At 38.2% G+C, this 122,600-nt stretch overlaps 1 protein-coding gene, 1 long non-coding RNA gene and 1 pseudogene across 5 annotated transcripts; 2 read left to right on the plus strand and 1 right to left on the minus strand.

Annotated features, from left to right (window-relative positions):
- Positions 1 to 4,124: 4,124 nt before the first annotated feature.
- On the minus strand, positions 4,125 to 105,849 carry FRS2 (fibroblast growth factor receptor substrate 2). 4 transcript variants are annotated; one of them, XM_070454616.1, is made up of 10 exons: positions 105,693 to 105,849; positions 51,588 to 51,683; positions 50,604 to 50,646; positions 20,848 to 20,941; positions 13,948 to 14,039; positions 12,174 to 12,360; positions 11,013 to 11,171; positions 10,505 to 10,668; positions 8,309 to 9,255; positions 4,125 to 7,179 (listed from the first exon to the last, which is right to left on the minus strand). In XM_070454616.1, the coding sequence occupies exons 5-10, from the start codon at positions 14,011 to 14,013 to the stop codon at positions 7,176 to 7,178; spliced, it is 1,527 nt and encodes a 508-aa protein (XP_070310717.1). In that variant the 5' UTR covers positions 14,014 to 14,039; positions 20,848 to 20,941; positions 50,604 to 50,646; positions 51,588 to 51,683; positions 105,693 to 105,849; the 3' UTR covers positions 4,125 to 7,175. The 4 variants fall into 4 exon arrangements, with proteins under 4 accessions (XP_070310717.1, XP_070310715.1, XP_020758237.1 ...); XM_070454614.1 differs by having other exon boundaries at positions 4,125 to 9,255; XM_020902578.2 differs by lacking the exon at positions 105,693 to 105,849 and adding an exon at positions 105,004 to 105,435 and having other exon boundaries at positions 4,125 to 9,255.
- Positions 69,021 to 71,224, plus strand: LOC110143051 (E3 ubiquitin-protein ligase MARCHF6 pseudogene; annotated as a pseudogene).
- Positions 105,850 to 105,934: 85 nt separating the features above from the next.
- On the plus strand, positions 105,935 to 113,510 carry LOC110143050 (uncharacterized). The gene is made up of 3 exons (XR_002315478.2): positions 105,935 to 106,279; positions 107,682 to 107,870; positions 113,140 to 113,510. It is a non-coding gene; the product is annotated as an uncharacterized lncRNA (long non-coding RNA).
- Positions 113,511 to 122,600: the final 9,090 nt, after the last annotated feature.

Here is a 122,600-nt window from a genome sequence, read left to right on the forward strand (position 1 = left end):
CCTTTGCTAAAATGTCAAGAGACCAACTTGGGATGAAGCCTTGCCAGTTGCCCTTATATGGATCAGAACAGCCCCCAGAAGCAGGCTTAAATTAAGCCCCTTTGAAATATTGTATAGTAGGCCATTTCAGGTGTATTTAGAAAGCCTGAATTTGGACTCAGGGAAGATGGTTTTTTGAGACACTCGTTTGTCTTCTTCTTGGTCTGCTAGCTTTCCAAGTAAGGTCATTATTCCTTTCCTCAACAGCCTCATTACCAGATTAACTGGCCTGCAAGCAGAGCAAGCTTAGGCTCTGTAACTAATAATGGAAAACATAATTCACCATCAGCATTGATTCCTCTGCCCAGAAGCAACGACTTTCAACTTTTTGAGCTTTTTAAAAAATTTACCATCATCTTTCTAAATAATATTTTATTGCTATTTTAAACAAGATGAAGACCTACATTTCTTTTATTAAATTATAAAATGCTGGTTTGTTTTAGTTAGTTAGTTTTGGTCACGCTGGGTCTTCATTACTGTGTGCAAGGACTACTCCCTAGTTGCAGTGTGCAGGCTTCTCATTGCCATGGCTCCTTTTGTTGCAGAGCATGGGCTACAGAACTCACTGGCTCAGTAGTAGTTGCTCCCCGGCATGTGAAATGTTCCTGGACCAGGAATCGAACTCATGTCCCCAGCATTGGCAGGCAGATTAACCACTGGATCACCATGGAAGTCCAAATGTTGTTTTTAATTAGACGGCCCTGGACAAGGTCTTGTGAGCTCTGATGGAGACATTTATTTTTGTCCTGCTTGCTCACTTTCAAGAGGTTTTGCCTTTCACTCATTCCCCCCTCCGCACAACACACAGCTGTAGAGATGACTAATATCCTCTTACATAATGGCTTGGTAGAGAGCAAAATCAATCCCAAATATCCTCATTTATTAAGAATAATTTTATACTTTCTCTAAGTTGATCCCCTAGGACATTTAAACCAAAATTTTTGTGCTTAAAAATAATGTTTAGCTTTGCATCTGATACCTTTTTCTCCCTTTGGCTGATCTCTTATCAAGTTCTTGTATTTTGGTAATAGTTAACATTGATAGCTGCTTTCAATTTTTAATCTTTTCTACCTTTGAGATGCATGCTGAGAGGGTCAGTTTACCCCACGGATTGAGAAACCACTGGGAGCCAGATCTAACCTGCCACCTGATTTTGTATGACCAGAGAGTTAAGAATGGTTTTTACATTTTTAAATGATTGGAAACATAAAAACTGTTGTGATGCATTAAAATTATAAGAAATTTATATTTTGATGCCCATAAAGCTTGGTTGAAACACAAGCAAATTCATTTTTATACTGACCACCACAATTATACAATGGCAGTAGTTGTGACAAACTGTAGCCCATAAATCCTGAAACACTTACTATCTCATGTTTTACAGGAAAAGGCTGCTGACCCCAGTTTACACTCTTTCCAAGGTCCATCATGAAAAGGGATGTTCAGATTGGACAAATTATTTTAAATAGACCATGAGTTTTGTGTTCTTTGTGGGAAAGTTTGCTCTTCTTTCAGGAAATGCACCTCAACCAGAAGATTTCAAATCACACACTGGAATGAGAAGAGTTACAATACAAGAAGGTAAGATACCTGCACAATATTGAAAACAGCTGTTTTTATTATGGGCAAAATCACCTATGTGGAAATACAGATTATGATGTCCTCTGGCAGGCAAGCCTGAAACTATGAGTGATGGAGAACCCAGGGCTCCTTCCCTGCTGGTCCCTGGAGGCGACGCTGGGGAGGAGCAACTTAGGGGCTTTTGGATGGGAACTAGGAGGCAGGCTTTGCCACCTGTGGAGTGGAGGCCAGAGACAGCCAGCAGCAGCCCCCTACCCGGGGACTCCCAGCAATTTGTCTTTTCTCCAGTGCACGTGTTTTTTACTTTTCTTCCTTTACTGTGTTATTTGGCATCACCCTTGTGCCTCCAGGGGCTGAACACTCAAATTTCAGGAACCAGGCTGCATATGTTTGGGTTTCAACCCTTCCAATATATTAGTTTCGTAATTTGGGGTGGGTTCCATAAACCTGCCTACTCTGATCTATAGCAATGTGAGAATAACATGATTTGTTGCTTTAAGCCAAATGGCGTGTTGCAGAGCAGCACGTAACCTCAAAACTCCTTTAAAAATACCTTTGAAGAAGCATTTATCCAGCTTTGCCTCCATCTTAGTCTCCTTCCATTATTAAAATGTCATGTCCTACTGTGTCCTCCATGTTGATGTCAGAGTCATTTTTATAAAATGCTGTTTCTCCAGTGTTTAAAATCCTTCAAATTCTCTCACCTGACTTAGAGTAAGACAAAAACTCTTGGATTCTAAATCTATGGGATGTCTCTAATTTCTCCCTTCTCTATGCCCACAAACCTGCCTTTGCACTCTATGCTCCAAGCAAATAGAATCTTTGCCATCACTGAACACTGTGATCTTTCTACACCTCTGTGCTTTGCACTGGGTATTTCTTCTCCCTAAGATATCCTCAGAGAAGGAAATGGCAACCCACTTCAGTATCCATGCCTGGAGAATCCCACGGACAGAAGAGCCTGGTGGGCTGTGCTGTCTATGGGGTCGCAAAGAGTCGACACGACTGAGCAACTCACACACACACAAGATATCCTCTCCACCCTGCCCTAATCTGTAAAAACTCTCATCAAACACCTCAGGGATTACCTTCTTCAAAATTTTCTTAAAAACCTTCATTCTCAGGCTGAGTTAGATGCCTTTCCTTTTTATGTGCCTTTATCACATATTAAGAATTGGAGTAATTTTTTTTTCAATTCTCCTAAGGTATATAGCTAGTATTATTCTAGAGGTATCAGAGAGATTGTAATCTTTTATATATAATTAATATCTTAGGGTTTATTTCTCTGGGGAAAGGAAGGGCACTGCCCCCAGTTAGAAGGGCTGTTCTAAACTATAGATTCTTTTGAGAACAAGAATTACTTCATTACTAACATAGGGCCTAGTTTGTGCTTATTCATTAAACAAGAACATGTGAATAGTTATTATCTTCAAAGGAACTCAAATGAAAAATTCAGATATAATCCAAAAAAGTTTTTAATTTCTGAGAATACCCAAGATACCTAAGATGTGGTCTCTGACACATCTTAAACCGACCTATGTGTTCCACAGTGTCTGTACATAGTAGGCACCTGATCATCTGTGGACTTGTCTGTCTGTTCCCTTTACTATTTAAATGATCTGCATCTTGAGTTGTACCCAGATAGGCTTTGCAGTGCCACTAGGTGACCACAGGTTTGGAATCCCAGCCTAAGAACTACTAGTTTGAATGACCAAGATTATAAAAGTTCTTGAGAGTCTGGCAAATACTTAAAATTTCATTTCACTTTGAAACATAATCCTTGACCCATTATATGTTCACTTTGAAAATGGAGGTGGTGATATGAGACTAAGAAATAAAAAACCTCTTATCATAAAGTCTCAAGAAACGTGTGAAGTATAAATACAGTGAAACTTTAAACAGGTATCCAACCAAACTTTTATTGGGGTTTTATTGCAATCTACTTTCGGCAATAAGGGGAAAGTAACCATAAGAACTCTGATCAGATTTTATTAAACAAAGCACTTTTGCATGAATGCTTAATGTTAGTTGTATAGTCAAGCTCAGCTTCCAGTATCATCTTGAGTACCTCGTCATGGGAATTTATGCCAGAATGACAACAGTAAGGCATTGCAAGATCCTAAATCACCTAAGATGAAACCATATTTTACATATAATTTTTAGGACAGTATACTAATACTCTACAATAAATAAGGATTTTAAAAATGTGTTGCTTAGCCCTTGTTGAAATAAATTCAGTTATTAGCTCATTCTTTAAGTACTCCAGTTAATAAAGGTTTGATTGTAATTCCAGAACTCTGACTTTTCCAAAGATAAAAAATTAGTTAAGGACAAAAATTAAGCTTAAAAGCAACATTCACACTTGCCTTTAACAGCATGTTCACATCATATACGAGAGAATTTCCTCATGCCTGGAAACATGGTTTACGTGGCAGAAAGTCATATGCAAAGCACAACTAAGGGCAGTCCTCCCACCTCCATATCCTCAAAAAGCCACACTTGGCCTCAGTGTGAAAGTCATATTTTATTGCCATGCTACAAAATGTATGAAGTTGGCACTGACAGGGAGAAATAGAGAACAAGGGTGGGGAGGGCAAAAGGGCAAAAGATGTTGTTACATATACAACAAGGTTTAATCAACAGTGGATTTTGCCAATATTAAAAATGCAAACCAAAATTTAAAATGCTGATATGAAACAGCATTAAAATACCATTTATGCATAGTACAGTATCACTTATGTCTTATTAGAGAAATATGGAATGTTTATAAATGAAATTAACCATAAGGGGTAAAATTCATATTTCATGTACAATTTGGCAATGGTAGTCCCACTGTTAGACAATTTTTTTATAAAATACAAAATCAAAAATCTAATAAGCTACCTTTATACAAAGTTGCTATATTTATGCCTTTACGTAGGAAAAAAACATTTATAATGCAAATTAGGACATACAATAATCTTACAATATTATACAATGTAATGAAAATAAAAACATAACACAAAATTTGTCCTTTATAAAATGTGTATTTTGCATTTACTAATGCAAATGCGGCACACTGGTGACTACTGTACTATTAATACCAGTCTGTTTCCGTGCTTGTATTATCCAATCGTCATAGAACTGCAATTGCAATGATGCTACAAGAGAATTTTTATACCAGAAAAATGAGGAAGTAGGGATGGGGAAGAGGGATGTAAAGAAGAGCAAAGACAGGGTGCTGGTTTGGGCAGAGTATATTATGGTATGTCATAAAATATTTGTTAGTTTTTCAAGCCAAAAACATTTTCTATACATTCTATGATTTCGTACCAATGCCTTTATTCAAATTTGGCAAACATCAGGGAAAAGGTAATTTAGTACCATATACCTCACATATCAGAGAGAAGAAAAAGATGCCAATACATTAGTTACTTTCGAACGTTGTCTCTGATGGTATGTCTGTTTCAAGGAGATATACATATATATATGTATATGTGAATATACATATATATTTATACACACACACACTACACATTGCACAAACACTTGGACATTATGGGTTAGGAACAGCACAAGGGGAAATGGGATGTATTTTTTAGCCTGCTAAAACCTTTACCTTGAGGCAAAAATATGGTGGCACATTATTGGGAAATTATGAAAACATAAGGCCCCTGTCCCATTTTTAATAGAACATTATTGAGGTACATTTTTTTATGTTGTGCCACAGATTTTTGGGGAGGGGGGTGTGATAAACACTAGCTTAACTTATTGAACTGTGGGGTCAACATTAATATCTATAAAAACAAAGATTGCTTGGCAAATTTTCTTAAGTCCCAAATGTGATCTATTCTGGATATACTGAGAAGTGAAAAGCTTTTTGCTGAGTCTTCAAAAGTAAAGTGCATGTCTCATCACTCCACAGCAGCAGTAAATAAAAGGAACTATTTGCCAATCTTCCTGGAGGAGGGAAGGCACCATATTTTCATTTTTAAAGGAAGATGAACCTGGGAAATAAAATACACTGAGAAAAAAACACATGTTATACCCATATCAGTTTCCAACCGTGGTCTGGGATAAAAGCTACTATGATCCATACAGATAAAAGAGGATTCATTAGGGAGAAAACACATGACCAATGATTATATTTCCAAAGCCGGAAAGTAGGATCACATGATCTATCAACAGAACAGAGTATCTAAAACTAGGTCTGTCTCAGAAAATCTGAAACATATGGCCACAATTATATCCCAATAAAATATCTCATTCTAAAATGTACCAAGTAATTGGTACATTCTTCCAGGACAGAGCTTAATGCCCATTACTAGACTACAGCAAAGGACAAGTAGTGTTCTACATTACTTTTTATTAAATAGGGACACGGGATTTCCAGAGATATCTAGAAATTAATACCAGTTGTATACATCTTCCCTAATACTCGCAGTACCTAAAAATGAAATTCTTAACAGACAAATTGGTCCCGTTTTCAATTTTAAAGCACACAGTATTTAAAGCATAAACTGCAATGGTTATATTATAGTTGCTTAAAAAATATAAAAATTAATCAGCATCTGGAAGGAAAAATGAAAAGGCTGAGAGAAAGAAAGAAAAAAAAAGTACCCAACCTCCAAAATAAGTAAAGAGGTCAGCCCTTTCGTTTGGAGGTTAACGTTCTGTCTTGACTGCTCGTTTCCGAGAAAACCACATGCACTGGTTCCGTCGTAGCTCTTCTTCCGCGTTACAAAGATCATCACGTAAATTTGGCACAATTAGCAGTCTACTCAGAGGAAAGCGTAAGTGGACCGGTACAGAAATGGAAGCTGCACACCTAGTACACCACTGCACTCTCTTCAGAGAACAGTGACCACTTTAGTGAGCACCAAACTCACAGAAAAAAAATTCTGCTATGCATATAAACCAATGGCACTGAAAGTGATAAAGACACCTTTAATCATTTATTTTCTTTATAATGGTCCCACCCTATTATTTTGCTAATCCACTCACTGTCCTATAATTAGGGCATTTATGGGACAGGTTGGCTGCTATATGACTGAAACTTTTTCATGCTAAATTAACCTTAGTTACATCTGATAAATCCAGATCATAATCTCAGAAACTTCCTCATATTTAGAGGAAATGGTAACATATTTTGCAAGGTTATCCAACCTTCTTTCCACTCTACCTTCTCTTGTTTCTCTAGGATTTGGGAAACTGGAAAATTCTTGACTTTCCAAGAGCTAGACAGATGAACTCTATAATCAGTTTATATAAACTTCATTTTCAATCCTAAATTATGACACAATCTCATTGCTGTAAGACTTCCACTGTACCTGCTATGCTGACAATAATTTTAACACTCTATTAAAATCAAGGGATGATCAAAATCAGCTGAGTGAGAGGACAGCAGAGCTGAGGAGCAGCACAGTGGGCAAAGTGTGACCGCAGCCACGTGACCGAGGGGACCACTGCTAAAGTGCTGGGAGAGTGCCCACAGAGAAAACACAGTACCTTTATGGAACTTTGCATGTTAAAAGTACTTCCTTTTTTTTTCTCTCTCTTCTCAGCTGCTTAAGAGATCACCTATGGACACAAGTGAAATTTAAAATTGAGAGAATGCTTTTATCAACATGAAAAGTAAACAGCATATAAATAAATACTGGACAAGGGCAACCCTGTTATAGAATAACAGTTAAGTTCCAAATGAACCTTCAAAACCACAACTGGACAAAAATGCAAACTAAACAACAAATGAACACATACCAATTTCAAAACTATATACAAACTCAAACATTTTAAATTGAAAAAGACATGAAGCAACAAAGTTAGACATCCCAAACACCAAAGGAAAAACTGAAGGTAAATGGTAATCTAATGGCACAAATGCCTCCAGAGAACAATGTTACTGTAAATAATCTGTAGGAGAGAAACTTTCAAGAGATCATGGTTCAGATTTTTCAAATGTTTTTGGATAAAGTGACCTGAGACTGATTCTTGAGCCTATTTATAATTCTGATTAAGATACTTGGGCAGGCCCTTCAAATGACATCACGAGATGATGAAACAGAAAATCTCATCTCTTTCCTGCCTTTCAACACACCAATGGGACACCACGTTCACAAACGTAGAACTTTCTAGAAATGCTGAAGGCAAAGGAACTGACTGGTACATAGGAGGTGTGGTACTTCTATTTCCATTACATATGTTTTGGCTCAAGTCAAAAAGCCTACAATTAATGAAATAAAGGATTCCTCACGTTACATGCTGGAGGCCACATACCATGAATAGTGAATCTACAAATAGTACTTTCAAAGCTACAGGTTATCTGTTAGCAATGCACGTTATCAAGAGGCTCTGTTTTAAATGCCAACCATGACTTACACATGAATGATATACATGAATTCAGAATCTTGATAAAAATCGACCAGCCTGTCACTCACTTCAACTCTCATTTTAAATAGGCACTGTGAAAATGGGAATGCTGCTGGACAGTAATGAGTAGTATATAATGAAATTAGTGTTCTTTTATGAGTACCTGCTCTACATTAATTCCCTTTAAAGAAGCACATGAAATATTCAGAAAAAAATTTTTCTATCAGTCTATAAAAGGAGTTAGTGTTTAGAAATAAAAATGAAGCACTTGCATCTTCATTTTTTTTTTTAAAAAAACTTCACAAAGGTGCAAATAATGTAAATGCTTTCCAGGGCTCACATGGGCAGATCAGTACTATTGTGTCTGGTTTTCCTAGCTGTGCCATCATCTCGTGGCAGTGCTTTCTGCAGACTGGACATAGCAGCAGTCCTCTCGATGTCTATCACAGCGTACAGCTCTGCGCGCCTGGTGGGGGTCTGTGGAAGGGGAGTGGTCGGCGTTTTTGGAGTCTGAGGGTTGTCAGAGTCACTGCCACCTTCCAAGTCAACCTGTATGTAATTGAGCTGCCTGTGTTCTAAACTTGGGCGTCTGATGTCAAAGTTAAAGACTGTTGGCGTACAGTCCCGACGCCTTGAGTACTCTATTTTGTGAGCACTTGCCGGCACTGTTACATTCTCTGTATTTACATAGTTATGCATTGGATCTAGATTATTATGGTAGCCATTCAGAGATGGGGTCTTTGGTCCTAAGTTGTCATCTTCATCCCTACTTAGCTTGCGGGCTTCCCAAACAGGAGGCAAAGATGGTAGATTTTCGTAGTTTAACAATGCAGTTCTTCTCTGAGCTGAGTTGTTGATATTCTGGGTATCTGAGGTACTGGTGGACGGCAGACGACCTCTCCTGAACCCAGAGGCGCTGGGGAGAGAGAGGCCATTTAGGTTCTCATACACCAGTTTGTTAGCAGAGGGCACATCTCTCCGCTCATCGCTGTCATACCCAGTGTCCCATTCTGTGTTATTTGCACCACTTCCACTGATCTGGTCTCTTCCAAGTTGTTCCAGTTTCTCTTTTTCCATTAATTGCTTTTGAACTGGTGTTGGTCCTAAGACAAATTTAACTCCTTCAGGTTCAAGAAGTATCTGAGGGTCCCTGTCCTCAATATTACTTGACTCTTCTTTTGGTGTGTTGCTTTCAGCATTAGAAACTCTCGCCTCCAATGGGACATGCACACTTGTGCGGTTTTTCCGTTCTTCTTGCACACCTGTAGTGTTGACATAGGTATGTACCTAAAATAAAACAGGAAAGTGAGTAGCTTTTTTAAAAGAAAAGAAAAAAAGAACAAAAAATCTGCCTGACTCTATCAATTAATTTTTATTAACTTTCTAAGTATATTTTTCAGGGCTTTTGTACCTGTTTTTTACTAATAAAAAGGTTGGGAGGAGGTGGGAGAAATGTAGAAATGTCTTCCTAGCTTGATAAAAGAATAACTACTTCAAAATAGATGTGATGGTGAAACATGATAAGCATTCTATAAAAAGTCAGGAACAAACAAGGATTATTCCTTTGGTGTTCTAGAAATTCTCATCAGTGCATTAAAACCTGATTTAGAAGTAGGAAATAACAAGTATTAAAAAGGAAGAGAGAAATGTATCATTATTTATAGATCATCTGACTATATAAAGAGATAAACCTTATTAGATTTAATAAGAGTTCTGTAAGATATATAGATATAAAATAGGTTCCACCTAGTAGGAAATTATCACTACTTAGAAAAGCTCATGGTATTTGGGGGAGACAATATAAAAATGTTTAGAAGTCTTTACATAAAATCTGAAAAACTCAAAAAATAAAACTCAAAAAGAGGGATACTTAATTATAGTAAAAACTCATTTAACAAGTAAAAAATACAAAGAAATGGATTTTAAAAGTGAAAATTCCAATCCATGGCTAATTCATTTCAATGTATGACAAAAACTACTGTAATGATGTAAAGTAATTAGCCTCCAACTAATAAAAATAAATGGAAAAAGAAAAAAAAAAAAAAGTGAAAATTCCTTAATGATAAACAGTCATACTGTTGACAAAAGATAAGTACAACTAATTAATACAATGTTCAACCAGATACATCATTCCTAAAATGAAAATAGACTAGTTGGGAATATTAAATTGCTCTGTTAAAAACACTGACAACAAAATCTTTCTTACTGCTAGTAGTCCACTATTTACAAAAACTGTAATATAAAAAGCTTTCCTTTGAGGTTATTGTAAGAGAACTGACCATTAGTTTTGCCCGTCTTCATCTATAGATGCACCTCTCCTGTGGACCCACAAATTTAACTGGAATGATAAGTTTCCCTCAATACCTATACATATTTGGGTATATGTCATCAAATATATGCTCTATCCTCTGAAATTTCACTACAAAGGTCACGTACAAAAGTGACAACTAAAATTCAAATTGACTAAAACATTTAAGTGTTGGCACGGTAATACTCTAACCCCATACAATACCGTGAGACAGCAGCACATGCTTACTTGTTCCTCAGCCACCAGCAAAGGATGTGTAGATTCTTCACCTACTGAGGGCAGGCGGGCACTTCCCACAGAAGGATGTCTGCTGGAAGGGTGGGATGAAGCATCTCCAAACGATGGATATCGGGGATATCCATTGGGTAAGTTCTGAGCAGCAAACCCTGGAGCTGAGTTTGCGTTTATTGGTTTAAGAAAGAATATAGGGGTAGGGCACAGAGAAAAAGATGAATGAGGATACAATCAGCACTGAGAGGTTTAAGGAGGTGTTTCTGGTAAGACACACAAGAAACGAGAGCACAACAGCAGCTCCCTCCACTTTTAACTTTCCACTAACATTTAAAATAATATCAAACACTGTGTTTTCATATTTAAAACGTTTATAATTATAGCTAACAGTTTTTCAAAACGCATAACTACTACATTTATGTTAGCCAATGGTAATTTCTAACATGGTATAGATTAAAATCCATAGTCTATAGTTTATAATAGAAGAGGGGAAACAGACACTCACTTGTAGGTGTTCGAGGTGTCCTAGGGACGTCCAATTCTGTCTGATGGTTATTCCTTTCAACCACGGGTTCCTCCACTACGTTTATACTATTATTCTGCATAATCTCTTGTAACATATTAAATAATTCTTCTGCACGAGCACACTTAAAGGCAAAGATTCCTACAAATATAAACCAGAAGAAAAAAACATGGTCACAACATCTAAGAAAGACAAAGGAGCACTTGTCAAAGAACAAAATTATAAAGGAAGCATTCTGTGCACCAATAGCAAGAAAGGCCTTTCAAATAAGTGTCTGATAAATTAATTATATTTCCTGTTTCAAAACACAAACCCAAAAGAAAGTTCACAGAATAATTTTCATTTGTCCATGGGTGATGGCTCAAAATAAGGAAGGCAAAAACAAGGTTTGCACACTTTCTCTAGTCTGCTTTCTAACAGCAGGGGGAGTCTAACCTATCATTACCACAGGAATCTACTATTTGATAGGTGCTTGCTCTGTGGTTTACAGTCATTACCTTGTTTAATTATTGGATTACCATTCCACTCTGATACAGAAGGAATTTGATGCAAGAGGTTCCCCAACTTGTCCAAGGACTTTCAAGAAGTAGATGGCAAAAAAATAAAACTATGTTCTGCTTAACTCCAAAGTTTAAGTTCTTTCTCCCAAGTTGTAACAGTAAAGTGAAAGTCACTCTTTTGCAACCCCATGGACTGTAGCCTGTCAAGCTCCTCCGTCCATGTAATTTTCCAGGCAAGAATACGGGAGTGGGCTGCCATGCCCTCCTCCAGGGGATCTTCCCAACCCAGGGATCGAACTCAGGTCTCCCGCATTGCAGGCAGATTCTTTTACTGTCTGAGCCCCCAGGGAAGCCCTATAACAGTAAAGACAGAGGCAATTTCCTGGGACTAAATCATTTACTTACTTCAAATCTTAAAGTTAATATGAGCCAAAATTCTAGACATAGAAAACCTGCTTAATAAATGTAGATAAGTGAATACATAGTGTACTATATCTCCTTTTTAAATAATCCGCTTATTTGAGGATTTTTTTCATTCAGGATAAAAGTAAAACAGTAATTTAAACATATATAAAATAATTGAATTACAGAATGATATTCAAATATGATGATGTTTGGAGAAAAAAACAAAGGCTCTACCTACCTTGTCCAGTTTGACACCTTCGACCACTTTCAAAAGAAAAGAGATTTGAATCATAACCATAGCGTCGGAGGCAGAGGTAGTGCCATTTTACCGAGTCACGTTTGCGAGTGTATAAAATCAGTTCTGTGTCTGTAAGTTCCATTATGCCAGAACCTAACTCATTTCCATCATCATCCACATTAATGACCTAAAAAAAAGTTTAATTAGTGCTAACTTAATGCTCCCTCTTGGCAGTCGTGAACATATTTCACTAATTTCAGGAAAATGTACTATTGCTGATTGGTTCAGTTATTGTTATTCCATTCAACAACCAATGTTTTTGTATGGCATGGATTACGTAGCAGGGCAATACCTGGTTCATATCCCCAGAGAACTCACATTCCCACTGAGGAGGCAGGATACACAAAGACAAAGTCAACATCACAGAACTGTAAATGCTTAACTAACCTAACCTGAGTACAACAGCCGCTGCAAAATGCAGGAACTGTAGCCAAGGGCTGTTGGAGACGCCTTCACACATGAAGAGAAGGGACTTTAGCGGGGTTTTGGGTATAAATAAGTACATGCTCAGTCACTAAGTTGTGTCTTACTCTTTGCAGCCCCATGGACAGGATTAATAGCCCACTAGGCTCCTCTGTCCATGGAATTTCCCAGGCAAGAAGGAAATAAAGAGGGTGAGTTGGTGAGTTGGTGGGTCAGGACTTGGGGGGCACACCCTGAAGATACAGTGCCACAGCAGAGACAAAGAGGGTACATTTCAGAGAGCCCAAGACAGGACTGGCACCGAGTCCTTGTCAGGGAAGGCCTTGCACTGCTGAGTTTCAGAAAATGGCCAGAGACCTTAAAAACAGGTAACACTCGGGGGGAATGTACTATACGCCCAGGTTGGGCAAAGTGCTTTACTTGTATTTGTCATTTACTACCAATCCTAAACTGCAGGTAATACTACTGTCTCCATCGCATACAAATGAACAAAGACTTGGTGACAATCTAACTTGTCAAAGGTCACAAAGCTATGAAGCAAGAGGGCTTGATTTACACCAAGGTTTGTGTGATCCAGAGGCTGACTTACAGCAGACTGCGGTCAGAATATGAGAGGCGTTAATGGCTGTGGGTGAGTAGGGAATGGAGCACTTCGTGTCTAAGTAACAGGACACCACTGAAGTTTTAGAATAATGGAAGAGGAAGATAAATCTGATGTCAACTGCAGGATGGATCACAGAGGTGACTGGAGGTAGAGTTCAGTTACAGAATTATCCAGGCATTAAACAATTACTGGGAACTAGTGACGGGACTGAAGAGGCACCTATAAGATGGCGATTTAAAGACAATATTATCAGGTCATTTCAAAGAAGGCTGATGGGACCAAATCCAGGGTCTCTCATCACTGTGACCAAAGACTGAGTTCTCCGGAGGGTGTAACAGTCAGTAGTGCTGTGTTTTCCTGACGGAGATATAATATTTAGCTACTCATATCTATGACTGAGATATAGGAAGGTAATAAATGTAAAAGTCCTTCAAGTTGGGGGGAAAAAATATTATCAGAACTGTGTGGTTCTAATTGGATATGGAAGACCAAAGGAAAAAAGGATTTCACACTGTCAGTAAAAAATGTTGTCCTTGTTGGTTTAAACAAGAAAAGGCAGAATGAACAAAAAGGAAAATAAAAAGAGTCTGAAGATACCAGTGAGGAAATAAGAAATGTGTTAAGTGAAGTAAAAGAAAAGCATCCAGGTAGGCAGTAAGAGCTACAACTCATCCAGTTTTTACTGACCTTAAACTTGTTCCGATGGTTATCTGGGACAGTGTCTTTATCTGGACAGCTACAACAGCTACCCATGGCTTCTTCAGAAGACCATGTGAGCACTACATGAAAGATAATTTGCAAAAAATTATTAGATATACAAATCACAAAACAGAAAAAGACTCTAGAAATCACCTAACATTAGCCCTGTATTATTTTAATGAGGAAAACTAAGCCCAGGAAGGTAAATGGCTAGAGCTAGACTTCATACAACTAGCTGGAGAATTTTACTCAGCATCAACAAGAATAATTTTGTGAGGCAGACTTCACAGAAGCCTCAAATTTAGTTTGCAAAAGTCTGCCTATTTTAAAACAGAAACCGATTTAAGGTTTCATACATAACACTATTATACTTAAGTCATTCATGGAATTAACCCTTTATGGCTTACTAGGATTGAATGTCTATCTTCATTAATAAATTTCCAAAAGGATGATAGACTTCTGGCTTGGCAAGTATTTTGATTCATACTATGCACTGTTATGGATCCCTCCAGACAAAACTGGTTAGTAAGACACAAAAACAAATCTGGAATAGTTCATTAAGAGAGAAAAACAACTCAAAATTCAAACAGTAACACAGAGAATATTGGCAAAACTCTGTGTGTCTATCTAATCCTTTCTGACAGAGGGTAAGAGATAAGTGGTTATAGTAACATTAAGTGTTCAAGAACACTCCAAGTGAACAAGGGAAACTTCACTTACAAACAAGGGAAAGAATCAGAATGGATGTGAAAGTATTTGAAAAAAGAGGAAGGGAAAGAAGCATAAGAAGTTACTAAACATTAAAAATACAAATCTGATTAAAGCTTGTCTAGAATTCTTCAGCAGATCTTTACTACCTTCAGGAAAAATAAATGCAAAAGCTCAAAAAGTCCTTTACATTCTGGTCCTTGTCTACAAGTCCAGTCTAACCTCTCACTCCTCTCTGCTTCAAGCCCCCCCAGTCCCACCAAACAGTTTCCCGAGAGCCTCTTGTGTCCTCACACTTCCACGCTGCTCCTTCCTCAAGATTCAACTCAGAAGACTGCCTTTCCTGACTCCAATCAGCTGGGCAAGTTCTATGCCTTGTGTATCCCCAAAGCACCCGGAGCTTCCCAGTATCACAGCCTCTTCCACACTGTTTACTTAGCAGAAATTGTGATCGACTGTTTACTTATCTATTTTCTTCCCTCCACTTTGAACTCCTTTCCAGGAAGGATGGAATTTATTCATTCCTACTTTCCATGTGCCTTACATAGTAACTAGCACACAGTAGACACTCTAAGTCTCTTGTAAGCTAAATGAACTGCACTAAAGTAAGATAAAGAATGTTGGCAGGTATAAGGATTAAACATTTAAAAAAAGTATACTAGTGTATAAACCAAAAGAAGTGATAAATAAAATAGTAAAGTTAAGATTTGTATTTCGTGGTGTCCTCACACTGGTCAGAATGGCCATCATTATAAAGTCTAAAAAAATAAAGAAGGTGTAGAGAAAAGGGAATCCTACTACACTGTTGGTGGGAATGTAAGCTAGGGCAGCCACTATGAAAAACAGTATGGAAGTTCTTTAAAAAAAAAAAAATGAAAAATAGAATTGCCATATGATCCAGCAATCCTACTCCTGGGCAAAAATATCTACAGAAAACTCCAAGTTGAAAAGATACATGCACCCCAATAATGTAACAGCACTATTTACAATAGCCAAGACATGGAAGCATGCTTAACGTCCATTTAATGATGAATGGATCAAGATGTTGTACATACACCTTAAAGTGAAAGTCCCTCTTTGCGACCCCAAGGACTACACAGTCCATGGAATTCTCCAGGCCAGAATACTTGAGTGGGTAGCTGTTCCCTTCTCCAGGGAATGTTCCCAGCCCAGGGATCAAACCCAGGTCTCCCGCACTGTACAATGGAATACTACTTAGCCATAAAAAGAATGAAATCTGGCCATCCGCAGCAACATAGATGGACCCAAAAATTACTCACTCACTAAGTGAAGTCAGACAGAGAAAGACAAGTAACACGTGACAGAGCACTTACATGTGGAAACTAAAACGTGACACAAATGAACTGACTCACAAAACAGAAACAGGCTCACGTGCATAGAAAAGACACTTATGGTGACCAAAGGGCAAAGGGGGTGGAGGGAGGGAGAAATTAGAGGTCTGGAATTAGCAGATACAAATTACTATATATAAAATAGGTAAATCAACAACAAGGTCCTACTATATAGAACAGAACTATATTCATTATCTTGTAATAACCTATAATAAGGAAGAGAACCTGAAAAAGAATACACATATAAATAAATAATACATATATATTTACATATATATAAACTGAGTCACTTTGCTGTACACCACAAACTAACACAACACTGTAAATCAACTATACTTCAATTAAAAGTGTAAATTTATATAGAGAAAATGTGTGATGACATAATAAATAAAAAATCTTGTTACATACAGGAAAAAAAAAAGACTCATATTTGGTATCTTGTAACTAACATGCCAGCTAAGTATAACGGTGTAAACATAACAGTCAATCGTGTACCGCTCAAGAGTCATGAGTCTAAAGGGACAGACAGAGCTGTCAACAGATAATGCATTATGATAAACCTTGTCTTAGATCATAAGAAGAGTTCCATGGACACAGAAAGAAGCAACTAACTTTCTGCATTAGGAAGGGAAGCAGCAGCATTTGAGCTGGTACTTTAAAAGGTGAGCAGAAACAGTGTGCTAGGCAAAACACAGAAATAGGCACTAGATAAAAAAGTAGATGCAAAGATAAAGGTCATGAAAGCTGGTGCTATCCTCAGGAGAACGTGAGGGATCCAGAACAACGAGAGTGCGGGGTAGGCTGAAATACAAGCAGGAGCCAAACTATACATCCTGAACAACCACCGAGGGGTCTGGGATGCCAACTAACTAACTTGAAGCTCACCTGCCTCCAATGCCCCCACAGTCAGATGGACATGACTCCCATCATGGCACTTATCATATTCTACTGTCATGTTCAGCTGTCTCACCGGCCACTGCACTGTGGTCTCCATGAGGGCAGGAACCTTGTCTTCTGAATTTTCTAGGGCACTAAGCATACTGTCTGACACAGCAGACAGTTATTTCATAAAAGTTTAATTTTTAAAAACCAAATCATTAAGTGTTCGGGACTTCCTGGCAGTCATACTTTCACTGCAGGGGCACGGGTTCGATCCTTAGTTAGAGAACAAAGATCCCGCGTGCCAGACAGCACAGCAAAAAAAAAAAAAAAAAAAATTTAGTAAGTGTTTAATAAATTATGAGGAGGCCAAAAGAATATTTTTCAAAAAATTTTAAAGCAGAGAGATGACAGAAACAAAAAAACAAAAGTCTTCTTGAAATTGCTTATCCATACTCGCCACTAACTCCTCAAGAATACAAAGAGCTAAATGATTACTACAGTGTGGCTTTTACTTGAATACAAAAGTCTCAAATGAATAGTTTTCAACTATTTCTCAAAAGGAGTAGAAAAACCATTCTTCTACTTGACATCTTCATAGGCTACCTGTTCGGGCAGCACCTCTGATTCTGTCAGGGATGTATGAATGGTGGTACAATCTACCTGGGGACTCTATCCATATTGAGTGTTTCAGTTCAGTGCAAAAATAATGAAAAGCCTAACATGTGACACGAAATCCTTGTATTCCATTGCAAACAGAACAAATTTCATCCTACACAAGATGGAAAGCCACTGAAGTATTTTAAGCAGAAAGTGAGGTGGTCATGACTTCATTTTAGATACCTCCGTCTGCAAGGTAAAATTTTAAGTGGGAATTTAGCTCAGAGGAAGGGAAAGCCAGTTAGAAACTATTGAAAACTGAAATATGCCAAAGACTTAAAACTGGAGCAGCAACAGTAGGAAAGATGAAAATTATGAATTTTAAAAATATTTAGGAAATTAAGTCAGCAGTATTGAGTGTCTAGCTAGGACCAGAGGAAGGGAAAGCCAGTTAGAAACTATTGAAAACTGAAATATGCCAAAGACTTAAAACTGCAGCAGCAACAGTAGGAAAGATGAAAATTATGAATTTTTAAAATATTGAGGAAATCAAGTCAGCAGCATTGAGTGTCTAGCTAGGTAAACAGGAAGTAAGAGGCAATTTTCAGTGCAGATGAAGGGTGCTGGTTCCATTACTTGAAATAGGAAAAATCTTTTCAGGTCTTCAAGAGGAAGTGATGGTGGTTAGTTCAGTTTTAGACATGTTAAACTTCGATTCCCAGAGAACAACCGAATGGAGACATGTAATAGAGTTAAGTACATCAGAATGGGCTTGAGGGAAGAAGTAAAATATTGGGACACATGGTATTTGAAACTATAAAACAGAAGATCCTGCTCAAGAACAGGATAAAGAGCAGTCTGCTGAAGCTGAAATTCTGGGGAACACAAATGTGTAAACACTAGAGAAAAACAAGTGAAGGAGAAGAAAAACAATCAGAATGGTACAAACTAAGAAAAGAAAGTGTCAAGAAGGCGGGTCCTCTCCATGATGGAGTATTAGGTAAAGGTAGAAACCATTATGCAGTGAGCAAATGGAAGATGAGGAGTAGTCCTCCAGAGAATAGAAAAGGCTCTTTTAAGAACACAGTGAGAAAGGAAAGCCTCAAGTGACAGGGTATGCTTGGACATGGTTTCAAACGAAAATACATTTCTTGAGTTATTTATTGTTTTAAGATGACAGGTTTATGCAGATTTGTAATCAGTATGTCAGTTCAGTTCAGTTCAGTTGCTCAGTCATGTCCGACTCCTTGCGACCCCATGAACTGCAGCATGCCAGGCCTCCCTGTCCATCACCATCTCCCAGAGTCCACCCAAACCCATGTCCATCAAATCGGTGACGCCATCCAACCATCTCATCCTCTGTCATCCCCTTCTCCCCCTGCCCTCAATCTTTCCCAGCATCAGGGTCTTTTCAAATGAGTCAGCTCTTCGCATCAGGTGGCCAAAGTATTGGAGTTTCAGCTTCAACATCAGTCCTTCCAGTGAACACCCAGGACTGATCTCCTTTAGGATGGACTGGTTGGATCTCCTTGCAGTCCAAGGGACTCTCAAGAGTCTTCTCCAACCCCACAGTTCAAAAGCATCAATTCTTCGGTGCTCAGCTTTCTTTATAGACCAACTCTCACATCCATACATGACCACTGGAAAAACCATAGCCTTGAGTAGACGGACGTTTGTTGGCAAAGTAATGTCTCTGCTTTTTAATATGCTGTCTAGGTTGGTCATAACTTTCCTTGCAAGGAGCAAGCATCCTTTAATTTCATGGCTGCAGTCACCATCTGCAGTGTCAGTAAAGTTTAAAGAATATAGGAAAAACCAAAGGAAAGAGACAGTCAGAGGACGGATCAAGACAAGCAGGGAGACGAGACTAGAGCTGAGTTCTGGGACCCAGGCTCAAAAGCGTGCCCAGAGGAGAAGGAATGCCTTGTGCTCCAAGTAGATGTGAAAGTCACTCAGTCAAGTCCAACTCTTAGTGACCCCATAGACTGTGCAGTCCATGGAATTCTCCAAGCCAGAATACTGGAGTGGGTAGCAGTTCCCTCCTCCAGGGAATCTTCCCAACTCAGGGAGTGAACCCAGGTCTCCCACATTGCAGGCGGACTCTTTACCAACTAAATCATCAAGGAAGCCCTCTGAGGAGAGAGAGCAGAAAAGAAAGATGAGTGGAACATATCAGAGAAGCTGAAACAGATAACATCCATCATCTTTCATTTCTTCTGTAAAACAGAAGGCAAGTTTGCAGAATGAGGGACTTGAGGAGAATGGTAGGATTTTTCCCTGAGGAGCCACACAAGAAAAGCAGCAGGATTATTAAGCAGGCTATGCTGAGACTGAGCAGAAGCCGGAGAGTAAGATTATATTATTTTTCTAGCTGTGCTCAGCAGTCCAGAGGGTAGACAGTTCAACTGACCCGGGTCAGAGTGCAAGAGGACAAAGAAATGAAAGGATATTGGCAATACAGGGATTTGAAGTGATGGGCCAACAGGTCTGCTCAGGAAAGCAGCACAGAAAGAAGAGGGCTGATAAACAGGAGAAAACAGAGGGAGGCAAAAGGGAACAGGAGGCCTTAGCATGGTTAAAAATCGGCTTAGTATGAGTGAGAGTGGCAAACAGCTGGACAGGCCGTCCTGCTCAATCTTCCAACACAGAAGGAGACTTTTAAATGCAGTTTTCACCCACGTCTCTGACTCCTCCTCCTGAAGCACAAACTCCCAGGCAGGGGTAAAAACAAGACACTAGATATTCTACATCTATGACAATCAGATTAATACTTGGAGACAATCTGAGTTCCTAGACCTACTAATATGCATGAATACTGTAAACACTTGATGAGAAACCACATGATCTCATAAACTCATTCAAGTTTATAACTCCGCAGAAATACAAAGAGATGTACTATACTCCCTCTAAAGGTAGCCTCTGCTTGGGAAGACCAACATTGCAACAACTGTGCCAGACATTTAAATCAGTAAACACTGTCTTCTTAAAGTCAGTTGTCCTTATTTTGAGGTCTGGGAGGTAACAAGGTAGTTTTTTAATCACTCAGTTGTGTCTGACTCTTTGCGAGCCCATGGACTGTAGCCCACCAGGCTCCTCTGCCCATAGGATTCTCCAGGGAAGAACTGGAGTGAATTGCCTTCCTTTTCTCCTGAGGATCTAATTGACCCAGGGACTGAACCCAGGTCTCCGGCACTGCAGGCTGGTTCTTTACCGTCTGAGCTACCTGAGAAGCCCGAAGTAGTATCAGGAGGCAAAATAACTGCATTCAAAATGTCGTTATTAAAATCTCCAGTTTAAAGAAATACAGCTTGTGGACTTGATGATTTTTAAACAGTGAACCTCCACTCACCTAGATCTGGCCATCAATATCCTCAGCCTCTGCTGCAGCATCAGGACGTTAATCATCCTTCAAAACCCATGTTTTCTTTGTTTGCTGACTTAACCTAGAATTAACAAGAAAAGGTCAAGAATTTGTTATTTCTTTAAAGACAGTTTTTCTTATGAGACTTCTGGCAGCACTGTTAGTTCAGTTAATCTATTTAAACAAACTAAAAAGTCTAAATTTTTTATTAAAATGTAGTATTTTAAAAATTAATATAAAATGTCTGCTGCTGCCAAGTCACTTCAGTCACGTCCGACTCTGTGTGACCCCATGGATGGCAGCCCACCAGGCTCCCCCATCCCTAAATGTCTACATGGTACCAATTAACACAGCCTTTTCGAACGAAAAGTAAAAATGCAGGAGCTCTAAAAGCCCATTTTAGCCAATGGCAGGCTAACTCTCCATCTCCAGTCACTTCTCCAAAATCTCACTGTCACTCCTCCTCCCAGAGCTGACTCTAGAATCCACGCTCTGTATCTTCCTAATCCACAAGGGCCCCCAGAATAAAATGAGAAGAGTCAGTCATCAGAAAACAGTATCAACAAGCATGCCATAGAGCCTCAGGATAATGACATAAATTATAGCAATAAATTACAATCTAGAGTTTCAAGAGATTACAATATACTTTTGAAAATTTTCTGGTTAATTTATTCACTTTTTACAACACATGAAAAAAAATCAAATTCAAACATGAGCACGAGCATTTACTGAATAGCTGTACTATATCAGGCATTATGTTAGGGGTTTTACAAAGCGTCATTTTAATCTATACATTAACAAATATGACTGATACCCAAAACGAATATTTTCAAAACCATGAACCCACACACAAACAAAATTTTTCATGCTGGACTTCTAACCTATACATAAAATGAGTGGTTCAGCTACGAGTGTGCTCACCACTTGTGAGCTGCTGCTACACCCTACATTAGGGTGGGCAGCAACCAACTGCCTTTTCCTTGGCAGTTTTCTCCCCCTCCAGAAGCTTAACATACATCATGCTTTACCTCTAGCTTATAAAACTGTGCAGCTAATTCTACCATAAATCGTTCCTCTTATGTGATGTTTGTCCAGCTCTCTCTTTTAAGAGATTTTAGCCAATTAACTAAGAAAAAGAAAAATCTCTCTTCTTTTTACTCGATCCACTCATAAGCATCCCACAACCCCTATCCTGAAAAGAGTTTATTCATAGTAAACATGATTAAAAGATGTATCCCAATATCAAGGAAAAGTCCTAAGTTCTAAAATGAAGTTAAACATACAAAAGAACCAGTGTGCAAATCTATAAAGCTCTTGATAATATTAAAAATCCTCTGTGAGAAACTCTGGGAAATTTATATTCTCACCTTTAGATCTTTTTTCTTTTACTTCTAATTTTTAAAATTGTGGGAAAATACACATAACAAAATAGTAGTGAGAAATATATTCAATACTGTACAACCAATCTCAAGAACTCTGAAACTCTACACTATTAAAAAACAACTCATTTCGCCTCCACCCAAACACTAGCAACCACCATTCTACCTTCTGTTTTTATGAGTTTGACTAAACACCTCATATAAGTAAGACTGTACGGTTCAGTTCAGTCGCTCAGTCATGTCCGACTCTTTGTGAGCCCATGGAGTGCAGCGTGCCGGGCTTTATCTGTCCTTCACTATCTCCAGAGTTTGCTCAAACTCTGCATTGACATGACATGAGATTGTACAGTATTATCTTTTTGTGCCTGCCTCATCTCATTTAGCATACTGTCTTCATGGTTCATCCATGCTGTAATATGTGTCAGAGTTCCTTTCCTTTTTTTTAAAAAAAAAAAAAACTTATTTTGCATTGAGGTATAGCCGATTAACAATGGTGTAATAGTTTCTGGTAAACTGAAAAAGGACTCAGCTATACATATACAAGCATTCTTGCTCCCCCAAACTCCCCTCCCATCCAGGCTGCCACATACCACTGAGCAGAGTACTTTGTGCTAGACAGTATGTCCTTATTGCTTACCCATTTTAAATACAGCAGGGTGTGCAAGTCCATCCCAAACTCCTTAGCTATCCCTTCCTCCCAGCAACCATAAGTTCATTCTCTAAGTCTGTGAGTCTGTTTCTCTTTTGTAACTAAATTCATTTATATCATTTCTTTTTGGATCACACACATCAGGGATGTCATACAGTATTTCGCTTTCTCTGTCTTACTTCACCCAGGACAACAATCTCGAGGTCCACCCATGTTGCTGCCAGTGGCATCATTTCATTCTTTTTAATGGCTGAGTAATACTCCATTCAGAAAACTAAGATCATGGCATCCGGTCCCATCACTTCATGGCAAATAGATGGGGAAAGAGTGGAAACAGTGGCTGACTTTATTTTTCTGGGCTCCAAAATCACTGCGGATGGTGACTGCAGCCATAAAATTAAAAGATGCTTACTCCTTGGAAGGAAAGTTATGACCAACCTAGACAGCATATTAAAAAGCAGAGACACTACTTTGCCAACAAACGTCCGTCTACTCAAGGCTATGGTTTTTCCAGTGGTCATGTATGGATGTGAGAGTTGGTCTATAAAGAAAGCTGAGCACCGAAGAATTGATGCTTTTGAACTGTGGGGTTGGAGAAGACTCTTGAGAGTCCCTTGGACTGCAAGGAGATCCAACCAGTCCATCCTAAAGGAGATCAGTCCTGGGTGTTCACTGGAAGGACTGATGTTGAAGCTGAAACTCCAATACTTTGGCCACCTGATGCGAAGAGCTGACTCATTTGAAAAGACCCTGATGCTGGGAAAGATTGAGGGCAGGGGGAGAAGGGGATGACAGAGGATGAGATGGTTGGATGGCATCACCGATTTGATGGACATGGGTTTGGGTGGACTCTGGGAGATGGTGATGGACAGGGAGGCCTGGTGTGCTGCGGTTCACGGGGTCGCAAAGAGTCGGACAGGACTGAGACTGAACTGAACTGAATGCTCCATTGTGTATATATACCACATCTTCATCCATTGCTGTGTCAATGGACATTTGGGTTGCTTCTATGTCCTGGCTATTGTTAATAGTGCTGCTATGAACATTGGGATGCATGTGTCTTTTTAAATTATTTTCTCATGGTATGTGTCTAGTAGTGGGACTGCTAGGTCACATGGTAGTTCTATTTTTAGTTTTTTAAGGAACATCCATACTGTTCTCCATAGTAGCTGCACCAATTTACATTCCTACCAACACTGTAGGAGGGTTCCCTTCTCTCCACAACCTCTAGCATTCATTGTTTGTGGATTTTCTGATGACAGCCATTCTGGCTTGTGTGAAGTGATATCTCACTGTAGTTCTGATTTGCATTTCTTTAATAATGAGCAATACTGAATATCTTTTCACATGCCTCTTGGTCAGCTGTATGTCTTCTTTGGGAAAATGTCTGTTTAGATCTTCTGCCCAGAATTTCTTTCCAAGACTGAGTAATATTCCACTGAATAAAAACTTGCTAATCCATCCATTGATGGACATTTATCTACCATCTGGCTATTGTGAATAATGGTGCTATGAACATGGATGCACAAATCTCTCTTCAAGACCCTGCTTTCAATTATTTTGGATACAAACCCAGAAGTGGTACTGCTGGATCATACAGCAGTTCTATTTTTAATTTTCTGAGAAACTTCCATACTGTTCTCCACAGTGTATCTTCTTTAGAGAAATGTCTACTCAAGTCCTTTGAATACTTTTTAATAAGGCTGTCTTTTTGTTGACTTTTAGTATAAGTTCTCTATATATTCAGGATATTAATCCCGTATCAAATATATGATTTGCAACTATTTTCTCACAAGTTCATTCTTTTGCATGTGGATATTCTGTTGTCTCAGGAGCATTTGTTGAAGACTCGTTTTCCCCACTGAATGCTTTTCAAAACTTATTTGACCAGACATGTGAGGGTTTATTTCTGGGTTCTCTGTTCTATTCCACTGGTCTACGTCTGTATTTATGCCAGTACCACACTCTTTTTACTATGTGGCTTTGTAGTAAGTTTAGAAATCAAAACGTGTAAGTCATTCAATTTTGAGATTGTTTTGGCTATCCAGGGTTCCAAGATTCCATATGAATTTCAGGATAGGATTACTTTCCTATTGGGGGGGGGGGGAAATCACTGGAATTGTGACAGGGATTGCACTGAATCTGTGAATCTCTTTGGATAGGACTGGTGTTTTAACAATACTGTGTCTTCTAATCCATGAGTATGTGATGTGTTTTTATGTCCTCTGTAAGCAGTATTCTGAAGTTTTGTGTGTTTTACCTCCTTGGTTAATTCCTGAGTATCCTATTTCTTTTGATGCCACTGTAAAAAGAACTGTTTTTGTAATTTCTTTTTCAGATTATTCACTGGAAATGTACAGAAATGCAACTAATGTTTACATGTTGACTTTGTACCCTGGATTCGTTTATCAGTTCTGAAAGTACTTTTTGTGTGGAATCTTTAGGGTTTTCCACATATAAGATCACCTCACCTGCAAAAAGAGATTGGTTTACTTCTTTTCTCTGAACTTGGATGACTTTGCTCTGGCTAGAACTTCCAATACTATGTTAAATAAAAGTCATGAGCGTGGGCATCATTGCCTAGTTCCTGGTCTTGAGGGAAGAGCTCTCGGTCGTTCATTATTGAGAATGACGTACGCTGTGGGTTTTTCATACATAGCTTTCATTGTGTTGAGGTGGTTTCCTCCTATTCCTAGTTTTTTTTAATGCTTTTATATGAAAAAGTGCTGAATTTTGTCAAGTGCTTTCTTTGCATTAATTGAGATGATTTTTTTTCCTTCATTCCGTTACTGTGGTGCATTATATTGTACCATCCTTGCATTCCAACAATAAATCCCACTGTGACATGGTATATAATCCTTTTATTATGTGACTGAATTTAGTTTCCTAGCATCTTGTTGGAGATTTCTCAATGTTTACGAGAGATATTAGCCTGTAGTTTTCTTGTAATATCTTCGTCTGGAATTGTTATCAGGGTAATACTGGCCTCACAGAATGAATTGCAAAGTGTTCTCTCCTCTTCAATATTTTGAAAAAGTTTGGACAGACAGTAGTTCTTTAACTGGTAGACTTCACTGGTGAAGCCAGGGCTTTTCTACACGAGAGATTTTTTTATTATTGATTCAATCTCCTTACCTTATAGGTCTATTCAGATTTTCTAGTTCTTTGAGATTTAGCCTTGGTAGGTTTTGTATTTTTAGGAATTTGTCCTGTTCATTTAGTTTCTTCAATTTGTTGGCATACAACTGTTCATATTACTCTCTTATAATCCTTTTTATTTCAGTAGACTTGATAGTGATGTCACCAGTTTCACTTCTGGTTTTAGTAATCTGAGTCTTTCCTCCTTTTTTCTTAGCCCATCCAGTCAAAAACTTTTCTATTTTGTTGATGTTTTCAAAAATCAAACTTTTGGTTCACAGACTTCGTTTTTCTGCTCTCTATCTCATCTCTCTCTCCTTTAATCTTTATTATTTCCTTCCTTCTGCTAGTTTCGGTTTAGGTTTACTCTTTTTCTCTTTCCTTAAGCTATAAAGCTATAGATCTTTTTATATTTTAACATAAGCATTTATAACTACCCAAATCCCCCTTAGCACTGCTTCCATTGTGTCCTGTCAGTGTTGGCGTGTTGTGTTTTCATCTTTTGCCTCTAAGTATTTTCTAATTCCCTTTGTGATTTCTTCTTTGTTGTTTAAAAGTATGTTGTTTAATTCCCACAATTTTGTGAATTTTCCAGCTTTCTTCCTGTCATTGATTTCTAATTTCATCCTCTTCTAATTGAAGATGATACTCTGTATGATATTTATCTTTGAAAATCTTTTGAGACTTAATTTGTGGCCTAACATTATCACAGTCTACCCTGGAAAATGTTCCATGTATTCTCGCCCTATTGAACATTTTATCACTATGTAATATATACATCTCTTGTAACCTTTTAAATTTTAAAGTCTAGTTTGTTTCATATTAGTACAGCCACACCTGCCCTTCTTTTGATTACTAATTGCATGTATATCTTTTCCATTTTTGTAATTTTTTTTGCTCATTGAATCGCATGTGAATCTCTTATAGGCAGTGTATAGTTGGATCATGTTTTTATCCATTCTGCCAATCTGTCTTGGAGAGCTTTGTTATTGTTGCTGTTTAGTCACTACATTGTATCCGCGACTCTTTCACAATCCGGTGGATTGTAGCCTGCCTCGCTCCTCTGTCCATGGGATTTCCCAGGCAAGAATACTAGAGTGGGTTACCATCTTCTTTTCCAGGGGGTCTACCCGACCCAGGGTTCAAACTAGTGGCTTCTGGACTAGCAGCTGGATTCTTTACTGCTGAGCCACCAGGTATTACTGCTATCATATTACTGTTTGCTTTCTATATGCTTTAAGCTTCTTTGTGTTAAGTTGTAGTAAAATGTTTAAATTCCTTTCTCAGTTCCTTTTGTGTATATTCTATGGCTATTTTCTTTGTGGTGACCATGGGGACTACATTTAACATACTAAAGGTATAACAGTTCTACTTGAATTTACACCAGCTTAACTTCAGTAACATACAAAAACTCTACTCCACTACAACTCGATTCCCACTCCTTTCAGTACTGATGTTACAAAATTGCATCTTTATACACCATGTGTCCCAAAATGTAAACTAATAAGTAAATGCATTAATCTCTTAAATGACATAGAAAATAATTACAAACCAAAGATAAAACAATATGAGCTTTTAGGCTAATAATTTTTTCCTTTAAATGTATTAACCTTTGAATCATGTAGAAAATAAAAAGTATAATTATAAATCTTTGTTACAATAGAAGTAGCCTTTATAATTCCCTCTGTATTTACCTTCATTGAGATTTCTAACTTTCCTTACAACTTCAAGTTGCTGTCCAGAGTCATTTTGTTTCACCTTTCAGAACTTTCTTGTGTATTTCTTGCAAGGCAGGTCTACAGGTAATGAACTCCCTCAGCTTTTGTTTACTTGGGAAAATCCTAATTTCTCACTCACTTTTGGACAGTTTTGCTAGATAACAGGATTTTTGATGGGTAGACTTTTTTTTCTTTTGGCACTCTGAATATATCAGCCCACTCCCGTCTGCCCTCCATAGTTTCTGATGAGCTGCTACTAATCTTACTGAGAATCCCTTGTAGTATGTGACAATTAAGGCTTCTTCCTGCTGTTTTCAAGATTTCTGGCCTTTGTCTTTTGGAAGGTTGATTAAAATGTGTCTTGTTCTATGTCTCTTTGACTTAATCCTTCTTGGAGTGCAATGAGCTCCTTGGATATTTAGGTTCATGTCTTTTAGCAACTTTGGGAAGTTTTCAACCATTATTTCTTCAAATGTTCTCTCTGCTCCTTTCTTTTTGGGACTTCCACAGAATGTACACTGGTCTGTCTGACAGTGTCCCACAGGTGCCTCAGGCTGTTTGTTTTTTTCCAATGTTTTCCTTGGGAATCTTAAATCTTTGCTGATTCTTTGTTCTGCCTGCTCACGTCTGCCTTTGAATTTTTGTACTAAATTTTTCATTTTAGTTACTGTGCTTTTCAGCTCCAGAATTTCATGATGCTGCAAATGGCATTATTTCATTCTTTTTATGGCTGAACAGTATTCCACTGTATATACACATATGACATCTTTATCCATTCGTCTGTCAATGGATATTTAGGCTGCTTCCACATCTTGGTTATAGTAAACACTGCTGCTATGAACATTGGGGTGCATGTATCTTTTTGAAGTAGTTTTCTCTGGATATATGCCAAGGAATGGGATTGCTGAATCTTTTAAGGGTGCCAGTCCTTTAAATTTTCTGGATATCACTTTAGTAGGTGGGGGAGGGGCTTGCAACAACAATAGAAGCTTACCTTTGTCTACACCTCTGTGACTAGAAGCAGCAGTCTCTGACCCAACTACAGACTGCTGATATTTGGAGAAGGTACTGTTTGCCTATTCTGTCTCCTCAAGCTGTATGGAAGCTGCACAAAGGTGGCAAAAGAGGACGGCTGCAATTTTACATCTGAGCCTTTTCCTGGCAGCACAAGCCTTCAATAGTTCCATAATTCCAAAACAGTTACATCAGACTCTGCTCTCTAGGTGGGGAGATAGACTCCTGATGCTTCCTCCTCCAGCTTCCCAGAATCCTCTCTAGGGTTCTTCTTGGGGATCAATATTATTTAGCTTCAGTGTTTTAAATTACTTCATTAGCAGTGCCAAATATTATGACTTTTTTGCTTGCTTTTTTACTGATTTTCAGTGCAAATATACAGCATATCAATTGTATCAGGAATTAAATGACTTTATGTGCCTCATTTAAAAGGATCTGCTGTGCTGTGTGCTGTGCTAAGTTGCTTCAGTTGTGTCCAACCCTTCCCAACCCTATGGACTACTATAGTCTGCCAGGCTCCTCTGTCCATTGAATTCTCCAGGCAAGAATACTGGAGTGGTTGCCATGCCCTCCTCCAGGGGATCTTCCTGACTCAGGGATTGAACCCACGACTCTTACGTCTCCTGCATTGGCAGGCGGGTTCTTTACCACAAGCGCCACCGGGGAAGCCCATTTACAAGGATACTTCCTGTAAAAACAACACATTCTGAGTTCTAAACAAGTGACATAACACAGCACTCCTGGAATGAACACACCAGGTGGACAGAGGGTATCTTGCCTCTGACTTTGGAATGTGAATGCCGCAGGTATCTTCTCTGGTTCCTTCTGACCAGCAGAAGGCTCAGAACTGAAAGGTGACCGGGAGGTGTTGAGAGGGAAAAAGCAGTTCAGCTACTATCCAGAGCTACAATCTTGTAACACGGACGTTTCTCTATGGAACAGTCATATGTGTGTTATACACGCGCACACACACACACACTGAACTGTGAGTTATACTCAAGGGGAACACAACGATTCTACCAGAAAAATCATCAAAGAGCAAAAAGTTACACTAAATACAGTCAACTAACATGCTTTTTAAATAATCTGGTTTTAAAGCCCCTACTTTATACCAGACATTGATTCACTTGAATTATGTCAATCCATAGGACCACTCTGTGAGGTAGGCACTGCCATCATTTCTATGAAGCAAATAAGGAAACCAAGGCTTGAAGAGACTAGGTAGCTTGCCAAGGTTAACAACTGATAAGAGGAAAGGCCAGAATTGAATCCAGATCTGACTACAAAGTCCAGGTTCTAATTAATATATGCAAATAGCTTAAAATAGAGCTTAGCATATAGTAAGCATGTAGTAATGATAGCTTCTGAAATAATGACAATAATTTATTGTAAGACAATATTGTATGCCTTTGGCACTCAGTCAAAATTTCTATGCCTAAAATTTCTTCTTCATAAAATTAGGACACCTATTTCACAAAGTTATTATGAAAACCAAATAAATTCTGGCTATAACGACATTTAGAAAAATGTACAGTGCTTAAAAAGACAGTCATTATTATATCACCACTACATGTAAAATCCTGTCTCATATCACAAAGGAGCCTTTTGCACTGTAGACGCAAAAGCCCAGAATTTAAGCACCATCCTTGTAACAGAAGTTACAGTAATAACCTCAGTAAAGCTGTCTTAAATGATTTCAATACAAATTCTTGCAGAATGACAGGCAAAGAGAACACTGAACTCTATTCATTAGCATGATGTATATACATTTGCTGCTCAGCAAGATATATTTGCTCTTTAGGATCACTAGCATGGAGGGTGAACTTAGCTTTTACTACAGTAGTTATGTTCAAATATAGCCATGAAAGAATATCTATAGTTAAAAGCATAATATAACTATATTTTGGACATAGCCAACTGACATATTTATTGATAATTATATTAAGACAATCAAGAGAACAGCATTCAAAAACCGTATTCTTTGTATCGGTGGTCTGGTTGATTGTTTTTAAATCATTTGGGTAGGTCTTTCTTGTTATTTTTTTTTTCATTTTTATTTTTTTTAATATTTATTTACTTATTTGGCTGTGCTGGGTCTTAGTTGCAGCATGCGGGATCTTTTACTTGTCACATGTGGGTTCTAGTTGAATCTGGGCCCCCTCCATTTGGGAGCACGAAGACTTTGCCACTGGACCACCAGGGAAGTCCCTCTTTTTTTCTGTACTGATATACCTTAGTTTTCTGTTTATTCTTAACATTGCTAAGGATTTTTTAAAACTTTATGTTACTCTAATGAAGAGAAATTTTTTAAAAAAGTTAAGGAAGGAGATTCTCAGTACATTCTGCTAGTCACTAAACCAGAGCCATTCTGTAAAAAGTAAGGATACATGCCACACAGTTTCCTTGGTTAGCTGAAATTTTAAAATACACATGTATACAGTGAAACAAAAAAGTACCCAAGTATTTTTAAGCATCTATCCATGAATATGGTTGTATCTGCATAACTCTAAATTTTCTTCAGGTTTTTTATTCTACTAAGGGAAATGTTGGTGAACCATTCCCTTTTTTAACTCTCAAAAAAGTCAATTACATTACTTAAAAATCACTTCAATATCTAGTACTTTATTTTCTGGAAACTCCTTATGTTTAATCTAAATTCCTTGTATTGCAACTTAAACCAGATTCCTCTCATTTCAGTCTTCTCTGTATGAGACAAGTAAAACCAGGATTGTCAAAAAAGATGAAGTACATGCCTATACATATTTGAACAGCCAGAGACTGATTTTCCTAAGGATAAATCTAAAATATTAATAAAAATTTATTTCTTACTTAAGACATAGTTTTTTAATTAAGCTAACAAAAAGTTACTTAGTAGATAAAAATGATTGTAAACAGCTATCAATAAAAATGAGTTCATTTTTCCATCTAGGCAATAAAGCATCAAACAAGTATTTTCTGAGCACCAATTCTCTTTGCCAGGCACTGAGTTAAATGTTAAAGAAATAAAGATGATGTACACATTCCCTGATTATAAGAAATTTACTATTTAGTGAGGGAGGCAGACAAGAAAAGGAATACAGGGCAGAGTTACATATCCATGCAACAGTGCCGTATGAACATTTAACTCAGAGCAGAAGGAAAGGCAGAAGTGATCATGGAGCCATTAAGTCAAGTCCCAAGAGATGGAAGTTTGCTAGGGCAAGGACAATCCAAATTAAGAAGAGTGCATACTATTAGGTTAGGGAAAAGTAACTGCAGTTTTGCACTGCTGAGATTTGCCAGTTGCTATTAGAATACATTCTTAAATAAATGTGGTTATGGTACACATCATTCTAATGTGCATTTCTCACATTATGTTTTGTTAGTGACTTATCACATGCAATTTATTTTATATTTATTTTAGACTATGGAAAAGCAAATTCGAGAGATTTTGTTACTCGAATTCAAAATGGGTTGTAAAGCACTGCGGACAACTCGCAACATCAACAATGCATTTGGCTCACGAACTGCTAACAAACAATACAGCGCAGTGGTGGTTCAAGAAGTTTTGCAAAGGAGACAAGCGTAGTGGCCAGCCACTGGAAGTTGCCAACGACCAACTGAGAGTCGTCATCCAAGCTGACCCTCTTACAACTGCACGAGAAGTTGCTGAAGAACTCAGTGTTGGCCATGCTGTGGTCATTTGGCATTCGAAGCAAATTGGAAAGGTGAAAAAGCTCAGGAGTGAGTGCCTCGTGAGCTGATCAGAAATCAAAAAATAATAATAATAATCGTCATTTTAAAGTAAAAACTGCAATGCCTGCAGTTGGCATTGGTCAAACTGAAAGGGCCCAATTCTTCACAACACCACCCAATCGCACATCACACAACCAGCACTTCAAAAGTTGAACGAATTGCGCTTCCAAGTTTTGCCTCATCTACCATATTCACCTGACCTTTCCTGCCAATGGACAACCATTTCTTTAAGCATCTCAACAACTTTTGCAGGGAAAATGCTTCCACAATAAGCAGAATGCAGAAAATGTTTTCCAAGAGTTTGCCGAATCCCGAAACACGGATTTTTACACTACAGGAATAAATAAACTTATTTCTCATTGACAAAAACGTGTTGACTGTAGTGGTTCCTACTTTGATTAATAAAGATGTGTTTGAGCCTAGTTATAATGATTTAAAATTCATGGTCTGAAACTGCAATTATGTTTGCACCAACCTAATAAAGCACAGAAACCTAAAAGAACATGACAGCCTCCAAAAGCAAATAGCTCCTTTTAGTTGGAATGTAGGGTATGCATGGGAAAATAATAGGAGACAGTCAGGAAGGTGGGCTCATGCCATTTCATGAAGTGCCAGTTTGTACTGCTGAGGACAGTTCACATTTTCCCTTACAATCTTAAAGACGCCACTGATGTTCTACCAAAATACTTTACTATAGAAGAAGAAAGTCTAGAATAAATACAATGAGAATATCCAATTCCAAAGAATAAAATTACTGGTGTTCTACTATAATGCCTGAGGTCTAACCAGTAAGTTACAGCATCTATCTTTAAACATAAATATACTTCCAACAGCATCCAGACCTGCAGTGGGTGTCACTGTAAGATCATGACCTAAACATCAGATTCTCCCCATTTCATTTCTGGAAAATGTCACCCACTTTAACACACTGAATTTGACAAAATCACTTTCAATCATGCATTTGGATTTAGGATAGAAATCCAAGAATCTGTATGTATATCTTGATCTACCATCTATATTACTACCAGTCAAGAATTGTATGTATGTGTGTTTAGCAAATACTGAGAAAAAAGTACTAAAATGGCTTAAGATACAAAACATAACCTCTACCTTTAATAACCCCAGTCATAATTCAATCCTGGAATCATCTATAATCTTGGAACATACTTAAACTCAAAAACACTGGTGATGAAATTTACACAATTAAATCTAGGTGCCCATAATCTCTGCCCTAAGATATAGAAACACACCTACAGATTTGCAAACCCAGTACATGATGAGTCACACTCTGCCTCAGCTAATGCAATACTGTAATCAGTTGCAATGGCAACAGTCCCAGCACCTGCAATCACAGGAAAATTGCTATCAGCCTCAGGAACTCCAAAGAAAGTCTTAGATTAAGTCCTCTGTCGTGACATAAAAACACGTACCAGAAGACCAAACACTTCTCCAGCAACATCCAGGGGAGCACAATCTGTTCAAGAGACCACACAGCTCTCTGCACTGAAAATTCAGACTGCACCACAGAAAGAAGACACGTGATTGAAAGGCAGCAGCAAAAAAAGTACGGGCGTTCTCCAGAAAGTATTTATCATAACTCTGAAAACTGGGATGATTACACACATCAGATCTCATGGAGACAGTGCATTCAGTTTTCTGTGTTTATATCAGAATGCCGTGTTGGTGATCTTTAACCCAGTGATTATTTCTATGTATCAATTCTTACAACTGTGTCAAATTAACCAATGACTGCTTGATCCTTATAATAAACCTCTAGTTTATAAATTTAGTAGTAGATACTAGCCCCCTAGCAGGGACTGAACGCTAGCATAATAACTATTTAACTTAGGAGGTTTTACTAAACTGATCAAGAATAAGAGGTAAAGTCCAAATATGAACTTTATAATCTTTTCCCTACTATGACACACCTAATAGTTCTTTAAAGGCTTGGCTTTAAGACTTATTCTTTAAAACAACAAAACACGAAACACAAACCACTCGTACTTCAATTTCATGTTAAAGAAATATAGAAATTATTCAATATCACTCCAACCTGGAGGCTCAGAGGGTAAAGAATCCGTCTGCAATGTGAGGGACCTGGGTTTGACCCTTGGGTTGGGAAGATCCCCTGGAGAAGGGAACGGCTACCCACTCCAGTATTCTGACCTGGAGAATTCTATAGACTGTACATGTACAGTTCATGGGGTAATAAAGAGTTGGACACGATTGAGCGACTTTCACTTTCACAAATATTAACATAACACTACAAGACATACAAGAAAATCTCTAGGCATCTTCACTTTTTATATAATATGCTTTACCTAGAACAAAATAAATATTAATGAAGAATAACAGAAAAGTAAATAACAAGATAATTTTCAAAACTGAATACACAGGTATATAAGGAATATACCATAAACCTGTATTTTCAAACTCAGGTGGTTATCATACTAGTTACTAGACTTATCAAAAATCTAAATATTGACTGCATGTATGTAAAGCATACACACATATTTAATTTGCTCAAAATACATTAAAAAAAGAAAAAAAAAACCTCAAAACAAACTGCTTCATGAATAGGTCACTCATGACTTTCTCTGTCTGTCTCAGTCCAAACAAATTATCTAAAGAAATAGGCTTGATAATTTATTTTACACTTTTAAAGCAATGTCTTCAAAAATAAAAAAGACAAAATCATTTTTTTTAAATGCAATATGGTGTTCTGGATTGAATCTTGGAACAGAGAAGGACATTAGTAGAAAAACTGGAAAAATCCAAGTGAAGTCTGTAGTTTATAGTATTATACCAGTGTTAATTCCTTAGTTTTGACAAGTGTACCCGAGTTATATAAGATTAACATTAGGGAAAACTGAGTAAAGGATATATGAGAATCACTGTACTATCTTTGCAACTTTTCTGTGAATCTAAAATGTTCCAAAAAAGAAGCTTTATTTTAAAAATCACCTTGCATGCCCAGTAACAAGTTTAAGAGGATTCTCATTTTAAAAAATAACACTTACACTTTTCTCTCCATCACCCCTGAACAAAATGCATAAACCTAGGGAAAAAAGACCAGACTAAAAGACATTAAAATGTTAACACTGGCTCACTCAGTAGTAAGATGTGAAGCATCATTCTCTTCATATTTTCTATAGTGTGTGAACTGCTTTTATAATTAACAATAAATAGTTAACTAAAGAATATAAAAACCAATATCTTATTAAAGGCTCCTTCAGAAAGAAAAGCTACAAATGTCTAAGCAAAGACCAAAGGCAGACAACATACGAAACAGGTTAGGGCAGTGTGTGAAGAAACAGTGGCAAGAAAGATTGCCAGGAGAATCTACGTAGGCAATACCTAATTAGTAAACTCTGGAAACCTGCCAATACACAGAGCTTAACATCTACTCTTAGGCCAAAGGTGCTCACAGTAAGCAATGTTATGCTCAGAATTCATGTCTCAGGGGAATGTCACAAAAGACCTCCTAATAGCAGGAATTTATGAGATACATACCCTGGATTTATTCCAAACAAAAATGCAGTTGGACATGAACAACTTCCCAGTGAGAACTTCCAGAGATACTTCAAGACAACAGTGTGTTCTCTACATTTTTCTACTTGTTCTTTTCTAAGACCTTCCTACAACCTATGCCCAGTCTTTAGCCCAAAGATCTAAAAATGGTACTCTGACGCTATTCAGCAACATGGACAGAGACTACCACGATAGCAGAATCTGAGAGGTGAGTTTCACACAGTTTTCAGTATCTTCAGAGCAAAATATATTCTGACAATCTCATTCAGCCATCAGAGGGGAAATTTTAATCAACAACAAATGTTATTTAAATGTTTAAACAACAATCAAAATAAAATACATCTGTCCCTTAAAGGGAAGTGCCAGTGGAATCAAACAGACTGCATTTTGATAAAGAACCTCTTTAAAGCTATAATCGGGGCAATTTGTGTGTGTCAGGCCTTCTGTCATGGTTTGGGGTTGTTTTTAAAAACAGATTTTAATTCTTTCTTTATGGTCACCCTCACTCTCAGTTGATAGTTAGCATGTCCTAGAGCTGTCACTTAATAAACATGTATACACATTTTTTTGTTAAGTTTATTCTTTCAAATCCTAGACTCTGTAATCAGACACCCATGCAAAAAAAGGCCCTCAACTCAGAGACCACACATTTTATGTTTAAGAACATAGTCATCACTTTACAAGCTTCTTAACGGCAACTGTAAGCATCAGAAGACTCTTCTGCTTACTTTCCAGTTCTTGGTCATGTTTAAGAAAGTAGAGGTTACCAAAAAAGTGATCTTCAGGAATGGTGACTGCAAATATTATCACTGTTATTACTTCTAATACCAACGAAGATATATACCGTTTTCATCAAAACCGAGACACAACTGATTTTAAGACTGATATTTTGTATCCCACCAAGAAGCAGAAGGTGTCAATTAAACTACAGCATACTACTGGTTGTAAGATACACCCAAATTTCAGTGAATAAAACTGGAAAATGTCCCCTGGAATCAATGAAATACCACACAATCAATGAAGACTATCGACTAACACTAATGAAAGGATGTTTAAAATATCTTTTTCTTTATGCCTTCCTATACACCAGACAATAGTTACAATCAAGTAACAGGATTTGGGGGGCTTCCCAGATGGCACTAGGTGTAAAGAACCTGGATGCCAATGCAGTAGACACAAGAGATGTGGGTTCAATCCCTGGGTCGGTAAGATTTCTGGAGGAGAGCATGGCAACCCACTCCAGTATTCTTGGCTAGAGAATCCCATTGACAGAGGAGCCTGGTGGGCTACAGCCCATGGGTTAAGAATGGAACATGACTGAAGCAACTTAGAATGCAGAACAGGATCTCAGTGTCTAAGACCCAATATTCTTTTCAGCCATGATAACTATTTGTCCAGAGAACAATCTTGTATTGCAGACTGTTGGTAACTATTTTCTCCATCTTCAAATGGCGAACTTAAGGGGGAAAAAAAAATCAATCAATCAAGATTTTACTGAAAGACAAATTTAGAATTTTTAGTGTCCGTGTCTACAACTTTAACAAAGACAATATGCACTCTCTCCCTAAAGGTTTGGTGGGTTTTTTGCCTCAGATTTATCTTGTCTTCAACCCAGAATATCAATCATCTGTGATAAAGAGAATTCTGAAGAGCTGTATTCAAAATTATAACTAAGGTCACTGGGGCTATTCCCTCTGAGCACAACTTATGATAAAACAGAATTTGAAAGCAATGGCTAGAACATCTCCTTTTTTAAAAAAGACAAATGAGGAGAAACAAATCTCTATGGAAAACAGAATTTCTAACATGTTTTCCTCTGTCACACTTTCAAAATGCTTCTTCACTAGTACTGGCTGAAGTTATCTACCTTAAATTCTCTTTAAAAAAACAATGAAAGAAACCAAACCCCCACCCCAAGAAACAAACCAAGAACTTAGTTAATTCAACAGTTAGCTACAAGGAATATCAGTCTCATAAAATATTCTTGTTAGAGCCTTAAAATTTTTAATTTTCTGCATGCAAATTCCAAATTTGAATTCTCTGAAACTATTAACCCTGCTAAAAAGAAGGTAGAATGTTTCTAAGGTAAGAATTTTAATCCTCATATGATGAATAAATGACCTACACCAGGTCTGCTCTCTGAATGTATTTTGAAATACCACATTAGAATCTATAATAATCCTTCATTTTAAGCATTCTAAATTCGTCCAATAGAAGGCAGTATCAATCTATGATAATGCTAGCAAAGCAGCCTGATATAGTGCAAATATGAGCCTTAGAACTAGAAAAAGCTGAGTTCTCATTTAACATCTCTGAATCTATGTTTCCCCATAGGCAAGTTAAAAACACCACCACTACCTAACTCATATGACTGTAACAGGTTTAGAGGCTGCTGCAGAAATCTGGAGTCTAAATTAGAGTAGCGAACAATGAAGATGGAGAAAGAAGGATAGATTAGAGCAATACTCAGAAGAAAGCATCAACAACACCTGCTAACCAACCAGACTGGGAAGAAAAGCAGGAGTCGAGGAGCACACTTACATGTCCACTCGGTTCACATCCATTCAAAGAGCTAGACAACACAGGAGTGACGCAAGGTTTAAAGAAGCAGACAGCTCCATTTTGAACATACTGTAATGCCTGTATATCCAAGTGGAAATGCTCAAAAGACAAACAGAAATACAAGCACAGAGGTGGAAGAAAGATCTGAACTGGAGATAAGGATCTAGGGGTCATCAGCTTATGGATGCAAGGCAGGGGACAAAATGAGATTGCCCCAGTGAGAAGAAAAGACAGACCTAGAGAAACCCAGAAACGCCAACATTTAAGGAAACTGCAGAGGACGAGAAGCCCACGAAAGAGGCAGGAAGAAAATCACCAATAATATGTATCACAGGAGCCTAGAGAAGACAATGACTCAAGGTGAGAAGGGATACAGGGAACAGTGCAGTACCAATCAGTAAGGGAAGACTGCAGAAACCATAGTAAGTTAGTTTGGAGAAAATAATATGCAGCAATAAGGAGGAGTAAGTCATCTGTCTTTAAGCTTTTTGTTTTACGGTACAATGGACTTAACTTGGACAAAACCACAGGCATCTATGAGAATAACATATATTCTATCAATCTAATAAAGAATTGATTTCCCTTTTAATGCTGAGTTCTTTCTCAGTCACTACCAGTGTTCAGTAGATTCTGCTACTGGTTAAGGATTTGGATGAGATGACTTGAGTTTCTTACAACTGAAGTAAATTTCAAAAACTAAACTAAAAAATACTTTGCATTAAAAAGAATACAGGGAAAGATGTAAGAAAAAAGCTTTTACATACTTAGAAATATAAAGTAATGGTTCTATGGAATTTTAAAAATCATATTCAATTAATCCTAAGCAAAATGCAAAGAAAAGATAAAGGAAGGAAAAGGAGACAGAGATAACCCCAATAAACAGCAAGACAGAAAAACTGTTCATCATTTTTTGCCCATTTCAAAGTTGTTTACAGTCTTGCCTGACAAAAATCTTGCATGGCTCCCCCTAGTCCCCCAAAGTAAAAATTAAAGACTTTTTAACAGCCTGGCCTACAAGGCCCCAAGCGCTTTAGTGTGGTTTTCTGCCCTTCTGGCCCCAGCACTGATCGCAGGCGCTTTACAATTCTCCCTTCCACTCTGCAGCAGCCATGCAGGCTGGCTCCTGGCTGTTTCTGACTGCACCAAGGATGCTCCTACCTCAAGGCTCCTGTAATTGTTCCATCTGGAACACTCTTCTGCCAAATACCTACAGAGCCTGTTCCCTTACTTGTCTCAGGTCTTTGCTCACAAACCAATTCTTAGAGAACTCTCCTGAGCACTCTGCAGAGAACACCTAAACTTTTACTCCATAACAGCAACCCCTTTTCCTATTATACTGCTTTGGTTGGTGGTTTAGTCAGCAAGTCGTGTCCAATTCTTGTGACCCCATGGAGCCCACCAGGCCCTTCTGTCCATGGGATTTTCCAGGCAAGAATACTGGAGTGAGTAGTCATTTCCTTCTCCAGGGGATCTTTCCCACCCAGGCATCAAACCAGTGTCTCCTGCATTGCAGGCAGATTCTTAACCAACTGAGCCACCAAGGAAGCCCTATTACACTGCTATGTTATTCGCCAAATGACTATTACCAGCATCAATGCTATATTTTAATTTCTTCTTTGATTCTTCCCTAAAGCCACAACAAAATGTTAACTCCGTGGGGGCAAAGACTGTTGTCTTCACTGCTGTATCCCCAGTGGCGTGAGAGTGCCATACACATGTTAAATGCTCAGACAGGTTTACTTTGAACAAATAAATACCCTATTATTGGATAATGTCTCACATTAGCAACACACATGATAAATGCTGCACCTGAATTTCTACAAATATTAAAACATATCAATAAAACTACAAATAATCTCATATTTCTACTGGTTCATATATAACTTAATAGTTATTTTTTTTTGTTTTTCTCCTACCAGTTTTATTGAGATATAATTGACATACAGTATGTATTAGTTTAAGATGTATGGCATAATAATCTGACTTATAACATGAAATGACCACAATACAGTGAATATTCACTTTCTCACACAGATACAAATAAAATACATTTTTTATCCTTATGATGAGAACTCTTAGGATTGACTCTCTTAACAATTTTCATGTATAGCATTCAGAGGTGTTAATTATATTTATCACATGGTACATTACATCCCTAGTACTTATTTATCTTCTAACTGAAAGTTTACACATTTCAGCTACTTGCATTCTTTAAAATAGAGCTTAAAATTATCACTTAGATTTGTGTAAACACTGACAGTCACTTCATGAAAAATGCTGTGAATTTTAGTATATAATGCCACAAAATTTCTCTTAGAAGTAATGCTATCATGTGGTTTAAAAGTAGGCAAGTATACTCACAAGATTCAAATTGTATCAGATGTCTTCCTTTTCATACTACATAAAGACTTCCATCTGGATCACAGTTTTCATACATTCAACGCCTAAAGAGTCTATCTGGGCAAGTCAACTGCCTGAGTCGTTATCCAACCTGTATCAGTTCCTCCAAGCTAGGTCAGTCCTTGAAGTTCCTGAAGTCTTAGGATGGGCCTACTTAAAGGAGAATAATCTAGGACTGAGACTAGTGTTTATATTAACCTTCAAAAGTGCCTAATATTAACTAGTACTGTCTTTGAATATCAGTTGAACTACCTGTGATGTGCAATTCCAAAACCAGTATCTTTGGTCTAATTATTTGATATTTCTATGATTTAGTTACTTGGGAGTTACTTCAGCTAAAAAAGGAATGCAATTACATAAATGGGAAGCACAAGTTTGGAAAATCACAGGCTACTGAAATAATGATTAAGCTATTAATAATGTATTAATTTCTTCAAAAATTTCCTTTCTTTGCATTAATTCATCCAAAAATCTGTTTAAAGATTCAGAGAATAAAGGGCTCAGCCTTTTTCCCCTTCATCTACAAGTAAGCCAAAAGTAAAGCTAAAAAAGGCTGTAAATTCCTATTATGATAAGGCTGAAATTTGTTTAAGATTGGGTTAGTTACCATGCACATTTTCACTTTAATTAAATTACTAACAAATAACATGTTTATTTGTTAAAACTAAGTATGACTGATAGAAAGGGAAAATATTCAGAATATATTACTTCTCCTTGTTACCAGCCAAGAAATATCTGGATTGCAGGCAACAAATGCTGTTTTCCTAAAGTATGGACCCAGTAACACTTGCTGTAGTAATAAAAAAGATAACCAATTAATCATTCAAGTCTCCAAGGCAAAACTGTTCTGAAAATAGAAAAATAAGTTACTTATTTGAAATCAACATTTCTATTTAAATTACTAAAAATAAGATTATATTAAAGAGTTAAGAAAACTTCTAGGCAACAAATTACTCATTCAAAGGTGCTGTCAATATTTCTTACAAGAACTCTGGTTGATTTAAAGACTAAAAACTTTTATGATAGTAAAGGACTTAGATGATAATAAACACAATTTCCTAACATTTGTGAGTAGGCTTTCAGCTGGCAGCAAATGTAGCATAATAAATGTTGGGCCTGTTTGCAAGAACCAGTTATGCAATATCCTCAAGCAAATTACTCTTTTACTAGATTTTTTAAAACTTTTGTTGCTCCAGGAGTAAAATATATTTAAGAGTGGAATATGAGCAAAAATCTGGTAAAAGTTGTGAAGCACATGCTGTCTGGGTTTAAAAAAAATTTCTGAGGGTTCAGTAATTTTTTAAAAATAAACTTTATTTTTAGAACAATTTCAGAAAAAAACTGAGAAGATAATACAGATTTCCCATACACCCCACACGCACAGCTATCTATTGACATTTTATATTGATATTGTAACTTTGTAACAACTGTTGTTGTTCAGTCCCTCAGTCTCGCCTGACTCTGCAACCCCACTAACCGCAGCACGCCAGGCATCCCTGTCCTTCACCATCTCCTGGAGCTTGCTCAAACTCATGTCCATTGAGTCAGTGATGACATCCAACCATCGTGTCTTCTGTCATCACCTTCTTCTCCTGCCTTCAAACTTTCCCAGCATCAGAGTTTTTTTCTAATGAATCAGTTCTATGCATCAGGTGGCCAAAGTATTGGAGGTTCAGCATCAATCCTTCCAATGAGTATTCAGGATTGATTTCCTTTAGGATTGACTGATTTGATCTTCGTGCAGTCCAAGGGACTCTCAAGAGTCTTCTCCAACACCACAGTTCAAAAGCATCAATTCTTTGGCGCTCAGCCTTCTTTATGGTCCAACTTTCATATCCATACATGACTTCTGGAAAAATCATAGCTTCGCCTAGATGGACCTTTGTCAGCAAAGTAATGTCTCAGCTTTTTAATGTGCTGCGTACATTTGTCATAGCTTTTCTTCCAAGGAGCAAGCATCTTTTAATTTCATGGCTGCAGTCACCATCTGCAGTGATTTTGGAGCTCAAGAAAATAAAGTCTGCCACTGTTTCCATTGTTTCCTCATCTGTTTACCACGAAGTGATGGGACCCAATGCCATGATCTTCACTTTTTGAATGTTGAGTTTTAAGCCAGCTTTTTCACTCTCCTTTCAGCAAGAGGCTCTTTAGCTCTTCTTCACTTTCTGCCATAAGGGTGGTGTCATCTGTGTATCTGAGGTTACTGATATTTCTCCCGGCAATCTTGATTCCAGCTTGTGCTTCATCCAGCCCAGCGTTTCTCATGATGTACTCTGCATATCAGTAAAATAAGCAGGGTGACAATACACAGCCTGGACGTGCTCCTTTAACGATCTGGAACCAGTCTGTTGTTTCATGTCAGGTTCTAACTGTTGCTTCTTGACCTGCGTACAGGTTTCTCAAGTGGCAGGCAAAACTTTCCACCATTTATTGTGATCCACACAGTCAAAGGCTTTAGTAAAGTCAATGAAGCAGAAATAGATGTTCTTCTGCAATTCTCTTGCTTTTCCTATGATCCAACGGATGCTGGCAATTTGATCTCCGGTTCCTCTGCCTTTTCTAAATCCAGTTTGAACATCTGGAAGTTCTTGGTTCACTTTGAAGAAGTACTGTTGAAGCCTAGCTTGGAGAATTTTGCGCATTACTTTGCTACCTTGTGAAATGAGTGCAATTGTGCAGTAGTCTGAGGATTCTTTGGCATTGCCCTTCTTTGGGGCTGGGATGAAAAGTGACCTTTTCCAGTCCTGTGGCCACGACTGAGTTTTCCGTATCTGCTGGCATACTAGTGCAGCACTTTAACAGCATCATCTTCTAGGATTTGATTCAAATTTCTTGGTTTTTACATAAGTCTTTTTGTGTCAGGATCCTACCCAGGATACCCACATTACATTTAATCATCATATGCCTGTAGGCTCCTCTTGGCTCTACAGCTTCTCAGATTTTCCTTGTTTTTGATGACCCTAATACTCCTGGGGAATACGGGCCAATTACATTGTTGGACTTCCGTCTAATAGGATTTATCTAATGTTCTTCCTTTTTTAAAAAAAATTCAATTTAACTTAAAAAAAATAAATAACCTGTCCATTTCTCCCACCCTCCACCCACTGCCTCTGGCAACCACTGCACTCTTCTATCTATGAGCTGGGCACGGTGAGGTGTGGGTGATTGGTTTCTTTGTTTTTAGATTCCACATATAAGAAGTTCTTTTACTGACAAGTCTTTTACTGACTTATTTTACTTAACATAATGCCCTCAAGTCAATCCACGTTACAAACATCAAGATTTCTTTCTTTTTGTGGCTGAATAATATTCTATTGTATATAAATACCACTTCATTATCCATTAAGCCATAATGGACACTTGCATTATTTCTATATCTTGGCTATTACAAATCATGCTACAATGAACATGGAGAGGTGCACATATCTTTTTGAGTTGGTGCTTTTTATCTTTTTCAGATAAATACCCCAAAGTGAAATAGCTAGATCATATGGTAGTTCTTGGAGAAGGGCACGGCAACCCACTCCAGTATTCTTGGCTGGAGAATCCCATGGACAGAGGAGCCTGGCAAACTACAGTCCACAGGGTTGCAAAGAATCAAACACGACTGAAACAACTTAGCATGCATGCATACATGGTAGTTTTAGTTTTAATCTGAGGAACCTCTATACTGTTTACCATAGTGGCTGTAACAACTTACATTCCCACTAACATACACAAGGGTTTCCCCTTCCTCCACATCCTCACCAATATCTATTAATTCTAGTCTTACTGATTAGAGTCATTCTAGCAGGTAGCAGTTGCTATCTCATTGTGGCTTGAATTTGCATTTTCCTGATGATTAATGACATAAAGCATCTTTTCATGTACTTGCTGGCCATCTATATGTCTTCCTCGTGAAAAATGTCCATTTGGATTTTCTGCACATTTTTTAACTGGATTATTTTTTTGCTATGGAATTATATGAGTTCTTCATATATTTTGGATATTAACCCCTTATCAGACATATGATTTGCAAGTATTTTCTCCTGCTCAGGAGGTTGCCTTTTTTGTTGTTATTGATGGGTTTCCTTTGATGAGAAGTTTTTAGTTTGATGTAATCCCACTTATTTTTGCTTTTGTTGCTTTTGCTTTCAGGGTCAGATACAAAAAATCATTACCAAGACCTATGTCAATAAGATTCCCAACCAGACAACATATTCTTAGTACTTCCAAATAATTCTAAAGTTAAAAGTACAAAAGAAACAATTATCAGGAACAACTCATTCACTTGGGAAACTATTATCACAGTATACATGACTGAAAGGGATATGTTGGAAAGAACATGTATCTCAAGATAAAATTTTTTATCAACATGAAAGCATAAGCCTATCGAGCAAAATAAACTCATTCCCATTTCATCCACCACAGACCCTTCCCTTTACCCAAAACACACACATATATACACAAGGCAAGCATTTTAAACCTAAACTGTAAGCCTCCGGCTCACATGAAAACAAAACTATTTTAACCACACACAAGCTCCCGCACTCAGACTTGCAGTTTCTACATGCTGCCCACACAGCACTTTGTGAGCATGTGATCAGGAGGAATGATGCACAATCACACCACATTCCTTCCCTCAGCTCACACATCAAGAACTTGCCCTCTCAGCTGCATTCTTCTCCAAACAGCCATGGTCACCTTAGCAACCCTATGCTCCTAATATGGACAGCTGCTCCATTGAAAGTCAGCCCTTCTTGGCAGGGAAAATGCTTGTTCTTCAAATTGGGGGAGAGAGGAGAGGTTTTCCTTTCAATACACATTGCAGGGGTTGATTTAACTTGATCAGCACTTTTGTTCTGTGGCAGCAATTTGTGTTGAGTTTCAACCTACTTTGAGTTTTGCTTTTTTGTTTTTAATCTAAAAGCAAATGGCTAAAAAATAAAATCAAAGCAGCTAAAATGGAATTCTCAGAAAGAGTGAAACATGAAACAAAAAGCTATCCGCAATAACTCTATTTTATAAAAAGATACAGCTATTCACGTTTTTGAAAGTTAAAATTTACTTAATCTGAACCACAACATCTGAAGCTTTAATATACAATAAGAAATCAGTCAGGAAGACCTGCCATAGCCTACTTTTGAACAACAACATTGCTAAGCTTCAAAGTGCTGTAACTCCAATCTATTTAATAGGCTATGAGTTGATCTGTTTCCCTTTATCCCACCACCTACATGTAAAATCTTTCTACAGGCTCAAATGTAAACCAGATATTGAACCAAATGACTAGTATAAACCCAGAACCCTCTAGACCTGGAATGACCTAGCACAGCACTGGATTACTCAAAACCAACCTTGATCTGTGTGTGTACCGCTAAAGCCAGGCCTGAACCAAAGTAACTCTCTCAGATTAAAGATACAGGTTTATGTATCTGATTTTCATACTAAAAACAAATTATTGGGGGAGGGAAGGGGCTACTATATTCTGAAATATGTGAGATCAAAGTGCTTATTCTATACCCACAAAAGGAATCTAATTCCCACTGGTCAAAATTAAACACTTAATTTTTGAGTATAGAAAACAGGCATGTTCAAACTAAAAAAAAAAAAAATCACAGTATTTGCGTATTTAAGTTGGAAAACTGCTGAAATAATTTTAATATGGGCAAAATCCATATTAATTTATTAAGTACTGTTATAGTGAATGTTAAGTTCAAAGAATACCATCTACATCATTCACTGGTTATATTTTTGCATGTATATGTGTGTTTCTTAAACTTCTCAGGCTATGCAGTTCCTTTGCTTAGAAACATTTCTTCCACATTAAAACAATCTTTGTAATTACATCTTTTAAACAGAGCAAAATATCCATTGATAGGGTGACAATGTAGATTAGTAAAAAGAAACTAAAGCTGATTTTACTACTGGTTTCCTTATTTGTAAAATGATAATATTATTTGTCCTACTGATGGCATGCGTTAACATAACAATGTAAAAATAAGGAAATTATTATGCCATACCAAAAACTCCAAAATTTAAGAGATCAGACAAGGGACTATATTACGTGAGGTCTAATTCCCTGAATTTCTATTTGTAAAAAGAGTCAAGGGAGCATTCAACAATGAATGGAATACCAAATCAGTATCAATTTCAAGAGGTTCCAGTTTTCCAACCAAAGATTTTACAAATATTTAAGTGCTGACATACAAATAGCTACTTCTTTCAAAAAGCCTCAACACTGGCTGTTAGCAGATGTGAATTCCCTGACCCTTTTTCATTCCACTACTGAATCAATTCCACATTTCCTCCTGGCCCCTAAGATCCTCCTCCCACAAAAAAAAAAAAAAACACTGCTCCCAAATACCTTGTTACCTTTTTCCATCTGATAGAAGCCCCTCTGGGATCTGATCAGTGCTGTCATTATCCTCCTTAATGTCAGGGCCCATCTTATCCTCTCCTAGGAGTTTCTCCCTCTCCCCTCTTCATGGCTACAAGGCATATCTCCACCACAAACTGGGAGATTCCGAAGTTTCCACTTATAGCATCTAGTTAGGGGATCCAACAGAAGTTACTTCTGCTGACATTGTGCTTACCACAGATGAAAAGGTCTCTCAAATTTAGAATCTTGCATTTGTACTGTTCTTACTCTGTGTTAAGATTCAGTGATGGGGATTCAAAGAACATTATTCTACTTCAATGAAATAATAGAAAAAAGATCAATGTTCATAGATAATTTAATGCAGAAATTAACAAGCAATAAATAATGAGGAGATTCTCTAATATTATTGTTATTACCTTTCAACTATTGGGCTTTTGCCAGCTAATATTGAGACCTAAGCATTTTAACACACTGTTTCTAGGGGGAAAAAAATGTATATTTCCCTTAGGCCCTACAATTCTTTTCTTTGAAAATTCTAACAGACTCCTAGATAGACACTATTCTAAATAGATGTTTATATTTCCTGTAATCTTCCACAGTATCCTAACTTCTGTTCTAATTCTTAACTTCAATTCTAATATACAGAAATAAGCATAAAATGATCTTTACTAAAATGAAACGTAAAGACTCATTTTATATGCCTTATACGTTTAAGAAATTTGGCTTAATTTTAACAAACAACCTGGAATACAATACCAGTTGGACAAAACAAATTAGATGACCACTCAGCTAGATGGCCAGACCTTAGAAAAAAAAAATAAGAAAGAGGAAAGTAGAGGGGACTATAAGAATCAGATTAAGACCTAATGTATAATCAAAATATAAGCATATAAAATAAAAAAACCTTTAGTAAGGTAAAAACGAAAGGATACACAACAAATACATTTAAAGGTCACTTATATAGGGACTAGCTAGAAAATGGAAGAGCAATCCTTTAATCAACCAATGATAAATGGCTATGACACAAACTGAGGAATATCGCTAACTCACTATTCCTAAACATGGGGCTAAAAACTAGTACTTTAGTATTGAATAAGATAATCATGTGACTGCTTAGATACATGGCCTCTCTCCCATCTATGGAATTATTACCACTTTATTTAAATCCATGGTTGTCTGTGGGTCCTTTTTATCACCCTGACACTTCAGGACATGTTCCCATTTCAGTATAGTAGTATTTTGTAAGGATTACTTTTTCTTCAACTCAGCTCGACACTTTTCTTTTTAAATGGCACTCCACAAAAACGTACAACAGCTAGCATAAAAAAAGTGCAAATTTTTGTGCATTTTAAACTCTGTATGCACCTAAATTATGTTGTGTCTCATAAGCAGCAACATGTTTTGAGGAACAATTCTGGACTACTCAACATGAAATCCTCTGCATTTCTTTCCTCCTTTGTCTTCAGTGGAGAGCAGAAGTTAAGCCTGTGTTACAGGACTAGGGCAGGGTTAAGGGGGATTCCCCAGGCTTGGCACCAGGGGAGGCTGGAGCTGTCACCACTTCTCGGCCTGAAGGGTGAAGGGAAGAGTCACTACCGGGACCCAGAAGCGAGTGGCAGAAGAGGGTCTCTCGAGAGAGGCAACAACAGCAAGCCGGCACTTCAGACAAAGCCACCGTCTCTCATTAAGCGAGAGCTGCCCCAACTTTTAAATAACCTCTAAAATTCTGACAGGATATACATAGCATGAAATTTATCGCTTTTAAATGTAGGGTTAGCAATAATTCAACTTGTCCTGTCCTTTTAAAACCTTTAACTGTGTAGCAGAGTGATACTATATAAATGTGAATAATCTTTTTTAGATTATTTTTACTCTAAAAAAATTATGAAAACATCTGGTTATGTACAAAAATATAGATCTACTGAATACATATAGGAGAACCCTATGGACACAGACAACATATATATAGACAATATATACATCATCATTTTTTCATACTTTTTACTGATGTCTGACATTTAAATTTTATTTGCCAAAAGAACAGTGTCAAAGATGTAACAGATCAGTTCACAGATTAAATTTCTTGAAATTTCCGTTTTAACTTTTAAGCATTGTGGTCCAGGAAAAAGAAGGATCTGGATCTCTCCTGAAGCACTGCCTTTCAGTAATGCCCTGGAAGAGCAGACAGTGCTATTCAAAGGTTCAAGGATCCCCTCCCTTAACCCCCTGTAAGTAGAAGAAAAAAGTAAGGGAAAAGAGTTTCACAAGAAACTTGGAAATGAAAGCGTAGTAATTCGCTCTCCCTTCCTCCGTATCAGCTAATGGGTCCCCGTTATTTTCAGTTATCAGGATAAACACTCACTTGATAAACTAAATCTGTGGCAGATACAAAAATAGGTAGAAAAGACACATGCTGAGTATTCGTGTTCCCCTTAGGACAGAGGATACTGAGGAGAAAAAAGGAGAAAAAATGAGAAAGTTATTTGAGTCCGACAGACTGAATTAATCTGTAGTGATCACTACTACCTATGCCAAAAGTTCCTGAGAAAACTTAACCAAAGTAAGTTCTTAATGCTGCCAGGCAATTGATTTTAAGTTATCTGGTAGAGGGTAAGCACACTGATAATGAAATTTTACTATTTATTCACTTGAACATTTCACCCTTTATAAATCTAAAGAAAATAATAATGACATCAATGATGATTTAAACTCCATTGTAAAGGAGATCATTCAGGATTTTTTTTGTAAATACTAGATGCTGTTCAATCTTTTACTACTTACCTGGTAGGAAGCATTCCACTTTTTAAATAAAGGAGTTATAAATTTTCCATAGATAGAAGCGTAGCTAAATAATCTTTAACTTACAACCCCTAAGAGAGTTCCTATGAACCCACTTTATAGTGAAGTCATTTAGACAGCACTATCCACTGAGGTAAAAGATAAATGGGCCCCAATGAAAAAAAGAACTTTTTCCTCAAAATGGTCAAACCTATTCCTAAAGATGCTAGGAATGAGCCCTGACTATGAAAAGAGTTTCAAGGTGACTATTTTAATCAGATCCTTTTAATCCTAACTTTAAATAAGATGACCAGTGTCCTGCTAGCAATTTCTGAGGTAGAAAGGAATAGCTAATAAATGTGTGAGAATCTTGTAATAATTAAGAAAAGACATGAAATAAGCATGGGGAAAGGATTAAAAAAAAAAATCCAGAGTAATAAGCCTACATTTATTTTATTATTTTATTAACAGTGTCTTACCTTGTGGAATTCTCTTCTGAGAAAAACAGATACAATTTTGTCCCTAAAAAAATTTCAGGGAGAAAAGTTTAAGTGTTAGTTTCAACTAGAAAGTCTTCTGAAAATGAAGTTACAAAATGCTGGCATAGTACATTTGGATTATTACAACATTTGGTATTAAAAAGTTTAAGAGACATTAAGTCTCAAATAATAAAAGCATTTATTATCTTCATTAAAACATTTATTATAAAACTGATTATTGTATTTTAAAAATACTTATGATTCTACTGACAAATCATTTTTGCTAAGTACATAATAGCGTACATAATAACAAGTGGCATGTTTTCATATTCTAAGACATCAGTACTTAATCGAATTTTACTCTTGCCAAGATTTGATATTCTGAAGTGTACTTTTGTTTAGCTATAACATATATGTCATAAAATATATAAATATAAAATATTTATATTTAATAACATTCACAGGTTTTTACTGTAATCACAAAGTTATGCAACCATCATAACCACCTAATTCTAGAACATTTTCATCACTCCAATAAGAAACTCTGTACTGAAGGGTATTTTTATTCCCAGGAAGAAACATCTTAACAAATTTAATTTTAAAATATATACAAAAAGCATATTCTTTACAACATTATGATCATAAGTTGTTTTTTTTTTTAATGTGCAGATCAAAGGTCAGAAGGGAAACACATATCTAAAAATTCTAAGAGTGGCTGTATTTGGACAGCAGTATTACAGTGACTCTTTTTCTTATATTTCCTCAAAACTAAAATTTCATATTACCTTTAGAGCTCTTAAAAAGGTACAGCTAAGACATACATTTTCCAGAGCTATATGCTAGAATCTGTACTGCAATCCAAAAGAAAAACAAAAACACAAGTCGACACTTTTTTTAAAGTCAACTATATTTTTTATTAAATGTTCTTCAAAGTAGACAAGGTAAGTATAAAGCTAAAAAAGAATTTTAAATTGATACACTTACTAATCTGGTTGAAAAGCCACAGCTGCATCTTACTTTATGACAAATTGACTGTTGCATCACTTTTGCATCTGGGCATCTACTTCTTAATGGTCATTTCTGAAATAAAGATGTAATAATTAAGAACATATTATAACAAAAATATAAAATCTTTAAGGACAATTACCTAAATATTAGTGACTAGAGGGAACTGTCAAAAGAGTTCTTAACCAAGCTTCTAAAAAAACATTAACAGGATTGAGGATGAGGTGGGAGGGCCCCAGAATTAAACAGTTATGTACACATACTGAATATAAAAATCAACAATGTCTTCAGTTCTCAATCCCTTTCACCCATCAATTTTGCAATTCCTAAAGATGCCACTTACTGACGGGAAAACAAGAAAAGGAGGAGGTGGAAAAGGAATCCCGAAGTTGCACGTTTAGCTTTTGGGCCTTTTTTTTTTTCTGGCCTCATCTTGCAGCTTAAGGGATCTTAGTTCCCTGACCAGGTATGGAACTCAGGCCCATGGCAGTGAAAGTGCCGAATCCTAATCACTGGATAGCCAGGGAACTCCTAAAATTGAATGTTTGAAAACAATAAAATAATTGCTTATTTATTAAGTTTGTCTATTTCCCCCCCACATCTATAGAAATCTAAGCTCCAGAGCATATTATTTTCTCTTATTTACTGCTATCTCTCGAGCATCTAACGCAATGACTGCCATGCCCTAAGTGCTCAGTAAAGTCACTGAAAGAAAAAATAAAATTATGAATGATTTAATGTTAATTGATGAAATATTTAACCTGATAGTATGTCAAAGAAGCAACGTTTCAAAACATCATTTCTTCCAAACATACACCATTAATGTTAGTGCTGAACTATTAATACATCATTAGTATTGTTTCTTTTCTCCAACAAACAAAGTCCATAACTAAAAGACAATCAAGACATGGTCCCCAAGCTTCAAGGAACAAAATAAAGCCATGTATTTTGTGATTTTATTACTGCAACCTCTGGGTAAGACTCCTAGAAGAGAATTGCTGGATGTGCGATTTTCCCAAATGTTGCCAAATGGTGCGGATGAGGGCCTTTTTCTTTTTTAAAACATGTATGCTCTCTGTTGCAGGACTTGCCCGGTAGCACTAGTGGTAAAGAACATGCCTGTCAAAGCAGGAGATGTAAGAGATGTGGCTTTGATCCCTGGGTCTGGAAGGTCCCCTGGAGAAGGAAATGGCAACCCCAGTATTATCGCCTGGAGAATCCCATGGACGGAGGAGCCTGGTGGGCTATAATCCATGGGGGTCGCAAAGTGTCAGACACCACTGAAGCAACTTAATACACACGTTCTCTGATGTGGAGACAGCTAGGAATATAAAGAAAAATCTTTATAAAAGATTTTTATAAATCAGTCAGGAGTGAAAACCTGACTCATCCCTAGAAAAACCTTCAAGGAACCCAGTATACCCACTACCCTGTAGCTGAATTACTTCCCATCCTGTAGCTGAATTAGTGTTCCACACAATGCTGCTCTTTCAGTAAAAAAGTGAGGAGAAATACACATATTACTATAGAATTGCTTTTCTTCCTTTCAAAAAGCAGTGGAAGGATAAACCAAAATCCTTTTTAAATGGTTATCTATAGAGAAAGAGAAAGCAGGTTGTAGAAGACAGGGATGGAAGTTATTCTTCTCAGACTATATCTCACAGTTTTTACTCTGAAGACATGTTTTAAAGTCAAATGAACATCAAATGATAATGACATTCTGAACATCAAAATTATAATGACTACCACTGACTGCAACATTAAATGTATTTTAAAAAATCTATCATCTTTCACAGTTATTAGGGCAAGAAGTAATTATCCTGAAAACTAATAATGGCAAAGAATCAAGTATTTATCCTGCCATTCTTACATGAAAGGTACCCCAGAGTAACCAGGTCGTCAGTAAGTAAAAGCAATCTTTTATAGGACTCCAAATAATGAATGTAGAAAGAATGACAGAATTATAAAATATGCATTTTATAATCATTAATGAAAAAATAAACCTAATATTTACCCTGGGAGTTTCAATTTCAAAAAATATCCATAATATTACCACTTCCACCACCTCCACTCTTACAATGCTCCAAACCACCTTAGTCCTCATCTGCATTAATAGTTCTCCATCTGATCTCCTAGCTGCTTCCCTTGCTCACCTAAACAAGATGGTCAGATTAGTTCTTTTCAAAAGAAAATCAGATCATGTCAGTCTTCTGCTCAAATCCTCTAACTGAGTCCATCTCACCAGTCTAAGAAGCTTCCCTGGTGGTTCAGATGGTAAAGAATCTGCCTGCAATGCAAGAAACCTGGGTTCAATCCCTGGGTCGGGAAGATCCCCTGGAGAAGGGAATGGCAACCCATTCCAGTATTTCTGCCTGGAGAACTCCACGGACAGAGGAGCCTGGTGGGCTATGGGGTCGCAAAGAGTCAGACACAACTGAGTGACTTTCACTCACTTCACACCAATCTAAAAGCCAAAATCCTTACAAAGACCATAAGGACTATGAACTGATACTTCCCTTCCCTATCTCCCTAACCTCACCTCCTACTACTCTCTCTCTCGTTCACTCCATTCTAGCCACGCTGGCCTCTTTTCTGAAACTCATCAAGCACATTCTCACTTCAGTGCTCAGGCCTTGTACTAATTAACTCCTCCTTTAAGACTTGGTTTTTAAGTCATCTCATTAAAGAGATATACCCTGGTACCCTGCTGCTGCTGCTAAGTCGCTTCAGTCGTGTCTGACTCTGTGCGACCCCATAGATGGCAGCCCACCAGGTTCCTCTGTCCCTGGGATTCTCAAGGCAGGAATACTGTAGTGAGTTGCCATTTCCTTCTCCAATGCATGCATGCATGCACGCTAAGTCACTTCAGTCGTGTCCGACTCTGTGCGATCCCATGGACAGCAGTCCACCAGACTCCTCTGTCCACAGGATTCTCCAGGCAAGAATACTGGAGTGGGTTGCCATTTCCTTCTCCAACTGGTACCCTAGGCAAACCTGAAATATCTGTCTTGGATTTCATTATGTGGTAGAGAATATGTAAGAAGTCAGTCATAAATTTTAAAGATGATAATCACTGAATCAATGAAAAAACTGGCTTAACTTTTCTGTTTTAAGGAGAAGATTTAGCATAATTTGTCACCTGTGTGATACAAAGCGTGGATGACATGCAAAGAGCTTAGGAGGATACTGGAACCAGCAGGGTTACGTTCGCGTGAATTAGGATATTTGAGTGATGATTTATTTTTCGTTTTGGATTTTGTTTTCTGCTTTGCTATAGACTATAGTTTTCTTTTTCATTTGTTTATTTTCAATTGGAAGATAATTGCCTTACAGTGTTAGACTATGGTTTTCTCACATGTTTTTGCTTTGTGCTGTTCTTGTTCTTCCAGTGAAGACATGTTTCCCTGGTTATCAGCACTTCATCATGAGAGTGAGGCTACTGCTGATTGCCTTCTTGCCAGGCATGATTTCCTTGTAAAATAGGATGCTCCTGGCAGGACGGCTAGATTAAATACAGGATCACCAGTGAAATTTAAATTTCAAATAAACAAACACATTTCTATCAAAAAAAAAACAAAAACAAAAAAACTCAACACTCAAAAAACTAAGATCATGGCATCTGGTCCCATCACTTCATGGCAGTGAAGCAATGACAGATTTTATCTTCTTGGGCTCCAAAACCACTGCAGACAGTGACTGCAGCCAAGAAATTGAAAGATGCTTGCTCCTTGGAAGGAAAGCCATGACAAACCTAGACAGTGTATTAAAAAGCAGAGCCATCACTCTGGTGACAAAGGTCCATATAGTCAAAGCTATGGTTTTTCCAGTAGTCATGTACAGATGTGAGAGTTTGACCATAAAGAAGGCTGAGCATCGAAGAATTAATGCTTTTGAATTGTGGTGCTGGAGAAGACTCTTGAGAGTCCCTTGGATAGCAAGGAAATTAAAGCAGTTAATCCTAAAGGAATCAACCCTGAATATTCACTGCCAGGACTGATGCTGAAGGTCCAAAACTCTGGCCACCTGATGCAAAGAGCTGACTCACTGGAAAAGACCCTGATGTGGGGGAAGACTGCAGGCCAAAGGAGAAGAGGGTGGCAGAGGATTGGATGGGCAGATAGCATCACCGACTCAATGGACATGAATTTGAGCAAACTTCAGGAGACAGTGAAGGACAAGGAAGCCTGGCGTGCTGCAGTCCATGGGGTTGCAAATTCAGACACAACTGAGCAATTTCACTTTTTCTTTCTTTTCTTTAAAGATCTATGAAGCTACACTGTCCCTTTTAAAAGATTCTTATGTTAACAACTTCAAAGAATTAATGAAAATACAGCTACCATAATGTGGGTGGCTTTTTTTTTTTCAGGTTTGATTTTGTTTTTAAATCATCTGTATCATAACCCTAGAAAGAAGTGGTGAAAGATTTGAAGTATATGAGTCCCATTAAAAAGCAGCTACCAAAATAAATGGCATTCCCTTTCCTCCTACTCCTATAGGGATTTGTTGGAGAATACATTATAAAATTCCAAGTAAACTCAGGAAAAGTTTGACTCTTTCAAATTTATCTGTTACCTTTAGGCACCATGATCACCAGAAAGAATCAAAGGAACTCAATAACTCCAACATGACTAGACTAGCTATGACATGGTAGGGATGTTTGAACTTAATAATTTTTTAAAAATAAACAAACTCCCCGTGGGCTAAGGCCTACTCTGCCTTTTAAACATCCTGTGTGTGGCTGGCAAGCTTCAGGGTCCTAAGAGAGATAGCCAGGGGACAGAGAAAACAAGTATGACTCAGTGATCATATTTTAACAGTCTCTGAAGACCAAAACAAAAGATACCAGTTCTGGCAAGAGTTCTCTAGAATTGCCCCAAAACTGACTTATCCACATACCTTTCATCTGAACAATCTATTTTCACTTAGTTTAAGGCTCAAAAAGCATTTGCTATGTGCGTATCAGACCTCATATACAAAAATAAACCAAAAGTATAATGAAAACAATCAGCTGGGGTTCTAAGAGTTGGATGATGAATCTAATGTTAAAATCTGCTTTGTTTGGAGAGGGAGGTGAAGAGAAGTCCTGAATACTGTTGTGCAGCAATGCCCCCACTCATTGGAAATCAGATTTCATCCACTTTAAAAAAGGCTAGTGATATTAAAGGAACCTTTACTGAGCAACTTCTGTGTGCCAGATATTTATATTAGCTTGCTTAATTCTCAGAACTTCCCTACGGGAAAGGGATTAACAAAACAGGGTGGTTAAATAACCTGTCCAAACCAGAAAGAAACAGCTTCAGAATGCAAAATCTCAGTCTCCCTTTTTCACTGTTTTAATCTGCACTAAACTAGAATAAAATGATTAGTCACAAATACCACATTTGCCCCATAGGAGTAACATGTAACTCCAGGCTGCTCATTTGAGAAATCTGTTCTATTCTTCCAAAGTTGCTTTAAATAAGAACGCAAAAGAGGAAGGTCCACTGTTATACATTAATAAGAAACATGTAGCACTAGGGATGAACCAGAAGAATATGCTACATTTAGCTCTAACAGAATTGAGTAAGAACACAGCTCACTAATTAGTATTCATTCATAATGATTCACCTGAATCACCCTATGTATCTGACAGCTATTCCATATTCCCTGAGAAGTCAGGGGGAAAATGTTAAGATTTAATAGAGTAGGTAACACAGATATTGATCAAGATAGTTTCTGTACTTTTCTGGATGTTTAAAATACTTCTGTCTCTTTCTCTCTTGATATATAGATATATACATACACATACATTCATTAAGAATTTTTCATTAACTTCTTAAAATTTACAACCAGATTATTAGTTATGATTCCTAATTTTCCTTTTCTGGAAAATTCTCTCATGTGGAACACCTTCCTGACACTATAACACATACTAACTTCAGTTCTGTTTATTGTTGTTGCTATTTACCCAGAAGCAATTTTATTTTTAATTGGAGGGTAACTGTTTTTCAAGATTTCAGTTCTTTATACTCAATAGAATCTGATTTTTAACATGTCATTACACTTTTTTCTAAATTGTACATTTGTTACCAGATGTACGCATTGCCTATCAAACAATGAAAGCATCACACCTACTATAAAATAAAAATCAAGGTGATTACTTAACTATCAAGACACATTACCCAGGAAATGTCCTCAGTTATTTGGAGAACATGAAGATTCCTTGGGACAAATTATCCCTATGGACTAAAAAACACGCCATTTAAATAGCTTACTGCTTTACACAGAACAGAGACTCAACAGATTCATGATCTAAAATTACCAAAGGCCTAATACCTCGATTGTGTCTTCTAAATACTTGATTGTGTCCTGGCAACTGTCAGCATAAATTAACACTTAAAAAAAGAAACCTCCCTCACAATCTCAAATCATTGCACTGATGGTTAAGAATGATGAAGGAAAGAGGAGGGAAGAGGAGGACACACCCTTCCAGGGCACTAATTGTAAATAATACAACTTTCACCTACAGTGTTTGCTGTTTTGTTTTGCATTTTAACAAAATGGCAGTGCACAGCATATAGAGTAGTATTGTTTCGTGAAGCTTATCATACACACCTCCTCTCCCTACAGTTGGTGTATCTGTCTCTCTCCTTCCCTTCCTTCCTCTGGCACACAATATGAATAGCTGTTACTTTTTAAAACTTTTTAAAAGTCTCTCTTGAAGTTGTTACAATATTGCTCCTGTTTTCTGTTTTGGTTTTTTAGCCCAGAGGCATGTGGGAGCAAACCCATACCCCCTACATTGGAAGACACAGTCTTAAACACTGGACCGCCAAGGAATTCCATTAAAACTTTTGTTTTATATACAAACTCACATTCTGGCCATGATAATAAAATATATTTCTTAGTTAAAAAAATAAAAAAGACATCTTAACATATGAGTCTATGTAGAACATTAAGGTAAGTATCTCATGAGTTAGTTTTCTTCTTTGTCTTCAACATTATACATAATGAAGAGATATATACAAATTAAATATCACAGAGTCTGTGGCTTTACTGTTTTTCATGAGTTTTTAATATAACACAAAAAAATACTCACTATGGAGAGTAGTTTGGTATGAAGGCAGATTTACTTTGACTCTATTCCAGGGGGTTGAGTTTTTAGAATACCAAGAGTATATGATAGTCTCTTCTTGAAGATGCTGTAATATGCATGTGCTCCCAAAAACTGTTACCCAACTGTATTAACTTCCTCAAAAACGGAAACAGTTTTTATAAAGCTCACCTTGGCCCTTGTATTTTCTAGGGGATAATCAGTAATTCAAAAAAAGAAGTCAACCTAGAAGAGTTATACTTTTTTTCTAAATTCCTTCTTTATCTGCTAGGAGGAAACTACTATTTCCATTCTTTAGTAGTTCTGGTAGACTCTAAGTATTTTCAACAATGTAATAGACACAAATTTTCCCCACAATCAAACTCTTCATTTCTCATGGTGGGCACTTCACAAAGGAAAATGAAAGAAAGAATGACCAACACCTTCAATCAGTTTTCAACAAAATGAAAAGCAGAATTCATGTTTCACGACAGAACCATCAGTAAATCCATAACCCAGGGGACTCATAAATAAGCTATACCTGTTCTCTCCCAACTACAGCTATGAAATATTGTTTCTCCTAAAATCCACAAAACTTTCACTTACAGCCATCTGATAATTCAAAGGAATTCAGTGACCCTCTATAACTTTGTCCTTCTTCACTATATTAATACATAAAGAATTTCCTTAAAGTTCTATATTTAAATGGTATGTAGGGGGAAAAAATGGTAAGGAGGGTGAGAAAGACAAGCCTCATAAATTGGCCATATTAGAAATAACAGAACAGATTTTGAGATGGGGGGGGGCAAGGACAGAAACCTGTGAAATCATTTTACATTTTATAGGTAAAGAAAATGAAGCAAGGAAAGCAAGGAAAGATGTGAAGTTCATATTATAAACAGTATTTTACCCTAGAATGACCAATTCCAACAAATCTTTAGCTTAATACATACATAGCATATATATATATAATCAGAACAGATCAGGATGTTTAAGAGTTTAAATGAATGCATGTATTCTGAATACAGCACACAAGTTAAGGGAAGTCAGAAATGGCCTATGTATCCTTTAGGGATGACAGAATTCCAATAAGTAACCTGATTCCCTGGTACAGTTCTTTAGGACAGTCTATGCCAGATGGATCACTGCTCTGGCCCAGTATGGCATTTTTTACTTAGAAGACTAATTAAATGCACTATTAGCTAAAGTTTATAGAGATAAGAAAGTGTGTATATGCCAACATCCTGTTTTCAACTTGGTAGTTTCATAAAAGGACTACTGCCCATTTGAGGATTGCTGGTCCACTAAACCTGTTCATGACAGAAGAATAAATCTCAAAGTAAAGGAGTGGAACAGCAGCAGACTATATATATATAACATCAACTGCATTTAGACAAAAACCCATTGTATACAGCCTGCACTGAACCAAAAATTTAAAAAAAAATCATAAAGAAATGAGTTCTCAAATTTAGATTTATATTCTAGGAAAGATTAGATTAGGATAAGGACAAAAGGCATAGTATATTCAATATTAAAAATGTAATACTTAAAGAGAACAAAAGTCACTTTTAATTTCATGGACATTTACCTTACATTAAGTATTTCTCTAGTACCAACTCATATTTAGACTTCTACAAGAGTATGTGTGTGAAAGGGCACTTGGTCTACTCAATTTCGCAAAAATTACAGCCTCCCATTTAGTCCCAAAGGTACAAGTGAACAAAATAACATTATTATAAAGTGCTGTTTTAGTAGCATAGAAAAGTCTGTAGAACAGACAGACTCATACTAAAGGAATAATTAACAAGAGTTTTGGTTCATGAAGAAATACTCTAGCTTGGGTGACATCATGGTAGCCACGAGAGTATGTCTTCATGATTTCCCCCCAAATCAAGCTGGATATGCCCCAAGTTAAATAACAGTTCCTATTTATTACTCCTAGACATCACTTTTAAGCTTTAAAATAGAAGCATATAAGTTAATTTAAAATACAAACTGGTCCAAGGGCTTAAAACTTAATTGTTTAAAGAAAGCATTGATTCTAACTTATAAAAAAAACAAACAAAACCTCAATGACTTTCCTAAAGTAAAAGAGGAGTTTCATCATTTTCAACCTATCAACTTATAATGTGCATGTCCCCCTCATTCCTTCCATATATATGTTTGTCTCTGTCCCTCCCTCTCCCAGGGCTGTGTGTATGTGAGAGAGAGAGAGAGAGAGAGAGAGAGAGAGAGAGAGAGAGAAAGGAGGTATTATTTCCTCCCTTCTCAATCTTGGCCATGCTATGTCCCCTCTCCTTCTTGCTAACAGCTCTTACACTCAATTACTGGCTTCCAAGCACTGATACTCAGAAAGAAAACACATTATCAGACTGTAGCCTGTGGCAAATTAGAAAAATAGCCACAAAATGAAAAAAGGAAAAAAAATCAATTAGTTGAAAACAGACAAAATTAAAGCCATAAATTGTCACTTCCTTTAAAATGCCTAAATACACAGATATATAATACAAACTACTTTAATAAACTTAGTAGAGTTACTCTAACAGATTTATTTACAGGAGTTTGAGCGAAATTTGTTGGGGGAAGGTTATTAAAAGAGTTAATTTAAGGACCTCCCTGGTGGTTCAATGGCTAAGACTCCACGCTTCCAATGCAGGCTCAGGTTTGATCCCTAGTCAGGGAACTAGATCCCACATGTCACAGCTGAGTTCGCATGTTGGAACTAAGACACAGTGCAGCCAAATAAATAAATATTAAAAAAAAAAAAAGTTAGTTTAGTACAGCAGTTATGAGCACAGGCTTTGGAGTCAACTTTGAGTCCATGTCCCAGCTCTACAATGACGGACTGTGTGATCTTAGCCCGCTCACTTACTGGCTCCCCTTATTGCCTCATTTCTAATGTTGTAAGGATGGCCTGTGATAATGCTTATAAGACAAATTTGCATGGTACCTAGAACACAGTGAGAGCTCAGCACACATTACATGTAAAACACTAGATGCATTCAATGCTTATCACTATGTTTGTCTGCCTAGCATCTGAACTCCCTTATAAGCTTGGGAACTTCCCCACTTTATGATTTTAGGAAGTCAAAGAGTTTCCCACATCTTAAATTTAAGAACCTCACACCATTTTATGATTTCAAAAGGTTAAGACACATTTCCACATGTCCTGTATAGCCAGGACATAGGCTCCGCCAAACAAAAAAAGCCCAGCTCAGAGTAGAAATGGGCAACTAACGAGAGGAGAAGAGACCAGAAGGAACTCTCTCTGATACTGATGGTGGAGCAACTGCAGGAAGGTCAAGTCCAGGGCAGAGGCAGCAGCACCTGGAGGTAACCAGTGCTGGCAGTGTCAGTGGGGCGGGCTGCGGCGTCTGTCAGTCTGTCTCTAGACGGTATGGGCACCCTCATGGGAATCATTGTGCAATGTGATTTCGGGCATTGTTTCTGGCTGCTTAGTCCTGAATCTGGTTCTCTAACTCTCAAAACAATTTGATGAGCCACTGAGCTCTATCCAATAGCCTTTTAAAATTCACAATATGCTTTAATTGGTTTTTACTGCCACCAAAAATTCTGACTTAAACAATCCATTCTCACCTGCCCCAATCTCACAGGGGGAGAAAAGACTGCTTTTAATCTCTCCAAAGAAATATAAAAGTAATGTACACTTTCAACCAATGGATTTATCCTGTAAGGTCTTGAAAATCTTAGCTTTATAAATTTTGGATAATTCCCCTAATTTGGAATATGAGAAATGTCTAATCTATTTTAGATTTACTTCCAAGGAACACAGTCAAGGAGAAGTAATGACACTGGAAAATAGCTATATGCAAAGGAGTAAGCACCACCACGGTAAACAGAAACTACCCCAACTCGCCTGAGGCCAACCATGCTGTGCCCCAAGAGCTTTCCTGCCAGTAGATCTCTCCCTGGGGCCCTGGAACCCAGGGAGGCCCTCCTCCTCCTAAGGGTTATTCTAAAGACCAAATGTTTCAATTACCATCAAGAGGTCTTAAATACTCCTATTTGTCTTATCAAATAACTCAGCAAAACATCTGTATAATACAACCACTTAATTCCCCGTTGAAATAGTGCAGAGTCAGTCAGTGCCTGATTGCCACAGGCTAATTTTTCAGTACATAAAATAATCCTTTCCCTCTGCCAGATTTCTCTGCCTGGCCATTTTGTAGTTCACTAATGCTCTTCCCATTGTTTAGAATGTTAAGCCCGAATCTGTTAATTTTACTATATGTCGAAATAAATGTAATATAAAGATTGTGGGGATTAAGAAAATAGGGGTCTAAATTTTTTTTTTTTCATCCCAGGAACCTGCTACCATATAGAGTCAGAACTATGTTTTAATGAATAAAAGAGCAATCTAAACAAAAGAGCAATCTTTAAAAAGTGATAGTTTTTTCGGACTAAAAATCTGGAAAAAAGAATCAAGCATTTGGAAATGTACACTGACATCTAACCTATACTTAAAGCATATTAAAAACTCAGCAGAAAAAAACTGAATTTTGAAAGAGATTTGTGAAAGAAAAAAAAAGGCCACAGAATTTTAGGGCTCATGATAGTTAGAGCTATGTTACAGGACAAAAGCTGTTGTGACCCCGAGAGTTAAGTTACTCAAGGAACCGATTTTTTGATTCCTAGCTGAGTGATGTCATTAAAACAGCTTGCCCTCCAAACAGTCAAAATAAAGTTAACTGCACACCACACGGTATTAATTCTTGGATTTAAAATAACAAAAAAATACTAAATCCAAGGCAAGCAATTTTAAAACTCAACTTTTAATACTCTTTAATAAAAAGTTTTATGATAATTTATAATACCCTGGACTTATCAGTGTAGAAAAAAATCATCAAGCAAAGTAAAAACTTTTCATAGTATCCATAACTCGCAAGAAGTGTAAAAATCAGTTTTGCCTATGTGCTGAGGGATGTTTCATTAATCACCAGTAATAATTTATTGGTTGTTATTTCCTGGCTGCTATTAGAACATAACTTACACTAAATACCATGAATTTAAATTTATGCTATTTAACAGTAACAAAAAAACTTGTTTTTTTCTGGTCATAATCTACCTGCCCTAAAAGACACCATAATCCCTTATGGAAAAGTTTCTTTGTATTTGGTCATATTAAAGGTAGCAGAGATCAAATTGCCAACATCCACGAGAAACACTGGGCTGGATGAAGCACAAGCTGGAATCAAGATTGCCGGGAGAAACATCAATAACCTCAGATATGCAGATGACACCCCCTTTATGGAAGAAAGTGAAGAAGAACTAAAGAGCCTCTTGATGAAAGTGAAAGAGGAGAGTGAAAAAGTTGGCTTAAAGCTCAATATTCAGAAAACTAAGATCATGGCATCCAGTCCCATCACTTCATGGCAAAAGCATGCAAAGACGGGCTCAATAAAGGACAGAAATAGTATGGACATGACAGAAGCAGAAGATATTAAGAAGAGGTGGCAAGAATACACAAAGAACTGTACAAAAAAGATCTTCATGACCCAGCTAATCATGAAGCTAACATACTCCCCATCAAAACAAGTGGCAAGAACAAAAAATACCCAAAAGAGAACAAAGAGAGAATATATGTATAAAGAGACAAGGTTTACAGCAAAACGGCAAACCTAAGACACATACTGCTATTTCCCCCTTCTTCAAAATTGGCTGACACATGTAACAGGTGACAGCTCTGCAGAAGTTACCAAAAGCCACAGAAACCTCTAGATGGCTATTAGAAAGCAATGGATGTTATCAGATCAAGCAAAATATTGCCATTTCTGGGTTAAACTGACAGGAGGCAGGTTACAGAGAAAAACTATTAAGGAGGGAAAAACAACAGTAGACTTACAAAGATTTGCTGAGCTTCTTATTTTACTTTTAAGGTGACACACAGTTTCGTGTGGGTTCCCCCAGTGGCTCAGCAGTAAAGAATCCGCCTTCAATGCAACAGGCACGGGAGATGGAGGTTCGACCCCGGGGCCAGGAAGATCCTCTGGAGGAGGGCATGGCAACCCACTCCAGTATTCTCGCTTGGAGAATCCCATGGACAGAGGAGCCTGGCGGGTTACCGTCCACAGTGTCACAAAGAGCTGGACATGGCCAAAGCAACTGAGCACTGAGCACATACGCAGTTCTGTTTAGTCCTCACGACAAACGTGTGCGTGAGCCACCCAGTCGTGTCCCAGCTCTGAGACCCCATGGGCGAGGGCCCACCAGGCTCCTCTGTCCATATGGAGTTTCCCAGGCAAGAACACTGGAGTGGGCTGCCATTCCCTTCTCCAGGGGATCTTCCCAACCAGGGATCGAACTCAGATCTCCCGGCATTACAAAACACAAGTTTACAGAACTTTAAAGAACCACCATGACAGAGTCATAATACATACAATCAGCGTGGAACTGGGGCTCTAACGTGGACCTGAGCACTTTATCACTCCCTTTAATGTATTGAGCAATTCAACTGACCTAACCCTCTATCCATCCTCCCATGTAAATCCACCAGATTTTTTTTTTAAATAAAAGTTTAATTATATAAGCAACAGCATGCCTCTAATTGAAAGTCTGGAAAATATAATGGATGTACCAAAAGTCGTATCTTTTTTTATTGCTTTTATAATTAGTATTTTAATGAACACCTTGTACATAAATCTCTGCACAGTTTTATTCCACATTTATAAAGCATTATAAGTGGAATTCTGGGTCAAATAGTGGGAATACAGTTTGCCAGAACATCTGACTTTAATATTGTGGAACTGAGGAAGAGATTATGGTTCCTTAAGAAAAACAGCTACGCCTTATTCTCCCGTTATCCACAATGCCTAGGCACATGAGCAAGTGTTCTCATGACTGCTGAATGGAGGTTTCTCTCCCCTTAGTACACAGTCTCTGAAGAGAGAAATAAACAGAGTTGGCTCTCAAATTAGAAGACAACTGTGCCAAATATCAAATTCATTAGTGGGCTGCATAAAACTCTTTTTAGGGAGAAAAGAATATGAACATTAACATTGTCATTCAATATATTTCCATGTGTTTAAAAGACTTTGGCATCTTATAGTATATTTTTAAAATACAGTATTTTAGCAGATATACAGCATATACTGAAGACTGTTTCCCCCAGTTTACCTATATGTCTTAATCTGCTATTGTCCATGGAAATCATTTCAGAACATGTAGAAAATTCAGAGAGCTGTATATTTTAATAATAACTAGATTTCTTTTACTTTGATTTTCTGTCAAAAATCATTATCGATTTTCATTAAGTTCTAACGATATTATAGCAGGCAATGTCCCCAGAAAACCGAAAAAGACTGACTACAAAACAACGTGCCAGCAGGCATTGAACTAGCACTTTAGATGTATTAATTTAAACTTTACATTACATTATATTATTATTACTATTACTTCTATTTCATAGGTAAACTCAAACAGAGAAAGATTAAAGTTGCTTGTTTTGGGACTTCTGGTCCAGTGGTTAAGACTCTGTTTCCACTGAAGGGGGCACACTTACTTCCACTTATTTCCTGGCTGGGAAATAAGATCCCATATGCCATGCAAGCGTGGCCAAAAAAATAAAGAAACTTGCTTTTTTTTTTTAATCTAGGTATTCTGGCCACTTTTTTTGATCCTAAGTATTCTGGCCATTACTTTGCCAACAAAGGTCCATATAGTCAAAGCTGTAGTTTTCCCAGTAGTCAAGTATGGATGTGAGAGCCGGACCACAAAGAAGGTTGAACGCCAAAGAATTGATGCTTTTGAACTGTGGTGTTGGAGAAGAGTGTTAAGAGTCCCTTGGACTGCAAGGAGATCCAACCAGTCAATCCTAAAGGAAATCAGTCCTGAATATACACTGGAAGGACTGATGCTGAAGCTGAAGCTTCAATACTTTGACCACCTGATGCAAAGAGCCAGCTCATTAGAAATCAGACCCTGATGCTGCCTGAGAGGGAAGGCAGGAGAAGGGGACAACAGAGGATGAGATGGTTGAATGGCATCACTGACTGAATGGACATGAGTTTGAGCAAGCTCCAGAAGATACTGAAGGATAGGGAAGCTGGCATGCTGCAGTACATAGGGTCACATAGTCGGACACAACTGAGACAGTGAACAACAAATTCTGGCCACACTTCTCATCAGTACACAAAATTGACTCTCAATATCAAGCAAAAAGCATTGAATACCTTTCCATGAACACTGGTGGTACAGGGCAGGATGACAGTATGCTTTCCAGAAAACAGGAAATTCAACCAATCCAAATGGACTATTTATTCATTAGGTAAAGAGTTATTTATTATAGATCAAAAACTGTATCAAAATACGGGAGCATTCTCCAAACCTTGAGAAATACAAGGTCTAAAAAGTTGGAGAAAGATCAATGTAACGTAGATTTCTAGTTAGACACATCTAACCTAGTTAGACTAAAACAGAATTATTCACAAGTATCAGGGCATAGAAGGAGTAATTAGTTCTGCCTAGGGCATTCAGAGAAGTAGAGAGGAGGAAATACCTCAACTACACGTTGAGTAACAGACTTCTAAGGGAATTTGTAAGTAACAGTCTGTCTCCCAAAATCACTCCCCACAGAAGGGTTAGGTTCTCACTGCTATGAAAACTGCTGCAGCAGCAGAGAACATGTCTCAGCACAAAAGAACCATCTTGTGTTGGCTGGAGGAGAGTATGGGGTTGCAACAGGTACAAGTGATCAAACCCCTGTCAACACTATGGGAACCACCAATAAGAAGGAGCCTATCTATCAAGCTTAATTTTATAGTCAACATAGCTACAAAACTGCCTTTATTTAACATACTTGTACTTAAATTCCTAATTTTAGAAAAACCTAAATTTTAAAACTAGTGAGGAATTGGGGGTGGGAGGAGCAGACCTTCAGTTAAGCATGACTGGCCTTGACTCCTTCCTGAAACCTCATCTTAAAAAGTTAAAGGACATTTTAGAAATATAAAATCCATAAGGATATGAGAATGGGGAAGGACACAATAGCAAATAAGAGAAGTGAACAATATTCTGGATGCTAGAAATGGGGCAGTGGGGGAGAGGTAACTAAACTAACTAACTAGACCAAAAAAGGTGAAGTCTAAACCTGAAAGGAAGAAGTCATCAAGCTGATAAACACAAAAAGTAGAATAATGGTCACCAGGGCCTAAGGGTGGGGGTGGGGGTGGGGAGTTAATGAGCATTTCTGGGTTAATAGGTACAGAGTTTCAGTTAGGGATGATATAAAAGCTCTAGAGATTAAGGGGAAAACACTTAATGCCACTGAACTATACACTTTAAATGGTAAATTTTGTTATGTGTATTTTACCATATTACCACAATTTTTTAAAAAAAGCAGCAGCAAGATGACTCATTCTGGAGAGATTCAGGTATTGAAATCATGATGAAGACAAAAATGCAGGGTGCGGCTGGAAACTAGATGACTGGTTGAAAGTTAAGTGGCCTCACCCCAAAACCGATCTTCTCACCATCCCTGGTGAGGGTGGACCACAGACACTGATCTTTGGAAAACAGGTCAAAACTGAATGCTAGATGAAACAATTACTGAAAAACAGGAGAATTACTTGAAAGTCTGCATTCTACATAGGCAGAAGGTTGTCTCCAAGAAGAAAAAGGAAGTAACAGATTATCTGATTATCCAATGTATCCAACCATATTATAGTATATATTTGTCAGAGAATTGCAAATGAATTAGGAGGCACAAACTACATAAAATTTCAAACTCAGATAATTATTTGAGAAAACATAGGTAGGATAAGAAAATACGATCACAGTGAATCTTGTGACACAGCTGCAAAAAATTTTGCATAGTCATAAAAATTTAAATACTAAATAAAGAATTTACCTGCCCCCAAACCTGATATCCTATAAAAGGAAGAATAGAGAAGGAGAAATATGTATAAACGTTTGCAGGCAGCAGAGAGATTAAGATGACTAATCCTCAATTTTCTTAGAAGGAAGTGAGTAGTTACTGTCTAAAATAAATAGCCAACAAAAAGTAGAACTGACTTGGAAAAATAAAGGCACAAGAGAACAAACAACTGAAAGAACTGAAATCGACTGCCCCTAAAGGCTAGGAACTGGATGTGAGATGAGAAGAGATGATGCCCTGTTTTTTATAAGCCTTGAATTTTTAAAACTATATATGTACAAATATCATTCCAATTTTAAAATAAAAGTTCAGAGAGGCAAAACAAAATTGTAATGATGTTATTAAAAAGATCTAAAATGGTCTATATTGACTATACACCTTTTTCTTTTCAAACTACTGTGTTAGCTTTCTGTAATTCTTAGAATTTTCAGTCACACTGAGGTCAACCATGCTACTTGCTGCTCTGCCTTTCAACGCTGCTGGGCATCACCAAAATAAGGCTCCAGCAGGAGGAAATAGTGCTGAAAATGCTGCCTCTGATCAGCATGCTAACCCACCAGGCAAGAACAGAGTGGTGGTGAAAAATCCTGATGCCAGGATGACCAGGTGGAAGAGGAGGAGGAGAACAAGGAGGAAGACAACATAGGCGGGGAAGACATAACTGATGCCACGTGAACTGAAATGCCTTAAAACGGGACCAAGCAACAAAGAGTTTTTACATGGGAAAGAATGCTAAGGCTAGAGAGATCACTAGAGTTTCCAGAACATGTCATCTGGGTGGTGTCTTTAAATACACAGTTCATTCTTGTTTATGCATTTTGCCCTGACCACACTGGTCATTTCTCCCTTGTTCGTTTGGGATTTGAAGAACACATCCAAGCATCTCATTTTGAAGGCCTGATGACAACCATAACTGGGTATACACTTTTAGTGATAAAATTGATACTTTATCATGGCCTGGCAACTCCTGTTAAGTTTCATAGGTCTCGTCACTTGCTGGGAGTCAGTTATACTGCTGTTAAGGTCTCTTTGATATCAGTGGCAGAAACGAGTGTTCCGTCTCATCTGTGGCTGGTGGCTGGGTATCTGTTCCCTGGAAATGTCTGATGCTACTCTGAAAGCTCATGTTTTTGCATTAACTAGTGGGGGAGGTGTCTCTTTCCTGGTTTGCCTCCTTCATTCTGTGGCTGAGACAGGTACTTCAACCTGGTGTATTTTGGTTTCTAAAGAATCTGAATGAAGAATCCCCACAGAGTCATGCTCTACAGTGATGCTCAGTGAGTGTACTGTCCCATGAGCTGCTTCTGCTTCAGGCCGCCTTACCAGCGTTACTTGAACAGGGACAGATGCAGCAGTGGCTGGAGGGGACTGTGCCAGCAGAGACTGGTACTGTGAGAAGCTTGCTGGATCTTCATTCCTACTTGTTGGAACCAGGAAGAAAATGAGAACTGTGCAAACCAACCAGTGAACAATAACCAGCGTGTCTGATGTAGCAACACTACTCCTGTGTTGGGCGAAGGTGTGAGTGCAGCCCACCAAGCCATACTTCAGCAGGGAGGGTCTGCTAGCTTTCAGCCTTGCACAGGCCTTCAATTTTTCCACTCGGACATTTTTGTTGATTGTCTTCATATGTAATAACCTTACTGATCACCAGCCTCATCTGCCTTACTCTACCAGTATTTGCTGGGCATCAGTTAATGTCATTTTGGACGGGGACTGCCAAAATTCATGAGCTCTACACAGCTGCTTATGATTTCTACATTTGCTAGCTAACCATAAGGGCTGGGATGGTGCTGGCAGCATAGAGGCCACAAAGATGCACAGTGACCTTCAGAAGGGTAAATGGTAGTCCTGAAGACTTTGATACTTGCAGGGTTGCTGGCTGGAGTTGTCCTTCTTCTTCTGGGGTTCCTGTTTGAGCTGGTTATCGCTGCTCACCCAAGGGTTCCCTCAGCTCAAACGCCTCATTTTTTCCCACCACAGGACCAGGCCCTTGGAATCCTGCCTACCAAAATCACTGCAGCTGTAACACTGACGGGTCCTCAATGGTGCTTGAAAACTGTAATTGAGCAGGCTTAGGCAAACGGCACCCAGAGCTCTGACCTTCACTGTAACTGGCAGTGCCAGTGATCTCTACGCTCTTGCTTTCCCTATGTATACTTTACATCTGGCAGTGCTCCTTTACTAGGCGTGACTGCAGAAATGCAAAACTTGGTCTACTGGCCAATTTACCCGTTTTTACTGATGGTCATGGTGCTGATAGGAATCCTGTCCTTCTAGATCTGCCAGCTGAAGTCCCTTTGTGCGTGTGCACGCTCAGTTGCTCAGTCATGCCCGACTCTGAAACCCCATGAACTGTAGCCCGCCAAGCGCCTGTGTCCATGGGATTCTCCAGGCAAGAATACCGGAGTGGGTTGCCATCTCCTCCTCCAGGGAATCTTTCCGACCCAGGGATCAAACCCGCATCTCCTACAGTTCCTATACTGGCAGGCGATTCTTTACCACTGAGCCCGCCGGGAAGCCCTTATGTGCCTTTATGAACATGTTTAAAATGACAAGTACCCTGTAGGCCAACACCTTGTGAACTATGAACAGAAATCTGGCAAACAAGGCACCTCCACAGCTATCCCAAGAACACAGTGGTTGTATTAACTGCCCTGACCTTCCCCTTGTGTTTATGTGCCCTTTTCTGTGGACTCTTCAGAGATTTCTCCCAGTGACCCCTCAGCACTGTTTTTAAGCTGCATGTGTTTGACTTCTGTCCTCAGCAGGCCGAGAGCAGCAGTGCGAGGCTCTGTAGCCCTTCCTGCATCTTCTGACCTCACCGCTGTCTGGCGTCTGTATATGTGTAAATACAAGTTCCTGGATACTTTAAAACCTTGGATTACACAGAATGTGCTTTGTACATCTTTAAACAAAATGTATATTAATTTATTAAATCTGCTTGTTACTTTTTAAAAAAACACCTTTCTTATAGCACAATTCATGAGCTGATACAGTATGCAATTCACTGGAGAAATACTCTGGGCATGTAGCAATTCTAAAGCCTGACTGTTTAAAACCACTCTATAAACACAGTATTTTATTTATTCATTTCCCCCTAAGAATATATATTTGGATATATTTATATAAAGGCTTATATTATTTGTAACTCTTGGATCAAATCCAAATTTTGACATTTCAAATGACTAACATTTGTAAGCACCAGTGATGGTAGAGCTGAACTTAAATAAAGTCTGAGTGTCAAATGATACAAATAGACAAACTGAAAGGCTACTCATGGAAAAATATATAAAAGTACTAAATATGCAAAAGAAAACAGGAAACAATCTTATCTACAAGAACTGTACAACTTGCAGCTTTTTAAAAGTCACATTCTTGTGGGCACAAATTCACCAACTAAATATAATCTAATTAACATATTCCTTCTACACAGTTGAAACAAGAACTTCATTCCAGAAAAAGAAAATACTTCAAAGCACAAGATTAAAACCATGAGCAACTGCATCAGAACCTACTGAATCTTTTTTTAATTAATAAAGTTCTTTTCATATAAAAACTATGAGACCTGGTTTGCTTTTCAGCAGTACTAAGGGGACAAAAGAGGACGAGATGGTCGGATGGCACCACCAACTCGATGGACACGAGTCTGAGCAAGCTCCAGGAGTTGGTGATGGACAGGGAGGCCTGGCGTGCTGCACTTCATGCAGTCGCCAACAGTCAGACATGAATGAGCAGCTGAACTGAACTGAACGGACTGTGCTCACCTACAGCATATAGTTGCTCAACTTCATGTGTCAACTACCTGACAAATTTACAAATACTTAAATAACTATCACGAAGGTTTAAGAGCATTAAAATCATATGTGTTATACTGTTTATACTGTGCATCCATATATTCAAACAAGAAATAAAGACAGCAACCAAAGAAAACCTCAAGCATTATTATACTCACATATCAGAGAACATGACAGAGAGAAACGCCTATAAGACAAGACTCCTTCACTCAAGGAGTCTGAGATTCAGCAGTGCAGAAGGGAATAAGAAGTGTGTGTGGCAGAGGTGCCAAGACCAAGACAGGAAAACGACTCATGAACAAACTAAATAAAAAACTAAATGACTGAGTACTAAACTACAAAATATAAAGGGTAAATTTAGAGAAAAGGAAGATAACAGGTGCCTTGACAAAAGTAGGCACTGAAATGGTCTCAAGAAGTAGAGAAGCATTTGAAAAAATAAACGAGAAAGATCAACGTCTCTGTCTCTCTTGTTCTCTCTCTCTCAATGTTACCGTATACTTAAAATTTTTAATATGAAATACCAGAGGCAAATGTATGCAAAAATCAAAAGAGTAATCTAAAAGAGAACTGGCCCAGAAAAGGGAAAATAAATGAAGTAGTAAACAGGAAAAATTATCCACAAAGGAAAAAAAAAAAAAAAAAAAAACCTTAACAACCATATATGTTGTATATCAATAAATGTTTGCATTATTTTGATTAGCTTCAACCCATTATTTGAGGGAAAATGAAAGTGTTATAATCTCATTTCCACAATAAGAGGCTGATAAAACAAGTTTAAACAACAAAACTATATGAGATTTTTGACTCCCAGCCCTATAATGTATCCATTACAATACTACACACTATTTTATGTGATAAGCATTTTTCACTGGACTGACTTCATCACCAACCTCAGTTTCTTATAACCAAAAACATTAGAATGCTACAAAAAAAAAAAAAAAAAAGCAGCAGCAGCCCATCTTAAAGTAAGTATGCTGTAATACACAAGCACCAAATGGGTATCAGTTAAGACCACAAAACTTTAACAACCAGAACGGTGGCCTTTCCAGTAAATTGGTATGTTACTATTCCAGAACTATTTCTCTAGCTAACAGGCCATTCTAATGGGAAGACAAGGGGAGGGTACTCCCCAAGCAACAAACTTCAGAGCTGCAGTCACAGTCCCATAAACAGAACTTTATCATTGTTTATCTAAACTATTTTGATTGTATGCTGATAGCTACCTAGAGACTGAAAGTCAAAGAAAAATAATAAATATAAATGAAACACTATAAAATAAACAGAATCATGAAATGCACAAGTTACTATGCCATAGAGTTATTAGTTTCAAACTTACAAGCTTTCTCAGGAATCATAGTTAATATTACTTTTTACACCTAAACTATGGAGAAGGAAATGGCAACCCACTCCAGTACTCTTGCCTGGAAAATCCCATGGATGGAGGAGCCTGGTAGGCTACAGTCCAAGGGGTCGCAAAAAATCAGACACGGCTGAGCGAATACACTTCACTCACTTCATACTTTGTCACTGGAGAAGGAAATGGCAATCCACTCCAGTATTCTTGCCTGGAGAATCCCATGGACAAAGAAGCCTGGCAGGCCATGGTCCATGGGGTCGCAGAGAGTTGGACACGACTGAAGTGACTAAGCACGCACACCTAAACTAAACTTTTCCTTAAGTTGATAATATCATATTAGTTTAAATGGTTATCCATGTTTACTAGTGTACCCAAGCCTAAATTAATATTCATCACAAACTGAAAAACACTCATTGGTCAAGCACCTGAGAGTCATGGTCCCTTACATTCTCTCTCATTTCTTTCTCTTTTCCAACATCTAAAGGCAAAAGAATCACGCTCCCATTTAGTTCAGTTCAGTCGCTCAGACGTCTCCGACTCTGCGACCCCATGAATCGCAGCACACCAGGCCTCCCTGTCCATCACCAACTCCCGGAGTTTACTCAAATTCATGCCCATGGAGTCGGTGACGCCATCCAGCCATCTCATCCTCTGTCGTCCCCTTCTCCTCCTGCCCACAATCCCTCCCAGCATCATGGTCTTTTCCAACGAGTCAATTCTTCACATCAAGTGGCCAAAGTATTGGAGTTTCAGCTTCAACATCAGTCCTTCCAATGAATACCCAGGACTGATCTCCTTTAGGATGGACTGGTTGGATCTCCTTGCAGTCCAAGGGACTCTCAAGACTCTTCTCCAACACCACAGTTCAAAAGCATCAATTCTTCGGCATTCAGCTTTCTTCACAGTCCAACTCTCACATTCATACATGACCACTGGAAAAACCATAGCCTTGACCAGACGGACCTTTGGTGGCAAAGTAATGTCTCTGCTTTTTAATATGCTATCTAGGTTGGTCATAACTTTCCTTCCAAAGAGTAAGCATCTTTTAATTTCATGGCTGCAGTCACCATCTGCAGTGATTTTGGAGCCCAAAAAAATAAAGTCTGACACTGTTTCCACTGTCTCCCCATCTATTTCACATGAGGTGATGGGACCGGATGCCATGATCTTAGTTTTCTGAATGTTAAGCTTTAAGCCAACTTTTTCACTCTCCTCTTTCACTTTTATCAAGAGGCTTTTTAGTTCCTCTTCACTCTCTACCATAAGGGTGGTGTCATCTGCATATCTGAGGTTATTAATGTTTCTCCTGGCAATCTTGATTCCAGCTTGTGCTTCTTCCAGCCCAGAGTTTCTCATGATGTACTCTGCATAGAAGTTAAATAAGCAGGGTGACAATATACAGCCTTGATGTACTCCTTTTCCTATTTGGAACCAGTCTGTTATTCCATGTCCAGTTCTAACTGCTGCTTCCTGACCTGCATACAGGTTTCTCAAGAGGCAGGTCAGGTGGTCTGGTATTACCATCTCTTTCAGAATTTTCCACAGTTTATTGTGATCCACACAGTCAAATGCTTTGGCGTAGTCAATAAAGCAGAAATAGATGTTTTTCTGGAACTCTCTTGCTTTTTCAATGATCGGGCAGATACTGGCAATTTGATCTCTGGTTCCTCTGCCATTTCTAAAACCAGCTTGAACATCTGTTAAGTTCTCGGTTCACGTATTGCTGAAGCCTGGCTTGGAGAATTTTGAGCATTACTTTACTAGCATGTGAGATGAGTGCAATTGTGTGGTAGTCTGACCATTCTTTGGGATTGCCTTTCTTTGGGATTGGAATGAAAACTGACCTTTTCCAGTCCTGTGGCCACTGCTGAGTTTTCCAGATTTGCTGGTATATTGAGTGAAGCACTTTCACAGCATCATCTTTCAGGATTTGAAATAGCTCAACTGAAATTCCATCACATCCACTAACTTTGTTCGTAGTGATGCTTCCTAAAGCCCAGCTGACTTCACATTCCAGGATGTCTGGCTCTAGGTCAGTGATCACACCACTGTGATTATCTGGTTAGTGAAGATCTTTTTTTGTACAGTTCTTCTGTGTATTCCTGCCTCCTCTTCTTAATATCTTCTGCTTCTAAAAACCCTGAGCAGCAGCCAGGTCCCACCCCCTTCCGTGGGGATCCACTACTGAATTAACTGAAAATCTGTTCAGGATACAGAAGGATGTAACTTTCTTTCAATATTTTTACCTGTGTTTTCATGCGTGACTGAGAGGAGTAAGGAAACGGAGTTCTAAATGGAGGCACGAAAGAGCCAAAACAACCTTCAGCCCTCTAAGGCAGCGGTGGCACAATATGAAAGCAATGTACCTGAAGTGGAAGGGTCATAAGCCCAACTCTGCCACCTAACATTTCTTAGTGACTGAGTTCTTTTGCTTAGCACTTCACCCTGCCATGTCCAGCCTAGCAGACGCTTTGGTAATATCCATGCTCTCAAACACCTCCACTAAACAGCCATGTATTTGTAGATGTGTTCAGTGGACCACTATTTCTACTTACCTTTAGATATATTATATGATCTTTAGCACACATCTTACTGATTACATCTTATATTAACATTTACTAGGCTCATATAAGAACCTATCACCAAGGAAATAATTGCCGTGTATATCAAAACCAAAACACAAACTGGGATCAGTGTTTTATCAGTAATATTCAGAAAATCAATAATGAATAATAACACTTACTAAAAGTACCTCATTAGCCATTCGTGAATTTATTATTTTTAATTCTCTGAAAATGTTATCAGTTCATACAGAGAACATGGTCTTTTATGTATTGTTACCAATCTATTTCAATGATTACAGATCATGCTAATCGAATATTCGACCAACAAAATGGTATATTCTAATAGGATTAGACACCATTTAATTTTAATTACATTTCACCAGTAACTGTAAAAAAAGCTATACAAATTTCTATAACTTACCAAAAATTAAATTATATATAATTTGTATACAAATTATACAAAATTAAACTATACAAAGTAAAAAAGGCTATACAAATTTCTATAACTTACCAAAAATTAAATTATATAAAGTTCTTACCAAAAATTAAACTATATATAATTTGTATACAAATTATACAAAATTAAACTATACAAAGTAACTGTAAAAAAGGCTATACAAATTTCTATAACTTACCAAAAATTAAATTAGACAAACTTCCTTGGTGGCTCAGATGATAAAGAATCCACCTGCAGTGTGGGAGACTTGGGTTCAATCCCTGGATTCGGAAGATCCCCTGGAGGAGTGCATGGCAACCCACTCCAATATTCTCGCCTGGAGAATCCCACGGACAGAGGAGCCTGGTGGGCTACAGTCCACAGGGTCGCAAAGAGTCAGACACGACTGAGCAACCGAGCCCAGCACAGCACATACAGTGTTTTACTGCTTCCCCCACAAAGTTTTATCTAAGAGCTGAAAGCAGTATTAACATTTACCAAGCAAAAGAATCTGCCTACAATGCAGAGGAGACGCAGGTTTGATCCCTGTGTCAGGAAGATCCTGGGGAGAAATCTACTCCAGTTTTCCTGCCTGGGAAATCCCATGAACAGGAGTCTGGCAGGCTACAGTCCATGGGGTCACAAAGAGTCAGACATGACTGAATGACTAAACAACAACTCCTCCTTAAATATATTTAATAAACAGTATTAATATCTTATTAAAATTATTTCCACTGAGGAATACATATCAGTACTTTCCCAAATGATCAGCATAGTTGAAACTGAAGTGCTATTCTAAATTACTGGATAAACTAGAAAGAAAACTAAAAGTTATTTATAGTATCTTGAAATATCTGGGATCAAACCAAATGTTACGAACTCAAGTAAAACAACAAAATCAAACATATTCTTTGGAGATACAGAACAAAAAAATAAGACTTCTGGAATTCTTATTAACATTAAAATAATAAACTAAATTCTGAAACAATTCCAGAAGTGTTAATGCCAGAAATGACTCTTCTCGCTGAAGATAAATTTATGCAAAATAAGTATGTCTTAAAAGCCAACTCAAACAGTGCTAAAGTGAAAATAAAAGACATCTGAATATAACTTTACTAATTTTATTAAAGCACTAGGAGAAAATCTAAGGTTAAAGTAAAAACATGAATTCAAGTAAATATGAAGGTGAAAATAAGAGAAGAAAAACTAATGAAACACTACTGGAACAGAAGGGGGAAGAGGATTCTAACTAACCAAAGATGAAAATAACAAGAAAAAAAAAAAGATAAGTAACTCATGTGCAAAAACATTTTTGGAATCTGCATTGAAAATTAATCATATAGAGCAATTACTATAAATATGAGGTCCCATCTACTGTACTAAAGCATAAAGACCTTATATCCCATTTTTCCATGCATACTCAATGAAGACTTTTCCTTCACTATAAATCCACAAAAGGTTTTTGTTGGTGCAATTTACCATGCCTATTCTCAGCCCAAGGGATATTTTTGTACCCAATCTCAAATTGGAAATGGGATGCTATCTGTCCTCAAAATGTCAAGTTATTGGCAGAAACACAGCTCCATGTCTAATAAGAACTTTTACGCTCCACTACAAGTCTTTTAAGTGGTATTCTTGTTTAGATGTAACAGAGACCTGTATATTTTAAAATATAAATAAGAACTTACGGGATACATTGCTCATTGATTTAACACATCTGAACCACCATTACCCATATCACTCCTAGCACTGAAGAAGAAAATATAGACACTGCTCTACCACTTGGCCACTTCCTGCTAGCTATTTCTGCCCAAACTCCTCTTAGGAGCCCAAAGGGAAATCTATCACCATTGCTGCAAAAGCTCACAGTCTGCGGACCACTGATAAACGTACTGAGGAGAGCTGACACAACAGAGGCGACTGCAACACCTGCTGTCAGCCACACAGTGGGGACTGCCTGCGCAGGCAGAAACTGAGGCCCACAGCCCTGCTCCCCAGCGGCTGCCTGGGACTGCCTGCGCAGGCAGGAACCTGAGGCCCACAGCCCTGCTCCCCAGCGGCTGCCTGGGACTGCCTGCGCAGGCAGGAACTGAGGCCCACAGCCCTGCTCCCCAGTGGCTGCCTGCATAATCCTGAGGGCTGCAAACACAATGGCATTTCACTCCCGTGATTAGGTTAACTTTAAGAAAGTTAACTTATCAGGAGGAATTATCCAAGTGAGCCTCAACTCACCACATAAGCCCTTTAAATTTGGGTCTAGAAATGAAAGACAATTTTTAATGCATCTCTACTGCCTATAATCACAAGAGCTGCCTACTCTACCAGCTTTTTAGGGACTTCTGTAACCTAGCTCCAATCCTACCAATACAAAAAGAAAAGAAAAAAATTATATTATTGCAGGTCAAATAGTAATGCTTTATCAGAAAGTTAAACATAAGTTTAACTACTTAAGACTCCAAACCTAGCATATTATTAATAATTCTGTTAGGCACTATTGCTCATTACTCCTAAAATTCAAGTTTTTATCACAGACTTCATTTTTTAAAGACTCCATTCTAGAGAACTACTTAGACTGTTTAGCATGCAAGCTACAGTCCAGCTGATCAATACCAGTATTGGTAAGTGCTAGACCACCAGGACAAATTAGACTGAGGATATTCAATGTACCATTTCTGCTCTAAGTTTTCACTATTTCAATGCAACTGATTTCCTTGTTTTGTAAAGTATCACCTAAAGATTCTAAGCTCTGTACCGCCTGGAAGGTATTTACTTAGCACTTATGAATGCCATTTCTTATAGTCACTTTTGCCAGGGTATATATTCTGAGATGAGAGACAAATTAGGCAAAAAGCCCCTGCTCATTACTGCTCTTCAGCTCCAAAGGAACACCTAAATGCCTAGGGGATTTAGTCCTCATAGTGTTACCAGGCAATACTGAATGAAGACCTAGAATCAACAGGCTGGTGTGGGAGAACTTTCTCAGACATGAGGATTGAAAGTTGGGTTAGCACTTAAAAGATCCTGAGAGTAAGTGATGCCTTAAATTTCGTGCTCCTGGTGCCTCCCTTCTTCACACTTACTCCTGGCCCAGAGCTCAGTCAGGAATACTGCTAAACATCCTACAGTGCATAGCAGAGTTTCCCACAACAAAGATTAAGCTTGCCCAAAGTGCTAACAGTGCTGAAGTTAAGAAATCCTGGTATAAAAGGAAGAATGCTAAATTAGAATCCTTCCTTTGTAATTTATCACCTAAATGACTTTCAGCAAATTATGTAACTTCTCTAAGTTTCCTCACATATAAAATGGATAACACGCTCATGTTGAAGGATTTAGGAGGATAAATTGAGATAGACACTTTTAGACACTTTACAAATGGTTAGTTCCCATTCTTCAGAGTGAGTACAAAAATCTTCTCTATCAAAGATGCAGCCCTGGACCTCTCAAAGATTACTCCAAAATATGAATGACACATGGTACTGTAACTGATTTATTTTCTGAATCTCCTATCAAAGTCTAAGCAACTTGAAGGCAATTCAGTTCAGTTCAGTCACTCAGTCATGTGCGACTCTTTGCGACTCAATGGACCCCAGAGTTCTTACCTTACTGGACTTGGTATACTCAGCCTCTAAAACAAAGTAAGCACTGAGTCAACATCTGCTAAATGACCAAATGGGCAAATAAGCTCTAAGTTATCTACCCAACATAATAAAGCAGTCACCGTGCTGCCCAGTGGAAAATTACCAAGGAATGTAAAAAAATATAACTCATGTCATGAAGAAGCTTTGAAGAGTAAGAGATATCTAACAACAAAACAAAATATGTAGACAGATTTAACAAATAAGTACTCAAAAAAGCACATGGGTAAAATTCACATGAACAGCTGAAGTCACAAATAAGTATTAGTGGGATGCATGAAAAATTAGAGTTAAACAGATATAATCAGGGAAAGGCCTGTGTTTAATTAGTATAATCCATCAGAGTACCTACTGCTAGTATCTTCCAAAAGGCAATGGTACAGTACACTTAAAAGAACAAGCATCAAAATGACAAGCGATATCATTTGTCATTTTAACAGTACTCAGCTAAATTTCATAATTCAGATGATGGTAGTATATTTTAACAGGTTCAAAGGTCACTTTAAGCAATTTTTAAAAACACACTAGATTTTAATAGTTTACCAAATTCCTGACATCCATAATCCATTTTAACTATTTTAAATGGTCTGAGACAGAATAAGATCAAAAAGGATCATGCTCAACTGTCTGAATATGCTGCTGAAAAGGCTAAACTCAAGCATACCCAAAGTGTGCAAATGCACAAATGTAACAATTTTTTTGAACCAAAAATTTTAGAAAAATAGTAGTTGCTATCTAAAGTTTATACAAATCTAACTGGGTTTGCAACTGTCAGCAGTTTTAAGATCCCTTTCTAAAGTAATAGTCTCCTTCTGTTTTGCTTGGTATCTTAATTTGCCTTTAGTTTCAAAACTAAGTTTGCCAACACTATTCCTCTCAAAACCTCAGGAATTCCATTACTAGTTTTAAACTAAATTAAAGGAAAATAGACCCATTCAACCCATGGCAGAAGTATGCACAAAGTGTTTGTTGATGCTCGTAAACAGACTGAGAAATTTAGACATGCCTGAAGGACAACAGCTCTATAGTCAACTTCGGTTTGCTCCACCACGGAATCAAATAGGAAGAGAATTATTGCTACCACTTCAAGTCAGACCAGCACAGACACCTTTAAACCAACTGAGATACAATACACAGAACATTCTCTTTAAATCAGAGCCTTAGTGCATGTTTCCACTTCAGGGAAGAATGGTTAGAGTACTCTTTAAGAAAGTAGACATGAAGCCAAGATGTTTCTAGAATCTCCCCCAAAAACAATGCTAAAAGTGCCCTCAATGCTGCCCCCTCGGTGGACCCTCCCCTCAAAAAAAGAACAAACCATAAATACCTGACAAAAAGATGGTTCTCTGTCTTACCACTGGAAACCTTTTCCATTTCATATCACGACTCACAAATTCTATAAATCTTCCTGACAATTACAGGCATTTTCATACTCAGCCCTCTCAGATCTCCTTCAAATCATGATTCATCTCAACTCACCTGAATCCCAGGTATCGGGATCCTGTGAAAGGTACCAGTAAAAGAGGAAAGTACTTGAAAGAAAGGGAAAGAAAATCCCATTTCCTGGCTCTCTCTCTTACTCTGTCCCAGTACTGCAGAGCAGAAACAAATGGAAGGAATAAAAGCACCTTAAGCTCACTCTATTGCTATTTCTCATTTTTTTTAAACCCTAACTCATTCATTCCTCCCCAAGCATCACCCTATCTACTTCCTACTCTCCTGTCCCAGGTCATGGAAGGCCTAGAGTTTGGGTAGACTTAGTTCCCTAAGAAAGGACAGCAACAGGATGAATGAATCTCCAGTGTTATAAAGAGTGATTCCAGTATATTGTCATATAACAGGTTACAAACATTTTTTATTGCCAGACCTAATAAGCTAAACACCCATTTTTATGACTTATGGCAGGAGGAGAAGGCTCCTAATCCCAAATTCCCTTTTTTTTTTAACTCCCCATTTCCTCCACCCCCAGCCTCTCAGTTTAGTTCAGTCACTCAGTCGTATCTGACTCTTTGCGACCCCATGAACTGCAGCACACCAGGCCTCCCTGTCCATCGCCTTTAGCCCCCAGCCTCTAGCCAGTCTTTTTTAAAAAATTCATTTACAAGATAAGAGATAAAAGTCAGTGACTGCTAATAATTTATACCAATACACTTTTGACAAAGGAAACACGTGAACGCTAGCAGTTTCTGAAACATAAGTGTACTATGCTTCAGTTCAGTCGCTCAGTCATGTCCGACTCTTTGCGACCCCATGAATTGCAGCACACCAGGCCTCCCTGTCCATCACCAACTCCCGGAGTTTACCCAAACTCATGTCCATTGAGTCAGTGATGCCATCCAACCATCTCATCATCTGTCATCCCCTTCTCTTCCTGCCCTCAATCTTTCCCAGCATCAGGGTCTTTTCCAATGAGTCAGCTCTTCACATCAGGTGGCCAAAGTATTGGAGTTTCAGCTTCAACACTAGCCCTTCCAATGAACACCCAGGACTGATCTCCTTTAGGATGGACTGGTTTGATCTCCTTGCAGTCCAAGGGACTCTTAACAAAGTCTTCTCCAACACCACAGTTCAAAAGCATCAATTCTTCAGTGCTCAGCTTTCTTTATAGTCCAACTCTCACATCCATACATGATTACTGGAAAAACTATAGCTTTACTAGACGGACCTTTGTTGGTAATGTTACGTTTCTGCTCTTTAATATGATGTCTAGGTTGGTCAAAACTTCTCTTCTAAGGAGCAAGCATCTTTTAATTTCATGGCTGCAGTCACCATCTGCAGTGATTTTGGAGCCCCCCAAAAATAAAGTCTGTCACTGTTTCTACTGTTTCTCCATCTATTTGCCATGAAGGTATGGGACCAGATGCCATAATCTTAGTTTTCTGAATGTTGATTTTTAAGCCCACTTTTTCACTCTCCTCTTATTTTCATCAAGAGGCTCTTTAGTTCTTCTTTGCTTTCAGCCATAAGGGTGGAGTCATCTTCATATCTGTGGTTATTGATATTTCTCCCGGCAATCCTGATTCCAGCCTGTGCTTCACCCAGCCCAACATTTCTCATGATGTACTCTGCATATAAGTTAAATAAGCAGGGTGACAACATATACAGCCTTGACGGCCTCCTTTCCCTATTTGGAACCAGTCTGTTGTGTCCCATGTCTATTTCTAACTGTTTGCTTCCTGACCTGCATACAGATTTCTCAAGAAGCAGGTCAGTTGGTCTGGTATTCCCACCTCTTCCAGAATTTTCCACAGTTTGCTGTGATCCACACAGTCAAAGGCTTTGGCACAGTCAATAAAGCAGAAGTAGGTATTTTCCTGGAACTTTCTTGCTTTTTCGATGATCCGATGGATGTTGGCAATTTGATCTCTGGTTCCTCTGCCGTTTCTAAATCCAGCTTGAACATGTGGAAGTTCACAGTTCATGTATTGCTGAAGCCTGGCTTGGAGAATTTCGAGCATTACTTTACTAGCGTGTGAGATGAGTGCAATTGTGTGGTAGTCTGACCATTCTTTGGGATTGCCTTTCTTTGGGATTGGAATGAAAACTGACCTTTTCCAGTCCTGTGACCACTGCTGAGTTTTCCAGATTTGTTGGCATATTGAGTGAAGCACTTTCACAGCATCATCTTTCAGGATTTGAAATAGCTCAACGGGAATTCCATCACCTCCACTAGCTTTGTTCATAGTGATGCTTCCTAAAGCCCACTTGACTTCTCATTCCAAGATGTCTGGCTCTAGGTTAGTGATCACTCCATCGTGGTTATCTGGGTCTCAAAGATCCTTTTTTGTACAGTTCTTTTGTGTATTCTTGCCACCTCTTCTTAGTATCTTCTGCTTCTGTTAGATCCATACCATTTCTGTCCTTTATTGTGCCCATTTTGTATGAAATGTCCCCTTGGTATCTCTCATTTTCTTGAACAGATCTCTAGTCTTTCCCATTCTATTGTTTTCCTCTATTTTCTTTGCACTGATCTCTGAGGATGGCTTTCTTATCTCTCCTTGCTATTCTTTGGAATTCTGCATTCACATGGGTATATCTTTCCTTTTCTCCTTTGCCTTTCGCTTCTCTTCTATTCACAGCTATTTGTAAGGCCTCCTCAGACAACCATTTTGCCTTTTTGCATTTCTTTTCCTTGGGGATAGTCTTGATCCCTGTCTCCTGTACAATGTCATGAACCTCCATCCACAGTTCTTCAAGCACTCTGTCTCTCAGATCTAATCCCTTGAATCCATTTCTCACTTCCACTGTATAATCATAAGGGATTTGATTTAGGTCATACCTGAATGGTCTGGTGCTTTTTCCTACTTTCATCAATTTCAGTCTGAATTTGGCAACTAGGAGTTCGCGGTCTGTGCCACAGTCAGCTCCCCGTCTTGTTTCTGCTGACTGTATAGAGCTTCTCCATCTTTGGCTGCAGAAAATATAATCAATATGATTTTGGTATTGACCATCTGGTGATGTCCATGTGTAGAGTCTTCTCTTGTGTTGTTGGAAGAGGGTGTTTGCTATGACCAATGCGTTCTCTTGGCAAAACGCTTATTAGCGTTAGCTCTGCTTCATTCTGTACTCCAAGGCCAAATTTGCCTGTTACTCCCGGTATTTCCTGACTCCCTACTTTTGCATTCCAGTCCCCTAGAATGCAAAGGACATCTTTTTTGGTTGTTAGTTCTAGAAGGTCTTGTAGGTCTTCATAGAACTGTTCAACTTCAGCTTCTTCAGCATTACTAGTCAGGGCACAGACTTGGATTACTCTGACACTCAATGGTTTGCCTTGGAAATGAACAGAAATCATCCTGTCGTTTTTGAGACTGCATCCAAATACTGCATTTCAGACTCTTTTGTTGACTTATGGCTACTTACTATGCTTACAACCAGATAATTAATAAAAAGAAAGAAAATAAATTTGGTTATAAAGAGCACAGCAACAACTAGTGATCATACTTTTCCAAAGAACATATGTTAATGCCAATATTCTAACTTCAGAAATCAATTTACCATGAAGAATAATTTGGCAATACCTATCGAAGTTTTAATGCATGGATTTATTTGGCAAAGAAATTTTACTTCTAAAATTTGAAGTACTGACGTATTTACACAGGTGTGATATATGTACACAATACTCTGCTGAATTATTTATAAAAGCAAAAGATAAGTAACAAGCTACATGTCAACCAAAAAGGGAATGTACAGTATATTTAATACAATGAATACTACGCAGCCAATAAAAAGAGCAGATATGATTGTAAATGCAGGAAGAAACTTGCTACAAACAGCAGTTGCCTCAGGGGAAGGGACCTAGTAGACAGAAAGGTAGGAAATAAGGCCTGCTTTCACAGTAAACCCTTCTGCAGCTTTAAGTTTTAAATCATGTACATATATTACCCTTTTATTAAAAATGAGTAAGTTGAGCTTCTCTGGTGGTTCAGTGATTAAGAATCCACCTGCCAACTCAGGGGACACGGATTCAATCCCTGCTCCGGGAAGATCCCACATCACAAGGCAGCTAAGCTGATGTGCTGCAACTACTGAAGCCCATGAGCCTAGAGTCCATGCTTTGCAACAAGAAGCCAGCGCAATGAGAAGTCTTCACACTTCAACTTGAAAGTAGCCCCTTGAAGACCCAGCACAGCCAAAAATAAGATAAGTAAGTTAAAAATTTATTAAAGAACTTAGACAATTCTCTCCGATCCTCTGATGCATAAACAGTTTTACTTTCCTCATCTCTTGTTGTTGTTCAGTTGCTAAGTCATGTCCCACTCTTTGCAACCCCTGAACTGCAGCACGCCAGGCTTCCCTGTCCTTCACTATCTCCTGGAGTTTGCTCAAATTCATGTCCATTTAATCAGAGATGTTATCTAACCATCTAATCCTCTGCCAACCCTTGCTCCTTCTGCCTTCAGTCTTTCCCAGCATCAGGGTCTTTTCCAATGAGTCTGCTCTTCAAATCAGATGGCCAAAGTATTGGAATTTCAGTTTCAGCATCAGTCCTTCCAATGAATATTCAGGGTTGCTTTCTTTTAGGATTGACTGGTTTGATCTCCTTACTGTTCAAGGGACTCTCAAGAGTCTTCTCCAGCACCACAGTTCAGAAGCGTCAATTCTTCATTTGGTGCTCAGCCTTCTTTATGGCCCAACTCTTATATCCACAAAAGACTACTGGAAAAACCGTAGCTTTGACTAGACAGACCTTTGTTGGCAAAGTGATGTCTCTGCTTTTTAATACACTGTCTAGGTTTGTCATAGCTTTTCTTCCAAGGAGCAAGCATTTTTTCATTTTATGGCTGCATTCAACATTTGCAGTGATTTTGGAGCCCAAGAAAAAATCTGCCACTGTTTCCACTTTTTTCCCCATCTATTTGCCATGAAGTGATGGGACTGGATGCCATGACTTTAGTTCTTTGAATACTGAGTTTTAAGTCAGATTTTCCACACTCCTCTTTTACCCTCATCAAGAGACTCTTTAGTTCCTCTTCATTTTCTGCCATTAAGAGTGGCATCACCTGCATATCGATATTTATTTATTGATATTTATCCCGGCAATCTTGATTCCAGTTTGTGAGTCATCCATCCCAGCACTCCACATGATGTACTCTGCCTATAAGTTAAATAAGCTTATTGTATAAGCTATACAATATACAGCCTTGACGTACTCCCTTGCCAATTCTGAACCATCTGTAGGCAACGTTAGTTAGGACTGAGACTCTAGGCTAGTTACTAGAGGCGACCAAGAGTCAACACACCAGGGTGGAGGGCTCATTTCCTCTTCCGGAAGAATGGGTACAAATATGGCAACTCTGCACCAATCAAAACGAAGTACAACAGGTGAAGAAACAAGTGGAGAATTTATCTTACCCAAGGCAACCTTTATTACAGAAATAAAACCGGACACAGTATAATTCATCAGCACTCTAAAACTGCTTTGCCAAAAGGGGGACAAAAGAAACCTATCTGGTTGAAATTTCTGATTAGGGTCTAGATCTCAAATGGCTACATGCACCAGAAACATTTTGTAAACCTAAGAAGTGCCAAAATCATTAAAATCCAAAAAGGAGTTTAAAAAAAGATAGAAGGGGAAGACAAAGTCATGGGCAATGTTTCAGATGTCAAAATGTTTAAGATACCATTTTTCTAACACAATTTTTTTCTTTATCTCAGATTTCCAAATAATATTGAACATAGCATTGCCTCAGTAATTAAAACTCAAGCAACTGAAAGAAACAATTCATACTCTTTTTCAACCTTATTTTTAAAATGTTATTTCATTGGATTTTTGGTTTTGCCACTAGATAAAGAGAACAACTAATGTAACAGCCACTAATACTAATCTAGTTCCTCTGATTCAACTTTATTACCACCTTACCCTCCAATTATAAAACTGGAAAAAACCTTGAAAGGGAGTACATAACACAGTAACACTTAGGAAGAGGATTATTTATTTTTTGTTAAAAATGTATCATTTAGGGGGTCTCTTATTAACAACACTATGAAGTTTATGACTTGACCATCTCTTCACACAACTATATCACTATGTACAATTTAAATTTTATAGTCTTAATGACTTGTCTTTAAAAAAAAAAAAAGAATCAGGGCTTTCCTGGTGGCTTAGATGGTAAAGCATCTGCCCGTAATGTGGGAGATCTGGGTTCAATCCCTGGGTTGGAAAGATCCCCTGGAGAAGGCAATGGCAACCCACTCCAGTACTCTTGCCTGGAAAACCCCATGGATGGAGAAGCCTGGTAGGCTACAGTCTATGGGGTCGCAGAGAGCTGGACACAACTAAGCGACTTCACTTTCACCAGTCGCTCACTGGTGAAGAGTCCACCCGTCAATGCAGGGGACACGGGGCTGACCCCTGGTCTGGGAGGACCCCACATGCAGCAGCGAAGCGCATGTGCCACACTACTGAGCCTAGGCTCGAGAGACTGGGCACCACCTCCTGAGCCCCTGAGCTTCAGCCAGCGACGCCCAAGCACCCCGGAGCCCACGCTCCACACCGAGGGAGGCCAGCACAATGAAAAGCCCTGCACCCCGACAGGAGAAGCCCGCACCCTGCAACCAGAGAACAGCCCGCGCCGCAACAAAGACCCAGCACAGCCAACGAGCAGTTTTTAAATCAAATAATGTAGCCCAAAGGCTTGTTGTCATAACCGATTATTCTTCTAAACTCTAAAATATATTACCTCAGTAAGTGAAAGATGCTAGCTGGCATATAAAAAAATTCAGTATATTCCTTTGCCAGATTCAAACATTCAGACTAATGCCAAAAAAGAAAAAAAAAAAAAAATCACAAAATAGAGTTACACTTAGGAAGGGAGGAGGGAAAAGTGCCTTAGAATTAATATGTGGAGTTTACATATCTTGACATTTACAAAGAAAATGGAAAAGAATGTTATCAGCTGATAATTTTCATTTTCATTCTGTATTACTTTGTATTTATTAGTAAACTACTTACTATGGCTAAAGAGTGTCCAACGCACTTAATAAACAACTCAACAGTACTACTTATCATAATATTAGTTATAACCAGTTATAAGTTACAGGTTAACAACTACACAAATAAACATTTAAATTCATATCAATCATTTTCAACCCTAAGTCGAGTAACACCTAAGGTAGAACTGAGAGTTCTTTAAGCTACTTTCAAGATTTAAATAGCCTATCACATACTATCAGAAATATAATTTTTTACACTAATTACATATGTATATGTGTACATATATCCCTTTCTTTAAATTCTAATGGCTCTACTGATGCTCCATGAAATAATAAGTAATGACAGGGATAAAGATGACTGTTTAGATTCCAAACTAAGAATGAAATTTAACAGAAGAAAGAGCAAAGTTCATGTCTGCTCCCACTCCAGTCTTCCCCTTTACATTCTCCTGTTTCACAGTTACCTCGGCGGTTACAACACTGCAAGATTTCAGTCTTGCTCTCACATATACAGAGCCAATATAAGATAAAAACAAACAATTATAAGCCTAGTTTTCACCTTGGGATGCACCTTCATTTTTTAGTTAGTACAAAAGAAACACTGAGGAGAAAAATGAAAGAAGGGCCCAAGATGTGGGATAACTGTAAAAACACTACCCCAAACATACCCAAAGACCACTCAAGAACACTTAATGATTGGGTAAACAAGATGACCTAAAAAGCAGCTAGCGCCTGCACAGGAGGGAAAAGGACATGCTATGTTTGAGCTTCATGCAGACCTGGAGTGGAGTAAGTACCCTAGGTACAGATCTTCACACTGTGAGCTTTCAAAGATGCAAGTGTGTGTTCACACGTCCAGTCAGGTAAGTTAGCTCCCGTGTCTGGCACACGTGGTCAGGTGTGTGCTCCCGCTACAGGAGGCAGCACTTTTGTGTACTTCCCTGTATGATGCTGCATAGCGTGCATGAGTGCCTCTTCTTGCTTGTCCCCTCGATGCCGGCCCCGGGATGCCAGCAACTGTACTGTACTTCCAAGGTACTGCACTGTAGAAGTTTAAATGCTTTATTTCCTGTGTTTAGTTTTCATGTACTATTTGTGTGAAAAAGTGTTATAAACCTATTACTGTATAGTAAGTCCCCTCCATACGAATGACTTCCATTCTGAGAGTGTGTTTCTAAGTCTAATTTGTTCTTTAGTCCTGTGGCTCCATCACTTATTACCTGCCTGATCCAGGGAATCTTACTTAACTTTCTGAAACCTCACTGCTTTCCTCTATAAAACAGAAATGAGGACTTCCCTGGCAGTACCGTTGATAAGAATCTGCCTGTTAATGCAGGGGACACGGGCTCAATACCTAGTCCGGGAAAATCCCACTTGCCGCAGAACAACTAAGCCCGTACGCCACAACTATTGAGCCTGTGTATCACAACTACTGAAGCCTTTGTGCCTTAGAGCCCATGCTCTGCAACAAGAGAAGCCACCACAATGAGAAACCGGTGCCCCACGATGAACAGTAGCCCCTGCTCACAACTAGAGAAAAACCACACAAAGCAATGGAGACCCTGCACAGCCAAAAATAAAATAAATAAAAATTATTTAAAAATAACAGAAATCAGAATAATTCAGTAGAAACTCATTTAACAGACCTCTACTTTATCACCTTAGAGAAATAAAGAGCTTAAATTCCTCCGTAAATCACTTCCTGATGCTCACCACAGGCTGACTACGTGCACCTGGCAGTCCTCTAAGTCAACCACGTTCTTACTGAGTCCTCAACCTTCTACTCTCACCAAATGAGCTGGACGCTTAACAAGAGCCAGCTGTTTGTTCCCAAACTCATGTATGCCAACTGTACTTGTTATTGTAATTATGTAATTTAAGATTATGTAAACCGATGAATTATGAGCGTGAAAGGGGTTGTTTCTCTGAAAACTATGTTGAAAAGTTCAAAAAGATTCAAAGGCTAATTATTTTCTTTATTATGGAAGTTATTATGGATTTGGATGTATGTAAAAACAGCTTTAAAAGAATAGTGAGAAAAGCATAAAACTGCAGAAGGATTTTATATAAAACATTAAAACTGCCTTTAAATTCTGTTTTATTAGAAAGGGATACTTCATAGATAAATGCCTCATGGGTATGGATTATTCTAAAAAGACAATCCAGAACTCGAATGAAAGATCCATCCATAAAGAAAAACCCTGACCCTATGGGGAAAAAAGTGGTGAAAGAATGTATATTTGAGTTAAAAATTAAAAATATGTATCATTTTTTATGATCCCCTGCTAACCAACTTGCCAATCTCCTACTCAAAAACACTTATGAGATCTTCACATGTAGCTTTCTCAAAAATTTGTAGGAATACTGTGACAACTAAAATTAAGCAAAGTGCTGGCATTAATGATATTCTACTTAAAACTTCTGCTTTAAGGGTTTTGTTAGTACCCTGACGGTCTGACTACTACTCAAAGAATATAGCAATGCTTTCTTTCAAAAGAGAAAAGTAAAAGGTGCATTATTTCCTCGTTATTCTGCTATTTTTGTACTTGGGTCTATTTTACATACTGCACACACAATTAACCATGTAACTTCTGTGGTGGCCATCGAAAAAGTGAAGATGCCCAGCAGTCCTGAGACTGCAGGCTCCCAGGCTTACACTGTAAGCGTAATATTATGGCAATCCAAGGGATGTATCAATGGACTGGCGTGACCCAGCACCTAAGGCCGACAAGAAAGCAGGTGAAGTGAATGAGGTGCTGGTGTGGTGCCAGTGGAGGGAGTTGTCAGACAGAGGGAGAGATCAAGGATCCAGACTGAGGAGACTAGCTAGATCATGGCAGAGGCCAGAGGAAGCAAAGCAGAAACTGTATCATTCTGTAGGTAACGCACCTATAAACTGAAGAGGTTCCAGGCAAAGTAAAGAGAAGGAGCTGGTGACTCAACCTGCACAGAACTGTTGAAAACTGGCACAGATACTCAACAGCTTTTCCAAAGTACTTAAAACCAAAATCACATTTTTAAAGTTCATGGCATTTTGATGTTACAACTAATTGTACTCTTCATAGAAAAACTGTTACATGAAGAAATGCACTCTAAAATTAGAACAAAGAAGTACCTTTTTCACCTTAAGTTAGGGGGTAAAAGTTAACCCTAATACCCAATCTAACAAAGATACAGTGAAACAGTAGTAGTAATACCACCCTTTTGAAAAGCAATTTGACCAAATTCTCAGGATTAATAAACCCTCATATCCTTTGGCTCCATATCACATACCTGGGAATCTGCTGTAAGAAAATGACTAAAAACATGAAGAAAAATACATGCTTTTAGGTGTCTTCTGCAACATTCCTTACAACAGCAAAAATTATATATGATGACGACACAGAAATAATGTTAAGTTTAAAAAAATTATACAAGGGAATTCTCTGGCAGTCCAGTGGTTAAGACTTCACCTTTCCACTGCACAGGGCATGGTTTCGTTCCTGGGAACAATATACCATATGCTACACAGCACAGCCAAAAACTGTTTAAAAAGCAAACAAAATTGAGCATACACTATAAATATGATATAAAACATCATATAAAATGGGGTATTAAAAAAATCAGAATGATGACTGTATTAGGGTGGTAGACTCAAGATCTGTTTTTCCTACCATCTAACCACCTTTCAGAAAAGTTATTTTACATTGAGAATTAAAACAGATTATATTTTTAAAGCATGCATCTCAAAAGGTTACACACTGTACTTTCATTCATACAACATTCTCAGAATGACAAAACCAGGGCTGAGGGGATGGGCTGTGAACATAAAGAGGCAGCACCAGGGGGTTCTGTGGTGACGGAACAGTTCTGCATTGTGACTGCAGTAGTGGTTAAATATATAGACGGGACAGAACTGCACAGAATGACACACACACACAGAAGGTAGATGGTATCTGTACATGGGCTGTATTCCAATTAACAGTACTTATGCTTAGTCGCTCAGTCATGTCTGACTCTTTGCAACCCACTGGACTGTTTGTAGCCCACCAGGCTCCTCTGTCCATGGGATTCTCCACGCAAGAATACTGGAGTGGTTGCCATTTCCTTCTCTAGGGGATCCTCCCGACCCAGGGATCAAACCCGAGTCTTCTGTGTCCCTTGCATTACAGGTGGATTCTTTACCTCCTGAGCCATCAGGGAAATTCTATGTTATCAGTAATGTTAACATATGGTTAACATTACATATGGGAAACTCTAGTTAACAGTAATGTCTCAGTATCAATTTCCTCATATTCCTATTCTATGACAATTATCTAAGATGTCAACATTGGGGAAACTGAGTGAAGAGTACACAGGGCCCTATTTCTGCAACTTTCCGTAAGGCTCTACCTCAAAATAAGAGTTTAAAAAAAAATACATGCATTTGCTCATGTAACATTAAAGTTTTTTGTGTGAGGGTAAGACAAGGGAATGTAAAAGAACCATGTAATACATTGATATAACTTCCAAAACACTACTTCTAGTAACTATTCATAAAACCCCACAGGAGGCAAATAGCAGTCTTTATAGCATCTGTAATTTACTTAGGTTAGGCTTTAATAAAAGACTTCATTTGAAATTAAAGTTATCAATTTTCAGAACACACTTACTGAGTAGCTTTCAGTCTCAAGTTCTGTACTTACACAATCCATTAAGGGTCTCAAGAATTTTCTCTCTTGCCAGGAAAATTCCAGCAGATATAAATAAAATTTTCTTTGAAATATTCAATTTAAATATATAAACGACTAACACAGACAAAGGGATATAATAGTTCATCACCTCTGAATTGTGCTCCATGACAACAACTACATCTATCTGGATTCACCATTTTAACCTCAATATCCAGCATGGTTCTTGATACCTAGTAGGGTCCCAATAACTGAAGCCAAGGGGTGAACTTGTGTCCTAACCAAGGTTCTGTGCCCAAGTCCCTCCGGCTTTAACCAAGAATGGGAGGTGGAAAGTCGGAGGTAGAACAGGAGAAAAGGTCAATCTGGAAAGGGCCCAGCATCCACCAACTAACCAGGTCAAGAGATTACTTAACCAATACTACATGCTAGTAATACACTGCTGCTAAGTCACTTCAGTCGTGTCCGACTCTGTGCGACCCCACAGACAGAAGCCCGCCAGGCTCCCCTGTCCCTGGGATTCTCCAGGCAAGAACATTGGAGTGGGTTGCCATTTCCTTCTCCAGCGCATGAAAGTGAAAAGTGAAAGTGAAGTCGCTCATTCCTGTCCGACTCTTAGCGACCTCATGGACTGCAGCCTACCAGGCTCCTCCATCCATGGAATTTTCCAGGCAAGAGTACTGGAGTGGGGTGCCATTGCCTTCTCTGAGTAATACACTACATTCCTTCAATCACCCAAATCTTAAAGATTTGCTTAACAATTAAAAAAAGAATTGAACAGATATCAGAATATCTGCCTCACTTATCTTTATCACCTAATGACTTCGAGAAAGCCAAATGTGGAGGAATTTCCTAGTAGTCCAAATGGGTAGGACTCCACATTCTCATTGCTGAGGGCCAGGGTTCAATCCCTAGTCAGGGAACTAAGATCCCACAAGCCATGTGGCGCAGTCAAGAAAAAGAAAGCTCCAAATTTTCTTCACTAAAGGCAAATCCATATACTTTTTAATCTAAAAAAAAAAAAAAAATCTTACCTAGAGTTATGCAAAGCATCAGAAAAATCTCCCACACAAGCTTTAGGCTCTAAGCAACTACATATATATTATTACGTACTTACAGGAGAAGGGGATGCCAGAGGTTAGATGGTTAAATAGCATCACTGACTCAATGGACACGAATTTGAGCAAACTCTGGGAAACAGTGGAAGACAGGGAAGACCCTGATGTGCTGCAGTCCATGGGGTCTCGAAGAGTCAGACACAGCTTGGTGACTGAGCAACAACATACACACACATTATCCATATGCCTACACTTAAATATATAAATGTAAAATGTGAACAAATACAATTACATTAGAACTGCTACCATGTAAGACCCTTATGTCAGATAGCAACTCCTGTCTGTATGTTATTTATTCACTCAACCGTCCCAGGTACCGACAACACAGGAGCCAAGACACAGACCTGCCCTAAGTCCACAGTCGATCTACCAACTTAAAAGGCAACTGTAGCTACTTTAAAAAAGTCTTAGGAAAACTTCAAGGGTCTGAATTCCAATGCTGCCTCTTATTAGCTATGTTTCCGAGTCTTAGTTTCCAGAACTATAAAATCTGTACTACTGCCATAAAGATTAAAATAATGTCATAAAATACAGGCATACCTAAGAGATACTGCAAGTTCAGTTCCAGACCACGACAATAAAGTGAGTATCACAATAAAACAAGTCACACAAATTTTTCTCATTGCCCAGTGCATATAAAAGTTATGTTTATGTGATCCTGTAGTCTTTTAAGTGTACAACAGCTTATCTAAAAGAAATGTGCATACCTTAATTTAAAAATACTTTAAATCAACTATATTTCAACAAAAAGTTGTCTTAAAAACTTTATTGCTAAAAAATGCTAAGCAACAACTGAGCCTTCAGCAAGTCATAGCAGTTAACATCAGAGATCACTGATTACACATCACCATAACAAATATAATAATAATAATGAAAATGTTTAAAATATTGTGAGAATTACCAATATGTAACAAAAAAGACATGAAGCTAGCAAATGCTATTGGAAAAATGGTACCAATTGACATGCTCAACACAGAGTTGCCACAAACCTTTGATTTGTAAAAAATATAATGGAGCAAAGTACAATAAAAGCAATTTTTTAAAAAAGCAATAAAACAAGGTTATGTATAAAAATGCCTGGCAAACCAGAAATCTTTCATACAAATGATACTGTACTTATATTTTTTTTATTTTGGTGAAGACCATTTTTTAAATCTTTATTGAATTTGTTACAATATTGCTTCTGTTTTATGTTTTGGTGTTTTGGCCTCAAGGCATGTGAGATCTTAGCTCCCTGACCAGGGATCGAACCCACATCCCCTGCATTGCACTGGGTTGCCAGGGAAGTCCCCCCGTACTCATCTTTTCATGAAGAACAAAACACTAGGACCTCCCTGCAGATTGCTTATTAACTGTAAGGAGAAAAACAGTAACCATACAGTGAATAAACCAGTTAACACTCTGACCAAAAGTAAAATCACTAATGAGGGGTAAATGGACATAATGTATATCCAGATATAATATTCTGAGAGGGGCACATACCTTTTGTAGTAGTCTGACTGAAGATAAATAACCTGAAACCATGAGACAAATCCAAGTTGAACATTTTTCTATAAAATAACTTATCTATAGTCTTTAATTGCAAAAAAGTCAAAGAAAAGCTCATTTTGCAGGACACTAAAAAGAAATGACAACTAAATACAAGATATGATCAAATCACAGGACTGGAATTTAAAGCGTATGGAGACTAAAGTATTTACCAATGTTAAATTCTTGGAATTTGATAATGGTACTATGATTACCTAAAAGAATATCCTTATTCTTAGGAAATACACCCTGAGCTATTAAGAAGTAAAAAGGTATGCAAAGAACTCTTCAGTGGTTCACAAAAACAAATAATAACGTGTGTTTATGCCATAAATCAAATACGGCAAAATGTTTAAAAACTGATAAACATGGGTAAAGGATATATGAGTCTACTATATCATTCTTGCAACTTTACTATAAGTTAGAAATCATTTCAAAATAAAAAGTTTAAGAACACAGGATACTAATCTCCAGGGGCTTACTTATAAGCTCTAAGGTATATATTAATCCTACTTTTTAAAAATCACTCTGCAAAATTAATACAGAGAAAGTTCTAAGGAACTTCACAGTCAGAACACAAAATGAATTAGCAAAGCACAGCACTATGAGGAAGAGCAAGCAGAAGAACACAATCACATCTGCAGACTTCAAACACTGTAATTATCACACACAATAAAAAATAAGCGTATTAAATAGATTTTTAAGAAATAAAGTACCTTGAGAACATGACTTAAAAAGGAATAACTTTTTTTTTTGTAAAAAAGGATAATGTTTAAAAGGAACTGAATGCTACTTCTAGAAATTACCAAAAAAATAGTAAATGAAATTTTAAAAAACTCAATAAACATGGTACAACACAGATCAACTTTCAAGACATTATGCTGAATGAAATAAACTAGACAAAATGACAAACACTGTATGATCCAACTATATGATCATACAGAATAAATTCACAGAAGTAAAATAGTTGTTGCCAGGGGCTCAGTGAAGGGGGAACAGGGGCTTACTGTTGAATGGGTACAAATTTCATGATGATGAAAAAAGTCCTGGAGATGTACAGTGGTGATAGTTGCATAATAAGGTGAATATACTTAATGTCACTGACCTGTATGCTTTAAAATGGCTAAAATGGTAAATTCTATTTATATGTATTTTACCACAATTTTTAAAAAAGATATAATTGATAAAATAAAGTGAAAAAAATTCAATGAAACAGGTGAACAAAACTGAAGTGAGAACTAGCTAACTGGAAGAAAAGGCACTAATTATTGAGAACACAATACAAACAGATACAGAAATAGAAAATATAAAAGACCAATTAAAAGACCCGATGGGTAGAGTAAAAAGATCTAACATACTTCAAAACACAAGTTCCAGACAGGAAATAAAGAAGATAAATTTTGAGGAGAAAATAGCCAACAGTTCTCCAAAATTGACACCAATCTTTAGATTCCAAAGCCTACTGAATACCAAACATGATAAACAGAAGAAACCATCTTTCAGACATATCAAAGTCCAGAACACCAAGGGTAAAAAAAAAAATTTTCAAAACTAGCTATAATGAAACAACAGAGACAGTCACCCCTCAGTTTTCCAAAGGGGAATGAAGGGTTCCAAGACTCCAGGGGATACCCTCCAAAGTTCAAGTCCCTTCTACAAGAGAGTGTAATATTTGCATATTACCCCATGTATGTCCTCAGGTATACTCCAGATTACTCAAAATACCTAAGACAATGGAAATGCTATATAAATAGTTGCTAACATGCAACAAATTTAAGTCCTGCTTTTTAAACTTCCCATAATTTTTCAAATATTTCAGTTCATGGGTGGTTAAATCCAACAAGGCAAAACCTGCAGATATGGAGGGCCAATTGTATCTCTGAAGCAATGGCAAATCACATGGATTACTGATTTTTCAAAAACAGTAAAAGCTAGAAGAGAATGGTACAAGATCTATAATAAAAATTATTGTTAGCATTGAATGCACACATAGGAAAGTCACCTTTGGGAATAAGACTTTCAAACAAATAAAGTTTTTCAAATAACAAACCCTCTAAAGGATGTTCAGGGAGAGAGAAAATTATCTCAGATCCCAACAGGAAGTTCAAGACGCAAATGAAAATGAGCAAAGACATTTGTATGTATGTATGTATGTATGTATGTGTATGTGTGTATTACACAGGCAAATCAAAGCAACAGTGCTTAAAACAAAAAGAATATATAATTTGTTGGAAGTCAGGGAGAACTAAAATAAAGGGAAACTACAAACTTCCAAACATGAAGAAAAGAGGAAAATGGATTTTTTAAAAATACATTAACCAAAATTGAAAAGCAAGGGAATGATTAACACAAAATTCAGATCATGGTGACTCCGGAAGCATGTCAGAGAACACAAGTGGTGAGAAGTACAGAGGGGCTTCAAAGAGGCAGTGTCCTACTGTTTAAGCTAATTATTTAAGCTGTACATTTATTATCCTATATGCTTCTGTAATAAAAGTAAATTTTAAAAATCGACAAGAAAAAAAAAAAAAAACAAGGCTAGCAATCATTCCCTAAAAATCTAGAATATGCCCCAGAGCTGGGTATTCAAAACTGAAACAATAAAAAGATTATCTTCTTTAAGAACTACTTGTGGAGTGCCTATAACTGAGCTGAGAGGTGGCATGAAGATTACTAACTTCTCTTCTTTCTCTTGTCTTCCTAACCCTAGAGAGCAGCACTGTCTAATACCGTAGCCACAAGTAGCTGTTCACATTTAAACTAATTAAAATTAAATAAAATTTAAAAATCAGTTCATCTGTAACACCAGATACACTTTAAGTGCTCAGTGGCCCATATGAGGGCCACTATATTAAATAGTACAGATAGAGAACACTTCCATCATTGCAGTAAGTTCTATTACACGATGCTGCTATATTTTTTATAACACTAGAAATACACTGATAACTGAGCAATGTTAAATTTTTCAGATGTTCTTACTTTTATAATTATTCAATTTCCTTTCAAAGTCATGTTATTTCTATGAAGCTACAGCTCCTCAGCAGTAGTTTAAAATAGTCTGCTGCTTGTTGAGAAAAATACAGAAAGTGTGAAGACCTTTTCACCATCTCCCATGTTCCACCAAAACCATCAGAACACAAGATTTTTTTTTCATGAGCCAAAATTAAATAGTTAAGCACAGTGCTACTAAATTGTAATACAAGCCATGTCAAAACGAATACAAAAATCCACAGGATGAACATATGACCCTTCTTGGAGGCACCAATTTTAGCTGGCAGCACTTTGAAACACTGTTTACACACATATAAACTAGCAATGCAAAATTCATAAGAATTTTTAAAACAAAATGCTACAGACATCGTGAAATTTTCACTCTGGGCTACAGCTCCAGACTTCTGAGCATACCATTCATTTTTGCCATTAGAAGCACTTTAGAGGAAAATTGCAAGCATTATTAAATAACTAAATATACGTGATTTTTTTTCACTTACCAGAAACAAAAATATATAACAAAACTATAAAATAATAGCATCCTTAATATCTAAAGCAGCAAACCTCCAATGTTTTTTAAAATTAAAGTACAGAGGTCCTAAGCTATTTCAGCTTAACCCGAACATTTTGCTTTAGGCATTCTAACACAAATTAAGTATGTCTACAGCAGAACTGAACAGCACTCCCAATTTTTTTAATTACCTAACCAAAAACACTCAACGGAAACAAATGCTAAGCCTTAATTTAACAAGCTAGGTTTGCAACTTAAGTTTTCTCCTCAACTCTAAGTGAACCAGGGGGTCAATAAGCTTCTCATCTAAACAACTGAATGCAATTTCAATAACCGCTTATGCTAATAACTGTTTTGTGTCCCCAGGAGGACTTCTGAGGCTCCACTTACATAACCAATTATGCAAAGCACTGAATTACTCTCTTTCTCTAGAAAACATTTCGAATACTGATACGCATACAAGGTTTACATGCTACATTAAATAAAGCTTTTCTAACTCTAGCTTCAACAACTCGACAGTAGAGGTGAAAAGGAAAGCCAGTTTCTGCTACTTCACTATGTCAAAGGCGAGTGACTGATTTATCTTCTTGGCGAATCAACAGAGGAATGAGTGACAGCGGCACCCCCAGGCAGCCCCCACAGTCCACCAGTTTCCTCCTGGGACTCTGGTTGAGAAACACAGCTTTAAACAAGCAATTTGGAGCAAGTTGTTTGAACTCAACTGAAAACAATCTGAACTGCTCCTTGAAATATGCTGTAAGTATTCATGTAAAACTTGACAAAGTCAAATTCAATGAGGTGAGAATCACAATACAGCCCCTATAGGGTAATCGAAGGGTAAAATGTAAGCCAAACCTTGAATATGGATAAATATGTTGAATGAGTACTCTTCCCTAATCTTCTGGTTCTGTTTAACCAAGATTTGAGATTTCACAGAGCCATAATCTAAAAAAAAGGGGGGGAGGGGAGTAACTTTTATTCTGCCAAAGACATTTAAAAAGAAAATAACTACCAATTACTATCACCATTATTTCATTTAAAAAATGAATATGCTTATACCAAAAATGGTAAAAGACAATTTTAGAAAAACATATTATCTTCTAAATTCAATAAACGTAGCTTCATGAGAAGTTCATTCATTCTCATTTCACTTCAGACAAGTGACAACTCTGTCGTGGACTGACACGACTCCACAGTCCAGCACTTGGGAACCACAGGTACAAGCAGTTAACCTCCACTTGGAAAAAGAAAGCAATGGTAGGACATGCCCAAACCAAATATTAACCTATTCAATAATGAGGAAATCGAGGCTTTCTCCACTGGAGGAGTTTAGAGGCTCTCCCAAGATCACAGACCAAGAATTCTGACATCAGTTCAATTCAGTTCAGTCGCTCAGTCGTGGCTGACTCTTTGCAACCCCATGGCCTCCCTGTCCAACACCAGCTCCCAGAGTTTACTCAAACTCATGACATAGGTCTGTCGTATTCCAGAGTCGGAGTTTCTAATCACTATGCTAAATTTCCTCTAATATTCTTCCAGTGGTTTAAAAAAAAAAAAAATCCACCCTAGTCTAGTCACCTTTGTGACCAGTGACAACCGAGGAATCTCCAGGACAGCTGGCAGGAGTGAGCGGTGCACTCCCCGGCCATCGCTCAGACTGAAGCTAAATGGTGCTCCTGACCTTTGCCTTATTAATACCAGGCTCACTGCAGCTAAGCTCCCCAGCCCAGAGAGAGCACACACGAGCCCCACCGCCTCCAACGACGCTGACACAGGACTGGGGTGCTCCCAAGTGCCTGCGACAAGAGCGGAAAACATATCCCTAAAAAACAGAAGGAATATGTTAATTCTCAAGAAGGAAATACAGCATTGAAACATGTATATTATCTAGGGTGAAACAGATAACCAGCTCAGGTTGGATACATGAGACAAGTGCTCGGGCCTGGTGCACTGGGAAGACCCAGAGGGATCGGGTGGAGAGGGAGGTGGGAGGGGGGACTGGGATGGGGAATACATGTAAATCCATGGCTAATTCATTTCAATGTATGACAAAAACTACTGTAATGATGTAAAGTAATTAGCCTCCAACTAATAAAAATTAAAAAAAAAAAAAGAAGGAAATAAACACTTCCATAATTTAATCTACAAATAATCAACTTGCCCTCAAAAAGTTACAACTCTAACTAAGCCTCATTCTGCAAATAACTACCATTTTTTTACACACTGATATACAGGTTCCCTTAAATATTTAACCAGGAAACCACATGAAATTCTATAAATCTATATAGTTCTTAAATACTTTCAAAATCAAAATGTATAGTTTTTAATATATGTATCATTATATGGTAAGTGTCTTATCATTCTCTCTAAAATAACCCAAACATTAGAGACAAAACTACTCATGTTAATCAAAAGTACTTATAAAAGGGAGTTGGAAGAAAAATACGCAATTAAACACCATTTTCTATGAAAGGAACTGCTATCTGCCAGCAGTAATCGGAGGGACAAAAATTGTCTTTGAATAATCAGAAATTCTTGATACTGAAACCAAAATTCAAAGTCATACATATAAAGAGAATACAATGACAGAAATTTTCCAAATCCTCACGTATCACTTGCCAACAGCAGTCCAAAAGAAACGACCAGACAGCTCTAAAGTAACCAAAGCCTGACAATGAACCAAATGAGTCTGACACAGTTCCTCCTCCCTGAGATAGAGTAATGATAGCGCAGCGAGAAAGTTGTTTCCCAACCAGATTGTCAATGATCAGATTCTCTCTACACCATTTGAGTCTACAATGTGAGGGAGCAGTACACAGACTACCAAAACTTTTACTCACTGAATAAAACTACCTATTTAGTGTCTCTTCCTTCTGCTTTAAACAGCTGCCATCTAAAATAAAGGTTCTTCTTTTCTTTCCGTCCAGACTCTCCCTTGACTCTCATCTTAAACAGATTCAATGAATACATCTATTTATATTATTTTCTACACCAATGTTTAATATACGCCTGGCACTGACCTCTCTCATGAACTACAAACCCATATTTTCAAAAAATTCTGACTATTTTCAGTGTCTGTCAAGTATATAAAAAACTCACTATATTAAAAACTGATCTCATTATGCACCTCCTTGCCCATATTTTTTAGTAATAATACCACCAGTGCCGTCACCTACAATTAAAATATGTGTAATCATTAACCTCCACTTCCTCCAAATCTTTCCCAACAATCCCTCCTCCCACCCACCTACCTAAATCATGATACCACTGCCTTTGCCTATTATTTATAGTCTCTTGAAAATCAGCTTTCTACAACAAATCATTCTACACGCTACACTATTAAACCTTGGTAGTGTCTCATTACCTCCCAAATACTCTGAAATACAGCATTTAAACATGTTCTACAATCTGGCCCCGATTTATATTTCAAACCTCACCTCTTCTTCCCCAAAATGAACCCTATATCCTAGGTAATCTGGCCCACTTACTTTCCTCTGAGTACACAATGAACTTTCCCACCTCTATACTTGTCCTCACATCATTCCCTTTATTTAACAAGCCTTCTTCATCCACCTACTTCCAGCCCCTAAATTTTTGTCTTAGAAAAGTCTTACCCTCTGTAATGTTGAACTCAGGCTGCTGGTTTATCCGGATTAGCATGTTGTAGCAAAAACACACAGGTTTTGGCACCAGGCAGACTGGTATTCAAACTAGGGATCAGTTACCTGCTACTACATAGTCCCAATAAGTTACTTAAGTATCAGTGACCTCATTATTAAGAAACATGCTCAAATATTGTTGTGAAGCTTAGAAAAGGTATGTAAAGCAACTAGCATAGAGCCTGGTATGTATGAAATGCTCAATAAATAATAGCTTCAGAGCTAACTTTAAAAGTATACCTCCACCACCTTCCGTTTTACTCAAGAAAAATGAACACATTTTACTTTCAAACAACTCCAAACTTTAGATCAAACCACTCACATAGGAAGTTATTTATTTTTATATGCTGTAAATTATTATACAAATATCTGACATCTCCTTCTATATTTCAAATTCTTGAAGACCCAAGACTTAACCTTTGAATCCTCTAATGCCTAGCAGTGGTTTTCATGAAGCACAAGGCACTCACCTCCAATTAGAAAAAAAAATTTAATACGCCTAAATATTTAATACTCTCTTCATGACTTTTGACACACCTTAGAAAATTACTGCCAAAACATGAAGTTTAGTTGTTATGGTTGTATCTTTTCTTGCTCCTACGTGGTTGCCTAACAAAGTTTGATGCCTAACACGGCAAGTCTGTTGAACTGACCTGAATAATATAATTTCCAATGCAAACGTTCAGTATCTGCTGAATTAAGGTGAACATAATTAAATTTACTTTGGGCATCTGATTTTTCCTTTTTCTATTCTTACAATTCTTGAAATCTTTCCCTTCAAAACACACTGTTACATCTTCAGTACGAATTCATAACTGTATCTAACCTGACTCCTTTTCCAGATTCTCTCAATTTCAATATCCCAAGCATTTCAAATAGCTAAGAATCTACAGTTTCCATCTAAATCTAAAAGTTGGGCAACTAGTCTTCACGCCACAATCTTTTGCAGGGGCTTTAAAAATCCTCCACCCTTTACCTGTAGAAGATCAACAATGGTGAAATAAATTTTCTTGTGCATAAGACAGCTCCCTGAAGAGTCACTTCAGTCTATTTTCCCTAATTCATGAGATCACTCCCTTCCGGTGGTGGAAGGAGAATGAGATAAGTACTCCCAAAAAACTAGAGCATAAGTCCTAATATAAGCACAAGACGAGAAGTACAGGAAAGTGTCACTGGTTTCACAAAGGTGGTGTGCATATACTTTACACTGCAAAAGTGATGGTTATTTGCAGGCAGTCAAAATCAACAGTAACTGCATTCCTTTATGATCATAATTCTAAAACCACTATTAAATGTGGGAAATCCAATTTCTTACAAACCTTTCAGGAGTAGTTTATTACCTAAAACCTGTTTGCTAAAAACAACTACCTACATCACTTTCTCCTCTACGAAAGACTCAATTTATCTGAAGTAAACGCCTAATACAATAAAACAGCAAAAACACCTCTGGCCACCTGTGTGAACCTCTGCATTGCAGCAACAGCTGTAACAGTCTAAGGAATCTCCTTGGAGTTACAGAGCACAATTTTTCTTTAAAAGTTAAGAAAAATGACAATTCCAAACATGAAGGTAAACAAACTTTGAGAAAGGGAGGGTATAATAATTCTCCAACCCTACGCAGTCAATTCTTACAACAACCGCAGATTGAACTCACCAAACCACTGTGACTTCAGATAGCCACAAAAATTAGGAGTGCAGATTAGAGAGTAGCATCATCTCCTAACGTCGGGGGAGAAAATAAGGGAACTTACCTGAACTCCTGATTTTTCTCAAGCAAGTTTGTTGTTTTAAGGAGTGACTTCAACAACAGCGTGAGTAAAGATCATGCGAGGTATGCTGGTGCCACACTGCCCTACGTCTCCAACACCGGTCCCAAGCGCAGTCCAAACCGATCCTGAGCAACCCCTACATCAGTCTAGACGGAAAGCCTAGCAGAAGATCTCTGGCGTCTACACACGCATCGCCCGGCCCTGGGACCGAAGAGACGACACTCCTGGGACCCCAGCTAATTACTGAGCCCGACGACAGACCTAGAGGTCGCCGAAGTCGGGAACTACAGCCCACGATTGAGTCTAATGTCCAGATTCCTAGCCCCGGGTCGGACACAGAAAAACCAAATCGCAGAGACAGCGCGAGGATTCAGGGGAGCAGAAACGAGGGGGCTGGATGGACGGAGGCCCAGCCCATTCTTAACTCTCCCAACAGCAACAACAGCTCCGGGAACCCACTCCCTGGCTCCGCCCCGCCCACCCCACGGCCCCCACCGCCAGCTCCTTCCAGTCCCCCGGGCTCGGCGAAAACCGCGGCGGGCGACAACCCCCTTTCTCGAGCCCCGACAGCCCAGCCCGCAGCCTGGAGCCCAGAGCGGGTAGCGGGGGCCCGAGAGCGCCAGCCCCGACGCGGCCCGCGGCCGTCGCAGTTCACTCCCCCGGCCACTCACCGTCGGCCCGGGAGGTGAGAGGGGCCAGGGCGCGGGTCGACCGGCGCTAAACCCCGGGCTCCCACACGGGCAGGAGCCCCTCCTCGGAGCCGACCAAGCCTCAGCGTCTGTGCCTACAAGGCCTCTCTACGGCCCGAACCCTAGAAAAGCACTTCCGGGGGAGCGGGGGAGGGAAAGGTTTTGGCACCGGAACTGCTCGCGGGCTGGAGCTGCCAGGGCCTCCCAAGCGGGGCGGGGCGGGGCCTCTGCCGCCGGCGCCCGCAAAGCCGCCCCCGGGCTCTTTGCTAACCCTTTCTGCCCCGCGGCTCCGCCTTTCCCCAAAGTCCGGGTGAAGCGTTTACAGCTCTTCGACGTGTTCTACTCAGGCCACCTGATTGTACAGAGGAGAAAACTGAGGCTCAGAAGATTGAGGTGCCAGGGTCCAGCGCCTTCACCCGCCTTCCGACTCTCTCCAGTATTCTTACCACCCCAGTTTGCCGCCTTTAAAAATAATAATAGTTAACATTTATTGACCGCCTACTGCGTGATAGACACTGTATTAAGCGTTTTGGCGCTTAGTTCAGTTAATCGTCCTCAAATCCCTTGAGGTTGGTGCTACCCTTTACTTCTGGCAGCGGAGGCAACCGGCCGAAAGAGACCAAAGCCGATACCACAAACATTAGTTCTTGATTTTATTTTAACTCATGTTGTGTGTATAAATTTCACCCATCCCTGACACGAGTTTTAAGTTCTTTGAGGACAGGAATCAAATTATATTCCTTTATTCCATCACTTGAGGCTAAGAACTGGGAAACTGGAAGCTTACTGCCTGGGTCCTGATATTTTATACTTTTATTTTTCACCCTGGGCAAGTTACTTTACCTCTCTAGGCCTGTTTTCCTCCTTTGTGATATGTTTAATGTAGTTGCTGTGTATGTGTGTTTGCATGTGCACACACGCACACATATATAATCATCTCTGGATTGTTAGAGGAATTCAAAATGAAAATGTTGCGTGCTAAGTTGCTTCAGTAGTGTCCGACTCTCTGCAACGCTATGGACGGTAGCCCACCAGGCTCCTCTGTCCATGGCATTCTTCAGGCGAGAATACTGGAGTGGGTTGCCATGCCCTCTTTTAGAGGATCTTACCGACCCAGGGATGGAACCGGCGTCTCCTGCATTGGCAGCCAGATTCTTTACCTCTAGCACCACCTGGTCTGGGTAAAAATCAACCATTCTCATACCTTGTCACTGATAGGAACAATTTTTCCTCCAGTGGAATCACTCTAGAAGGAGGTAATTTGGAAAACTACAGATTACTAATAGGTGATTGAAAAGGTTAGTGAAGGAAATAAGGAAATAGAAGAGTAGAGGGCTTCCCAAGAGGACCGGTGGTAAAGAATCCACCTACAATGCCAGAGACATGGATTTAACCCCTGGGTCAGGAAGATCTCCTGGAGAAGGAAATGGCAACCCACTTCAGTATTCTTGCCTGGCAAATCCCATGGGCAGAGGAGCCTGGCAGGCTGCAGTCCATAGGGTCGCGGAAGACTATAAACAACAGAGGTTTTCGCAATGGGAAAAATGAAGGCAGGTGAGCCAAACAATGTCTTGGGGCCAGCCTGGCTACTTGTGACACTGTGAGCTGAGACATTTCGAGGACCTGGAGTCAGAGGACAGGCAGGGGAAGGAGGCAGAAAAAAGGATTCCTCAACCACAAAATCAGAAAGGCACCAAACATCTGAGGTAGTTTCTGTATTTGAGGCTAGATTCTGGGTCAGGGGCTGGCAGGGAGCGCTTAGCATGCATACTATCTGCCAAACAAATTTACAAGCATCTCTTAAAACTGTGGGGGAGGAAGAGGAAGATTTTTTAAATTTTCTACTAAGAAAGTCAGGGGAAATGAAAATAGTTCGCAACCTGTTATTACGAATTGAAAGATGTAAACAATGCCTTTGCTTTGGGCTTTTTTTTTTAACAGTGCTGCCTTGTTTTATTTCTGTGATCACAGAAATGTTTGTAAATACTTCTCTAATGGCCAAATTTATCAGCCTTTCGTGCCTTGGAGTGTGAAGAAGTGAAAAACAGAGCCTGGGCTGGCAGGACTCACTACTTTCCACCGAGGGCTTAGAGGGATAGCGAGAGGAACCCTCAATCGCAGACATTGTCAGGCTCCCTGCTGGATGCAGTGGCACTGAAGGTTTGTCATTGAATCTGGTCATCTAACTAGTAAATGGTGCAACCAGGATTTGAATGTGAGTCTTTCTCCTCAGCTGCTTTTCACCACTATGCCAGAGGTTCTCAGTCTTGTGAATGCCTAGGAATCACTGAAAGGTCTTGTCAAAACACAGGGCTGGACCTCACCCCCAGAATTTCACTTAACTATGCTAGTGCTTCTCTGAAATGTAGTCCCTGGACTACTATCATCAACATCATCTTTGAACTTGTTACAAATGCAAATTATTAGGCCTCACTCCAGACCTTATAACTGGTGTGGGGCCCAGCCATCTGTGTCCTGACAGGCCTTCTCAGGTGGTTCTGATACATTCTCAAGCTTTAGAACCTCTGAACTCTGCTATCTTGTCTTCCAGAAATCCCCGCCCCCACCTTTTTTTTTTTTCTAATTATCCCCAACAGAAATGACTCTACTGAAGCAAAAGTTCTTCCCAGTAAATTAAGTGATTTATTTATTTATGTTTTGCTTTCAGTAGGAGAGGAGGCTAGAAAAAAAAATTAATAGGATTCTTTTTTGATTACTGTCAATTTGTACTGAAATTTAACCAGATACTACTGGGTTGGAGATGGAACTAATCTCATTTGCGAACTACTCTGTGCAAGGGCTTAACCTACATTTTCTAAATTGATCTTCACTACCCTACTATGAGGTTTTATGGCCTTAATTGTACAGAAGAGAAAAACTGAGGCTTAGATGAAGTAATTGACTTAAAGGCCACATTCTTATTAAGGGGCAGAAATTAGGGTTGTTCAAACAAAGATCCCTCTAATTCCAAAACTCATGATCTCTCCACTTCGTGGCAGGAGCTTGTGGAACCGAATTCCACTGTGGGCTTCACCACCCCAACTATGCAACATTGAGTAAGCGATTTAATCTCTATTTCAGTTTCCCCATCTCTAAATAATGTTATCATACATTTGCCCCTCCCACACTGGAATGTTAGAACAGATGAGGAAATAAAAGCATAAGTTCTCTGAACTTTTTTGAAGAAAAGCAATAAAAAGGCAAGTTATCATAGTCCTCATATGTTTAGCCAAGTGTTGCTATGTGAGCCTGAGCATTGACTCTTTCCTGGTTATCTCCCGATTCATACATTAAAGGTTCAAAGATTGTAGCTGATGCCACAGAAAAAGCATTGACTTCATTTGTCAGTATCTACTGGAGGTTAAAGAGGATAACAAAGGATTATACATATCTCTCTTAAAAATTACAAGAAATCTCTCACCAGATTCATAGGCTCCAGGGTGTTGTCACATTGCTGGCCCATCCTCATCCTAGAGATCTTTTCTCCAAACCCTTTTCTGCTCCCCATTACAAGCATCCCTCCACCCTCCTGCCTCCACCCCCTAGGCAAAGACTTAAAATTCCTCCCACTTTATTATGTAGAAGGATTTAGCTCTCAATCCTCCTCTCAGACCAGACTCTAGGCCTATCTTTGTTGACAGAGTCGCCAACTTGCACAATTCTAGGAGGTACCATTCACAAAGAATACAACCTAAATGGTGCTCAAGGGGGTGCCAATTGCACAGGGCACAATAGGAATGGTCCCCCTGGAACTGTGCAAGGTTGTCACCCTGTCTATGCATAGCCCCCACCCCAAAAATCCATTAAGGTGTTTTGTTAAACAAAAGAGCCATCTACTTGGGTGTCCACCAGTTTGCCAACTTTTGAAATAATGCGGTTCTTTGTGGGTTTTGTTTGTTTGTTTTAACGTAGGCCTGATCAAATACTTAAATCACCAGCTTAAGTCCTGGGTTTCACACTCTGCTGGGCCATTTTTCACCCTCTTCTGCGACATTATTGCCTATTGCTCCACTAGACTTGTGAGTTTCATGAAGGCTTTGTCATATTTTGTCTTCTTTACCTTTTATTCATGTCTTGGCACAAGTGCTTTAAAAACCGGTTTGAATAAGAGCACAGTGTACTCATATCTATCATATCTATGTACTAGTATATTTTGCAGAGATTTGACAAATGGCCTCAACTGTGTTGTTGGACCCACAGAGTTCTGTACCAAGAAATAAACTGAGTCAAAAATCTTAAATTGAGTAATGTCATGTAAAATAACAATCTCAGTTTCTGGTGTCTCTTGAGAATTTGGACACTATGGCAGACTGGGCATGCATCCCAGAAGGTGTCAATGCCTTTAGCTCCTGTGTAGCTCTTTATTCAGTAGATAATGAGTGGGCTTCACCACACATGAAATCTTCATGGCACACACTGAGGTTGGAGACACTGGTGTGTGGAATCATATGGGAATCTTAGAGAAACAAAAATAGAATGCTGCCTTATATAATATGTATTTTGAGGTAATTTTAAATTGTTTTACTGGGGTAGAAAATTGTGGGGTACCATATTGTACCATTTCTAAACGAGCCAAGCAAGCGCAGGCATCAGATTATAAATACGATTACCACCAACATTTTACAGGCATTGTAGCTGATGTTATTTGTCAAGTGCCTTGGAAACAGAAATGACAAATAATAGCAAATACTTGAATGAACTTCGTGATAAATTAACTTTATGGATTGATTTTTTTTTTTTTCCCTAGATGAAGAAACAAAAGCACAGCTAGTTCAGGTAACAAGCAAGTAATGGGGCCACGATTAGAACCCAGGCAGCCTGTCTCTGGAGACATGGTCTTAACCACTGAATTAATATTTATTGAGCCTTTCCCATGTGCTATGGCCATGACTGCCTCCCAACTGAAAGAGACTACTAGATTTATAGAAGAGTCCATGCATCTCTTCCAGGCCTTTTATAGGGTACTATATTAAACCCACACAGATCCTTCTCATCTCTCTCCTCCTTCTATCCCAAGTCATACTGACACGTTTATAATCTTCAGTTTTGAAGTGTACAAACTGCAGATGTCCAGGATTTCCTTTAATTCCAATATAATTCTTGCACACTTTGTCTTTATTGCAAATTATGTCATAAAGAGTCCTATACATGTGGTGAAAAAAATAGGCATTTTTTAAAGACAATGGAAGCAATTTGAAGAGATATAATATTGACACTGGAAACCAGTATCTGTAGTCAAATTATGCTTGTGTAGAGAAATGGGAGATAGCAAGGTTGAATTTAAGCAAAAAAGTCACATTGACACAAATGCAATAAAAGCTTAAAAATAGAGGAATGGTCATCAACATTCCTCATCAACATTCAATATGTCATCAGCACATTTTACATTTAATTTGTAATTAAAAATGGAGAAAAAAGTTGGAACTTACATTTTCCTTTAAAAGGTGTAAAAAATTAAACTGTTGTCAAAAATGAGCTGTTTAACAAGTCTCAGCAAGTTGCATACTACCTTCATACTTACTTATGAAGATGTAACCCATCTTACTCTGCCTCAGTTTCTCCGTCTACAAAAATGCATGATAAGTGCATCTTTATATTGTAGAGATGTGAGACATAGCTAATAAATGATTATAAAGCACAGCTCTTTGAAGTATAAAGCACTGCATAATTACTAAATACTATAATAATCATCCTCATAATCATAGTAATTTTCAGCCAACACATCAACCAGACCCAGATGCCTTTAGTCACCTCCCAATTAGACAAAAGTGTATATGCCAACTATGAAATAAAGAAAAAACTTTAAACCACAAACTAGTTCCACTCCCTCCCTCTTTCCTATATGGAATCTGAAGTCAGATGGCCAGAGACATAGCTCAGTTCTATCACTTGCTAGCTGCGTGACCTAGCTTGTACAACGTTAAGTTAAATCTCCCCAGCCTCTATTTCTTCAACTGTAAAATGACAATAATAATAATACTCACTTCACAGGGTTTGTTGTGAGAGTTCAACAAGTTAATACATGGAGAGACTTCCCTGGAGTCCAGTGGTTAAGAATTTGCCTTGCAATGCAGCAGACACAGGTTCAATCTCTGGTCAGGGAACAGGCCCCAGACAACGAAGTCCACGGGCCATAACTAGAAAGCTCAGTGCTCCCATGAAGATCCTGTGTGCCATGACTAAGATTCTGGGCTTAGTTGCTTAGTCTTGTCCAACTCTTTGAAACCCTTTGGATTGTAGCCCTCCAGACTACTCTGTCCATGGGATTCTCCAGGCAAGAAATACCAGAGTTGGTTGCCATGTCCTCCTCCAGGGGATCTTCCCCACGTAGGGACCAAACCCAAGTCTTCTGTGTCTCCTGCATTTGCAGGGGGATTCTTTACCTGCTGAGCCATCAGGAAAGCCTAGCTAAGACCTAGTGAATCCAAATAAAATTTAAAAATATTAAAAAAAAAAAATACACGCAGAGCCCTGTACCAGTGCCTGGCAGACTGAAAGAGCTCAATGGATGTTAGTGGTGATGATTATTAGCAGTAATATAGGGAGAAAAAAACTAATAGTGTCTAGCTGTCTAACCATGTTATTGGATGAGAGAGAAAGAAAAATCAATGCAATATGAAGGATGATTTCAGCGGCCCTCTGTATTGCATTTACATGTATCAAATATAAGCACTTTAATGTGAAATTTTGATTTAAAAAAAAGGATGAAGTATTTTACTCTACTGTCATGTTAGTTTTTAATGACTGTGCATGAAATAAAATGCTATAAGTGATTAGGGGGAGAAATAAAATAAAATGGAAAAATACAATGCTCTCCATTCCCCAGCCCACTCCTCAGGTGTAACCACTGTTCATGATTTGGCATGCTCCTTTCCAGATCTTTTTTAATGCATTTACATTTATATAAGCAGAATTACCCAAGAGGCAAATGAAGCATGTACTTAAGGCACCAGCAAACCAGAATCCAAAAAAAATTTTTGTAAAGAATTTGCTATTTTTACAAATGCATAGATATAAAAAAATCACACCTTGTTGGGACTTCCTCACACTTATTTAACTTTAAGATGATTTTAATCTTAAAGTAAATAATAGGATATTATTTCATATGCATTATAATCTCTTCAGTGCTTAGGACTTTTCTTAAGATCTTAATCCAAGCTTGCTTTATAATTAAGACCATAAATATAATCATATTGTTTTGTAAGTTTATTCATGTGAGTGATTTTTAAAATTATGATACTTATATAGTGACAATCTAAATAAGAAGGAACTTTCACCATCTATGCCGTTTTACTCAAAGAACTGTCTCTGTATAAATGTCCTATTAGAACAATTTGAGTTTCAAAAGCTTCCTTTCTTGGTAAAGCAAATTTCATTTTCCATCACATTTTCAAGCCAATGTAATGCAATCCTTTTTTAATCTCCACAGAGTGTATGATGGATTGAAATCCTGCCGACCTGGAGTTTTCTAAATGGTGACTGTGGAGAGATGCCAAGGAAAGAGAATGGTGCCAAATGCAGAATCCTCAAGTTGCTCTCTAAACCAACAGAAATTCATCTGGGAGCTGGATTTCACTGAGGCAGGAAGTATTTCACCTACAAAGATAGTGCATGTGTGGAGATTATATTTGGGATCAGGAAATAAAGAAGAAAAGTAAAGCTACATTGTATTTTAGTAGACAGTCAGAAGAGAACATTCCCTGAAGAGAAGACCAATGACCTTCTGTAAGGGAAGAAAGAATGCTTAAGCAATGGTTTATAACTACTTGCATTTAAAATGTTTCCCTTAGAGTAAATTAACTGTGGAATAAGCTCAGTGCATTTTGAAGATAGAAACATAGATGTAAAAAGATCCAGAGTTATTTCAGATTTTAAAATGTATATGTATATGTGTGTGTGTGTGTTAGTCATGCAGTCGTGTCTGACTCTCTGTGACCCCATGGACTGTAGCCCGCCAGGCTCCTTTGTCCATGGGATTCTCCAGGCAAGACTATTGGAGTGGGTTGCCATTTCCTTCTCCAGTATGTGTATATATCTGTATACATACTAATGTATATGTGTATGTGTATATTTGAAATAACCTCGGGTCTAACCTATTGCAAATATTTATTACACATTTACAGTGAACAAGACACAATGATATCAGGGAATACCAAGAACTCTAAGTCCCAGAACCTGTACTCTAAGAATCAAAATGCCAGTTGGGGAGATAAATTCGAGACACAATAATGTCAAGCATCCTGTGGTAAATGCAGAATAAATATCAGAGTCCTAATCGCTAAAACCTCTTCCATCATTAATGGTCTTGGTACCAAGTAAGAGGTGGAACTTGAATAGTATCTTAAAGGACTTGTAGAAATTATAGGGTAAGGAAGAAAATAAAAAGGATTTCAGCTTTCAGAAACACATGGAGGTAGGAAAATACAGAGTGCATCCAGAGACCTTGAACAGATCCTTTTAACTGAAACAAAGATGCTTGATAAGGAGTTTGCACCTCTAGTCTGAAGGTCGGACTGCTAAATTAAGATATTTGAGTATTATCTTTGTACGTAGTAAAGAATCAAAGCTGCAATTCCACTTCAGAGAATAGACCTACAGAAAATGATAACAGGAATCCAACATGTTAAATGTACTCCGATGTTTATCAGAGTATTATTCACAATAGCCAAGACATGGAAACCCACCCAAATACCCATAAAAGTATGAATGGATTTTTAAAAAATGATGTAGCACCTATTGGCTTCCTTGGTGGCTCAGACAGTAAAGAATCTGCCTGCAATGCAAGAGACCTGGGTTTAATCTCTGGGTTGGGAAGATCCCCTGGTGAACTGGTGAAGGGAGATGATAACCCACTCCAATATTCTTGCCTGGAGAATGCCATGGCCAGAGGAGCCTGGTGGGTTACAGTTCATAGGGTCACAAAGAGTTGAACACAACTGAGCCACTAATACTTCACTTTTCATTTCACAAATGCCCATTAATGGATGAATGGGTTAAAAAAAGATGAGGTACATATACATAAAAGGATATTATTCAGCCAAGAGAAAGGAGTATATCCTTCTATTTGCAATAACATGGACAAACCTTGAGCATATTATGCTAAGTGAGATAAGTATGGTGTCACTTATAAATGGAATCTTAAAAAGTTAAACCTGTAAAAAAAAACAGACTGAAATCATGTGTACCAGGAGCCAGGGCAGCGGGGGTAGGGGGTTTGGGGGGTGGATAAGAGTGGTGGTGTTTAAGGGTACAAATTTGCAATGAGTAGTGAATGAGCTGCTGAGATCTAACACACAGGATAATGAATACAGACAATAACATTGCACTGTAATTAGGTACTGTGATAAATACCACTATATCAGCAATCATATTACAGTATATAAATGGATCAAAGTAATATGCTGTACATCTTAAACTTACACAGTGTCACACATCAAATATATTCAATTTTTTTAAAAAAGTCAAACCAGAACTTCCCTGGCAGTCCAATGATTAAGAATCACGCTTCCATTGCAGGGGCCAAGGAGTCCACCCCTGTTGGGGAATGAAGATCCTGCATGCCTTGGGGCCAAGAGGAAATTTGGAAAACACAGAAAAGCATAAAAATAAAAGTCACCTGGAAACCCACCATTCAGAAACACACTATACTTTTGATGGATAAACTAATAGCAGTTTTTCCGGTATATATATTTGTGTGTGCATGCGTGTGTGTGTGTGTGTGTGTGTGTGTATTAACTGAGAGTATGCTTAATTCATTAGCATTATCCTGCAAATATTTTCTTATTAAAAATTTAACTGCACTATATTTCATCATATAAATATAATGTATTATACTTACCCAATTTTTCATTTTCATCCAGGTACAAATAACTAAAGTTAATCCAAGGTTAATCTAAGCAGTATGTTGAATAGATTGGAAGAAGGATGAATTGAGAGCAGGAGTAACAGTCAGAAAGCTTTTGTTGAGCACTGCTTATTCAAAAAAGGCATGTTCACAAACTAGAATCGTTTATAACTATCATATTACAACATAATTCTTATTTCAAAGAACGATGCTGCTCCATGTATATTATTTCAGGATAAACTCCCAGATATATTTTCTCTTCTCACAGTTTCTTAGATTTGGAGAGCTCCAGAACTCAGTCCTTTCTCTTCTCCTCCATTTCCATCTCTTCCCTTGATGATCTCATCCAGTCCCAAAGATTTAAATATTGTAAAAAAAAATTTTTTTAAATAAAATAAATAAATATTGTCTACATGCTAATCACCTGTGGAAAGAAAGGGTATTCTATATGCAGAAGTAGATACAAGTTTTATGACAACGAATCCAAAACTCTAAGTAAAAAGTAGCTCCTCCACTCCAATGCTATCCACTTGGAGAAATTCCAAATACAAAATGCTCTGAGAGGGGTCCTTAGAAGTCAAGGGCCTTGAAACCGGTGGATGCAACAGCTTAATCAAGGGCCTGGAGACAGAAGCAGAAGGATGTGATGAAGGAATCAGTAAGCGGGCATCACTTTTCAAAGTCAAGGCATGGGATGGTAGGAAAATTCACCCATCAATTTAGGCAATTTGCTCTTTGACCTCTATTCATTTCAATGTTTGTTGAATAACAACCTGAAACCATTATTTGATTTGGAGTCCTAAAAATGATACATAACTCGTTGTGAAAGGCAGAAAGTTTCTGTAGGTAAGTGACCAGAATAATGCTCGTGAGACAGAAAGGAAATGATTCTTCATTTCCAATACCTTCTTCATGTCAAAATTTCTCTCATTGTTCCTATTCCAAGATCTACAGCAGCTTTCTTCAGTCTCGGCACTAATGATACTTACATACGTGTGTGCTCAGTCGTGTCCGACTCTCTATGACCCCATGGACTGTAGCCCGCCAGGCTTCTCTGCCCTTGGGATTTCCCGCAAGAACACTGGAGTGGGTTGCCCTTTCCTCCTCCCGGGGATCTTCTGGACCCAGAGATTGAACCCGTGTCTCTGGAGTCTCCTGCATTGCAGGAGGATTCTGCTTTTCACCAAATAACACACTCAGCTAAAATCTGCACAGAATTTTTTTTCCTTTCCATATTGAAAAGGTCTGGCTACTTTCATATGACTGTGGTTTGCCGCCCATTATTTGTGAATACAAACATGTGAAAATATTTATACATCTCCCCAATCTATAGAAAACCATTCTGGGGTCTTGAAAACAGTCTCTTTACAGATGGAGAGAATGTGAGAGAAATGCCCTCAGTGTACTGGCTAAAAACTGCAATGTCTGCCCAGCACTGTGCCTCCTCTCATAACAGGGGATGCTCTGCTGAATGAGCCCTTGTATGTCAAGATTCAAAACGTTCTTGTTTGCTCCGGTGGAACAAAGGTCTCACAGACAGTGGGATCTGCAGGGTAGCCACCAAGTGTGTTAAGCCAGTGTTCCCTCCACCACATCGCCGAGTCGTTTATCCTGATGGCAGTTCTCACCTTCATGTATAGAGCCCGGTGTTCGAGTCGCCGTCCTTCACAGAGCTCCCTCTGACTTCAAAGGCGGTGACATAGAACAGAACCCCATGGTGTACGCAGGAACAAGCGGCATCTGATCAGAATCAGGCCATATTTTTTTTTTTCATTCTCTCTGTATAAATGGCTAAATTTATATACAGAATATCTAAAGGCCACCTTTTACTTTGGCAGTTATGGATCGTCAGATGTACATACACTTATTGGAAAGCTTGACACTGAGCTGTTTTTCATGTAGGAGGAGAAGGGAGGGAGTTGTGTTGTAGAGAAATCCATTCCAATCCTACAGGTTTTTTGAGGGGTGCTGTCTACAAAAACCCCAAGAGACCAAAGTGATTGGGGCTTGTTTAGCGACTTTTTTTACTTAAACCTGGCCTTGAGGCAAACCCTTAAAAAAAAAGAAGAAGGAGGAGAAGAAAAGAGGAGAGGGAGAAGAAGAAGGAAGGAGAGGTAGAGAAAAAAGAAAATATAAATTTATATTTATTAAATAAGGGAGGTCTCTTTTGAAGCTTAGAAAAAAGAAGAAGAGTAAAAAGATTAGTAAATTTAACTACAGACAACAAATGAAAAACTCTACATGTCAAAAATCAAAATAAAATTTAAATGGCAAATAAAATGCTGGGGACAATATTGGTGACAACTGTGATGGGGAAAGGATTAATACTGTTAAGATTAGAATTTTCTACAGATTACATAAAAATACAGCAAAGTAAGTTCCAAATGGAACTTGGAAATGTTTAACATGTTTCTAAAAATGTTTAACAAAAATATGTAACATTTCTTAAAATGTAAAGTTTCCGAAAATCTTTAACAAAAGTAAAGTGTAAGTGAATATCTGACCCCTGGAAGTTAAAAATAGCTAAGAAAAGATCAAAATATTAGACCATATGAAAATTTTCAATTCTGTAAATGTGAAAAAAAGAAAATTTAAAACAATCAGTTAACTGGGAAGATCCTTGCAGTAAACAGGCTGTTATTCTGAATCTATTGAGAACTCAAGAAAGTTGATTTTTAAAAACACATTAAAATTCTCAGAGAAAAAAACAAAAGTTGCATACAAGTCACAAAAATATAAATTAAGGTGACTAATAAGTATCTGAAAAATGTTCACTGTTACTAGTAACCAATAAAAGTTATGAAATAAAAATGTTCTTACCTCAGATTGGCAAATATAAAAAAATGGAACTCTGTATTATAGCCTTTTCAAATATAAGCAATAAACAGAAAATGCAATTTTTTTTAAAGTGCCTTTTTAAAATAGCCATAAAACAAATAAAATACCAAAGAATATACATAATAAAACACTTGCAGAACCTCAATAAAGGAAATGAACTTCCCTTTCTTCCTGACCAGAAGAGCCGCGTGAAGGCCAGGCCTACACTAGAAGAGTGTTCTGGCAAGGCGGCGGCCTAAAGGTGTCAGGAAATTGGCTCCACACAGAGTGCCCAAGCCGATTAATAGAATATTGAGGATGATGACTGTAATGTTTTTCACTGTGTAAGGACAAAGGTATAAATACGGAAGGAGGAAAGCTAGAATGAACTCTGTAGTATGAATGGAAATGGCACGTGTCAGTGTGGATTCATGGTTTTCAATATGGTAGGTACAGAAGTTGGAGAAGGAAATGGCAGCCCACTCCAGAGTTCTTGCCTGGAGAATCCATGGACAGAAGAGCCTGGAAGGCCATGGTCCATAGGGTCGCAGAGAGTTGGACACGACTGAAGTGACTAAGCACGCACACACACGGACACAGAAATAAACACAGATGTAAATGTATGTGTGAACATATGCGTAGGCCTAGCTCAGTCCAGTAAAAAGGCCTAGAAAAGACACTCCTAGTAACTGATCTAGTGCATAGTTTCTATTTTTTGGCCGTGCTGCTTGTGGGATCTTAGTTCCCCAACCAGGGATTGAACCTGGGCTCCAGTGGTGAGCCCACTGAGTCCTAACCACTGGATTGCCAGGGAATTCTAGATCTTGGTTTCTAAACAACACCTTTTTCACCACCTAGACTTCAGTCTTTGGAGAGCTCGTCCATTTCCTAAGGCTTCCTGATGAAACCAACATTAATATGTCAAAACTAAACCTTTCCTCTCAGGTGGCTCAGTAGTAAAGAATCTGCCTGCCAGTGACAGAGACCTAAGAGACACAGGTTCAATCCCTGGATCAGGAAGCTCCCCTGGAGAAGGAAATGGCAACCCACTCCAATATTGTTGCCCGGAGAATCCCATGGATGGAGGAGCCTAGAGGGGTTGCATCACATGGATGGAGGAGCTACAGTCCATGGGGTTGCAAAGAGTCAGACATGACTTAGTGACTGAGCATGCATGCAGACCTTTTGTCTAAGCCCCAGATTAATATATTCAAGATGCTAATTTGACAGCTCTGCTTGGTTGCCTCACAAGCATTTCAAACTTAAAATAATCAAAATAGAAAGCTTGATTTCCCTGTGTTCTCCCTAAGCCATTTCTCCCCCATTTTCCCTATTTCTAAAAATATTTATATAAATATAAATATTCACTCAGTCACTGGACTCAAATAACTGGGAGTAGTCCTAATCTCCTCCCTTCCCCTTATCCTTCATAGTCACTAATCCATCAACAAGTCCAAATTGTTCTACCTCCGAAGTATATCTTGAAGTCATTCACTTGTCCCCATCTTCCCTTGTGACTCTGCTCGTGTAAGCCACCATTCTCCCTGTCCTGGATTACTGCAGTGGCTTTCTAACCTACTTCCTCGGTAACCTTCTTGCATTCTATTATCAACACAGCCAGTGTGAACTCTTAAAATGTAATTGGAGCATGCCTCTCTTCTTCTTAAAACCTGCCTATGATTTTCCAACCTGTTGGAACAAATCCAAGTTTGGCTATGGCCAAAAAGACCCTGCATGATCTGGCCACCTGCCTAAGACCTCCAACTCCATACCATGTACCTTATCCCACCAGTCAGAATTCTCCAGTCCAAGTGTCCTCTACAACCAGAGTTCCTGCAACACACCAAGCTTTTTTCCATTTCAGGAATTTGGCATTTGCTCTTCTTTCTGCTTACAATGTCCTTCTTTCAGTTTTCACATGATTGGCTCCTTCTCATTTCTTTAGTTCTTAGCTTCGATGTCAATTCCTCAAAGCAGAATTTCTTGGCCTATTCATCCTCACTGTTGTCAACTGTTTATTTTCTTCCTAACACAAGCAGCAGTATTTTTGTTTATTTCTTTGGTTCACTGTCTATCTCTCTCACTAGAGTAAAAATTACGTGAGGGGAGTAACTTGTCTTTCCTGTTTTCTTTTGTATTTGCATATCCTAGTACAGTATCCACTATCTAGCATGCAGCTGATTAATTTTAAAAATATCTCTAATGATGTAGTTCAGGTGTTAGAGATTTTAGGTGTTAGGGATTCAGAAGAACACAGAATTCCCTCAAATGGTTTATAATCTAGAAGAGTGATCAATAGGAAGGTAAGCAAGAGACTGCAATTCTGCATGATTAGATCTAAAATGAGGAAATTATAATGGAGGGAAGCCCCTAATCTGGGCTCAAGGAAGATCACAAAAGGCTTACTGGAAGATGTGACATGGTAGCAAATCCTGCAGTATAGACGAGGTTGGTTATGAGAGATAGAGTGGGAGATATAGTCTAGCGGGAGATATGAGAGATATAGTAGAGCAGAGGCAAAGAACAGCATGTGCCTGAAAATGAGGTGGAGTATGACACAGTCAGGGAACTAAATGCCTTAGGGTGGAGAGTGGCGATGAGGGTGAGGAGGATGATGGTGAGAGATGAAACTACAGAAATAAGCTGGTATAATGGTTTGTACTTCACCTTAAGGGAATGAGATGGTCACTGGAAGATTTTCTGCGGAGAGTAACATGAGCAGTTTTGTGTTACACAGAGGTCATTCTGACTGCAGTATATGTCAGGGATTGAAAACCAAGAGTCAGGAGGTTATGGAAACAATCTAGGTGGAGGTTGGCAGGATGATAGTGACCTACACTAGGGCAGTAATGGTGAAAAGATAAAGAATAAGACTTGAAAAAGACAGTAGTGGTGGAAATTAGCAATTCAATATATAATTTGATAAAATGATGTGGGGATAAATTGTTAGGTATTTGGAAGAAAAGAGATACATACTTCAAAACCACAGCAAGATAAACCCCAAATCAATTACAGATTTAAATGTTTAAAAAAGTTATGAAACTATCAGAACTTCTGCTCAGGATGATATTTTGAAGCACCCATCTCTTCCAAATCCACAGTTCATCCACTTATGAGAAGAGGCTGAAAAACAAAGCTGATGCTAACCCTCTTGCTGAAGTAAAGGTCTTATATAGAGTCCTGGGCCTGAGGAGGTAGAAGAACAAACACACAGCAACTAGGAACTGAACAAAGTTGGCCACTGACTCAGTGGTTGAATCTGCAACATCCCTGATATCCCATTGTTATTATAGGAACTTTGAAGGGCTATTATAGACATGATTTTGGATGGAGGGAATAGAGTCTTACTGGAGGCAGTCACAAAACTGCTAGATAAGGAGAAACAGAGGAATTAGAAGAAAATAAGCAAACAAATAAACAATAACATCAAAACACACACATACACGAATCTCGCTTACTTAAAATGAGTCTGAAAACCTAAATTCCAAAACACATGAAAACAAAACTAACACTAGGAAAAAAGGAACATAAACAGTTGTTATGGGAATCCACACCAACTGTATAAAACAGCCTGAAAATTATTTTTAAACAAGTATTTTTATGATGCTCAAAGATATAAAATTATGTATTAAAATTAAAAAGAATTTATGAAACATAAGTATAAATAAAACTAAAAACATGGATATAAAAAGGAGGCAACCAGGGACTATTAGTATATGTAATTTTTATAACCATTAAAAACTTAATAGACAGGATAAACTCTAGACTAGACACAGTTGAAGAGTGATTATTCTGCATTGGAAGACAGTAATTTTGTCTAGAAATACTACAAAGAACCAAAGAGATAAAGATTTTTTTGAAAGAGCAGTTAATTAAGAAACATGGAAAAGAGATTGAAAAGCTCCCACCTACATTCAATAAAATTTCCAGAAGAATGGAAGGAACAGTGGAGAAACAATATTTGAAAAAAATAACAACCAAGGAACTGTAGAACTGAAATACACACACAGTACTGTGTAGGATATATCATCATAAATCTGAAACTATGCACATTATAATAAAATGAACATCATCTGGAATAGAGAGCCAATTTCAAAAGTTATTAGAGAAAGTAATATGATGGCAGTAACATTGTAAGAAATGATAGACTTCAACAAATGTACTTCATGGTGAAATGGAGCAGGTCCCTCTGGTCCTTCCCCCGTCCTGTCCTCTGCCTACATTTTGTC

This window comes from Odocoileus virginianus, chromosome 24, assembly GCF_023699985.2.
Source record: "Odocoileus virginianus isolate 20LAN1187 ecotype Illinois chromosome 24, Ovbor_1.2, whole genome shotgun sequence".
NCBI lineage: Eukaryota > Metazoa > Chordata > Mammalia > Artiodactyla > Cervidae > Odocoileus > Odocoileus virginianus.

What these genes read in the sequence shown, in the direction of transcription:
- FRS2 (XM_070454616.1), bottom strand. Translation starts at nt 14,013, where the DNA reads ATGGGTAGCTGTTGTAGCTGTCCAGATAAAGACACTGTCCCAGATAAC. An exon ending in AAGGTGTCAAACTGGACAAG is followed by an intron (nt 11,172 to 12,173) that starts GTAGGTAGAGCC and finishes TTATATTTGTAG; the next exon opens with GAATCTTTGCCTTTAAGTGT. An exon ending in GACACCTCGAACACCTACAA is followed by an intron (nt 10,669 to 11,012) that starts GTGAGTGTCTGT and finishes ACGCAAACTCAG; the next exon opens with CTCCAGGGTTTGCTGCTCAG.